We start from the raw sequence: 144,179 nt of genomic DNA, 5'->3' as shown, positions 1-144,179 counted from the left end.
CTGGACTATGGCAACGCCCTGTAAATTGGACTACCAGAGAGACTGTTAGGCAAGCTTCAAGTAACAATGAACGATGAAGCTAGGTGGATTTTCAGGCTCCAAAGACGCTCACATGCTGCACCTTTGCTGTAGCAGCTGCACTGGCTCCCCGTCAAGCAGCGAGCCAAGTTTAAAGGCCTTTGCATTGTTCACAAAGCCCTTCATGGAGGGCCTTGGGAGTTACATGTCAGGACGTACCCCCCGCTCGTCCGAGGCAGGCCTATTGTCCTGTCTACCAGGGGCGAGCAAGCTTTCTCTGTACTGATCCCCCACCTATGGAACAAGCTACCAGAAAGCCTATGCAAGGAAACTGATCTTCCATTTAGGAAGTAGCTTAAGACCTTATTATTCACAGAGGCCTGGGAGCAACGTAAGCTCTGACCAGGTGTACTGACAGATAGCCGATGGTAGGGTTTCAGCTACTCTCTCTTAAGCGCTAAGTGATTACGCACTATATAAATCCCAATTAACATAACATAACATATGGGTGTAAAGTGGAAAATGTATACAGATGTTGGTGATATCATTTTTGGGTTCGGCTTAGAGGCCACTTTAGCTGTCTGACCACGCATAGAGGTGCTTTGGGTCAGCCCTTTTCATGCATTGGTCTGTTCAACTGTAATTCCCATTGTTCTTCTGCATAGGGCAGTGGGTTGGCACACTTCAGCCATTGGCTCTCTTGAGTGCACATCTGCCTAAAAATAAGTGAACTTCAGTGCCTGTGCTGATGATTAGGCAATACTCTTTTCTTCACCAAACTGTGCAATCCTGGGTAATTATTTTATTTCACTTTCCCTCCTTTTTCTTCATTAGCACATAAGGACCTTGAAATACAGGACTTGTTAATATATGGTTACTCTAAACATATGTAGCATGCCTATGTATATAACATGCTACATATATTTAGAGTAACCATATATTAACATGTATGCAGTCATAGTAGTCAATATTTTGGCCACTATATTTTGATAGGTGGTGTTTCAATCTTGATATTTTGGAAGTAAATATAACATTTGGACTTCCTGATATTTGAATCCTAGACAGTGTGGACCTCCTGATTCTGCAGCTAAGTGTTTCTCTGGAAAGTGGCTACGAAGGTTGAAAAGTTAACTCTGAAGGGAGTTTGTAGCCAAGGAAGGGTTGACGTTCTCCGACAACTACTCTTGTATATTTTCAATCAGACAGCAATTCTACCAAGTGGGTAAGAACTGCCTGGTTCATCATGATTGAGTTACTCATTTTAAAAGGGTTTAACAAAGGGTTAACAAAGGGTTTCTTTGTTGGGCTGGCATGACCCCTTCCATGAGGGAGCAATTTACAATTGTGGTGCATGATGAGAGGTGGACAAAGTGGATGAAATGCTTTTTTTAGCCACGTTTATGTGGGACAAGTAGTTGTAAAGCAAATAAGTCTACCACACAACAACAGGATTCTTTGCTAAATACAGAATGTAAATTGGTTCAGCACTTCAGAAAACGCATCGTAAGATTGAGAGGATTAGGCAAGCACTAGAGGCAGTCCCCCCGCACTCCCAATGCAGAGGTACCCTAAAGGATGTAATGATACCCTCTTTTTGACTGTAAGCGGTGACTAGTCTTTCTTCCATTTCATTTGTCACTCAAATATGTTACAATTTTTTTTTTTTGCCTCAAGTATCTTTGAAGTGTAATTTACTTTTACCTATTCTATTTTTCAGCACAAGGACATTTTTCTGTTTTGAGGGTTCATTATTTGGAGGTCCCATCATTTTGCCAGGCTTTTCTACGTGACCCTATTCTTGATTTATAAGGCACTGTACGTGTGCAGCTGAGCTACCTCAAACGACAGTCAAAGTCGGCTCTGTGCTCCGCAAGGGTTTGGCGGATGGTTTCTCCACTGCCTTACCTGGATGAGAGATCTTACTTGCTTGTATACATAAGATTTGTTTAGGGGCTTCTTTTCATTTTTGTTGCTTTTCACCAATACCTCTAGACTGCTGTTTCACAAATCAATCAAGAGTTGCTTTCCTCATTCCAAAGACTGCGGGCTTGTACACCCCACGTCTGGTGCGGGATGGAACCCCAGCCTCACAGAGGGACACTCGCTCTAAGTGGAGCCGCGTCCCACCACTCTCTGTGGTGATACAACACCATTTCCACCCACAATATTATTTCCCTTTCCTGATCTACTCCTCATCTGGAAGTGCACTGTCTAGATTTTCCTCTGACTGCAAGCACTTCTCACCATATACATTTCTAGGCCATGCACTTTCTTTGTGCACTTTTTTTTAAACCTGTTTAGGTTTCATCACTTCTGCAAGACATTGTTTGTAGGTTTCCTTCAGCTTTCCTTCATGTGATAGCTTTTGCACTGAACTTGCCACAGTCCAGATAAAGACATGGACTCACAGATAAGGGTGCAAACTCTGACTGCACTCAGGTGCACTGACCTCAGTGCATTGTCTGAGGGCTCATATATTGAACATGTTTCTCATAAAGTTTTGTTCAGATATATTTCTCTTCAGCCTAAGAATCCGATCTTTTTTTGGAGAATTGCGAACATCACCTATGAAAACATTTATGCACTGTGGATTACATTACTCTTACTTTTAAGTCTTTTGTTTCCTAGTGATAAATACTGTTTGTCACCCCAATTTATGAAGAGCTAAATATGTAAGAAATAGGCCTTCCTCCCATGTGTTAGTCTACTTGTTTCTCTGGTTTTCTCCTGAGTCGTTTGGTTGATGATATGTTGCTGCTCTGTCCTATTTGAAAAAGACTTGAAGCAGATTTATGATGCCCTTGCGCCGCAATTGCATCACTTTATTTGACGCAACTGCGGCGCAAACAATGCACCCTATTTACAACGTGACGCATCTAGGAGATGCGTCACGTTGTAAAGCCCTGCGCCATAAGGAGGCGTTCCTGCGCAGGGAGGGGGGGCGTTCCTGCGCAGGAACGCCTCCTGAAAGTGGCTGAGTGAAATCTATGAGATTTCACTCAGTCACTTTCAGGCCAATGCTGCGTCAAAACCCTGCGCCTGCTTGAAGCAGGCGTAGGTCTTGATGCAGCATTGTGTAGATGCGGCGCACCATGGGTGGCGGAGCTGTGGCGCACTGTGGTGCACGTTAACTGGCGCATCCCTGGGGGTGCGCCAGTTAACATAAATCTGCCCCTTGGCCTCTGGGGTCAGGTTAAGACAATGCCTCATCTGGTCGTCTCGGTTCTTCATGCGCCTGAACAGATCCACAGATCGCTTCTTCCCTAAATGGCCGGTCACTGATGGTAACCCTAACATGGCCGGTCACTGATGGTAACCATGGTTTCCAACCCCTGATATCAACATTGGACACATAATTCTCACCCAGCTACATCGATTCCGGAAAATGTCAAAATGATAAATGCTCCTTTTGAAGCGTTTTTTTATTATTCCAAAGAAATGAAGATATTATTGAATGCATTCTCTTGTAAGACTTAAGAGGGACATGTAAGGGTATATTTGAAAGAGTAAAAAGTATGATAGGAACTAACATCATCTTAATGGTATCAAGACGACCCCACCAAGACAGGTGGAGAGGATGCCATTTGCTGGTTAGGGAGGAAATTTTCTGAATGCATGTGTTGATATTGATAGAAATGGAAGAGGTGAGGAATGAAGTGAATTGTAGTCTTAGTTATTTAAGTTGCTTGGATTACCATTTAGAATTAGAGGAGGAAAGTTAATGCAAAAAGGTGAATTTGTTAAGGGGCCAAATTTCTCATTTATCTTTGCTCAATTTATACCCAGATGCAGAGGAAAAGGAGGTAACTTCTGATGCTAAAGCATGGTGGTGGTGGACGTGTTGGTGGTGGACATGGTGGTGGTGGTGGATTTGATGGTGGTGGATGTGGTGGTGGACATGGTCGTGGTGGACATGGTGGTGGACGTGGTGGTGGTGGAAGTGGTGGAGGTTGACGTGATGGTGGTGGACATGGTGGTGGTGGACATGGTGTTGGTGGTAGACGTGGTGGTGGTGGATGTGGTGGATGTGGTGTGATGTGGTGTTGGACATGGTGGTGGTGGTGGAAGTGGTGGTGGTTGTGGTGGATGGGGTGGCGGTGATGGACATGATGGTGGTGGAAGTGGTCGTGGACGTGGTGGACGTGGTGGTGGACATGGTGGTAGATGTGGTAGTGGTGGTGGACATGGTGGTGATGGTGGATGTAGTGGTGGACGTCATGGTGGACTTGGTGGTGGTGGACATGGTGGTGGTGGTGGAAGTGGTGGTGGTTGTGGTAGTGGTGGTCGTGGTGGTGGTGATGGACATGGTGGTGGTGGACATGGTCGTGGTGTTGGTGGACATGGTGGACGTGGTGGTGGACATGGTGGTAGATGTGGTAGTGGTGGTGGACATGGTGGTGATGGTGGACGCAGTGGTGGACGTGGTGGTGGACCTGATGGTGGTGGACATGGTAGTGGTGGACGTGGTGGTGGTAGACGTGGTGGTGGTGGATGTGGTTGTGGTGGTGGACGCGGTGGTGGATGTTGTGGTGGTGGATGTGGTGGTGGTGGATGTGGTGTTGGACCTGGTGGTTGTGGTGGTGGACGTGGTGGTGGACGTGGCGGAGGACATGATGGTGGTGGATATGGTGGTGGTGGACGTGGTGGTGGTGGACACGGTGGTGGTGGACATGGTGGTTGTGGACATGGTGGTGGTGGACGTGTTGGTGGATGTGGTTATGTTGGTGGATGTGGTGGTGGACATGGTGGTGGTGGACATGGTGGTGGATGTGGTGGTGGATGTGATGGTGGTGGATGTGTTGGTGGTGGTGGACGTGGTGGTGGTAGACGTGGTGGTGGTTGATGTGGTGGTGGACGTGGTGGTGGTGGATGTGGTAGTAGTGGACGTGGTGGTGGTGGTGGATGTGGTGGTGGTGGACGTGGTGGTGGTGGTGATGGACGTGGTGGTGGTGGATGTGGTGGTGGACATGGTGGTAGACGTGGTAGTGGACATGGTGGTGATGGTGGATGTGGTGATGGAAGTAGTAGTGGTTGAGGATGTGGTGGTGGTGGAGGTGGTGGTGGTGGTGGAGATGGTGGTGGACGTGGTGGTGGTGGACATGGTGGTGGTGGACTCCATCGCTAGTCACCTTTACCTGTTTTACTTTTCCCCTAGTCCTACACCTTGACCTATTTCCTCTTATGGCAAGTAATACAGTAAACAAAGAACACAGATCATCATACTGTTTTTATTCTTGAAATGAAACCACATTCTGGTTCCTTTTTATGGTCTGGCTTGACAGCGCAGCTGTAGCCAGACACCTATGTGAGTATCATCAGGAGAGGGGCTTTGGCTCCACCCACATGTTGAAGAGCAGGAGTACATGTCTTGATAGGGAAGACGTTGTGTGCTTCCACAAAATGTGGACCAATGGTCAAGTGAATCCCTGCACAACGCCCTTCTTTCATTGTATGTATATATTTGTATCAATGCACACAAGGACCTTCTGTTATGCCTCTAAATGTATATAACTATGCTACTTGTGCTATTCCGTAGCACTCTTACTGTACAGGTTTTGTTTATGCAAAAACCGCATTGTGAGGTCGTATTTTTTAAGTTGTGAAATGCATTGTACTCTTTATGCCTGATGTGCTAACGCATAATAAAATATTGTTCTACAGTTGCCTGCTTAGATACAGGGGCGGCTCTAGGCTCATGGTGGCCCTGGGCAGGGAGCAGGGGTAGGAGGCCCCGGAACAGGGGGTCCAGGCGGGGCGGAGCGCAGAGGCCAGTGAAGAGGGGGGGGGGGGTCAGGGTGTTTGGAAGTGGAACAGAGCCGGAGGCCGCCAAATCCCTGCCAGGGGCCGCCACGCAAATATGTATCCATCCTCAGAGGATTATTATATTAAGGATATATATTGGCGTGGTGGCCCCTGGGGTTTGGTGGCCCTGTGCAGGTGCACAGCTTGCACATGCCTAAGGCCGCCCCTGTTAGATACATCGAGGCAAACCTGTAGGAGTTGTGTTACCCTTTTGTTCATCATATCTAAAGCTTGAGGCAGTGGAGAGACTACTGTGTTAAGGAATAAAATGACCATTGGCAGTAGGTGTCATTGATTGTGAGTGGCCGTCCCCTTTACCTATAAATACATCTCTCTGTGTAGAGCAGTTACTTTAGTGGCTCTGTCTGACTGCATGACATTCCTTGAAGGTACTGTGAGGTCACACACAGTCTGTCTTCTCTTTTCTGTCACTGCAGTGAAGATCGGATGCTCCAGCTGTACTTGCACTATCTGAAGGACGTGGATTACCCGGTAGATATCTTTCTTTTTACTCTTGGGATATATAATGACATGAGGGATTTTGCCAAGCAGCAATGCATTTCTTCCAATTATGTATGACAAGACTGCGATGTGGAAAGGAGATATACATGTACTTGAAAAAAGTAAAATATGTTGTTTCCTACTATTAATATTCTAACTTCTGCCAGGTTAACCAGTCAGAAACTTTTCCCATCTATCTCTTTAAAGGAGCTGAGTTTCCACGTTCTAGATCCGCTCTAGAGCCTCGAGTCGGTGGTGCTCTTTCTCAGCATGAAAGCATGGCCGAAGATATCATTAGAGGGTCAATCATTTCGATTCCAATTCACTATGACTCTTAAGAATCACAGACTACCAAATAAGATCAGTTGATTCACTGCAAAGACAAAAATAACTGGACATACAGGCACCTCAAGATGAGGGTGTAAAAATACATTGGAACTAATAAAAAGCAAACTCTGCAGCTGAAATTAAGGTGGTGCAGCATACACAAGATGATTAGTTCGAGAATAAGGATACAAAAAATTACGGAATAAACGTCCAGGATCCCCTTCATCGAATGTTCGTGGGCATAAAGCATTATTCTGTCCCTACATAGCATTTACCAGGGCAAGATCAGTTAAGGTGTCAGCGTGTGAAGCCTTCCTAAGAAGTCTCCCCACATTAGTTGGGTCAAGCAGCATAAATCGACTAAGACAGAGCTCGTTCTAAGATGCTTTCTCTCTCTCAAGGCAAGCCAGAAGTCCCGGACACGTTCCCTAGTTACTATACATCTAGGCTAGACAAAAACATCTTGTGTGTTTTGATGAACTTGATTCCCAGGCTCCCTCCAATGAGAAAGTACAACAGTTCTCCAATCTCAGTATCAACGCTCAATGTATCCCCTTCTCTCCATGCCTAACTCCTAAAACAAAGACATTATTCTAGCTAACAAGGATGATTCTTCCATGCACATGAAATTCAACTATTAAATCTAATGCAAGAACTTCCAGGGAAATGCATTTCAAGCCTGCAAAATTCAGCTAACATAAGAAAGATGGCACAAAGACATTACGAAATTGCATATAAAAACCTTTTACTGCTTATTTCTAAATTAACACATTACAAAAGCACATCAAATACATGAAAATTTGTCATCTGTATACACACATTCTGCACGTTAATGTTTTCAGCTAGTTACATCTAGTTTTGATGTTGATTTTTTCACGTTTACTTTGAAATGTCCCTAATACACTACAAATTCACATTTTTACAGTTCACGTTCTAATGTCTTAGGTTAATACAACGAAAGAATATGTGTGAGTGCCGACTACTCGTGATTATGAGGCACCCCTATAAATGAAAAATTAATTTTGTGCTACATCATCATGTTCAACTTAACCATGTAGACCCAGTAGGACATGATGATATGCAAGCACAATTTGGCTTTACACTGAGCAGAGGTACTTTCTGAAGTTTTGCTCAACTACAGACTCCCAAATCATGGTTACTGGTCCCTCTGGAGTTATTCATAAGAGGGGACTCTGCTGTACTATTGTGTCTCTCTTCTAGAGAGAGCGAGTGCCTTTGGTTCTAGGATTTCCAAAGCCAAGGAAAAATCACAATTTCCCATTTAACTGCTCTCTTTCCTTGAGTGTACAACCAAAATGCTTCATATGGGTTTCTGAGAACGGATAAGGAATTCCCTCAGGCAATGCTTTCAGATCACATTTTTACGAAATATGCTGAGATTAGTGGTAGAGCCTAACTTGATGCTTTATTATCTTCCATACAGCCTTTGTTGTCCTTCTGGGTAGCTTAGCCTGGTTACGGTCGGACTAGATTTGGCTCCTTCTACTCGTATTCATAGAGTTGTCAGAATGGCTGCAGAAGTAAAATGTTCCCTTAGCATTGGATGTCTTGCAAACTGTGTGACTTGACGTCACATGCTTTGGAAGACACCCCAATGCTAAGTGAAACCTTTACTTCTGGAGCCATTCTGACGACTCGTAGAGGGAACATTGATTACAGGTAGACTATTACTACGAAACCGCTGAAGGCCGTCTCTAGCTCGTATGTATTTAAATTGATACTGCCCAGTCTAAGAGAGAAAGCCAGGAGATTTTTATGAAAAACAAAGAGGACTAAAACTGTGCATAATTGTTGTAGATAAGGTATATGTAAACTACTGTATGAGGTTAAAATACATGTTTGTGGTCTAGAGTCGTAGGGAATGATCGCGAGTGTTACTGTACAATGGTGCAGTTGCCACTTTGACACATCTGGGGCTCTAATACACAGTGCCCCTGGGGAACAACAGGCTTTCTGCACCAGAGGCACTTTGGTAATACAGAATAGGCCACTGACGCTTGAGCGCCCCCTTCGGTAATAAATATTTTGCCTGTGCACATATTACGCCAATGCAATCCTAAAGTGGTGCTCCTCAAAGGGAATGAGAGTCAAGTCAAGTCAAGTCAAAGAATTTATATAGCGCGCTACATACCCAGAGGGTCTCAAGGCGCTTGAGGAGGGGTGGGGAATTAGTCACTGCATCCCCTCCAGTGGCGCCCTCTGTGAGAGGGGAAAGAAGAGCTCATGCACCCCGTACACCTGCCCCTGCAGGTGAGTCCAGTCACTCAGATCCCTCCCTCCCCTTCCAAAGCAGGCTGGGAGCTGTCTGAACTGTGAAAAAAAACAGCTGGTTCAAACAGGTTCTTCGCCTTTAACTAATACTCTGCCCCTAGGACAGAGGCAAGTTTGCATTTACCCCGGGGGGAGGGCATTACCTGTAATAGGGCATATTGTTTCTGTCTGTACCCAGCATACATAGTTAAGTGTGCCCCGCAGAGCAAACCTCTATGTCATGTGACCTCTGTTTTGGTGAAAATGTACATTCCTAAGTCTGAGACTTGTAAAATCAATTTTAATTAAATCGAGAAATAGGCTCTATGAACATTTGCTGCTTTAACGGGCCTAAGGACTAAACTTCCTACACAGATGTCACTTTCTGCTTTAGAGGTTGAACGCAGTTTGCAAAATGGAGGATAGTTCTCCACATGACAAAGAAACTAAGAGTAGAGAGTGTTTTGTCGTAGTTATCCTGCTGGTGATGAGTGCGTGCATGACTGTCTTTCTAGTGTTCTGAGGCAACCATTTGAAGATCTTTCGTAGCATGTGTAGGATGTGAAAGCAGGAGGCGCTCCCACTGCACTGTCTAGAGCTGTCATGTTGAGCTTGCCGTCTAGGATGAGCCCTAGATTTCTTGCCTGGTCTGTGGGTGTAGGTGTTGGTCCTAGCTTCGACGGCCACCAGGTGGAGTCCGATGGGGAGGTCTTTTTGCCAAAGACCAGTACTTCTGTATTGCTGGAGTTGAGCTGCAGGGAGTTGGTTCGCATCCAGTCTGCTACCAGGGTCATGCCGTTGGTCCTGGTTGTCTTGTCTGTCAGGGAGAGGATGAGTCAGGTGTTATCAGTGTAGACAACGGTGATGTACACACAATGTCACAGAGGGCCATGCCTGACTTTTCATTTTTAAAATTGTCAATATCATTGAAATATTCCCTTTTCTTACACACTTTCTCTGCTTTGGACACTGGAACTTTCATTTTGCTTTGGACAGCTTAAACAGTGAGGGCCTGATTCACAGAACTAACTTAAGACAAAATCCTAAACTTACTACTTTTGGTATTCACAGAAGTTAGGATTTTGTCTTAAGACAAACTTAAGACAGACTTAAGACAGACTTAAGTTAGGATTTTGTCTTAAGTCCGTCCTAAGTTTGTCTTAAGACAAATTTAAGACAAAATCCTAACTTCTGTGAATACCAAAAGTAGTAAGTTTAGGATTTTGTCTTAAGTTAGTTCTGTGAATCGGCCCCTAAGAATTTAAGGAATTACACATTGACCGTAAACCCATACCACTACCAATTGTCTCTAATGATTGTTCACTTGAAACTACTAATGTTCGCCAGTTATGGTTTGTGGCACAAACTATAACTCGCACCTCTATCTTGCATTGTGTATGAGTGCAGAAATGACATCATTAATAACACCACAGAGTGACCAGGAGCGGCCCCTGCAGGGAAGAGCGGTGGGGCGGGCGGGGCAGGGGGGAAGTTAACAGACAATGAGAGAAAATTAAATAAATATTACATTTTCCATCATTGTCTGTCAAGTCCCCCCCAACCAGCCTCACCGCACTTACCTGCCCGGGCGCTCCTGAAAGTGACATCACTGATGAAATAATTTATGACATTACAACTGACATCACTGTTTGCCACTTTGGTGGTTAAATATAGAGCCATTTATTTTTTGTTACATGAAGTCTTGGTTGAAGGCTTTAATTTTGTATTTTATCTCCTTTTCTTTTTTTGGTGGGATTTTGGCATTATTATTTTTCTTCCTGTTTATGGTTAGCAACATTAAACAATACAAGCCATAACCTGCACTGCCTGCTATGTTATACTGACTATAGGTATTTCTTTTCTTCACTCTTTGCAAACTGGTGTTTTAAGCATGGCAGCTAGAGTCATTTATAGCGTGCTGTGTGCATTGCTAATCAATACTGGTGCATTTCAGTGGTTTTGGGCGTTTTACCTAGAATCATGCCTCAGTTTTTCACTGTGTTTTCCCTGAATTTCATATTTTTTTGTATGCACTTTGAAGCCCCTCAGTGTTATGTATAGTGATTTCAAACAGCCCTGCTCGTGCTTACACTTCCTGTAGTATCTCTGTGTTGGACAGATGAGGAGTAGGCAGGTTTGAAGGATTTGGCATGAATCATACCGACCACTAGAAAACCATGTACTAAAATGCCACCTAAATGGTGAGATAAGAATGATTCTCTTCACCTTCAACTAACACCAGTGGGGCACCCGCATCTAGGTGAGGTGAACCAGGACAGAGCCTGAATTCCCCTCTCGATGGATTCTTGTGGGGTATCCTAACAGTGCTTCTGTCTTCAGGATGCTTCCTCGTGCCCACTCAGCCCTGTAATCTGTAAATGTATCCAAGGTGTGCTTTATGTGGTTTATCAAGGACCCATTACAATTGTAATACAGAGCGGCAAGGAACTGGCTAAATGGAGTTTACCTAGTAAAGAGTTAAGATACTAACAATAGCGTTAAAAAAATACTCTTTCCAGTTATACAAGATACATCAAGTAAAATTACGATTGAGTATAGTGAATACGTAACCATAGTAGGGGGTCTCTGTGCCCTCCTCGTGATAAGTCATGCTCCCATAATGGAACTATACACAGACTTTTAAAAAGTTGGTATATCTGATCTGGCGCAAAGTGCTTGTGCATATGTGCAAGATGAGACTGAGAATCGTTTGAATACTGGGATGAGCCACTTAGGGCCATATTCTCAAGGAGCTATCGCTGAATTAACTGCACTTTATCACAGCCAAAGTCGTGATAAATGTAGTACCCCATTCACAAGCCGGTGCTAACAGCCAACAGCACCAGTTTTCCCGCTATAGCAGCCTCAAAAACCATTGCCACAGAGGACCCTGGCAACTATCGCTAATGAGATGCAGAGTAGGCGTTCCCGTGCAAAAAGCTGCAACAACACCACACCTCAACATTCTCAATGACCAGCCAGATCAGCGATAAGAACAAAAACACACGATAAGGTGCGTTAGCGGCAGGAAATTTACACCTGCTCTGACCTGGTGTAAAGTCGGACCACAGCCTGCACCACAAAAGGGAGCACAGCCGAAAGCCACATTTAAAGACAAACAGATGCCATGGAGCAACTGAACATGCCCACGGACACCCAAGAGGGCCACAACACCCACAGACACCACACCCAAGACCTCCCCTCCCTGGCACCCCACTCGACCAAAGACATGCCACATACACCTAAACATGTCCAAAATAATCCGCCTGATGTCGCACAATCACAACTGGTGGCATGCATGTGTCATCACAGAAATGAGCATCACACATTCACTTTCAAAGCAACCAATGAAACTTTATTGAAATTAACACACAAATGATATGAAGACACATGGCAGCTCCCCTCGACACAATCCTTGGGTCACAGCCTGCAAGACAAAAAACATGATGAGAAGATGCGTTCTGCGCAAATCAAAGGACAGAGAGAGAGCGAAGGTGAGAGAGAGAGGAAGAGAGGGAGAGAGAGAGAGAGAGAGAGAGAGAGAGAGAGAGAGAGAGAGAGAGAGAAAGAAGAGAGGGGGAGAGAGAGAGAGAGAGTGCTGCCCCTGCGCAAACAGGCCACACTGTTCACCTGCTGCCACCAGTGTGTCTCCAACATAGCAGTTCACCAGGTCACACATCTGAGTCAGAGCTGCCATCTTAAACAGAGTCCTGATACATGACTAGCACAGTACACACACTTGCATAGGACAACATGGCCCGCCCAACCATGCACACCCAGGCAGAGGCCCCCCAGCCCCTACCGCCACCTATTGGGGAATTCCCGCACATGCACACCCATGCCTCTCTGCTCACCTTCCACCACCACGTGTAGACAGGATGTCCCACCACATGCCGCTGCAAGCCACAAGCCCATAGCCCGCAGACATGGCACCCTCCACACCATGCAGCCATGCTGGGCAGGCCACCAGGTCTCACGTCTGGTGCTGGGTCTTGATTACTCAATGGCATAGGACATACCAGGGCACTCTGCACCATCGCAGGTTGCTAATCCGCTCAACCCAATGGGTGCCACTAACTCTGTGATCCTGGAAGCAAGGCCACACGGCGGTAGGCCTGCACTGCCCACCGGCTCGGTCTACACTGCGGTTCCAGCAGGGCACAAAATCCTCAGCAGTCCGGACCACCAGGAAGGGGCATCATTGCAGGCTGCACACCCACTCAGCAGCTTAGGTGCCACTGACTCAGTGCACCCAAAGTCACCGTACCGTGGTGGGGTGCCTGTGCTGGTCACAATGCACCGTGTGCCACAAACCTTGTTCAACCCCAGTCACCATCCTGTGGTGGGGTGCCTGTGCCGACCTCAAGGCCTCGGGTGCCACAAACCCTGTTCAACCCCAGTCAGCGCAACTTGGTGGTAGGCCCGTGCCAGCCTCAAAGCCTCTGATCCGTCTTCTAGTCACCACCGGCAGAGGGGTGATGTCATCGGCCCCTTTATATGTGCGGGGTCACATGGCCTGTGACGCCTGTGCCGGATGGGCGTGGTGTGCGTGCAAACCTTTTCTCAGGAAGTGGCTGTGACATGCTGACAACTAGACCAGTGACCTGCACATCGCCAGCGAGTATGCCTGCGATGGGTAGCAATGAGGCTCCCCCCTCGGAGCGTTAGCGGAATGATCTGGCCTGCCGTCCGCCGGCACAGAGCAGGGCTTGCGAACATGACTTGTGGGGCACTGGGCTTGGTTCAGTCCATGTCCAGACAAGGAAGTGACTGATGCATGTGTCCCTGTTGTCATGTCCACGGGACCCGTTACACAAATTGCCATGTAGCGCCCTCTGACTGGCATCCCACAGGATGAGCATCATTGACGCAAGGGAAATCACTTTCCCTACATTCATCCACACATACATACATGAATTATGGAAGACATGACACAGCAGTGCGTCACTGGATGTTTATTGCACATGCAGTGCAGTTCTGCAGCTGGAGCGGTACAGGGAAATGCCGAACACACTACACAATATGGGCCTGTGGAGGGCCAGCCAGTGTCCATCCGGGGATGACAAGTACTGTGGAAGAGGAACGGGAAGAGGAAGGGTACAGTCCGCTGTCTGGGCGCTGTGTCATTGGTCATCAAACAGGATGTGGCAGTCCATGTCGTTGTCCACGGTGAGTGCATCGGAGGCCATGTGCGGGACCAAGTAGAAACAGTCCAGGTGGCAGAAATGAATGCTACTGAGTCCTTCTGATCACAGGCACATCCACGTCCTCGTCCTCGGATGTGTGCTCTGCCCCACCTGTGGGTGTTACTGTACCAGCTGAGGCACTGTGTGCCACTGTCACATCAGGGGCCGTAGGAAGATTGTCGTCCCCACTGTGTGGCAGTGACACATCAGGTGCCGGAGTGGATAGGCTTGCAGCACTGGGAGGCACTGACACTCCAGTGGGCGGAGATGTGGATGGTGTGGGGCAGCAGCATTCATCATCGCCACGCATTGTGGCAGCAATGCCATGATGACCTGCAGTGCATGGAAGATCCCAGCTACATTCCGCTGATGTGCAGTGGTGACTGCCATCCTCCCCACCTCCATCCGTACTCTGTCCTCCATGAGCCCCCGCATGTGTGCCAGCTCATGGCTGGTATCGCTGGAGTCCCTCTGAGCAGACAGGTGTTCTTCCCTCCGCGTCATGACTCCAGCTATGTCAGTCAGGGCTCATTGGATTCCATGGAGCGGGGTACAGACCCAAGGATGGTGTCAAGTTTGGTAGCCCTGAGCTCAAACCCCACCTGCACCTGCTCAGCCATCTCCCTCTGGCCCTCCAGTACACGGCATTGGAAGGCCATGTGTTGTTCCTGGGGGTCTTGGGAGAGTGCCGGGGCTGTGGGTGCCTCCTGCTGGGTGGTTTGGGTAGTGGGTGGGGTCTCCTCGATGCAGCTGGGCTGTTCTCATCCTGGAGGTGAGTGGCAGATGAGGTCAATGATGTCTTGAATGGTTTGGGTGTCGATGCTGGTGTTGTCCTCCTTGTCATCAGTGAAGAGTGGCTGGGACTGCTCTGCAAGAGGTGTTGACGGGACCCCTGTGATGTGAAGGGGAGATGGTGCATTACAATGTGTCCACATGTATGTAGCCGCATGGTACAAGTTGACACTCAGACAGCATGGCATTGTACATTGTGACAGTCAGTAGATCTGGGCCATGACCAGAGTCATTGTGGGTGTGCACTGTGCTCTGCTTGATTGTGCATGTGAGCCATTGTACCCATCTCCAACCGTCCCCCCAGTACCTGGTGGTCACTCACCCTGTTGCGGTTGTGTTGTGTCCTGTCGAGCAGTGTCCAATCCCCCGACTCCGGCCACAGTCTCCACACTGATGACTGTCGACACCAGCTCCTCCATGTCATCCAGCATGAGCTGCGGCGCTGGGCACCCACCTCCAGTCTGCATTGCTGCCTTCTGGTTGGCGGAGAGTTTCTCCTTGGTCCTCCACTTGATGTCATTCTATCGCCTCTTGAACTAGTCCATTGTCCCCTTGTGCTCTCCGACGGCATTCACCTTGTCCACGATGTCTCGCTGTACTTTATTTTTGGTGCCAAATGACACTTTGGAGGTGACGCACAGTTGTTGATGGTGTTCCATCACCTCCGTGACTATGATCCTATTCGCCTGCGGGCTGAACTTCCTCTTCCTCCTCTTCTTGACCTTGCCCTTCCCTGTCCCTGAGGTCCCGGGCTGGTCGTCCGGGGTGCTTGTAGGGTTGAGCTCGTCCTCTGAGCCTGCTCCCGCTGCCTCCATGGTGCTTGTGTGTTGGTCAGTTTGTGTTTGGGTGTTTTTTCTACTTTCATGGTGATTTTTCCCGCCTGCCGGGTGGGTGTTGCAGGCCTGGCGCTGCTTATCGCTGATTTCCTCATCGCGCTTTGGCCCATCACAGGATTTTTCGCATTCGGGTTTGTATTTTTATCTCCGTCGAGGTGGTTGTATTGCGAACATTGGCCGCGGTTTTGACAAACTATTGCATGCTACTGCCGTGTTGTGATTTCCACGTTGTCACGGAGTTGTTTTCCCGTGATAGGCTGCGATGTTGAAAGTTGCATTACACTACTCTTGCGGTAGTTTCACACATTCTAGTGAATATACCCCTTGGTGCGTAGGTGCTTAGTTTTGGTGCAAAATAGAATAATGTGCGTTTTTGACTCCTTGCTGCCCACTGTGCAGTCCCAAAGCTCATGTACCCATTAGAGAAGTTGGCAATATGCGTTTTGTTGGGCAGGATACCTAGGTAGAATTGTAAATATAAAGTGCATCGTGCATCAGGGCTAATGTCATTCAGGTATTGCGCCCAGGGTGTGCTTTGTGTGCAACTAATAGCAAGATAATACAGACATCATGCTGTGCCATTGCGGGCCTTGAGTTTGGTGTGCAGGAATGCTTCCTTGACCATCACAGCGGTAGTACTGTCAATGTGGGCTGGCTCTGACCATGGGTGCTCAAGACCAGCATTTTGAAGAAAGCTTCTTATGTGGCTTGTGCACAGGTTATGGTGAATCTTCCCTATAGGGGATACTCCAAGCACTGCAGTCTCAGAAAGGACTCTTCCTGCCAGATGTGATTCAAACATAGGCAGTACAGGGCTGGAAAAAGAGCTTAGAAATAGGAACCGTGCCCATTTCCAGATACAGAGGCAGAAGTGGTGTACCAGGGCTCAGATGTAACCGTGATCTCAGGAATGCGTTTTCCATCGTTTGGACTGTTTGCTGTTGCTGTACCCCCATCGTTCTGCACCATAGCTTGCTGCTGCCACTGCTTTTTGCTTGTATACTTGGAGCGCGATGCTCAATGAACGGCAGCCAATTTAGCTCTTGAGCCTCAGAATGTCGTTGGCAGACCACCGTAAGGTGGCCGCTGCTTTGTCAACATGAGCATGCCAAGACGACTTATTATTGAAAGAGATCCCCAGATAGTCGTAGACCGTGACAATTTCAAGTGCCTTACCTGCGATTCTTGGAGATTTTATCAGTGGGGGGCATCATCACGGCAGCATTACTTGTATGTGTTGATGACAAGGTTTTTTTGACTACAGGAGCTTTCAAAGCTGCCCAACTCACTGTGAAAACAGGAAACTAAGGGGCAGATTTACATGCCCCCTGCTCCCCTTTTGCGCCGCCGTAGCGTCACTTTTGTGACGCATCAGCGGCGCAAAAGATGTGGCATGGTGCGGGGTATTTACAACGTGACGCATCTCCCAGATATCGTTATAAAGCCCTGCGCCAGAAGTAGGCGTTCCATCGCAGGGGTCATGGGGTGGCGTTTCGGCGTAGGAACACCTCCCAAAAGTGGCGGAGTGAAATCTACAAGATTTCCCTCAGTCACTTTTGGGCCCATGCTGCGTCCAAACCCGGCGCCTGCTTGAAGAAGGCGTAAGGGTTGACGCAGCATTGTGGGGATAGGGAGCCCCAGAGCATTGCTGGAGCTGCGTCGCGCTTTTACGGCACAGATGCGTGACTCATCTGTGCCGTCTGTCCCCATGGTGCACCGCATTGTAAATGCAGCGCATCCAGGGTGGCGGAGCTGCGGCGCACAATAACTGGTGCATCCCTGCTGATATGCAGGGATGCGCCAGTTATTGTAAATCTGCCCCTAACTTTTTTTTTATTGGCTAGCTTCGGTGTGTCTGTAACAACCTCAGTAAAAATTCCTCAGAGTCGTTCAAAAAGAGGGAGAATAGTAGTGGGTCGAGAACACATCCCTGGCGTACCCCTCGAGCAGATGTCAAAATAAGGAGTGTATTCTCCCCCTTCTTCTATAGCAAACAAAAGCACATGTGTCTATATGCAAGGTTTTGGTGGCTTGCAGAAGATTTTGTTCAAATCCTTGTTTCTTTAGAGTTTCCCATAGTTTGGTTCTGTTTTCCAGGTCGAAGGCCGATTTAAGATCAATATACGATGAATAGAGTGGGTGCAGGATCATTGTCGTGTATTGGACAGATATCATGAATAGCTTTGCGACTTGATCGATGGTACTAATACCCTTCGAGAAACTCCACCTGGGTGCCTATGAGGACTGTGTTCTTATTTGACCAGGCCCGCAGTCTGTTCAGAATAACACACCTGTAATTTATTCCGGTACTGTCCACAAGCGATATTGGCCTGTAGCTACATGGTAGCAACCTACTTCCTTTTTTGTGGAAGGGGCTGTGATGGCAGGTTGAGAGGGCCGTGGGACTTTATTTGATCTCCTACAGTGTCGAATATTTTAGACTGGATACAGACCAGGCCTCGTATTCTCGGTGAAACGGATGTATGTCATTACTACGCATGCTTTTACAATGCATGCCTTTACCACGCAGGTTTTACAATGCAAGTCGTTACAACGACTTGCGTTGGGGGGCGCTGGATTGTGAATAGTTTAATTTACTATTCCAACTCCAGTCCTGGTGGATAGTAGGGAAGGTTTTGGATAGTAAATTAAACTATTCCCTATCCTACAGCGCCACCCAGCGCAAGTCGTTATAACGACTTGCGTTCTAAAAGTTGCGTGGTAAAGGTACTGCGTGGTAAAAGTTGCGTTGTAAACGCTGCCCCCGGCGAAAAATGTAGACTGGTACTCAGCCTGGGACACGTGCTTTGTTGGCCTTCTGGTTGGGGATTGCTCTTTCTACCTCTGGGCACAGAATTTTAAGTTGCTCCATTGGCTGGGGATAGTGCAGTTGAGCAGATTTTATGTACTGTCGCCACTGGAAAATATGGTCTTACAACAGTCTACCCAAATCTTCGTTGTGAAGTGATTTTCCTGAGATGCTAAAAGGATTTGCTATCATCTTCTGATACCTTGATCAGATCATGTCACATATATCAATGGTAGGTCAGTTTCTTGCACCTGAGTAGGGCTTTGTATTCTCTCTTTGTTGCCCTAAAAGACAGCTCTTCTCTTTGGGAGTCATGCCACTTGATCTATGCCAATTTCATTTTATTCTTAACTCCTCTATAATTGTTGTACCAACTTTCGTCTGGTTTCCTGCTTTTGGTACTTGATATCCATAGTGGGGACCAGTGGCATGTGAATTCCTTTGAGAGTTTGGTATAATGTGTTAGTATTGTTTCATGCTTCTCGCTATCTGTGGTGCAGGCCAAGATGTATTCCAGGCAAGCCTTCGATGAGATCTCGTTGTTCGAGTAGTTCTTTGTATTAAATTTTTTTACACAGACATAATATCAAACTTTAAATATCGATATACAATTATATCGAAGTTTAAATATCGATGTAACACAATATCGAAGGTAAGTAATATTGACACTATTTAATATCGATATCAGTAATATCGAAGTTAAATATATCGATGTGTAGTAATATCGATGTAAATAATTTCGATGTTACTAATATCGATTTTCTAATAATTTGTTTGTATATTATAATGTATATAATATGTTTTTAAGTATTTATTCATGTAATTTAATTAAATGTAGCATTTTAGTTCAGTAGCGGGTTGTGGGTTTATAGGGGAATATGGTGGGAAGTAATTTAATTATGTTAAAATAAGTATTAATTAGTAGGAATGAATAATTAATTTTAATTAATTGGTAATTAATTTTAAATAATTGGTATTAATTTTTAATTAATAGATTAATTGATAAATATGTTATGTAGCGGGTTGTGGGTTTAAAGGGGAATAGGGTGGGAAGTAATTTAATTATGTTAAAATAAGTATTAATTAGTAGGAATGAATAATTACATTTAATTAATTGGTAATTAATTTGAATTAATTGGTAATAATTTTTTATTAATAGATTAATTGATAAATATGTTATGTAGTGGGTTGTGGGTTTATAGGGGAATAGGGTGGGAAGTAATTTAATTATATTAAATTAAGTATTAATTAGTAGGAGTTATTAAATAATTTTAATTAATTGGTCATTAATTTTAATTAATTGATTAATCAATAAATATTGATTAATTGTTAAATATGTTCTGTAGTGGGTTGTGAGATTATAGGGGAATAGGGTGGGAAGTAATTTAATTATGTTAAATTAAGTATTAATTTTTAGGAATTAAATAGTTTTTATTAATTGGTAATTTTTTTTAATTAATTGGTAATTATTTTTGTAATAGTTTATGTTTTGATTAATAAATGTTATTTTTTATTTATAAGTATTTTATTTTAACTCCTACGCTATCCAACACTTTCCCTACTGTTGCACTCTCTGGAGTGGGAATAGTAAATTTTACCCCTACGATATCCAACACTTTCCCTACTGTTGCACTCTCTGGAGTGGGAATAGTAATTTTTACCCCTACGCTATCCAACACTTTCCCTACTGTTGCACTCTCTGGAGTGGGAATAGTAATTTTTACCCCTACGCTATCCAACACTTTCCCTACTGTTGCACTCTTTGGAATGGGAATAGTAATTTTTGCCCCTAGGCTATCCAGCACTTTCCCTACTGTTGCACTCTCTGGAGTTGGAATAGTAATTTTTACCCCTACGCTATCCAACACTTTCCATACTGTTGCACTGTCTGTAGTGGGAATAGTCATTTTTACCCCTACGCTATCCAACACTTTCACTACTGTTGCACTCTTTGGAGTGGGAATAGTAATTTTTACCCCTACGCTATCCACCACTTTCCCTACTGTTGCACTCTCAGGAGTGGGAATAGTAATTTGTACCCCTACGCTATCCAACACTTTCCCTAATGTTGCACTCTCTGGAGTGGGAATAGTAATTTTTACCCTTACGCTATCCAACACTTTCCCTACTGTTGCACTCTCTGGAGTGGGAATAGTAATTTTTACCCCTACGCTATCCAACACTTTCCCTACTGTTGCACTCTCTGGAGTGGGAATAGTAATTTTTACCCCTACGCTATCCAACACTTTCTCTACTGTTGCACTCTCTGGAGTGGGAATAGTATTTTTAACCCCTACGCTATCCAACACTTTCCCTACTGTTGCGCTCTCTGGAGTTGGAATAGTAATTTGTACTCATACGCTGTCTATGTTTATAATATTATTATTATTACTTTTATGTTGTTATTAATTGTTATTTATAAAATTAAATAATGTTTATAAAATTATTTATATATATTTAATGTATGTATTTTTTTGTAATTTTATGTTGTTATTAATTGTAATTTATATTACTATTGTATGTATATACATTTATATTTATATTATTATATTTTTATATATTTAAAAGTTATCAAAATAATTAATTTAGAGTTATTATTAATGATACTAAAAATAAAAATACTGTGTATTATATATTTATTAATAATTCTTTTTTACATTAATTTTTAATATTTCATAATATATTATATTTTTAAACATGTTTATTACATTCATAATTATTATTTTGTTAATATAATATTTTTATTTAATTAAAATATAACGATATTGTACAAAAAACGATATTTTTTACATTCGATATTTTTTTTCCGATATTTTCGTACTTACCTTTTTAAAGATAGACTCCCGATATTTTGTCCCTCGATATTTGTGTTGCAATATTTTTGTATATCGATATTCTGTCTGTCGATAATTAGTCAGACATTCTTAAATTTTACTGCTCGTTTGTTGTTGGTTGGGATGATACTGGCTGCAAACCAATTGACCATGTTCTGCTTGGTCAGGACTGCATACTTGAAACAAAGCGTCATGGTCACTTTTTGGTCTTTGAGTTTCTTCCACGTCAGGCACCAAATCCCAGATACATTTTAGGAAAGAGAATGTGGACAATCAAACTAGATCGTCTAGTGTGGGCGCTGCACGGCTATTTGATATCGTTCAATCATTTAGAATGGTTATCTGTGATTCAGTGAGAAAATCGCTGAATAATCTCCCTTTCTTGTATCTGCTGAGGGGAAGGAAGCTGCCCAGTTCTTTGGACGGGCTCCCCCAACTGATCTCCTTGGTGCTTCCAGTGTCTCCCATAGACCGTCGGTGGATAAGTGTTAAAATATCCACAGACAAAGAGATAATACTTGCCGTTACTAGGGGTTTTATTCTTTATGCAGCAGACAACAGTTTTTAGGGCTGCAAGTTGATCCTCATACTTACTGCATTTTCTAGGATTTAAATACACGTTGGGAATGTCCAGTGTAGTACAACATTTTCTCTGTTCTTTGACCAATCTGACATGCAGTGTGTACAATGGAAATGCAGTCAAAGAAAGTTCCGTTGCTGTGCAGTCTATTTTTGTGGAAATCCAGGTAGTTAAGCCCCCAAATACTCTCCCTCTACTTTTTTTTTTTTTTTGGTAGACCTTTATTCACATCATCAGAGAGTTACACAGCCAGGAGCCTACAACCCTGGGGCCGGCTGCAATCAAAATAAAGTGCTTGTTCAACATGTATTATACACAGCCATTCAGCCGACAACTTCCGTCCGGCGGCGTGAAGCACATAAATGAGGCCTATTTTATGGTAATTTTGTTGGTGTATTAAAACATACACAGTAAACAGTAACAAAGAACTCCCCAAACATGAGACCCAAACATACTAATCGTCCCGTTCAAGTAGCGTAGTGGAATAACTTCGATCCATGCACCCAGATCACCCCCCATCCCAACCCCTACCCATAACAGTCCCCCGCACACCCATCCACACTGTGTTACTTATCATTCCATGTCAGACTCCAACGTGACCAAATATTCAGTAAAGTAGGACCAGAAGTCTTTGGGCCTAGAGCTTGCAGGCAAACTTTCTTCATATGTCTGTAGTCTGTCCCTGCAGCTTGACATATCCACGAACCACTTTTTAGTAGTGGGCACCTGTGTAGAGTGCCAGCACTGGGACACTTGTCTCTTGGCCAACAGCAGGGCAATCGCACAGAATTTACGCCTGGATGATTTAAGTTGTGGCAGAATGCCCAGTAAGCAGCAACGAATCATGCAATGCACCTCAGCCCCCACCATTGTTGTAAGTGTAGTAGTTACCTCTGACCAGTATTTCTGTATTGCAGAACAACCCCAGGCTAAATGAATAAAATCAGCGCCTTCGGCACCGCACCTTTTGCACCCGGTGTCCTCCCTCATGCCAAACCTACCCATACGCGCCGGGTGTAGTAGGCCTGATGAAGATACTTGTAGTGTATGATTTTGAGGTTACCGTTAGGAGTCAGGATTTGTGTAAGCGCGCAAGCCTGTTCCCATTCCTTCTCCGTCAGTGGGTCATCGAGCACCAAGTCCCACCTATTTCTTTAGCCTGTAGTACGTGAAGGAGAACATTTGTGTCTTGTTGTGTATGTACTGTAAATCCTCCACCTCCACGAATCTGCCCTCCGGAAACAGATCACCCATCTGCGCAATACCCACCCTCTGTAGTAACGACATCCCCACCTTCTCACAAGTAACAGATAGCGCTGCGTGATCATGCAGTGGCATGTTACGAGTATAGAGTGGTAGTTTGTGTGCCAGCCTCCCAAGTTCATGCCATGCCTTGATGGTGGTGTCTACTGTGTTGATGTCCCGTGTGTGTAACGGCGGGCGTTTGTGTGACAGTACCGCATTCAGAGGGATCGGGGCCGCATCTCCCTCTTCAATGGCTGTGTGGGTCAAATACGGCACCATATGGAACCAATATGCTGCATATTGCGCCTGTGCGCACAAGTAATAGAGCCTGAAATCCGGCACCCCAAAACCCCCTTTGGTGTACGGGAGCGTCAAAGTCTGAAGGTCAACCCGTGCTTGTTTCCCTGCCCAAATGAGTTGCAGTGTCAACGACTTGAGTCTTCGGAACACCTCACTAGGTGGAGTGATAGGGATGTTGGAGAAGAGGTACAGTAGTTTGGGCAACACATTCATTTTGACTATGGCGATACGGTCAGCCAGAGATAGTGGCAGCTGTATCCAGCGTTTCACTTTGTCCTCCAGCGCGGAAATAGTAACGCCATAATTCGCACGCAGCACTACTTCCGGGGCTCTATGAAATTGCACCCCCAGGTATCGCACCGGGTCGGACTGCCACTCCAAGGGGTAGTCAATATCGATGGGAGTCGTAGAGTCCGTAAGGGGAATAATGGAGGACTTAGACCAATTTATCGTAAGCCCCGAGTGACCACCGAATTTGATGTACTCTCTCAGAAGTTGATTGAGGTGGACATGCGGATCCCTCACATAAAGAACCATGTCATCCGCGTACAACGAAATGTGTAGCGGACGGGCGAGGAAGTGTAGGGCAGATGTGTTATAGTTTTGTCTTATAATACAGGCCAGCGGTTCCAGTGCCAGAGCGAATATCAGAGGGGAGAGCGGACAGCCTTGCCTGGTGCCGCGCTCCACCGCGAACTCGCCGGACAGGTGCCCGTTAATCCGGACCCTGGCTCTGAGGTTAGTATATAAGAGGGACACCCACTGGACAAAACGTTTCGGGAAGCCCATGCGATGCAGTATAGTGATGAGGTACCTCCATTCGATCTAATCGAACGCCTTTGCTGCGTCTAATAAAACTGCAACCGCTTTCTTTTGAGGGTGTAGATAATGGGCCAGAGCGAACAGTGTTCTGGTATTGTGAGACGGGGATCGGGTCGGTACGAAACCCGCCTGATCAGGCAGAACCAAGTTGGTCATCAATGGCTTTAGTCTCATGGCCAAGAGTTTTGCCATCCGCCGGCTGTGTCAAGATGACATCATTCTCAGCTTTTATACCCAGCACTGCGGTGTGTTTCTTCCCATCACATATTTTGGCTTCCAGCAGCCCTCCCGGTCTGCCACCCTCCCCATACCGTCTAGCCGTGTGTCGTTTATCGATATATTTAATCTCATCATCTACCAACGATTGATGTTCCGTGTGTAATGTGCGCAGTCGTCCCAGAATCGTAGGGTCTCGAGTAGTTTCATATTCTCGTTCCAAATCCCTCAACTGTGTGTCACATTTCTTAATTTGATGCCTAAGGTCTCTAAGGATTCCAAAGGTGGTGCTCATGCAAACCCCCCTTATCGTCGCCTTAAAGGCTTCCCACAAGAGGCATGGGTCATCTGTCGTTGGTTCGTTAAGCAGGAAATAATCCTTGATAGCTTTATTGATAGTGTCTGCGTATACAATGTCAGTTAAGGCCCGTGAGTTAAATCTCCAATGACGAGGAGGTGGAACATGACCTGGGATCGTCAGTGTTAACAAAACCGGGTTATGGTCCGACAGCGTTCTGGGAAGCACCTTCATGCCGCTAGACCAATGTACAATGTCTTCTGCGCCCAGCCAGTAATCCAGCCGCGACCAACTGTTATGGCACGCAGAAATGTGTGTAGCCCCCGTGTCCCTTGGATAGTGATGCCTCCATATGTCCGTCTGTCCCACATCTGCTAGTATGTTGTGAAGCTGTGTTCTGGCCTGTTTGTGTGACTCGGTGGAGTGTGCCGAGCGATCCAACTCATCAGTAAGGCTCACGTTCCAGTCCCCCCGCACAAGATCTTAGTGTGTGTGAATTGTTGTAGATGTCCCCACAACTCGCGGAAAAAACCAGGCGAGTCCACATTAGGGCCGTACACACTAAGCAAAGTCAGTGCCACCCCCTGTAGCGTACCCGATAAGAGAACGTATCTGCCTCCCGGATCACGCAGTGTCCGTGAGACTTTGAAATTGAGACCCTTCCACAACAGTATCATTACTCCCCTGGAGTAGGATGAGTATGTTGCGACATAGACAGAGTCAGCCCACTTAAGACCAATAGACTGATGCGTGTTGGGAGCGATGTGTGTTTCCTGTAAAAAAGCAACATCAATGTGGTGTCTGGTCAGATATGCAAAATCTCTCCTAATTTTTCTGGGCTGTGTTAGTCCTCTCACATTCCATGTCAAGAGGTTGATATGCATGTCAGGTGAGTGAGCCTGTCTCCGAGTCATCGGTGCGGTGGTAGGGTATATAAGCGCGACACAGTATTCGACCCCCCGGGGGTATGTGAGGGGTGGCCAAGCGTTGTGAAATGTGGTGCAATATGTACCAGATCGTGCATAAACACATGATGGACAAGAGTTGCCTGCAAAGGTCTCAGAACCGCAACATACAACATATCCCCCCCACCCCCTCCCACTCCAGCAACCCAAACATGCCGAAGCCAGTCTTCCCTCCCCAATGCCCTCAAAACCATGTCAGGGCCAAACATCAGAACCAACCTGTAGAACTTTTGTGGGGAACTCCCTAGTGGAGGTCCGCCAGGGGCACAACTCTGCACTCAAACTAATGAGTGCGGACGGCGTTCTCGCTGTTTATAAAAAGACACGTTACCATACTCAACACCCCAGACCCTCGAAGCCCTCACGTGCGAGAGAAAAAAACTAAACTGCAAATGACCGCTAGGCGATGCATAGTCCGTTCCAGGAAGGAACCATTCCTAGGCCCTGATAACAAGCTGATAGTGCATGTACCCGGGTAACTAGTCAACAGTGCAGAACATAGCTGATGTCAGAAACATGATCAATAGGCGGGCAGCGTGCTCTGGTCCGTGACACACCCGCAAGTTCCCGCTCCCCCAAAGCGTCACCATCCCTCAGAACAATTAGTACTAAGCCCTATAAGCAATGCAGAAAAATAACAGGGTAGCCCACCACCGGGCAAATTATTCTCAAGTAGGGTCCACAGGCAGCCCCTCCTCTAGGAAGAGCAGGCAAGACCATGCGCCGGGGCTAATGATCGAGTGATGTGGGCGCCATTTTGATACGTCCCCAAGCAGGGAAGTCCGCCCGCCAGGAAGGCGCAACCCGCAGGACCCGGCACAACACTGTCCCACCCCGAATTTTATACAAGGCACAATTAATATCAAAAAGTCAATATACATGTGATGCATAGACAGTGATAATCCCAGAGTTTAACATCAGTTCCGCCATTAGTCCATCTCGGCCTGCACTGCCGACAGGGCCCCAGGGAGACCACGTGGGGGCCAGCCATTATATACTCACAGTCAGCAGAAGGTATACGACGAGCCCTCCAGCTCAGTCAGAGTCGGCTTGTTGTCCGTTACGTGCCTCAGCTTTTCTCTGTGCAAAGACTCGTTTCACAAAGTCCTGTGCCGTCTTCGGGTTCGCCAGTATCAACAGTTTACCCTCCCACTGTACCCGAAGACGAGCTGGGTAAAGCATAGAGTAAGGGACTTGAAGCTCACGAAGCTTGGCCTTTACCGCCGAGTATTCCTTGCGTGCTTGCTGTACCGCTACTGTGTGGTCCAGAAAGAATTCAGTCTATTGCCTTGATGAGTGATAGGTTCCTTCTCCCTCGCCAACCTCAAGATGGTGTCTCTGTCCCGGTAATTCAAAACTCTGGCCACAATCGGCCTTGGCGAGGCTCCCGGCGGTGGTCGGGGCGCAAGGGATCTATGTGCACGCTCAATAACAAAAATGTGTGAGAAAGAGTCTTCGCCAAACACGTCCCTACACAATTTCTCGATGTACTGCTCCATTTTCCCGGTGTTGGTGGATTCCGGTAGTCCCGCTATGCGCACGTTGTTGCGCCTCGAGCGCGCTTCCAAATCCTCCTCTCTCGCCTTTATCACCTCCAACACCTTCTCCATGCCCGCGCATTTGGCAGTGGTGGCATGGGATTCGTCTTCAACCCCCGATATTCTCGTTTCTGCAGTGTCCAGCCTCTCCCCGTGTTTCTCCAACTTGGCCGCCATTCCATCCATTCTATATGTTAGATTGTCTAGTTTCCCATTGATGTCCTGTAGATTCGATTGGATGGCCAAGAGGATCTTCTCCATGTTGCTGCCTGCCTCCTGGTCGCTCGGTGTGTCGTTCATTGCAGGAGACCCCACGTCCATAGCTTTCGACGATTTCTTTGCTTCGAAGGATAACTTTTGTTGTTGCTTCTCCGGCTTCCCCATTGCCGCTGAAGATGGCGTGAGCGGCGCCCTGAACCGTGGCGTAGAGCGCGCTATCCTGTTGCCTGTCGCCGTGGTGAGGCCGTGCACCTCTTGCACTTCCGCTGTGGATATCTGCTAGTACAGGGGGACACCGAGCACAAAGCCTTCGTATGCGCAGCTCATGTGAGGCTAGGGCAGAGATCTGGAATTGGCGCCCACGAGCGTCTCCTCGCGCCCGGCCAAAGCTGCACCCACTGCCGTATCCGATCGTTAGCTGAGCGTGACCAAGGTCCACTGCAGTCGCACCCGGCACCAAGCCGGGAGGTGGGCACCAGTCCCTGATGGCGATTGAGCGCGGTGGGCGCTCCGCGGATGCTCAGCAATCCACCACCACAACTGTACCTGTGAGAGCCGCCATGTTGTTTTCGCCAGGTCTTGGCCACACCGAGTTGCCGCCACGTAGGCCCCCCAGCCCGACAGGGCAGTTGTACCCGTGTCGCTGCGAGGTCATAACGTGCCACTCCGATCAATATGCTCAGGCGAGCGCTGGTGGTCAGAACGTCGCCAGTAGGTCGTGCGTTCAGGGGAGAGCGGCGGGCGCCATCTTGTTCACTCCCGAGCTCCGGAGCGGAAAACGCCGCCGTCTAGCTGCACTCGTTCATTTCTAGCACTAGGTCTGTGCACATCTCATGCACGCTGTCTTCATACGCCTGTCGGCCGCTTTGGGCGGTGGTAGCGGGCATTTTGACGGTCTTAGGGCACCTTGATCTCAGCCGTCCGGCTGAGCTGCGAACTCACCCAGCCATTCCGCTGTGCGCCCCCTAGCGCCTCTACTCTCTCCCTCTACTTAGTTTACTGCCCTAGATTGTGAAACCTCTGAAGTCCGGGGGTGTTTGTTGGGCACTAAAGGTGTTTGCTGCCCACATCTTCCAGAAGCAGCAGATCACCTTTGTACTCACAAAATCTATCCAGTCGATATTCTCCTGTTTTGGTTTTAATCCAGCTATGTTCCATGACAAGATATTGATTCCGCTTACCACACCTTTGGTACTATGGCTGTCCTTGACAGGACTAGATTTACCCTCTAGCTTGATTCATATCAATCAGTGGTGCTGTCTGATGTCTTTCACCATGTAACTTCAGGGACTTCAGGGGATTATGAACTGACTAAAATGTAAATATATTACAGAAATTAGGAATAAGGAATATGGTATAGTATTGAGCCCAGCAAGACTAGGTTGAGGGATTGAATCAGGCTTACCCATCGTACTAGTGAAAGATGCTGTAGCAAGCTCCAGTAAAACAATGATACCAGGTGAAAAATCCCAAGATGCCTGAAAACAGACGTTCACAAGCTGAGAAGCTAAATCATAAGCAGACACACAGGGAACCAAGAACACGCACTAACAGACCATGAAGAGAACTCCAGAGAAACCCAACCACAGAGAACCACTAATTCTCCCTGGGAAAAGATCTTGGTTGTGTGTCTTCTCTGTACCTGGCCTCCTCCACCAGTCTTTGCACTTAAGAGCAAGAGGATGGTTTTAGTCTGAGGCATAGAACCAGGAAGTGGGACTAGCAGTGATGCTGATGTAGGTTCTGGTGCTGGCCCTGCCAGCATCAGTAGAGGGCCTACTGGTTGATCCGTGGGTGCTAGCGTTGACCTGGCCAGCACCAGGGCCTAACCTGCAGCAGATGTCTGGTGTTGAATTCTGCTCAGAAAGTACCCGCTGGCTGTGTTCGAGTCTCCAGGAGGTCTGTAGGCACACCAGAAGAAACTGATGTGCTACTGAAGAGTGCCATTATTGCTTGCATGAAGGCAAGGAACTATGCCTGGTCAGAAGGGGGTACTCTTGATATTCCAGGAGGAAGTATTAGGGTAGGAAATGGTGCTGGAGCTGGAGCCAGAGCAGGGGCAGGCATTGTTCCTTCAGCCAAAGCAATGTCCTCCACTTCCACCTCAATTGACTCAACTGGTGGAGAAGAACATTGAGGAGACCCAACTCGGGAGTGAGAATAGAGTCTAGAAGTGGGTTGTCTCGTCTGCCCCTCTTCATATCCTTCTTATCCTTGTTAGAAGTTTCAGAAGAGGGTAACAAATGCAACTTCCAACTAGATCTGTAGTGACAACCTTTCCTCCTGCGCCTTGATGGCTATTGAGTGGATGAGGCTGCACTGCTCGCATGACTCGGAGTCATGCTTCAGCCCCTGGCATCACAAGCAGACCGTGTGGTGGTTTGAAAGGGACATCTGTCCATGACAGGTGCGCCAGGGCTTAAACCCTAAGGGCCTTATTTATGAAGGTCTTGCGCCGCCGGTGCGTCACTTTTAAAATGGGAAAAAGTGACGTACCAGTGGAGCAAGGCCTTCATAAATGAGGCCCTAATTTTTTAGAAGGTGGCATTTGCATAGCACTGTAAAGAAAAGATGGAATTCTGAGTGAAAAAAGTGTCGAAGGGTGAGTAAAAAAGACAACTGACGTTAGGCTGCAGGAGCTTTATAACTCTAGTGACATTGTGTCCGGGCACTACCCGACACTGCCCTATAGCCAAAACAGCAACTGGCACACGAGGGGGCATATTATCAAGGGCTGGTGATAACATTATCGCCGCTTTAGCGTACGTGTTCAGGCAAAAAGTGGCGATAATATTATTGCTTTATTAACAAGGACACGCACGTGTTTCCTTGCATTATCACCCGTTTTCAGCACGCCTCGCATCGCGACGTTAATGAGATGCAAAGGAGGAGTGCCAGGCAAAACTCCATCTGAAAATATCGCTAACCCAGCCTCACAATATTGTCAACGAGGGACACCGATATTTGAAATCGCGTTAACTATGTCTTAACGCAGGAATTTGACGTCTGTTAAATTCCTGAATAAGACATACCTAACATGGGAGGTGGATTGTGGGGTTAATGCCACAGGGCCTTATCATCAAGTTATCGCCGTTTTCCATGGAAAATTGCTGGAAATCCAGCGATGTTCTATGGAAAACCCCGCTATCGCTGGAATATTTATCGCCATAGCACTAAGCGTTGATAATACAGCGCTAGCTTGACGATATATTCCAGCGATAGCCGGAAATAATTTAAAGCGCGCTTTATCTCAATATTGGCGGAAACATCGTTTATTGCAGGACCCTAACAACAGATTCCGAAATCGGAACCAAAGCGGAACAAGTTGATACCAGGATGTCCATCTAAAACTCTTTTGTTGCTCGAGAAAATTAGCGAGGATACCAATCCATGTGAGTGGACGAGAAAATGGTGCGACCACTGAATGAGTTTGGAGAAAAATCGTAATTGCAGCACACAGCAGCGTCGGTGATTATATGTAAGGGTACTCACTGAACATTTTAGTGACAAGTGCTAGCCTTGCGGTGTGGCTGTAAGTAGCATCCGTGCAGCTGTGTATATTTAATTAGCGAATGAGCGGAACATACCCCCTGCGGCTGAAATGGCGGCATGAGGAGTTGGTACAAAATATAAACAGCGGACTGTGATCCATCGCAGCTGTGAAACAGCGTGCACTACTGACCCATGAGACATGCCAAAAAGCCTCACAACTAAACCGCTTTGCTGCCGTGAAATCAGCAGAAATCTCGACGGGCGGTCATGCCTCATAATGGCGCTGGAAGCGGCTCTTAGATTAACTGAGCGGAGATTGAGAAAACAGGAGCAGCCGCCCCGCGAGACAACATCGAGGGAGAGGTGAGACCTAGAGCTGCCTTCTCCATTCCTCCGGTGGGTGTAAGCAGACAAAAATCAGCGTGTGATTGGGCAGCAAGGCAGGGCAAAGACCCTCGGAGCCCACTTCAGTGCCCAACAGCTATGATGGACCCGCAATATCAGATGTGGACACAGCTCGCCCATAAAGACACAAATTTGCATAATGGAACGGAGGATGCAGCAGTCGCAATAAGTGTGTGTACACCTAGCCTTCTTTCACTATAATCTATCCAAACTTGCCATTGTGTGCCATCAATGCAGCGGCAGTCCTGGAGAAATGTGTCATGGGAGTGCTTCTGTGTTTTCATCTGTGAGTGTATGAGGGTGTGTGTGCGGACGCGAGTGTGTGTGTGCGCATGTGCGTTTATGAAAGACTATGCTCACATTTGTGTGTGCTTGTGCATGTCTTTGCCTGTGATGGTGTGGACATTTATTTGGGGGTTTTTGTATTAAAACATGTGATTTTATGTGTGCTTGTGCGCGCAGATGTTTCTGTATGTGTGCTTATGTCTGTGCGTGCGATAGTGTGTGCATGTATTTGAGTGTTTTTGTATTAGAACATGGGTTTGTATGTGTGCTTGTGGATGTTTCTGTATGCGTGTTTGTGTGCGCCCTCTGTTCACGTATGAGAGTGTGTGCGCACATTTGTGCATGTCTGTGCATGTGATGGTGTGTGTGTGTGTGTGCATGTATTTGTGTATACGTCCTTGGGTATTTTGCTTCTGGAGCATGTGATTGTATGTGTGCTTGTGTGTTTGATTTTTTCTGTATGTGTTATTGTGTGCGTGTCTGCGTGTATGAGATTGAGCGCATTTGTGTGTGCTTGTGCATGTCTGTGCATGTGATGGTGTTTGCGTGTGCATGTATTTGGGTGTTTTTGTATTAGAGCATGGGATTTCATGTGTGCTTGTGTTTTTTGGATGTTTCTGTATATGTGTTTGTGTGCATCTGTGCACATATGAGAGTGCGTGCTCACATTAGTGTGTGCTTGTGCATGTCTGTGTGTGTGATGGTGTGTGCATGCTGGATTTGTTATTCTTCGGCGGCCGCGGTCCTGATAGTGACTTTAACTGCCAGATGCCTGACCTTAGGATGGCCACCAGTGTACCAGTGTACAGTACAGTCCCCTGCTTGACCCCAATTTCTTCCATAGTGGTCCCCTACACGTTGTTTTACTTCCCTGGGACAAAAATTGGACATTCACCAGACCTTGAACTGATCCCCTAACCTGCCTACACATCAGGACTTGGAACCTGCGGAAAGTACCCCAGACTGTAGAGACCTAGCGATTTGGCTGATGCCCGGTGGAGCTACCATATAGCTAAAGAGGAGATTGGTTGTGGACCCCCCCCTCCCTGCCCTCACCTACCCAGCCGGACCGTGGGCAGATTTTTCCCTCGTCTCTACGTCCTATCTTCCTCCTACCCCTTTACCCTATCCCCTTACCCTTCATTGCTCCATTCACCCTGTCCCCTATGTTCTTTAAATACCTTTCTTGATACTTATGTAACTTTTAACTAATATAAATTGCAACATTATAGTTCCTCATCTAAAGCCCTCGGGTCTAGCCAGCGCTATATAATAACTCATTAATTATACTTGTTCCCATTTAGTACTCTTTCTCTCTTTGTCTACCTCCCTAGCTCCTAGCTCCAATCCCCTCTGCCCTGAATCTCTCACCTTGCCTGCTAGTCTGCCTAGCCCCCTGTCCTTTGTGCCCTTTGACTAAGCACTCCTTCTCCCCTTGTTGGGGAAAGATCCAATATTTATACTCTGGAGTCGCAGGTAGCCCGCTGAGAGAGTCCACTGCACCAAGGGAGCCACTCACAGCTGAGGTATGGTATGGCACCCCTTTCCAAAGCACTCCCTCTCCCCTTTTTGGGAAAGGATCCAGATGTAGGCCTTGGAGTCTTAGAGACCCCTCTGAGAGAGTCCACTGCGTAAAGGGAGCCTCCCGCAACAGAGATAGGGAAGTGATACCACTTCCCCTGGGTTCACAGCTTACTGGACTTTGGACGTTGCTTTGACTCGTCTACCGGTTTGTGTCCCCGTCGCCCTTCCCCTCCTTTTTCCATGCGGTGTCCTTCACCCTTCCCTCCTCTTTCCCGCCTTCATTACATCTCTACTTCCCCAGATCCTTCCCCCTCCCCTGAATCTTTCCCCTTGCCTGCTTTTCCCCTTAGGTATTTATGCTTATTGTTTATCTCAACCTTACAAGTAACTATGTTGCCATGCTCTAATAACTATGTAACCTGTAACTATGATCTTATGGTCATGTAAAGCGCTCTGATACCTCCGGGTCTAGCCAGCGCTATATAAAACCTTTAAAATAAAATAAAATAAACTCTTGCAAATTTTCTGGATCCATTTACACGGCTGTGGTTGGAGGCCTGATCATCTCTCGACTCGTGTTACATTTCTACCTCTCCCCCTAACCTGCTTCAGCTATGACAAATCATCCAAGAATTGGAAATCTCTGAAGAACTATAATTGTCTAGACCTGCAAGCTCTGTCCATGGCAATAATAAATGGCTGATGAATAACCCTCTTAATAACAGCTCAACCACGATTTAGATATTGATCTGTGTAGAATGGAAACACTGCCAATGTCCACCCATCTGCCGCAAGGAAACAGAGACACCACCATCGACATCAAACAACGTAAGACATCTTAGAGTGATTATGTACTTAAAGTCCCAGGGAACAAAGTCTCAAGCAGCTCCTTCTGCACAATGTGAACTCTCAGATACCTGTTCCTACATCTAGGCGATCTGCAAAAGTACTCCACTACCCCTTTACCTGTTGCTGGTAGACTATGCAATCGTCTCTACCTAGGGACCCCACTATTTCTAATTTGTAAATTGAAAGAGTCGAAAAACTTGGCAGAATGACATCTCCATCACCTTCACAGCTAAGAATGGATCAACCAAGCGCTTCAAGCGCTTCAGTGACTCTCAAGAGGCATACTATCTTCTAGGCACTCTGCATTTTTCACTTGGCCACCGAGGCAAAGGTCCTTTGTTCATCCAAGCTATGTTCCAAATATATTCATAGAATAAGACAATCACCTCTTCTGTCTGCACCCTGACCCCACAAAAAGGACAATAATGGTGCAACCCATAATACAACATACTCCCAGCTTAGGCAAGAAGCATAGAAGACCACCTAAATTCAGGTATGATGCAGGCACCTGTTACTTCGCTAATGATGTCCAGTCACACCGACAACTCTTCCCTCTGTAACAGTTGAATGATTCTAACATCCACAGGCAATAGCTGCAAGTACAGAATACTGCTGAGATGAGGGTTCACACCACAGCAATGACAACCACAGGCACCACAGCATCAACCATAGCAGGCATCATGTCAGGGAGTGGTTTATCAATAAGGACTAGCTTGATGTATGAGACTCAGTTAAGTACGTTGACTGGTAAACCATTGGGTTTATTCATAAAGCCCTCACCCACCAACCTAGTTGGTGGCATGCTTCATCATCGGGCCCACCACAGTGACACCTAGCGTGTCCCGGGTGTGCTACAACACCAGAATTACTGCGGAGCTGGTATGATTGCTGAGTGTGCAGTGTAGTGAGTGAGAAAGTGAGAGTTAAAAGCTATACAGTGGGTCCCAGTGCCCGAGGGTAAGATAGATAAACTTTATTTACTGGGCCCCTGTTAGCAGATAAAAAGGCAGTCTGACGTGTTGGAGAGTTTATGACCTCCGACGTCCAGTGTGGTCTACATGTTTCAGAACAGAGAAGCCCTCCTGGACACCATCACAAAACCACCTGAGGAACCTGTGCTCACATGTGTCACTTATATCAACAAAAGAGCGCCTAAAAATATTTTTGATAAATAAATAAATTGGCTATACGACAGTTCGTCACAAGTGGAAACCTACAACACAGTGGAATAATTAAATTACTTTAATTCAAGTGGTCATAAAACAAAGGAGGCAGTGATAATGAAAAAACTATTATTTTCTAAAAGAACCCTCACTCACCCTAGTGGTGACATGCTCCATCATGGGGTTCAGTCACAGGTGGGACCGACTATCCCCACCTGTGTGCTTCCACGCCTGCAAGTGCAGGGGAGCTGGTGTGTGTGAAAGAGTGATCAGTGAAGGGAGGTGTATTTTAAAAGATCACAACTGTGCCTCAACAAACTTTATTAAGGGCCAGTTGTTCACAATAAAAACAGTGAAGTCACTGGGATTTTGAATTAGAATTCCAGTGACTTGAAAGTGAATGGTCAACATGTTTCTGCTGGTAGTGCTATTTTCGGCTCAGCTTTCTTCAGGACCAAGAAAAAGAAAGAAAAAGAGTCCTACGGGGGTCCAAGCACGCTAAGGCCTGCCCACACCGTTAGGATCAAGAAAGAGAAGATATAAAAAATTTTACTCTCCTCAACAAACTCACGGTTTTACCCGTCCTTAGAATTCCTGCTAATCGTCAGGATGAGTTTCTGTAAAATGAACAGACTTACATATTCTTTAACATGCATCCCTTTTGAAATAAATGACCATTTCAGAACTTCTAATTCTGTTTACTTTTGGAATTGTCCTCTAAACTATTCACATGTCTATTGATATTAGTTTGACCAATACAATTATAGTGTGAGGCATTTAAACTCCAAGTTACCATGTATCTATTTGGATCATGATTATATGATTTTAGCAGTGTCAAAATTAATTTAAGAGAATATTCGCAATATCAGCATAGCTTTTTAAGAAACTGGTTCTCGGAGTCCTCTGATGGGAGCCATCGAGGCCAGATAACAGACAGAAGAACAGACTTAGTCAATGGAAAAAATGCACTTACGGTGCTTCAAAAATTCAACAAGCTTCATGGGCTCGTAGAGTTGGGCATGTTTTCACTTCCAGTCTAATCTATAAAAACCCAAACACAAGCTGGTCAGAGAAAGCGTTGTTTATTGCCAGAAATATAAGTTACTATTGAAGAGGAAAACCCCTTTAAAAAGCAAAATGCATTGCTGCGCAAATCGCGCTATGTAACTTACATATGTCACTATATACAACACTGTGTCAAACCAGGTGTCCAAAATCATACCAAAGAACTGGAAAATCATCAATTCAGGAACTAGGAACTGGGAAAAACCACAGTTTGCATACAAAAGGGCAAACAACTTAAAAGACCAGCTTGTATCAACCAGATCTAAACCACAGAACCGCCCTCCACAAAATACAATCATCAACGCCTGGGGCCTCCCAAAACTGACAGGCCACCAACCATGCAATAACTGCAGCGTGTGCCACCTGACCTGCCCTTCAAAAACTCTCTCTTTGGAAACAGGCAAAAAGTGGACACAACGGCAGTTCACCAACTGCAACTCCTCAAACCTGGTGTACCTTATAACCTGCAGATGCGGCCTCAGATACATTGGGATGACCACCCGCAAAGTCAAGACCAGAATGACTGAGCATAGGAGCACTATTAGGTGCGGTAAAAACATTAGCAAATTGACAGACCATTTTTTGACCCACAACCATACCCCAAACGATTTTACATGGACTGTCATAGAACAGTTTGAAATCAGGAAAACAAATGATGAATTCTTCCTTATGAAGGAACAGCGTTGGATATACTGACTTTCCACTCACTTAGAGGGTCTGAATGATTCAATCCCATGAAACTCACTGACCCCATGAGTAGCCTGACACCCAACACGTGTGCACGAATAAACAGATGTCACATGATGGCAGGCAGCACGACACCCTGTGTGACGTGACACCACCCCTCCATCATCTACTTAACTCCCGCTGAGCTAACCCAGCTTTCAGTACCCCCACCACATGATATGGTCCTTCCGCCCCCGTGTCTTCCCATCAGTCTGTGTTCCCAGCACATCACAAGACGTGAAAACAAGCAATCATAATCCCACCATGTTTTCACTATGTCCAAGTGTGTAAACTACCAGAGCGCTCTTAGTTGCAAAACACATAGATACTTGTAGCCTTCGAGATGCAATACAATAAACTACATCCGCCAAAATGCGCACATGCACCAGAATAGAGGACGCACTGGCGCGCCACAGTGCGCACGCGCACTAGAATAGACGCACTCCGCGTCCCCAATCAATACACGCATGCGCCTGAACCGCCACTCCCTTGAACATGCGCGCAGCATCGGGATGACCAAGCATCCAATGCGAAGCACCCTCCTCCATGTTTACCACCACACAGGTGCAGACAATTGCCCGGGCTATTTAAAACCCGAACGGCAGCCGGTTCGATTCATTCCGGGCACCGCAGAAGGACGACAGGTCCAAGGAGGAACCAGACCGGCAATTCCGTGAGTAACAAAACGATCGCCAAGATTGGGGTAAGCTATTGCATCTCTCTCCCTACAGGTTGTTTGCTAATCATGCGCTTCTCCAAACTTCTTCCAGGGTCTTTTTCTCTGCCAAGTGACCCAAGGAGGCATTTACAGATACTAGCCTGTGTGAGGATACTGTACTTTTACTTACCTGTTCCTCACCATGCAAACATTACGCTGTTTAGCCCACCACCACTGAAATCGGTTTCATGATAAAACCACCTTGTCATGTCATTTACATGACCACACCCTAGTCCGATATAGGTCGAGCACACACTTTACCAGTCGGCAATAACTGTGTAATCAGCAAATCATGCTAACTTGACTCTATTTCTTACGTCTGTCCATGTCTTATGTGTGTTATGTAGTAAAAACAAGAGGGAATCCCCCTCTAACATATAAACGCACTTTAGGGAGTGCAACACATTTTTTATAAAAATCAGCACAACCACTATAATTTAGTAGTATTTAAATGCACCTTATCACATACTCATTGGTCCTGAGGAAAGCCAGTTTTTAAGGCCTGGCTAAAACATGTAGGCCACACTGGACGTCGGAGGTCATAAACTCTCCAACACGTCCGACTGCCTTTTTATCTGCTAACAGGGGCCCAGTAAATAAAGTTTATCTATCTTACCCTCGGGCACTGGGACCCACTGTATAGCTTTTAACTCTCACTTTCTCACTCACTACACTGCACACTCAGCAATCATACCAGCTCCGCAGTAATTCTGGCGTTGTAGCACACCCGGGACACACTAGGTGTCACTGTGGTGGGCCCGATGATGAAGCATGCCACCAACTAGGTTGGTGGGTGAGGGCTTTATGAATAAACCCAGTGGTTTACCAGTCAACATACTTAACTGAGTCTCATACATCAAGCTAGTCCTTATTGATAAACCACATATAAAACAGGGGATCCGGACTAGCTTACCTAGTCCTCACTCTCTCCTTTGATCAGGCACCATGTCAGGGAGAACAGCATCGAGGAGACCTGAACTTCAAAACTTCGACATTTGAAATGACTTTGGCCCACATGCATCATTGTTACATTTTGCACTTCCTAATTTGCGAAAAATAAGGAATCGCAAATTAAGAAGTGCAAAATGCTATGCATCATTGTTTTCGGTATTCATTTGGGATTCGGTAAAAATCGCAATTTTTACCGAATCCCAAATGAATACCGAATTCTTAAGTGCATTTTCGCAATTCCTATTGCTTCCTAGAGTCAATGGGAAGGCATCAGCAAATTGCGAGTGGCACTTTGAAAATTTCATGGGTGCAGGGGGGTCCAAAGGACCCCCCCCATGCACCCCTGAAATGTATTTTTCGCATCATGTTTCACACACACATGTCCTAAGGACATGTGTGTGTGAAACATGAATGTAGAAAAAAAAACATTTGCAGCATTTCAAACACTTTTTCCAAATTTACCGAGTGGTTCAACCACTCGGTAAATTTGGCACCCTAATTGCGACTTTGCACTTGTGAAAGTAATGATGCATTGCTTTTAAGAAATCGCACATCTGCGACTTCCTAAAAGCACCTGCAATTTTAGAACTCGCAACAATGTTACGAATTCTAAAATTGCTTCATGCATCCCAAAAAGCACTTTTGCATTCGCAAACGGCCGATTTTAAGTAATCGCACCGTTTGCGACTACAAAAATGCTTGATGCATGTGGGCCTTTATCACTTCATTAAAAAAAATCTAAATAGTACAAAAAAAATGGACACAAAAATAATTGAATGGGTAGAAAGAGAAGGAAATAAAATCAAAGACTCTAACTCGGCAGACAAGAAGGAGAATTGATTAAACCTTCACACCCCCGTAAGGCCCGCTGCCCTGTTTAGATATATACATGTTTATGTAATGATATGCACTAGGACACAAGGAGGTCGCACTGCAACAGGATATAGTCTCAAAATGAAGGTGACCCCCTTTAGTGAATTAGATAGCTAAATAAAGTGGCCTGTGTTTTCAAATTGTTGCAGTTTTTGAACTAACTTGTAAAGACACGCTGTATAAGTATTTTGCATGGTATGGAAGACTGCATGGATTTGATCTTTTTGTAGACAATTTTGTTTTAATATCAGGGAAATCAATAGTAAACACTGCCCCATCAGACCATGAAATGTGCCCACTAACAGACATAAAAGGCCCACACACTGACTTGTCAGATCAGCCCTTCTGGCACAGCCTGATTAACCCGGACACAGAGTATTCCATGATTTTCAAAGTGCATGACTCGAAATAAGGAAAATGAATCGATCAATCAAGGTTTCTATAGCGCAAGCTACTCACCCGGAATGGGTCTCAAGGCTCTGGGGGAAGGAGGGCGGGGGAGGGTGATGCTGCAGAATCCGGAGGATCACTGAGTTCCATCGAAGAGCCAGGTCTTGAGGGCCTTTTGGAACTTAGGGAGCTTTGCAGTCTGATCGGAGGTGGAGAGGGAGGGCGTTCCATGCCTTGGCCTTGAGGAGGGAGAAGGAGCGCCCTCCTGTTCTGCTTTTACGAGGTACTGTAGCGAGGGAGAGCTGGGCCGAGCGGAGAGAGCTCTGGGGAGAGTGCAACATGAGGCAGTGGCTCAGGTTAGCGGATCCGGTGTTGTGGAGGGCCTTGTGTGCGTGGGTGAGAAGCTTGAAGGTGATTCTCTTTGGGGAACTTCATTTACACCGAAACTTTTACCACGCACTACCATTACAACGCAGGAATTACAACGAAAGTCATTGCAACGACTTTCGCTGGAGGGCGCTGTTGGACAGGGAATAGTTTAATTTTTTATCCAACACCTTCCCTACTATCCACAGGGACTGCAGTTGGAATAGAAAATTAAACTATTCCACTATCCAGCACCCCCCAATGCAAGTCGTTGTAACGACTTGCGTTGTAATACCTGTGTTGTAAAGGCATGCGTGGTAAAAGCATGCGTTGAAACGTCATACAACCTTCTCTTCTCGATGGGGAGCCAGTGTAGGGTTCGTAGGTGTTGGCTGATGTGACAGTGACACAGTAGGTTGAGAACTAGTATGGCGGTGGCATTCTGGACGTCCGGGAGTTTGCGGGTGAGGTTCTTGTTGATCCCAGCATAGATTGCGTTGCCGTAGTCCAGTCTGCTACTTATGAGGGCATGTGTGACAGTGTTCCTGTGTTAAGGGGATCCACTTGCAGTTCTTGTGGAGTAGGCGAAGGGTGTGGTAGCAGGAGGAGGTGATGGCGTTGACTTGGCGGTCCATTTGAGTTCGGAGTCCAGGATGATTCAGAGATTGCCTGCGTGGTCCATGTGGGCGGGGGGACACCAGGTGTCGTTCTAGGCATTGGGGTAAGGGCCCATGATGAGTATCTCGGTTTTGTCCATGTTGATTTGAAGGCAGCTAATCGTCATCCATCTGGCGACCACTTCCATTCCGTATTGAAAGTTGCATTTGGTGATGTTAGGTTCATTGGATAGGGAAAGGATGAGTTGGGTGTCATCTGCGTACAATGTGATGTTGAGTCCATGTGCTTCACGATGGATGCGAGCTGGCCATGTAGATTTTGAACAGGGTCGGGCTGATGGAGGATCCTTGTGGGACTCCGCAGATGGTTAGAGTCGTTCTGAGAGGAATGGAGCGAGTCTGACTTGTTGCGTTCTACCAGAGAGGAAAGAGAGGATCCTGGTGGAGGGCCTTGTTCAGGATTTCCCTCATCGTGGACTCTGCGGGCTAGGGTGCAGTGAGAGACCGTGTCGAAGCCACAGAGAGGTCAAGAAGGATGAGGGCCACGGTCTCTCCTCTGTCTATGAGGGTGCAGATGACATCTGTAACTGCAAGGAGTGTGGTTTAGGTGCCATGGTTTCTCCTGAAGCCTGACAGAAAGTTGTCGAGGATGTTTTTTTCTTCGATGAAGGAGGCGATTTGGCTAGTGACCTCTTTGCAATTTCTAGCCCTTGCCATGGCTGCACATTCCATATTTAAGGGTGCTATTTGCACTGAGGGTGCAGCGCGTGTCTAACATGGCCCTTAATTTGTGAACCCCTAATGTCACCTTCCAATCTAGCTCTTCTACTGTACACACCCGCACCTGACAGGTTGCCTATCTAGAATCTTCAGAGCTGCAAAATTCTCTTTTATCCATTTTCTAGCGCGAGTGCGGCATCCATCTTAGAGACCCTGTCCTCGAGCGCTGGCTGGTGGCGGCCCACCCTGCCACGCGCCACGCGCCGCACGAGTGATCGCATTGATCTCTCCACAGCACGCAGCAGTTGTAATTTGCCTTCACAAAGTTGGTGTAATTTGCTGCTGTCCATCTACACATGTCATTCCACAGGCTGCTCTCAGATCTATCTTAATAAGCAGCTTTTCTCATCTGACCTTTCGCTGACAGGGGCACGCGCGCGCTATGCTTCCCTGGCTTTTAAATCTCCGCGTGAAACCAGCTTGGAGACTTTGATTGTAATGTATATTTCAGATGGTAATTACACTCAAGAGATTAGACTAATACTGAGAACTAGCGGCCGTGTATCCCCTTCCTTCGAGAGGGAAGTCATTCTTACCTAAAAAAAAATATTTTATCAACCTAATTTAGCAAAAACGCAATTTAGGGATTCACAAAGCAGAACATATCAAACAATTAAATCTCTGTTCGGCCAAATATTTGCATATTATCTGCATCCATTACACAAGAGATAAAGAAAACCACCGACTATGCTGTAATAAAGATATTACAGGTCACTGGGGATTTCTGAGATAAAACAGAGGAACATTCAATGTTTGGTCTCACATACACCATCATGCTCCCTCCACCCCTCTAATAAGTTCTTGGTGGGATGGTTCTTGGTTAAGGTATGTGCGCATTGATGAAATATGTGTAGTGAAAAGAAGCCAGTGTGCAGTTATACATTTGTTGCAGACAGACATGTCAAGTGGCTTGATAGAAGTCCCTCCCAGAGCCTGCTGTGGGTTTGCCTTTGCACCCACCTGCACATAGATTCATGCTTTCTTAAAATGAAACCCAGCAGAGCAATGAAGAAACGTACAATAAATACCCGCCAGTGAAAAATAATTTCCAGGGGAACAAAGGTTATTAGGAAGAAGAGTAGAAAACCAAATTCTCCCTTCATTTGTTTAAACAGCAGAAGTAATTGAGAGCCGTCCACCCTCCATCGGTGGAACCTTCATATACTATTATTACCTTTGGGCCTCATTCTATACAGGGCATTAACACCCCCTGCGTTGTTATAAGTCCATATCTATGGCTCGGGCCTATAATTTGGGTAAAAGGTCTTTCACAGCATTGTAGCCTCCAGTAGCAGTTGCTACGGGGCAGCAGTGGTAGGGTGGGGAGAGAGGAGAGGGTGCGGGGGGTAGAAAAAAAAGAAAATAAGGGGAAAATATAATAAAATTAAACTTACCTTACCAGCAGCCCCCTCCTCTCCATCCTTCTTGCCACCAGGACCAGGAAGCAACCATGCTTCCAGACTCTTCTTGCCTTCTCTACACCTGGCCTCTCCCGAAGACATCTTGGCACCAGGTAGTAGCAAAAGTGAGATTGACTGGGTTGAAGGAATGCTTCCAAAACAGTTCGGATGCGGGTAAAGAGACTGCGTGTCTCGATTGTGTTTTAAGACCTTTGGGTGATCTTTCAGAGTGGCTGCTAAACACCCCTTTTTTACATCTACCTACTAATTAAAACTTCCTACATATCTCATCCCCCTACCTGCTTTCTGAGAACCCAGACTAAATGTGACTTTGGCCACATGCGGCCTGGTATCCAAGGGGCAGGGTTGGTTATCTTCTATCTGGGGAAATAGGGCAATCGGGGTGAACTAGAGGGTGGAGGGAGGCTGGGGCTATGGAGTCTGCAGGGTGTTATCCATTGACCTGCAGGGTACCAGTGGCACCGCATTAGGGTGCTGAGTGCGTATGTGTGCAAGTGCGTTCCGTACGAACTCGCTGATACCTGTCGCACCGTGTAGCTTTGCAGAGTATGTGTATGTGAGTGAGAGTGATGGTCTGTGGACCCGGACCACCTGTGATTCACGACACTGGCTGGTAATGCCGTTGTATATGTTAATTTCATGCCAAAAGCAGAGTACATTTGACATTCAGCTTACCCGCGTGGCTTTGGCCCACGCAGGTAAAAGGTGTTCTTGTTTCATGTATATACATATGTTTGATATCATTGTGACCCGGGGTGTCCACTAAAACTGTGTGTGAATGTATTATCAGGATGGCTAGGGTAGGCCTGGGGTGGATAGTATGTTGCATTGCATAAGAGTGCTCTCTCTCTATCAGCAGGGGGAGGGGGGAGTTGGATTAGGAATTGTCCACAGTGTGCATACTATTGATATCATAACAATACACTGGGGCCTACTACTGCTAGTAATATTTCCAAATGTGTTTTTGTGCCCAAAAGTATATGATGTTCATGTTATAATGATTGAATATGTGTGTTGAATATAAACGTTATTACATACATCCTGGGAGAAGTCTCTTTTGTGACACATGGTGTATTTATGTTGTGTGACTGCTGTGCCCTTGATTTACACATTGCCTCTGAGGAAAGACTAACAGCTCAGTGCCAATCTACCCAAGGGTGAGCACAGGTTAATCAGCGAGTGTAATCACCCGCCCTTGATGGGAGCGGTAGGTTCTGTCTTGCTGGGGGCATCACTTCAACCAGAAAGTGCTGGTTCCATCACTGGGCCTCATGGACGTCACAGCCCTGTACAGTAGACTAGGGAACACAGACTATCATAATGGGCAGGAAGGTAAAAAACAGGACATATAGTACTGCTTCACAGGATGGTGATTTATAAACAGCAGGGCAGTGAAAAAGAAATGACACATATAAAAGGAGCAAACTAGCCCTGTCATATGTTATAAGGGTATTGCATGTCACTGAGAAGTTCTGTGACCACAGAGAGGAACGGGGCCAAAGGTCAAGTCACCTTATATTATCATGAAACACTTAGGTGACTTGCAATATCCTTTCAATGCACAGCAGAGGGTATTTTATTCTTTATGATACATGGACACACCATCAACATTCCCACAAACGGGTTAAATCCTTGCTTCCTTGCTCCTTCATATGAAAGCAAAAGAACGGGTGTAGACACTTAAAAAAAAATCTGAATCTGCAATGCAAAATTAAACACACTAAAAGCAGCAAGTAATTTGTGGCAACAATTTATTTGAATCAGTGTAATGTAATTCAGATTTAAAAGGAGCTGTAGCTTGGAATGAGCAGTAATATGCAGAGCAATACTTTCTCTCCTTGAATGAACTATATGAAAAATGTAAAGATATTGCCAAAACTCTCTCCTTTCTGCTGATCACTGTACTTTTTTCCAATAACAGATCTTAAGATTGAAAAGCCAGTTAAGGTTGTTTAACCCCTTGGCCGTGGGGGTAATTCCCCTGCTGTGCAGGGGGGCGGGGGAGCGCACAACGCCCCGGTGCTCATGACGAGTTTGGCTCGTCATGCAGCACGGTGGTGCTGTGCTCATGACGAGCTGAGCTCGTCGTGACAACGTCCGTTTCTTTAGAACGCTCAGCACAGCAGGGGAATTACCCCTGCGTGTGAGCGCCACCTCGTCATGAGCACAGCGCAACTGTGGCACATGATGAGCTGAGCTCGTCATGGGCATGGGAGGGGTTAAACTGCAGTTCTAAGTATGCCCTGTAACATACCTTTCAGGTGCTGGCTCTGGTAACAGGCATTATGATGTCATAACTCAACTGTAAAAAATTCTTACAATTGAGCAGTTATGTCATTTTCTTATTACAGATGACTAGAGATGTCACAGCTCAACTGTGATAAAGAAAGTAGAGACACATTTTTAGAGGGGGATTACAGGTTTATATGTATTATCACAGCATTTTTGCAGGATGATGAGTTATAAACTGCATAAACGTCATGCACTTAGCAAGCTGACCATGCTTAATATTCTTTTCAGGCCTAGGGTTGAACAAGAGCCTCTAAAAGAGAAAAAAAAACAAAAAGACGTATTTATTGCCTTATCTTGCTGGATGAGAATAATGAAGGCGCCCCAGGATGTGGGTTCCTAAATATGATCAGACACAGATTAACAGAGGGAATCCAGTTTAGACAAGGATACCGTTTTGGGTGTCCACAAAATGGTAAATTAGGAAAGTCTAACCTTCTAGATAGTTTCTGAGCTCTGTTTGAAAGATGTAAAACAAAGGATCTTTCCCGGTGAAAAGTAATAAGGAGTTCCATAATTTGGTGGGAGCACCAGATAAGGTTTTTATAAGAGTCCCCTTTTTTAGTTTTGAGACCTTTAGCTTCTGAGAGCTTCGCTCCTGCAGAGATCTCGGCTTTGTGTGCCAGGGGCTGGGGCATGTTTAGATGAACTGCTTTGTTGTTTAGCATAAAAGGTTTATTTTGATATCTGGACTCCAATTCGAGCCAATTCAGTTCTTTGAGGACTGGTGGGTCTGTGGCCTACTCCAGATACCAACCTGTTGGCTGCATGAAGGATGCTCTGAGTGGTGCCAACCTTGATTTGGACAGACCTATTAAGAGAGCATTCCTATAAACTACCCTGTTTAGGAAAAGGGCTTGAAGGGCAAGTTTACATCAATCTTTGGAATGAAGGGTTCCAGATATCCACTCATTTTCAGTCAACTCTGGGTACCTTTCGCTACATCTGTGATATGATCTCAAGATGTAGATGACTGTCCGGTATAAACCCCAAGTATGTGTGCTTTTTTGACAATGTTGGTTTGACTACGGCAACGCACTCTACGCCGGATTAAACAAAAACCTCATCCGCAAGCTACAGAACATCCAGAACGCCGCCGCAAGACTGGTCCTCAACCTGCCAAAACACTGCCACATCTCCCAGCACCAGCACACACTCCACTGGCTCCCCGTCGAGGCGAGAATCACCTTTAAGATGCTCACCCACGCACACAAGGCCCTCCACGGCACCGGACCAGCATACCTGAACAGCCGACTCAAATTCCACGCACCCCAAAGGACCCTACGATCAGCCCTACGCCGTGGTCCCCCGCACCAGAAAGACCAGATTGGGAGGCCGCTCCTTCTCCTTCCTCGCGGCCAAAGCATGGAACGCCCTTCCGCTCCACCTCAGACAGACAACATCGCTCCCCATCTTCGCAAGAAACCTCAAAACCTGGCTCTTCGACAGACCCCCTCCTTGATGGAATGGAACCTGCACCCCCAGCCCCCCCCCCCTACCCCTAGCGCCTTGAGACCCTTACGGGTGAGTAGTCGCGCTTTAAAAAACTCCTGATTGATTCCTAGGGGTTCAGGACAGGTGAACCATTTTTCAGTCATAGGACCGCATCACATACAGTGAAAGTGCTGCCTGTATCCTCTCTAGTAAATATGTCATTTTTATTTTATAAGATTAATAAAAATTATTACGAACTTAAAACCCTGCCTGAGAGACTAGAAACAGGACATGGATGGTGAATGGTGGTCGAAAAGGTGGTCTACGAGAATACGGGTTGTCCTAAAGCATGGGAGAACATCTGGGGTAAATGGAATGACTATAGATGGTGTCTTTATGCTTCCTGTACTCCGGATAGAGCGACTGGGGTTAATTCTCAAAACTGAATTGCTGACACACTGGTTATGGGGTGTGTTTTTTTTTTTTTTTTGCTTTATTGAAAAGATCTTTAAATGTAAATGTTTTTGTATAGCGCACAGGTACCCGCAGTGGGTTTCCCGGCGCTTGCTTAGGGAACCCGTCCTGGTATTCCCCTGTGAGATAACCCCGGCAGGGTATCCACAAGGTGAAAGCCAGGCATCCCGCCGCGAGGGGCCGTTGTGGAGATTAAGCAAGCTATTGCCCAGAGTCGCAGAGTGTGAACCCGTGAGTCGAGAAGGCACCGGAGCGAGAATACAAAATTTTCTAGCTATCGCGACAAGAATTTTAGATTCTATTAAGGACACGGAGGCGAGGATTATGCTTTCTCATTTCTTTACTGCAACAACAGCAGCCAATGAAAATGAAAGTACACATGTAAAAAATAACATTTCTCATTAGGCTTTGAACCACGCCTCTCTTACAACAACCAATCACAAAGGTATCATGTCTATAAATCCTGGAGACACTAGTCCGGCCTCCTCTTTCTTTGCGCAAAAGTCAGTAGTAGTTCCAACACACAGAAAAGTTTAATAGTGCAACGGAAAAATAGATCCAGCAGAAGTCCCAACGGAGCAAACTTGAACAGAAAGGAAAACCATCATCTGGAAGGAGCGGCAGCAGAAGCACCGGCCAACTTCAACTCTTGTTGGAGTCATTTCCTAGAACATAAAAAGGAAGTTTGAGAAAACTTTCCACCACAACCTAGATCGTTGTAAGGGTGGGAAAAACAGTCAGGTAAAATCACGTAAACAACAACAGTTGCATAACAGTCCCAGGACCGGAGGCTTCTGATTATGCTGGTTCAAAGCTCATACTAAAGCTCGTCAATCACAGCATCAGAAACATGAGGAATCGGTTTGTAGTAAAACACCTTGAACATTGAGTCTGAGGACCAATCAGCTGCCTTCAGAATGTCCTCCAAGCGGGAACCCAATAAGTAAGCCTTAGAAGCCATCGCACCCCTCGGAGAGTGAGCCCCATAAGCAGAAATATCAATGCCGGCTTCCGCCATGATCCACCTGACCCATCTGGCTAAAGTAGCAGCAGCGACTGGCTTGAACGGTTTTTGAATAGATATCAACAACTGCTCCAGAGGATCCGCCCTGTGTACACTAGTACGCTGCTCATAACATTTAAGACATTGAAGAACACACAGCCTGCTGTTATGAGGAAAGGCAGGATAATCAACTGAACGGGACATGGTCTTAGTGCGTCTAGTAATGACAAAGGATACACCCTGGGGTGAAAACATCCTCCCAGCCAAATCCAGAGCCTTGACATCCGAAACCCTCCGACATGAAATAAGGCACAACAGCATAGTAAGCTTGGCAGAAAGCTGTTTCAAAGACAAATCACCATTATCGGGCCAGGATTCCAACAAATTCAGAACCTTATTAACATCCCACATGGTGGAATACCTGGGCCGAGGAGGGTTGGCCACACTCACACCTTTAAGCAATTTACATACCAAGGGATGCATCCCTACCGGCTTACCATCTATGTGATCGTGACCAGCTGAAATAGCAGACCTAAAGTTGTTCACCGACCTATAGGCCAGGCCAGAAGTCGCACATTCTGACAAAAAATTCAGTACCTCTGTTATATTTGATCCCACGGGATCCACCTGTTTTGGAAGGCACCAACCCACCCATTTCTTCCATGAAGCAGAGTATCGCTTTCGGGTGGAAGGAGCCCACGCTTGCTGCATAAAGCTGGAAGCCTCTCGTGAAAGGCCTGCAAGGCGTTCATGTCTCCGGAGAGCGTCCATACCATCAGAGACAGCTGGTTCTGCAGGACCAGGGGGTGGCACGTCCCCACTGGGTCCTGCAGAAGCATCGGGAAGACTGGGAGCAGAAAGGGAAGGTCTATTGACAATTCCAACAGTGTGGGAAACCACGACTGAGTCGACCAGTAAGGCGTTACTAGCACCACCGTCGCTACCTGTTGGCGCAGTAGCGCCGCCACTCTCGGGATCAGTGCAAATGGTGGAAACGCATAATTCCTCTGTGGACCCCAATGATGAAGGAACGCATCCGTCCCCAAGGCCATTGGGTCCGGCCTCCAACTGTAAAACAGGGGAAGATGGGCATTGAGGCGCGAGGCAAACAGGTCGATCCGACACGGGCCTCGTAGCGACATGATCCGGGAAAACAGCGACGGATGAAGTCTCCAATCGCTGGAATCCCGGAGAAAACGGGAATGCCAATCCGCTACTTGATTGAGTTTCCCGGGAAGGTATTCCGCCACCACAGAGATCGTGCGATCCAGGCAGAAGTGCCAGAATTCCTTTGCAATGTGCACCAGCATCCGGGACCTCGTCCCGCCCAACCGATTGATGTATCGTACCGCGGAGACATTGTCCATCCGAAGGAGGATACAACAATTGCTCTTCAGCGGTGAGATAGACCTGATGGCAAAGGATCCTGCTAAAAGCTCTAGACAATTGATGTGAAGTGACAGTTCGTCTACAGACCACCGTCCTCCTGTGGCAAAGTCGCCGCAGCGCGCGCCCCAGCCCCACTGGCTGGCATCGGACTCCACCACTACATCCGGAGCCGTGCCGAATATCACTCGGCCGTTCCAGGCCGACATGTGGTCCAACCACCACTGAAGCTCCTCCCTGGACTCGGAGGAGAGAGGGATCAAATGATCGTAGTGAAAGTCTCTCTGTAGGTAGAAGATCTTGAGCCTCTGCAGGGCTCTGTAATGCAAAGGACCGGGAAAAATGGCCTGAATCGACGAGGCCAGAAGACCCACAATCCGTGCCAGGACCCTCAAAGAAATCTTCTCTTTGGCCAGAGTAGCTGTGATTTCTCTCTTGATCGACCTGATCTTCGGCAGAGGAAGGAGAAGCTGCGCCGAGACCGAGTCTATCAGGAAACCCAGGAATTCCATCTGCCGATCCGGTGTCAGCACCGATTTCTTGGTGTTGATCACGAATCCCAGATTCTGCAATAAGGACGTCGTCCACTCCAAGTGCGTGAGAAGGAGGGACCGGTCCTGTGCCAGGATCAGCATGTCGTCTAGATAGACAATCAACCGAACCCCCATCTCCTGGAGGCGGGAAACCACTGGCTTGAGTAGTTTGGTGAACACCCAAGGGGCCGAGGACAGCCCGAAAGGAAGTACCTCGTAACGAAACCAACGCCCTTTCCAGGGAAACTGTAACAACTTTTGATGTGATGGGCAGACTGGGACCGTCAAGTAAGCGTCTTTCAAGTCCAGCCTGACCATCCAATCGTTCTCCAAGAGAAGGTCTCGCAAAAGATGGATGCCCTCCATCTTGAAGTGTCGATACGCGACAAAGGGGTTGAAATCCCTCAAGTTTAACACGAGGCGCTGTCCGCCTCCTTTCTTTTGAACAAGAAAGACGCTGCTGCAGAAGCCTCCCGGCCGGAAGGGTCCCGCAGCAACGGCCTGTTTTGCCAAAAGCTCGTCTAGTTCTGAGTCTATAAAACTCTGTTCGAGATGGGAAAAAAGGAGAGGACGGGGGGGAAGGGCTGAACGGGGCAAGACACCATCTCTATCTCGTAACCCTGGACGGTCCGAAGGATCCACACATCTGAGGTGAGAGTTGCCCAAGTCTGGACAAAATGGCGCAATCTTCCCCCTAAAGGAAGTAAAGGAAGGGTGAGACTTACCGGAAGACTGGTTGTCGAAGTTTTTGTAGCCTCGATTGACACCTTTGTTGTAGCGGCCTCTGAAGCCGCGTGATCGGGACGGGTAAAATCCGGCTTGATCCGGTTCTTGCGTATACCCTCCTCTACCCTGTCTAGGGGCGTAGCCTCTCTGAGGACTGGGATTTGAGTAGTGGCCGGTCGAGCGTCCTCTGCCACGCCCGGCCCTACCAGAGACCTGCAGAACACGTTTCAGCGAGGCCTGAGACTTGTCCAAAGAAGCAAAAGTGTTCACAAATTTCGCAATATCCTTGACGAAATTATCCCCAAACAACTGTCCTTCCACCAAAGGACCCGGCTCCGAGGAAGCCAATTCCACTAGTTGAGGGTCGATCCGGAGAAGGACGGACTTCCGCCGTTCCGAGGCAAGGGCGCAATTCGCGTTGCCCAACATACAAATGGCCCTCTGAGCCCAACCCGCCAAAAACTCAGGGTATATGGCGGCACCAGTCTCTTGCGCTTGCAGGGCCAACTCTAGGATCTTGGCCAGCGGGCCCGAAAGGTCGAGGACCTTATCCTGGCACGCTCTGAGCGCGCGATCAATCCCTTTCTTCGGATCTTTCTTGTACTTTTTAAGAAAAGTGGTCATGGAAGGGTCTATGTCCGGAGTGAGAGCCACTTTATGGGGCAAGTCAGGACGCTGGTATTCAGATTTCAGGCGGGCACGAACCTCCTTATCGAACCCCTTGCGGAGATGAGTCTCCAGATAGGCCGTCACCGCCGGTGGGGGAACCCAGTCGGAAGACCTGGGGTGAACAATGTCCGCCGGGTCAAAAGAAAAGGGAGTGGGAATGACCGGGGAAGTGTGCTTACGCTTCTTGGAGCGCTTACGCGGAGCGGCATCCGAGGAATCGGTATCGGTGCCGGTATCCGTTGTGGTGATAACCAGGGGGGATGTGGGAGGAGGGGTAACAGGCTTGTCTAGGGATCGAGACTCCTGGGATTTATAAAGTTTGTCGTAAGACTGGGCATGCGGCCAGGACAGGTCAAGAGCCGCCTTCTTCGGGGGAGGGGGGTGAAGGGGATCTTTGCCCGGAACGGGCATCGGCTTACCCAGGACCAGCAGATCCAATTTCTTGGCCAGAGGGGAGAGGGCCGAGGAAAGGGCTTTATCCAATTTGGCATCGAGTTTTTTGTCTATGATCTCCTCCATGGAGTCTCCCTCATAGAATTCCTGCTGTCCCTGAAAACCATACGCAGTATCCTCCTCTTCGCAGTATTCAGTGTCTGCCATCGCGATCAGGAATCCAAAATTCCAACTCTAGTCCCCAGTGGGAAGCAAGACCAGCCCGAGCAAGGGCGTCGAGGTTGGGGGGTGCCAGGCGCAGGAGCCGGAAATACCAGGGAAAACACAAAAGCAAGGCCAAGTCCCACTCTAGGACTAGTCGGAGGAAAGAGGTGTCGTCTGAACAAAAGAAGCTGCCAAAAGCACAGAAATCGCCCACGGCTCCTGGCCCAAGCTGCGTCGATCCCCACTTCAGCCGGGGGCAGAGCGTCGTTCTGGAACCATCGAGAACTGCGCGTGCCAACACGGCGTGCGCGGGCTCACCGAGACGTGCGTAAGGCCTCAACGGCGCCTACGCACGCTCGTCCCCGAGGGGGGGGCTAACCCCTCACTAATGCGGCTAGCCGAAGCCTGTGCCGCGGCAGCGAAGACTGGAAGTCGAGGGAATGGAGCGGACGGGCCTAGGTGCGCAACACGCGCCACCACGGGGAAGCGGGGAACGGAGCGAAGCTCCGGCCCCAAACTAAGAGTAAAGCAGACAATGCAAGGATAAAACAATGCCAAGAAAGCGTAAAGCGATCAATCGAAATATGTAATATACATACATAATCAAACACAATAGTCAAAGGCAACCAATGTATAGGCATTAATCATAAGCATGAAAGAAAAAGAACACTTATCTGGGCTGCGGAGCAGCAAAGAAAGAGGAGGCCGGACTAGTGTCTCCAGGATTTATAGACATGATACCTTTGTGATTGGTTGTTGTAAGAGAGGCGTGGTTCAAAGCCTCATGAGAAATGTTATTTTTTACATGTGTACTTTCATTTTCATTGGCTGCTGTTGTTGCAGTAAAGAAATGAGAAAGCATAATCAGAAGCCTCCGGTCCTGCCATAGAATTATCAAGTCCGTGGAATTTTTGAGGCACCGGAGCGAAAATTACCAAGTCCGTGATCCCCGCTTCCAGGTCTGCCGCCTCTAACCCCTGAGCCACACTTCTCCACCCCTGAGCCACACTTCTCTAAAGACATAGTAATAAAATCGATTAAACACATAGCTGTGTCAGTTAACACAGATGCGGCCAGATGCAACAGGCCCTGACTACATTAATTGAGAGATTTGACCAAGTATTACTGGATGTCCTTTGCGTGCAAAGTGCTACATACTGTTTCAGAACTCAAACAAGAAAAACAAGATATTATAAACAAAACAAACGAAAAACATAACTTTGCTTAAAACCATACTGAAATATTGAACTTTTATTAGCAACACTGAAGCTTTACAATAATTCAAATACGCTTGGGCACTTTAAGTGAATTAGGAGACATTACAAAAATGTAGGACTTTGGCACCGCCACGTGGCTCTGTTATATTTCCTGTATTTAAACAGCTCTTCAAATCATCACGGCGCCTAGTAATTCCATCCTCTAAAAATGTTTTAAGAACTTTCGTCTTTATATTGTCCATAATTTTCATGCAAATGGGTTTTCCATTTGAATTAATTCTACACTTAGATGGGCGATCTTTTGTGGTCTGTTGTATTCTGTAAATGCATTAATTCCTTCTTATCTCTCGCTATTCCTTTTCGGTTTCAATTTAATTTCCCCGTTTTTAAGTGCGTTCTCTCTTTATCACCCATCTCTACTTACGTCTTATCAGACTTCGCTGACTCTCTGTTCTGCTGCTTCGGTTTTTACTCCCTCGTCGCAGACTCGATTTCTGTCTCTTTATAACTCCCCATCGCTTTCTCTTATCTACCACATCTGCCCTCTCTTCGACTTTGAATAAAAGAAATTATGTAAATACAATAAAAACAAATGAAATAAATAATCCCATGTACCTTCCAAACACAGCTTTAGCTGTCTCGCTATCATTATGTTTAAAATCAATAGTTATGTATACCTACATAGACTGTCAATCAGCCTTCTTCACCAATGGGTCTAGGCAAATGCCATTCACAATTTACATTATCTCGCCACAGCCTCGAGCATGGGGTCATGGGTCAGCCCACTCCAGCCACTGGTTTACCTCAGTGTGAGTGACGCACATGTGCACGTCTGCTTAAACAGTAGTCCACTGCGGCGCTAGGGCTGGTAGGCTAATGTCTGCTTTTATGTTTTAGTTATTTTTTTAAATAGGTAATTTCTCAATTTTTTGAAAAACATACAATGCTCCCTTACACAGAAGCCGATTTTGGTTTTGTTTTACTTTAACACTTTTAGTGTCTGTTGCACATGATTGCACACAGAATTCCCTCACATCCCAGCTGCTTGGAAATTTTTGTATTGGATGCACAGAAGGGAGTGGAACCAAATACCTATGGTGGTCATTGGGCCTCATGGAGTCCGGAATTTTGACCCTGGGATCCTGCAACCTCATAACTTGCCTCTGGTTGGTGGCCCTACGCCAAGATGCCCAACTCGACAACACACGTGTAAGATGTCCGCTCTTTGCTTCTTGCTTTGATCTTTCTCATGGTTGATTTACTCCGTCACTGCTTCTGCCTCCTCGGCAATAACTGAGCCTTGGGGCGCTCAGTAGTTAGCGCTGGCACTGTGAGCGGGGCTCTGGCAGGGTCATTCCCGACTGACACTGGGTCTGCCCGAGTGTAGAGTTGTGAGGTATGTATGCTCCTTCATTGGAGGAGGAGCAGAAAACAGCTGGAGCCATGAGGTAAATGCGCCCCTTCACCTGAGGAAGCAAAAGACACACAATTGATGGACGGAATAAAGATCAAATCAAAACATTCATCCCCAGTCAAGAGATCCGGGTTAAATACATCATTCTTTTGCTCACATTGCCACCCCAGTTTAGACTTGGCCATATGCAAATCAGTCTTGACCCTGTGCCTCATGGGAACAGTCCAGCCCGATTTGCCAAGCCAGGTCCTCTCTGGATTGGAAACAAGCATCCTGGGACCGGTTTCCGGGTTTCACCCCTCTTCAGCCAGGATAGCTTGATTCTAGTGGCACTGTGAGCTCAGGACCCACGTTTGGGCATACCTGGCGCACTTAGGGTGAGAAAGCAAAAGACAAACAATTGATGGGCGGAATGCAGATCAAATCAAAACATTCACCCACAGTCAAGAGATCTGGGTTAAATCCATCATTCTTTGCTCACCATGCCACCCACCCCAGTTTAGACCTGTCCATATGCAAATCAGTCTTGAACGTGTGCCTCATGGGAACAGTCCAGCGCGAACAGCTGTTGATGGTTGGACCCATGAGGTAAGGGCACTCGTAAGGCTGAGGAGGAGCTGAAGCCAGTTAGAGCTTTGAAGTACCCTCCTTCATCTAAGGAGGAACTAAAAAACTGTTGTAGCGTTGAGGTAAGAGTACTAGTTCATGTGAGGAGGCACTGAAGATAGTTGGAGCCGAGAGGTGAGTGCACTTGTTCACTGTGTTGAGTCATATGCGGATGATACTCAGTTAATGCTCTCCTTCCCGCAGGTTAATGATGAAGTCTTTGGATTCTTTCACCGTTGCCTCAATGCAGTAAAAGTTTTATTCTTGGGCAACATACCAACTCCTGCATTACACAGTTCACAGCCTAAAGAATAAGGGATTACATTTGATAAGGAGGGTTCGTTCAGACCACAGAACCACTCCATCACGGCCGATCGTTTCTATATTAAGATCATTAAAAATAAAATCTTAAATTGATCCTTGACCACCCCACTTGAAGAACCATACAACATTCACTGTTTACTGCAAGACTTGATTATGTGAATGCACTTTATCTCAGGTTCGCGGAGGTCCTTATCTGTAAACTTCAAGTGGTCCAGAATGCGGCCACAAATCTGATCTTCATTTCGATAAGGCATCACATCTCTTCACACCCAAAAATAACTAGAGTGGCTCCCAGTGGAAAAACAAATCCAGGTCAAGACTATGGTGATCACGCCCCGAGCAATCCATAAAAGGGGTCCTTGTTACCTGAGAGATAGGTCCATGGCTTATGTGCCAACCCGATCTCTTTGCTCTGCAGACCAGGGTTTTTTATCAACCCCTCGTGTCCAGAGAACTAGAAGAGGTGGGTAGTCCTTCTCTTATTTGTCTACTAAACATTGGAACTAGCCACCTGCTGAACTAAGGAAATCCACCTCCGAAAGTAACTTTAAAAAAAGGTGAAAACATTCCTTTTCCAGTGGTGTCCTGCTACATTAAGATTCTTGCAGAAGTCCTTGGAGGCTTAGTTAGAAGGAACTTTGTGCTTTACAAATCACGTTTATTCATCTAAGGAACAACTGAAGATAGTCAGAGCTGTGAGGTAAATGCACTTCTTCATCTAAGGAGGAGTTATATATATGTGGAGCCATGAGGTAAGTGCGCGTTTTCATCTGAGGAACAGTTGAAAACAGGTGAAGCTTCAGAAGTATCTGCACTTCTTCATCTGGGGAACAGCTGCAGAAAGTTGGAGCCAAGAGGTAAGAGTACTTCTTCATCGGAGGAGGAGCTGGAGAAAATTGGGGCTGTGAGGTAAGAGCATTTCTTCATCCCCCTGAGGAACAGAGGAAGGTAGTTGGAACCATGAGGTAAGTACACTTCTTAATCTGAGGAGGAGGTAAAGATGGTTGGAGCCATGAGGTATGAGTACTTCTTCATCTGTGGAACGGTTGAATATAGTTTTAGCTATGAGGTAAGTGCACATTTTTAACTGGGGGGGATCTAAAGACATGTCGCGCCCTCAGACAAGTGCACTTCTTCACCTAAGAAGGTGGGGAAGTCAGCTGGAGTGCTGAGATAAGGGTATCTTTCATCTGATGAGGAGCGGAAGATAGGTGTCCGCCGCAAAGTTGCCTGACTTCCTGGATGTACTTTAGTATTAGAGGGGCACAGGAGCATCCACAGGGGCTTGGCTCTGCCTGGATACTCCAGAAGTCTATCTACATCTGCACCTCCTTCGACACCGCCACCTTCCCGGAGAGCTGGAAACACGCCGAACTCAGCGCTCTACTCAAGAAACCTACAGCGGACCCCACCGAACTCAAGAATTACCGCCCCATCTCGCTCCTCCCGTTTCCAGCCAAAGTCATCGAGAAGACTGCCAACAAACAGCTGGCCGCCTTCCTCGAGACGAATGGATCCCTCGACCCCTCACAGTCTGGCTTCCGAGCCAACCACAGCACCGAGACCGCCCTCATCGCTGCCACCGACGACATCCGAGCCCTGATGGACAACCAGCGGCCCTCATCCTCCTAGACCTCTCCGCGGCATTCGCCACTGTCTGCCACCGCACCCTAGTGCAGCGCCTCAGCAACGTCGGAATCCAGGAGAAGGCACTGGAATGGATCATCTCCTTCCTCGACGGAAGAACACAGAGAGTCCGCCTACCACCGTACAAGTCAGAGGCCACCGAAGTCATCTGCGGCGTCCCTCAAGGATCCTCGCTGAGCCCCACCCTCTTCAACGTCTACATGAGCCCCCTCGCGGCCATCGCACGCCAACACAACCTCAACATAATCTCCTACGCCGACGACACCCAGCTGATCCTCTCCCTGACCAACGACCCCGCCGCCGCCAGAGCCAACCTGCACAAAGGGATGAAAGATGTAGCCGAGTGGATGACGACCAGCCGCCTGAAACTGAACTCAGACAAGTGCACTTCTTCACCTAAGAAGGTGATGAAGTCAGCTGGAGTGCTGAGATAAGGGTATCTTTCATCTGATGAGGAGCGGAAGATAGGTGTCCGCCGCAAAGTTGCCTGACTTCCTGGATGTACTTTAGTATTAGAGGGGCACAGGAGCATCCACAGGGGCTTGGCTCTGCCTGGATACTCTAGAAGTCTATCTACATCTGCACCTCCTTCGACACCGCCACCTTCCCGGAGAGCTGGAAACACGCCGAACTCAGCGCTCTACTCAAGAAACCTACAGCGGACCCCACCGAACTCAAGAATTACCGCCCCATCTCGCTCCTCCCGTTTCCAGCCAAAGTCATCGAGAAGACTGCCAACAAACAGCTGGCCGCCTTCCTCGAGACGAATGGATCCCTCGACCCCTCACAGTCTGGCTTCCGAGCCAACCACAGCACCGAGACCGCCCTCATCACTGCCACCGACGACATCCGAGCCCTGATGGACAACCAGCGGCCCTCATCCTCCTAGACCTCTCCGCGGCATTCGACACTGTCTGCCACCGCACCCTAGTGCAGCGCCTCAGCAACGTCGGAATCCAGGAGATGGCACTGGAATGGATCATCTCCTTCCTCGACGGAAGAAGACAGAGAGTCCGCCTACCACCGTACAAGTCAGAGGCCACCGAAGTCATCTGCGGCGTCCCTCAAGGATCCTCGCTGAGCCCCACCCTCTTCAACGTCTACATGAGCCCCCTCGCGGCCATCGCACGCCAACACAACCTCAACATAATCTCCTACGCCGACGACACCCAGCTGATCCTCTCCCTGACCAACGACCCCGCCGCCGCCAGAGCCAACCTGCACGAAGGGATGAAAGATGTAGCCGAGTGGATGACGACCAGCCGCCTGAAACTGAACTCAGACAAGACAGAGCTCCTCATCCTGGGCTCCTCGCCCTCCGCCTGGGACGACTCCTGGTGGCCCCCCGCCCTGGGCACCGCACCCAAACCGACGGACCACGCACGCAACCTGGGCTTCATCCTGGACTCCTCCCTCTCCATGACCAGACAAGTCAACGCCGTCTCCTCGTCGTGCTTCAACATCCTGCGCATGCTACGGAAGATCTTCTGGTGGATCCCCACCGAGACCAGGAAGACTGTCACCCAGGCCCTCGTCACCAGCCGACTGGACTACGGCAACGCCCTCTACGCCGGAACCACCTCCAAGCTCCAGAAGAGACTCCAGCGGATCCTGAACGCCTCAGCCAGACTCATCCTCGACATCCCACGAAACAGCCACATCTCCGGACATCTGAGAGACCTACATTGGCTCCCTGTCAACAAAAGAATCACCTTCCGTCTCCTCACCCACGCACACAAAGCCCTACACGATCACGGCCCGAGCTACCTCAACAACCGAATCAACTTCTACGCTCCCAAACGCCACCTCCGTTCAGCCAGCCACGCCCTCGCCGCCGTCCCCCGCATCCGAAGAGCGACAACAGGAGGAAGGTCCTTCTCCTACCTGGCCGCCAAGACCTGGAACTCCCTCCCGACCGACCTGCGCCTGACCCAAGACCACCTCTCCTTCAGGAAGAAGCTCAAGACCTGGCTGTTCGAGCAGTAACGCCCCCCCCCCCCAAGCGCCTTGAGACTCTACGGGTACGTAGTGCGCTCTATAAATGTCTTGATTGATTGATTGATTGGAGTAGTATCTCAGCTATGCTCCACTTCTTTTATCCACACGTGCTGTCACTCCAACAGTTCCTGCCGGAAGACAGGTTATGCATAAAATGTACCTTGCTTCTTTTGACAGGAATTTGTGTTCAATTTGTGTACGGTAAGTCAGCACCTTCCACCAAAACCACTTACTCGTAAGTAATAAGTAACAAACTTTGACACGGATCTTCATCAATGTGCTCCTCTTCCCAGTTACCTTTCAGTTCCTGGAGTAATAGAGCAGAAACATTGTAAGGTGCCCCTATCAGGCTCATTAGCAGAGTTGAGGGGGGGCTTAAGATACTCCCATGTCCTCACCTCTGTCTTTGTTTGATCGCTCGATTACTTCACAGTCATGCCGGAGGCTGTGGATCACCTTGCGGCAGGCCAAGGTTGATGTCTCCTTCTTCCGTACTATCAGGTGGTTTCTGAAAAATAGACGAACTTCTTTGAAACACAGGAGCCTCCATCAGTCTTGGAGGTTTCAGAGTGTGCGCCTACCTGGGAACAAACCATGTATTACGTGATCAGCAGTATCAGGTCAACAAGCTAGATAGGTATCAGGGACCCAAATGTTGTGGTTAGGGTCCTCAGCAGGGCCTGGGCATATGTGTATCCCCAAACGTGGTGGTAGGTTGTTGATGCGTGGTGCATCCTCTTGGGCAGGACTTGAAGAAGTTGAGCACTTTAGCATTCAAAGAGGCTCTCAGAAGCAGACCTCCTCAGATTGTCATCTAGGTGAGTTCTTTGTGGTTGTTGGTCAAGCATCTGCAGATGATGTTCTTCCACACAGGGTCTGCTGTTGATGGGGGAAGGTGTTGATGTTCTCACTGATGTCTTTTGCGCAGGTCTGTCTGTGGATGATCTTTGGCTGTTGCTTCCAGTCTGAGCTCCTTTGCAAATGTCTCCAATACTTCATAGGACCATGGCATAGCCCAGTTGTAGGGAGCAGAGCTCACCCACTCTACTCTTTTGCGTTGCCTCCACATTGGTAGTAGAAGCATGCTATCAGGAAGCCAGTTTGACTCTCATCTTTGTTCCTCCACGATCCCACTCAGGATGGAGCGATGTCTGGCACTCCTTTGCATCCTTTCTCCTGGGTTTTGAACATCACCTCTCTCTTCAGTCCGTTCATCTTTGTGTTCCAGTTGAAGTAGAAGATCATCTGTGTGATGACCTTTGCTGTTCATGGGTGCACTGGCCAGACGAGCAGGGTCTTGCTCCACAAGTCCGCTTCCTGAGGGTCCGGAGTCCCAGTTTCTACTTCATCTTTGCCAGTCACTCATCCCATGTCGATTCTGCCGCGGCATCTCCTCTGAACCAGACTCTAAAAATCTTCATGAAATTGGGCTTGATGGGGAATGGAGGTGGGCCTCGGGGGGGGGTCCAGTGGCTGAGAGCAGGATATTGACCTTTGCTCCAGAGGGTTTCCCAAATTCCATCCTTATCTTCTCCGGTGCCTTCACTCAGTGCCTGTCTGCACAGAAGACTGAGAGATTGTTCATTTAGAGAGAGTACTTCACTTCACTTCCTCTGCTGCTGCCTGGGACCATCATTCCCTTGATGTTCTTGTTCTGTTGAGTTCTATGACTCAAACAAACAGAAGAGGCAAAAGTGGGCAGTCTTGACTGATGACTGTAAAGGGGTCTGTTTTCCAATTGTTTACCAGAGACGTCATAGAGAAATCTCTATACATAGTGGCCACTATGTAATAGAAGAAGTCCTCCAATCCCTGTGCTGCGGGTGTCTGGCCCATGAAGCCATGGGAAAAACTGTTGAATGCCTTTTCCTGATGAAGAATGACCAAGGCTAACCTGGACCTTTCGTTCTCTGATATACTCACTCGTGTTCCTGACCAGGGAAAGACTGTTTGTGATTTTTTATCCCAGTATCCCCCAGGTTTGGCAAGGTGAACAATCTTTGTTATTACCCGCTCTAGATGGTTGGCGATTACATTTGCAAAGATTTGGCAGTCCACACTAAGGAGCATGATTGGCCCTACATTTTTAAGGTCTTCTCTTTCTTTCTTTGGTGTGGCTTATCATGCCTTCTTGCAGGGATTGTGGCATACTGACTTCTTTACCATTTCTCCATAAAGCTCCAGCAGGTCCGGGCTGATCAGTTCCACTGGGGTCCGTCACTGGCTTGGGTCTTGCCTCTCTTGGAGAATGTGGCTGTCAAGTACAGTTAATCCAGTATAAAGGGTGTTCTTTAGGCCCCTCTCTCTCTTCTGAACTCAGTGTCTTTGAGATGCACTCCAGGAAACTGTTTACCTAGGCTCTCTCAGACAACTTTATGAATAAAGGTCCCCATAAAAGTCGTTAACAAGACTCATGACTTGCTCTTTCCGACCTAGAGCGCTACCAGCGGGGTTTGGGCTGAGTGAAGTTTCCTAAAGATGTACGAGGTGTATTACCCCCAGGTCCCTTCGTCCTCAACACCTTCATAAACAAAGTGGAGATAACCATCTCCCGACAGAAAAAAAGAACAAGAGGAATGCTGGGACGCTAATACTGCCCCTCCCCCCGGGAGTACATAAGCAGTACTTACCCAGCAGCCCTCCTGTTCTTTGTTTCTGTCTGTCGACAGTTTGTTCTGGATGCTGGTGCTGCTCTGGCTCCTGATGGGCTTGGGTGGCGTGCTCTTCTTCTCATCTCCCCCCCCCGCCTGGCTGCCTGGCTCTGCGGGCGGGGGGGGTTTCGTTGGTCTGCCACCTGGCCTGCCGGGCTTGCTGGGTGTCTGACCTGTTCCTGGCTGGAAATCCTGTTGGCCGGCCCTTTGCGGCTGGTGCGCCGCTTCCCGAGGGTTCTTTCCGGGTCGCTGTTCGAGTCCTCCTGTGGCCTGGCCGAGTGGAGGACGCGCTGCGCTTTCTTTCTTCTTGGATTTCTGGTGCCGGATGTTTGGTGTGGGGGCCTGGTTCCTGGGGGTGTTCCGGCCCCCGCCCTGGGTGAGTCCCGCATAGCGGTGGTTTTGTGCTCACCCTGCCTTTGTTTTTCCTGCTGCCTGCCTTGTTTTCGTTCCATTCCAGGTTTTGTTCCTGCATGTGGGACGTTTGTATTTCGACTTCCAGCCCTGGAGGGCTGAGATGGCAGGCTCGCCTTCTGGATGAAGCCGAGACACACATCGAAAGACTCCAGGTGATGCGCCCAGGGTCTCATGCCTGCGCCTCATGCGCTCTTCCTCTGCGTTACATCCTTTCTACGGCCACATGTTTGGGAATGGCGGCTGGACTCTTTTCCTTGTGGGCTTCTTGCAGAGGACGGGGCGTCGATGCGCTCCTGGGGCGTGCTGCACGGCCACGTTGTGCTTGACGATATGTCCTTCGTGGGTATTATATTTTGTTGTATGGCATGTGCTACTCTGCCTTTGGCGCTGCCCCTGTCGGGTGTCGGTGGTCCCAGTGGCTTCCCTCCGCTGGGTGGGTGAGGGGGCTTTCCCCCGTGGGTTCGCGGGCCTGTCCTTCTACTGCCCTGTGTTTGGATGTGCTGTTATGCTGATGCTGCCGTCTTTGGGTCCGGTCATCTGCATGCCTGTTGTTCCTTCCATGGGGACGTGGGTGTGGCGTGGTGGCTGGAGCGTCCGTTCCTGTAGTTGGTGCTCCGGTTCAGATCTTGCTGTGTGCTTTCATCCTCTCTTTTCTGGCCGGATCTCTTGGCTCCTTTGCTGGTTCCTTGCTTCTTGCAGGGTTTCTGGCGCCCTACTGTGGTCTTGGGCGCTGATATGCCTTGTTTCTTTCCTGTTCTGGGGCGCTGTGGTGTTTGTGCCTACTTAGTGCCATGTTTCCTTCGGTGCTCGCATGCTTTGCGTATGCACGTCTTCTTTACTTTCCACCGTGCTGCGGTGGGGGCCTTGTTGGGTTGTTGGCCCCCGCTCTGGAGGTTTTTGGTCCCTTTTTTTCCACTGGAGGTCTCTGTTGGCCTGCTGGTGTCTGTCCTGGAGTATTGACGGACGGTCCTTCTGTGCTGTGCGTGCCTTGTTCCTGCTTCGGGTGCCTCCTTGGGGTGCCGAGGTTTGTGCTGGGGCCTCTTGCTTGGGGTGCATGCGTTCGCGCTGTGCTTCGTCCCTTCTTCCTTTGGGGTGGCCTGCGGCTGCCTCTGGGTGCTCCGCTCTGCTTGCTTCCTGTATGGCCTTGGTGGCGGGTGCTTCTTTGGGCCTGGGGTCGCTCGGACGTCCTGGTGTTCGCTGGGGCTCTCTGTCCGCGCCTCCCCCCCTCCTCTCCTGTGGTGTGGGGGTGTCTGCAGGGTGCTGGGCGTTCGGGCACTGTGGTTCCTGTGCTCCTCTTTCTGGGCTGCGTGGTTCGGGTTTCAGTTCCTGCTCTGCTGCCTTGCCACTTGCTGGCCCCGGCTCTTGTCTGTTTTCCGGGTTGGGGCTTGCCGGGGGTATTCTCCCTCTGGTGCGCTTCTTCGGGGGGTGCCCCTGCTTTTGGCGTCTAGTGCCTGTGGGTTCTTTCGGGCTCTGTTGTGGGGTTTCCGCTCCAGTGAGTCGTTTGCTGCTGTTGGCTTTCGCTCTTCTGTTGTGGTCTGCCACTCGTTGGCGTGGGTTCCTGTCGCCTCTGTGGTGGCTGGTTCCTTTTTTTTTTTTCATTATCCCTGGCCCCGCCTAGGGTGGGTCTGTGTTCCTGTTTCTGGGACCGTTGGCCTGCTGGCTCCCCTGGTTCCGCTTGGCCTGCTGTTGTTTTTCTTCCATGGCTTTGCCTCCTCTGCGGGCTAGTCGTTGTGGCCTCTGCTCTGCTTCCTGGCCTCTGTGTGGTTGGTCGGCATTTGGGGCTTGGATTCCTGGCCCTCCCATCCCTTGGGCTGCGCCGGGTTCCTCTTGGGTGGCTTGTGCTGCCTTGGTCCTGGTTGGGGGTCCGCCTGGGTCTTCCTGGTGTTTTGGGCTTGCCTTTGGCTGGCTTCTGCTGTTTCTTGGCCTCCCCTTCGGAGTTTGCCGTGGGGTTGGCCTGCCTGGTTTGTTCCTGGCTTTGGCCTCCTGGGGGTGCCTCGAGGGGGTTTTGGACTGGTTTTGTATGGGCGCCTGCTCTTCTTTCTCCTAGCCCCCCCCCCCCCCCCCAGTTTGCTTCCGGTGGCGGTTGGGCTTTGGTCCCTGGTTGCTGCAGCTGCTGTTTTGTCGTGGCTACCTTCCTGCTGGCATGTCCTGTCTTGCCGCCGGTTCTGGGTTTTTTTGTGCTGTTCCCATGCTCCGTGGTCTGCTCCAAGGTTGTGCTTGGTCGGGCCGGTTTGATGCCTGACTGGGGCTGCTGGGTGCTGTTGGCTTCTGGGTCCTTCTGCGCTCCGGTGTGTTTGCTCCCTGGTTTGTTCTGGTCTCGTCTGGTTCCCTTGGGGGTGCCTTGATGGGTGTCTACTGGGGCTTCCGCTCCTGTGTGTTGGGCTCCTTTTGGGCTCTGGTCCCTTGCCTGGGCTCTCTTGGAGTCCTGGCGGGGTGCTCTGCTGTTGTGGCCGCTTCCGGTTGGTTCCTTCTGGGTTCTTCTTCTGGCGGTTCTCTTCCGGGGCTTCTTCCCCTGGGTTGTATGCCTGTGGGGAGTCCTTTGGATCCGGGTCTGCTGGCTTATTGCTCTCTCGGTTCCCGGTGGGGTCTGGTTGGGTGCCCCCCCCCTCCCTCTCCTTCTCTGGTTGGGGTGCGGTTCTGGAGTGTTCTTGCCCCCTCTTGGCTGCGGGTTGTCTGCGGTTCTGGGGTTGCTTGGCCTTCGGCCTGTTCTGCTTCCTCCTGCTTCCGCTTTGGCCTTCTGTGTGGTCTGGCGGTGTTGTGCTGGTGGTTCCCGGTCCCTCCTGCCCTTTTGGGTTGGTCTAGGTGCTGCGTGGGCTCCTTCTGGGGTTTGTTGGGCCTGCGGTTCCTCCTGCGGGGTCAGGTTGCTTGGCTCTGGTCCGGGCTGCCTGGTTCTATTGAAGTTTGTTGCCCCGCTTTGGCTGTTTGCCTTGGCTCTTCTCCGGTGGCTGGGTTTGGGCCTTTTGGTTCTGGTCTGAGTGCTGTGCTCCCTGGGTCTTTTCTTCTCCGGGGCTCCTGCCCTTGCTGCTTGCCTAGCCTGTGGTGTAGTTCTCAGGGGATCCTGTGCCGTGTGGGCGCCTTCTTTGTGCTGCCCTCTCTGCCTGGTTTGGTGGCTGCTGGGTTTCCCCAGTTGTTCTGGGCCCCCTTCCTGCCTTGTGTTCCCTCCCTTTTGGGTTGGGGTTCTGGGGGTTGGGGCCGGTGGCTCTGTTCCCTTCTTGGTGGGATTTCTTTGGGTGTTGGTTTCCAGTTTTGTCGGCCTCTCCTTGCTGGGTCGGCTTTGGACTGGTTTCTGGGGGGGTTCTCTGGACGGTGTTCTTTTGGGTTGGCCCCCTCTGCCTGTGCTGTCCTGGGTTTAGTGGCCTTTCTGGTTGGTTAGTGTCCTCCTTCCCTGTGCTGTTTTTTTTCCTTTTGGGGTTCTTCCCCTTCCCTGTCTTTGGTTTGGGTTTGGGTTCTCCCTCCTTTCGGTTCCGGGGTTCATGTGGCCTCCCTTCCTCGGCCGGGGTTTTCTCCTCTGATCTCTTTGGGGCTGTGTCTTCTCCTTTCTTGGGTCCTGGGGGATGTCTCGGTTTTCCTTGCGGGTTTGCCGGGTCCTGTGGTCTTCCTGCTTGTTCTGGCCTTGTCGGCCTTGTCCGGTGGGTTGCTTTAGCGGGTCCTTTGTGCCCTGGTTCTGGTTGCCTTTCTCGCTGGTTTCCCGGGTTGGCGGCCTCCTTTTGGTGCCCTGGACTTCTGTTTTTCTCCGGTCCTTGTCCTTGCTGTCCTGTTCTGGGTTGCGGGCCAGTTGTTTCCTGCAGGTCTTCCTTTCCCTCCGTCTCGGTGCTACCTTGGGTTGCTGCTTATTGTGGTTTCCTGGGTTTACTTGTGGGTGTGGAAGGCCGGGTTCTTTGGCTTTGGTATTCTCCACTTTGTTTATGAAGGTGTCGAGGACGAAGGGACCTGGGGGTAATGTCCTATTACTTACCGGTAATCTTCATTACTCCGGGTCCCATAGTCCTCGACACCTTCATACGAGCCTCCCTCCCGGACGGCCAGCCTTCCTGTCTGGGCTTTTTTAGTACAGGAGGGCTGCTGGGTAAGTACTGCTTATGTACTCCCGGGGGGAGGGGCAGTATTTGCGTCCCAGCATTCCTCTTGTTTTTTTTTTTCTGTCGGGAGATGGTTATCTCCACTTTGTTTATGAAGGTGTTGAGGTCTACGGGACCCGGAGTAATGAAGATTACCTGTAAGTAATAGGACATTTCTCATCATTCTCAAGGTTCTAGATTCTGGTTCAGAAGAAGATTTTCCCAGATTATTGAGTGAAATGTTCAGCAAACCCTTTCCAGGTTTTCTCCAGGTCATCACCCACATCCCTCCCCCTCAGCTCAAGTAGAAACTGCTGCTGCAGTCTGCTTTGCAGCCCCTTGAACTCACTCTTTTTTCCTGTGCAGCAGGCCTGCTTGCATTCTTGAAGTCCCACATGACTTGGGCGAACCACCAGTCTGCTGCACAAAGCTGACATTTCTCTATTTCTCCAAACTACGAGGGCATTATGAAAATGAGCCCCCCTTAATTTACATACAGTTATGGTAAATGGTTCCCATTGTATCCAACCAATATTAGATGGAACGGACCACAATCTTAGGCGCTCATCCGCACCTAAGAGCTGACCGTAGCATTTCAATAAAGTAACTGTACATGTTACACTCATTTACAAGAGAAAAGGGGCGTCAAAGAAGTCTACGCATATTTAGCAGTCGCCCTGCATGAAATAATGATAGTTGCGGTGACTCCCCTATTGTTTATCTGATCAGTGTTGTCTCTCTTCCTCTTGTTACAAGACCCACACCTAAATAATTCTTTGTGTGCCATATCAGCGATCTGAAGCTTTTAGTTCATCCCTCCTTCCCTTTTCATCAGTTCCAGAGAGTGATTTATTAGAGATGATGTAGTATTGATTTTTACTCTGTCGCTGTCCGCTGAGTTTTTCGTCTGCTCTTCCAATGGGTTATTCACTTCTTATGTGTGTAGTAAACACTGGCTCAAGCTTGTCTCTGAAAGCAAGAAATATCTTCTGCTGAAAGAGGAATTAGGGCCCAGTTATAGTCCAAGTGGATGGATCCTGGCGAAGGGATGCTTTCACGCTGAAGTAATATAATGCAACTCTTCTGAAATGTCTTTGTGAGCGGTAAACCGCAGAAGCCATCACGAACAGCCAACAGCCTGCACTATTGACAGCTTTTCCGCTTGTTTAAGGGCTCGTGAATCCTTACCGAGAACATTTTATCCAGTGGCCATAGACATCAACAGCGCGTCCCCAGGGGCGGAAGCGGAAGAGCAGATCCGCTGCAGCCGGTAAACAATTGTCAGTTTCACTAAGCAGCAGGGGAGTTGCAGCATTTTAATGCAGCAATGTGATCCACACGAGCTGGGACTGGGAATACAAACCAGCCCTGGCAATTCTGCAGGCCCAGCCTTGATGGGGGAGGAAGTGGGGGGAGGGCGGTGCTAGCGAGAAGCAGCACTGCTTCCGCTTTGGCACTGTTGCCGGGTTTGTTCCAGGGGCTCGATACTGCAGCGCTGCTGCAAAACCAGCCCCCAGTAACAAAATCGGCCCCCACTCTTCCGACCCAACGGGAAAATACCCGGTGCCCACTACGGCCAGTCCGGCCCTGCACATGAGCATAGTTTACACGGGCATGGTTCGCGCAAGCTTGCTCACGCAAAAATGCTTCACACGAGTGTGCGTCACACAAGCATGCACTTCCTGATTACTCTTTAGAGAAGGTTCTAGATTCATATCTAGCTGGTCCAAGGTGCCCCTTTCTCCTTTACCCTTTTACCTCTCCCACTCCTTTTGCTTCCTCCCTTCTTCCTTTGCTCTCTACTCTGCACCTACTACCGCTTCGCTCAATTTTAGTATATTTTAGGTATGGTAACGTCTGGTTATATAGTGTAATTTTAATAAGATTATTATCAGTAGACAACACTATTTCTTGGCACTGGTTATGGCAGTAAATCAGGTAGTGTGAAAATACAGTGCGGTCATTGGGGGGCATAGCTACCTCTATGCATGGACGGTGGGTTACAGAGAGGCTGTAGATTTTTACGCGACAGCACGGAAAATGAGCATGGTTGCCAAGTCTGACAGCAGGAACCAGTCCTGACTATTTGGTCAAAGTTGCTTTGCATGCTGGATGCACGAGTCTGTCTCATTGTAGTTATGGTCTTATAGGTTCAAGTCTGCTGAGTATTGTAGGTTGAGAAGCCAGGACTGCCTCAAGGTGTCACTCTGGAGAAGCGAGCCCATGAGAGCTATGATTGGCTGCCACCCTCTCCACGTCCACTGCCTGCCATCAAGTTCATCCCATAAGATCGCTGATCTCTGCTCAGTAGAGAGGATCACTCCTCCACCACACAAAAGCCGGGTCCCGATTCACAAAGGTAAAGTTAGACAAAAAGTCTAACTTGACTACTTTTTGGTATTCACAAGGGTAAGTTACGAGTAGTATCTTTACGACTGCGGAGTGCAAAGATTCCACCCCGAGTGCAGAAACTCTGCCGTTGTAAAGATATTACTCATAACTTACCTTTGTGTATACTGAAAAGTAGTAAAGTAAGACTTCTGATCTAACTTTACCTTTGTGAATGGGGCCTTCCGTGTCTGACTGAGGTCAAGGGCTCTTGCATCCTTTCCTAGTTCACATTCTTGAGCATGTGGTCTGCAGCAGAAACCTGTCTCTTTGATTGTGAGAGCCACGCCTGGCCTGCCCATCCATGCACAGGGGCTGGAGTGCTATAATCCTCGCACTTGGTCTCCATCAACCATCTTGCCGACTCATTTGGATCTGGCTGCAGACAGTTTCAGCGGTTGACAGACCTCAGGTCAGCACAACACACAACAAATGTCGCCTGTAGGAGGGGCTTTCAGTGCGCTCTGATCAGGCATTGGTTCGCTGGGCTACCGGTCACACTTTGGTAACAGCCCACAGTATTTCACAGATGTTTGCATCTATGCCTTTATATTCAGCATTGGTGACTATGAGAAAACAAATGAGTGCCTCTGAGGCATCCATTTTCTAAGATGGTACGTAGCATTATAGGTGTCTTAGAGTCATTGACTGAGTGCCTGTGGCTTCCCAGCTGTTGCCACCGGGTCATTCCTGTGAAAATCAAGAGTGTTGCCAGACCATTCCTGAAACATTCAGGACACCTGGTGTCTCCCTGCTGCCAAATTCAGCAACTCCAGGGGCACCTGTGATGTGGCCACCGAATGGCTACCAATGTTCTGCATGCCCAGCGGTTCCTGTGATGCGGCCGCTTGGCAACTTCTGCAATTAAGCCTGTCAGGTGGCACCTCTAATGCTGCTGCCAGGTAGGTACCAGCATTCAGCACCCGGCACCTCCTTTGACGCTGCCACCAGGCCCCTGATGACATTCAGTGTGCCCAGAAACTCCCAAGGGCCCCCACTGAAACAGAAGTTAATTGTACCCCGTGGCTCCTTTGATGCCCTCCCTGGACTGAAGATGAGATTGACATGGCTGGTGGCTACACCACAGCTTCTTTGGGTTGATTCCAGATAGACCTTCAGAGAGCCCAGCAGCTCCCATGAGCAGCTGCCCGGCTGCTGATGAGATTCAGCACCTCTGACAGCTCCACCGATGCTTTGGAGCTCAGGTTATGATAGGCTTTTAGACAAAATTATCTGATGTATATTGCCTATAGATATATATGACCATTGAAGGAACAACTTTCTAGAACAAATTTCTCTCTTCCCCTCTGTTCCTTGGTCGCAAATTATCCTTTTGAGGGGGTCCCATTCCTCATGCTGTATGATAGGCTTTTATTCCTGGTCTGAGCAGAAGCTTCAGAGGTGCCTTTTCTAAGAAATATGTAAGGTCCAAGCTCCAACAATTAATCCTTTATCCTTTATTGAACATCCATAGTCTTTGGTAAGTTCTTGACACTGCTCTAAGCAGGAATGTAACAGACTGCATCTGCAGCTCCTCCATTGGCTCTCTTTGGAGCATGTCCTGTTTAACTCGAGCAGGCGGTACATCAAATCAGCCTTGTTTGGCAAAAAAGGGACACCCTGCAGCTGGAAATGTCAAGGCTCAGACAGCAGCAAATCAATAAAAAAGCTTTCTGAGAAAATGCCCCAACTCCTTCCCCTCTGACCAGGGAGTTTGCCCTTCACATCACTCAACACACGTGTTCAAGATATATCAAACTGAGGAAAAAGGAACTTTGGAAATATGTGGCACCAAATGCGCCCGTCAATGCCAGTCTTAGGTGTGAACCTTCCTGCTTCAGTCCTATTTAGTTGAAATACCCAACTATGGGCTAGATGTAGGTAAATTGGATTTACAGATTCTAAAATACAGAATTTTACCGATTCGGTATTTCAGAATCGGTAAATTCCATGTAGATAAAAAATCGGTAAAAAATACAGAATCGGTAAGATTCGGTATTTACCGATTCAGTATTTGCCATTGATTCGTATGGGCCTGGAGGCCCATAGGAATGAATGTCAATTACCGAATCTTTAATTACCGATTCGGTAAAATTGTGAAAAAGTCAAGGGTGGCAGGGTGTCACTTTGACACCCTGTTGCACCCCTGATTAGTGTTGGTGTGCACATGTGGCATACATACATGCCCTAAGGGCATGTATGTCTGTCACATGGCACAGGTCTAAATGCACATTTATGCATTTACATAGGAATTCCTTATTTACCACCAACTAATAGTTGGTGGTAAATAACGAATTCTTAAAGCCCTGTAGCACTGTTTTCAGTGCTTTCTACATTTCATTTACCGATTCGGTAAATACCGAATTGGTAAATGATGATTCGGTAAATACCAAATCGGTAAATACCGATTCGTTATTTACCGAATCGGAAAAATATTCTCCTACATTGGAAAAGGCTTTTACCGGTCGGTAACGGCCGAATTCGGCCGTTACTGACCGGTAAATGCCGACCTACATCTAGCCCTATACTTATACAGCCTGTGCCTTGACTCAACAAACATGACAACAATTTGCAAAAACAACCGAGGGACTGCACTCAAACAAATCAACTTTCTTCTCTTATCTTTTCTCAAATGTGCTCCAGACAGTTGTAGATACTTTCCTAGTCATTCCTCACATGCCATCATGGCACATGTAGGTTCACAGTTTTCAATATTTCATCTTATGTTGTGTAGGTCCAGAGACATGTTTTGAGTTTCTGTATTTCATTAGAAATATAGCAAATGTATGTTCATCATTTTATTCAGAGTTCATTCATTTTCAATAACAAGCGCCTGAGCCCGCATGCCAAGGAGCGCCGCCCTAGAGGTGGCCACCACCAATCAGGAGGGTCGTGTACAGAGACAGCATCTCCGCTAAGGCGGAAGAGCGTCACCCCTCAAGAAAAATAAAATAATAACAATGTTATCATCATTTTATTTTTCACTGCGCTTTAAAGGTGCGGGCGGGGCGGGGCTGTGCCGGCCACCGAGCCTGGGGAGGAGTGAAGTGCAAACTCTAAAGTGTGCATGGCTGTTTGGCTGGCCGTTTTGCGCCAGCCAAACAGTCATGCGCACTTTGCATGTTCCTCATCGGGCTGCGTTACACAGCCTAGTGAGGAACATGCCCAGGCTCCCATTCCCCGTCTGAGCGCCGAACCACAGCGCTCAGATCAAGCACAATGCTTCAGTGCAGCGTTGTGATTGGCTTCGTGGAGGGAGCCTGGGTGCTTCCTGTTCCTACATGCATCGTGTCATTGACCTGGACGAAGAGGACACAGGAGAGTCAGCAGCAGGGAAGGCAAGTGTTTTTTTCCTTTATTCCCCCCCTTTTCTTTTTTTTAACACCCCCCCTCCCCCGCCCTCCTCACCCCGGCCGCTCCACCACTACTCCACGATAGCGGCTGCTGCTGGTCTAACACTGCCAAAAGCAGTTGTGTGGCCACACTTTGACAAATCAGCCTTCTTCTCTTCTTATACATCCAGGGTGAGCCCTTGGGATGGGTGAGGCTTCTTTCAAATGATTTCTATCTTGATCTTACAGTGCCTGTAGCTTCACAGGTTGCGCTCCTTCGTTTTGATGTGATATTCCTGACTCAAGTGAAACGTTTATTTAAACTCAACAGTGACATGCAGCAAAATAATAGTCGACATTTTGTTTCAGCTCAGTTAGTATAACTGGTATCAGTCTAGGCTCACTCCAGAGATAGAAAAGAGAAGTGTTTTTTTTGCGTGATGATGACATTGGCGTTTTGACATGGATTGCATAAAGGATATTTATTACACTGTAAAACTACAAATCTCAAAATACCATGATAATGAGCAACAGAAAATATGCCATATTTCCCTACTCCTACCATTTCAATATGAGAGAGAGAGAGAAACTCTGTTTATTTAGACCATAGTCTTTAAACAATGAGGTCGAAATAGAAATGCATCACATCAATATCAAAAACCGTACAAAATTTATAAAATCAGGCTGTTACTCTCCAAGCCCCTTCCTATATGTTATACAAATTCAAAAAAAGGCATTCTATGGGTAGCACAGACATAAAATCGTTAAAAATAATTTTAAAACACATGCTATACATAATAAAACTGGAAGTTATTCATTTGATAACTTTATTTCGGTCAGTGACCATAAAAGTGCACATAAAATACAAACCGGCACAAATTTTTAAAACAATAAATTATCATTAGACATTTAAAAAGAGAATTAAACTGTGAGTTATCAAAAAAAGAACAGTAAAATTTCCTAATTACTAACAATTAAGTTAAAAATGTTTGTCTCCTACGCCTCATGCTAAAAAGGTATCGAGATACAGCAAACACAATGGGGGGATGAGTATCATAAGTCAATATTCTACAAGCCTGGGGGAAATGCAGAAATTTGAGATTCTTACAAATTGGGATCAGCCAACAATTTCTAATTGCGGAATAAGCTGGACAAAAAAACAAAAATTGTGGTACATTTTCAATTTTGTAGTCACAGGCAGGGCAAACTACAATACTGGTTTTGGTCCATTTGGTTGTAAATGACCTAATGGGTGAAGTGCCATGCCTTAACTGGAGTTACAACTTTCTGGCAAGAGGGGGTTCAATTACATCCATGAATTCCTCAGTTTTAGAGTCCGATTTAACTATATTACATTTATAAGCAAGGCAATTTCTATGTTTCTCATTACAGTACTATCTAATATCTTATGGGCTTGCAATCCCGGGTATTTTAGCATTTCCTTATTTCTGGGAATGGGATACGAGTACGTTCATCAATTTAATTTCTTTTGCTGATTCTGTGCTAGGCGATTCACCCCTTTCAGATAGTTCCCAAGTGCAATTGCTATATCCAGATTTTCCATTCCTATCAGTAAGTTTGTCACTTGTACACGTTGTCTTATGCCATGTTTTATAAATAAAGGTCGTAAGAACCGTTTTCTCACTTCTAGGCATGTCAAGCAGTCAAGTAGTATATGCAACATTTCACACTTGACCCCCAGGCCACATTTACATGTACCATCTGGATATAACATTTCTGCCTTAACTCTCCCCTCCATTAGCCAAGGAACGGTGCCAATTCGGATTTTCAGTAGCTCCCACCTAAATCCGTAATTTGGCAGAGTTTCTAAGTACAGGTAACCCGTCTCGGTTTCCCAAGATTCTATCATATTTACCACTGATTTTTTTGTTTCTTAGATATCCTATATCCAGCCTTTTACAGTACTCCCTTCCTTGTGCTCTGAGTGTCCTCTTCGTGAACTCCACATCTAGGGAATAACTCCACATCTACATTTCAATATGAAAGTTGTAAAAAGAATAACAACTCAGCTTGCAAATAGATTATTATTTTCAGAAATATTCGTAATAAATAATCCTCCCAAAATTAGGATTTGTAGAACAGCCACTTTAAAAAGCATTGGTGCTGAAACATCTAGTAGGAGCAAAATTAATAGGTGATTAATACACAGTAATACAAAACATGACTGCTGTAATCCTTGAATTAGGCAGAAACTGATATTTACTTGGGGACGCATGCCAGTCTGCCGTTTTTATTCCCACAATGCAACCTCAGATTAAACCCAGCCATATGCAAATTAACCTTGGTCCTGCTCCAATGGGAACAGTCCAGCCTGAACTGCCAAGCCAGGTCCACTCTGAACCAGAACACAATCAATCCAAGGCCGGGTTCAGCCTCTTCAGCTGGGCACAGCTTGGTTATGGAGGCACAGTGAGCACAGACCTACGTCTAGGTGTACCCAGGGCCTTACATCAAACACACAAAAGGTGATGGGGTAAATGCGTACAAATACTCTACCCACTGCCTGTCTCTCAGGGTAGCATTCTAAACTATAGTTCTTTTTTTGTCCACGATCCCGCACACAGTAGACTGGCTTGCCGCAATTGATAAGTGGATGTTACTTAACATCGTCAAGATCTAAGGGGAAAAGGCCCAGATCTTGGTGATAGGCTGGGGCTCCTCCATTAGGGTCACAGAGGAAAAAATTCCTCAACTCATGTCTGACAGCAAGCTTCAACTGGAAGCTCAAATTTAGAAGGAATGGTCCTCATGCTTTGTTCAGCCAGCAGCGACCCGTGCAGGTAAGAGTTGTGGGGCAGTGGGGAGAGTGAGGGGGGGGATTTTGACAGCTGACTGCCCCACCGCTCTTACCTGCACGGATCGCGACTGTTTACAGCTCTGACTCTTAAAGACTTTCTGCAGTTCATTCTATTTCACATACATGCCATTGTCATTGGGAGGAGAGATTAAGGATGTGATCCTACAAGCAAAGACTCTCTTCTTTTTTGGCCCGGCCATGGTAAGTCATGCTCTATCACTAGAGCATTTCCATAGAATATGCATCATATTCTGTCCCCACTGCATCAGCAATTGCCAAAGTCCAGCAGATTCAAATAAGAGAGTAAATCGGTACAAATGTGACCATGTCCCTGCTTTGTGGAGGTCTCCCCGCTTACTTCCCGTGAAGCAGATCATTCACTTTAAAGCACTATGTATTGAACACGTTAAGATGGTTCCCTTCCGGTTTGACCTCTGCATCCTTATCACACCCATTCGGCTGTTGAGATTGGGCAGTCCGTGTCTCTTAAGCAGCCCTTGCTTGATTAGTCGTGAGATGGCAGAAGGTCTTTTCAGTTCCAGAAGACCAAATCTTTGGCATGCCCCTCGGCTCAGTCAAGGTTTCACTGAGGATCACCTTAAATTTTAGATGGTCCTAGATGTGATGTGTTGATGCTACCATCTCTCTAACTCTTGAGGAATCCCCTCTTCTGTGTTTGCTCAGGACCATCAGTCCGTAGAACCATAGTATCTGTCGCAAAAAAAATAGATCATTGACAAAATAAATAAACCTGCTTCCTTTGATCCACCAATGATACCCTCTTCTATGTAACTTTAGTCCACAATACAAAGAGAAGAAGCATCACTTTCCTGTTTTGTGAACATTATTAAAGACAGTTTCCACTGGGAAGAGCCCTGGAATCCATGGGGGTGGGTGGCAGGATGCATTCAAGGTCCTGACAAGTGCTCTTGCTTTCAAAGCAGCCCGCTAGGTGGGCTCCACAACACAACTCAGAAGAAACCATCTGATCTGCTCCTAAGAACGTTGTTAGAAAGAAAAGCCATATTCTAAAAGCCAGTTGTCCACCTTTTTACAACTGTAGGGTCTAGCATTTTGTTTCTACAGATCTATAACCTGTTGTATTTTAATCCGAAAATTCATAGAACATTAATTCCCCCAAAGCATGGTACTGCTCGTGTACATAATTTTTGCAAAAGAAAACAGAGAAAGTTTAAAGAAAGTCTGATCTGATTTGTTACTTATGTTGGATTTAGACAGTGTGTGGATGCAGGTGACAGCATTGCCTAAGGAACTGGCCAAAACTATAATTTAGAAAATGTTAGAAGTGCATTCAATTGAAAATTGGTTGCATCCCCAAGGGGATGCAACCAATTTTCAATTGGATGCACTTCTAACATTTTCTAAATCAATCGTCACGTGGATAGGAGACGATACTGTGGGAGCACCTACTTACAATACGGAACATTCATTTACCATTAGGATTATTCGCTGTGCACCTGTTCAATTTCTAAAAGTGTTTCAAAACTATAATGTACCACTGGTGTAGAGGGAATTTAACACTATTGCACGTGTGCTTGGAAGTCAGTTATTCCTGTTTGGGTCGTATCCCTCCAAGGGAAAGAGTGATTGAATAGGTAAGGATTACTCCTGGGTTTAGAATGCACAGAATGATACCACATGCCTATTCACAAAGGTAACTTTACATGTGAGTAAATCTATACCTGAAAAATGTCTCCAATCCTTTTAGACCTGTCAGCCTCAGAGTGGTCTTCCAACAAACTTTTTGCCTTCCTCCCCCATTTTTGAATATCTCATTTTTTTCTGGTCTTAGGACTCTGAGCACTTCACCATTGCTTATCAATAATAAAGTGCATGCGTTCTCTCTAAACATGCTAATATTGTCTCATACCCAAATATCATTTTTAATGTACTTATATGTCCCTAGTTAAGTTGTACTACATGTACCAAGGGCCTGTAAATTAAATGCTATAAGTGGGCTGCAGCACTTATTGTGCCGCCCACTTCAGTAGCCCTTTAAACATATCACAGGCCTGCCATTGCAGTCTGTGTGTGCAGTGTTAAACTGCTAATTCGACCTGTCAAAATAAACCTTTTGCCACGTCCAAACATTCCTTTTTAATACATATGTTACCTCGAGGATAAGGCCTTAGTAGCCCTCAGGGCAAGGTGCAGTGTATTGAAGAAGTTTGACAAGTCATTTTTAGTTTTACATATCTGGTAGTGAAAACTCTTAAATTCGTTTTTCACTACTGCAAGGCCGACCTCTGCCATAGACTAAAATTGGGGTTACCTTATTGCACCCAATAAGCTATCATTTCGAAATGGCAGCAGGTGGCCAGTTCATGTTTGGTGTATTTGGAATGGCAATGAATAATCCTAACTTATGGTGAGGTCAGATTTTGAATTTCAATTTTCAAACAGGCACTTTTAGAAAGTTGTCAATTTCCTGCCTTAGCCATTTAGTGCCTGTAGCCTGAAGGGAAAATAAATTATTATTTTCCATTCATTCCCCATTTAAAAGTTTGGGCTCCTTTCGAGCAGCCTTTCAGCGTGTGTCTTAGTCCTATCCGATCGATCAGATAGGACTAGTTCACACACACCAAAAGGAGCCCAGACATTTAAACGGGGAATGAATGGAAAAGAAGAATTTTGAGATGGAAGATAAAGCAAATTGTCCTGATGAAGTCCCTGTAAGGGATGAAACGCTTTGGCTGGGTCTGTTTGAAGTATGATGGAATTGGATACTTAATAAAAAGAAGTTCATGGAAAAAGACACCAACGTCTGGAAATTTATTGAAAAACGAGATATGGAAAATAATAGAAAGCATAAGAGTGATTATAGGTACATGCAATTCGAATTGGAAAGTGCAATGTGAACAAGTAAAATAGGTTTGCCTGCTAATATTGTGAAAACATTTACGAAAAGTGATAAGACTCAATTGAGGCTATTTGTAGAAACGCAATGGCTGCCTCATTGCACGTTTCCAGTAACTACATAAAGGATACAAAATTTAAATAGCTGGTAATGCATTTATTAAAAAAAATTAAATAGTTGGTAATGCATTTAATATACAAATCCCCACAACGGGTCTCTATTTACACAAGCAATCGCAAAACAACAAAAATTGGAATAGACACAAAAACCTACTGTGTCAGAGGCACAACGACAAGCAGTTTATAGCACCTACATTGTAAAGAGTTATAACTGAAATATGTACTCTGGAGTGTATGGTCTGTGTCATCCCAAGGGTCAGATATTGTGAGCTCTCTGCAATTTGCAGAAATCCTTGTCTTTTAGTTATTTTAGTTTAGCCTCAGTTTCTCAATGAAACTATGGATATAGCACGTAACAACGTAACAAAGTATCTCGGGACAGAGGTAATAGGGGATTTTGTGGTTGCGAACCTAGCAATTGGCAAAATCACATGGTTTGTGACTGCAAAAAACACTTTTTTGGTACTATTCCTATTTTCTGATTTGTAAAAGTTTTGTTTTTCTGAATTGCAAAATGTAGTGACTGACCCATGCTGAATCTCAATTTGGAACAGGCATTCCAAATTGTTAGCCAGTATGGTATGGTATGACTCAGTGGTTTGCATCCATAATTTCCCATTTGTGCCCCTTGTCCTTTGTGAATCGGGGTGGCAACCTCAATGGAAGGAGAGGGGGCAGGCTGTGCCTGCTTGCACTGATGGCTTCCAAATCTGAAATTGTGTTTTTTTTAAACAGTACCAGTTCCTTTAAGGAACTCTGGTTGCTTTAATAAAAATGATTCCATTTTGAAAGCTGTCCCGTGCCGGCCACCATAGCTGTAACTGTAGTCAGTCTCAGAGGGTCATACATTGCATTCTGGCACATGAATAAGGCAAGATGTTCTGCGAACCCCGCAGATTCCCTATTTTAACTACCAACCCATTAGTAAAGAGGCCAGTCCACAAAACAAAACTCTGGTCGAAAAAACTGGCATGAAATTTGCAAATGCTTTATGCAACACGAGGTTCTGGCCCCTCGTGTGCTATGATACTTCAGAACCTTGTCCTAGTTTGTAAGCTACCCTAAGTCCCATTACAGTATGCTCCGCTCACTTGATAGTATGCCTGGATCCACGATGGCATGCCTGGATCCAATGTGAGTACACCTGGATCCCATGGTATGCCTGGATCTCATGATAGCATGCCTGGATCCCATGATTGTACACCTGGATTCCATGATAACAAGCCTGGATCCCATGATTGTATGCCAGGATCCTATGCCAGCATGCCTGGTTCCCATGATCGTACACCTGGACCCCATGTTAGTACACCTGGATCCCATAATAGCATGCCTGGATCACATGATAGTACGCCTGGATCCCATTATAGTACACCTGGATCCCATGTTAGTACACCTGGATCCCATGATAACATGCCTGGATCCCATGCCAGCACTCCTGGTTCCCATGATAGTACACTGCGATCCCATGTTAGTACACCTAGATCCCATAGCAGCATGCCTGGATCTCATGATAGCATGCCTGGATCTCATGATAGCATGCCTAGATCCCATGATAGCATGTGTGGATCTCATGATAGCATGTTTGGATCCCATGATAGCACACCTGAATTCCACAATAGCATGCCTGGATCCCATGATAGTATGCCTGGATCCCGTGTTAGTATGCCTGGATCCCATGATAGAATGGCTGTATCCCATGTTAGTACACCTGTATCCCATGTTAGTATGCCTGGATCCCATGATAGCATGCCTGGATCCCATGATACCATGCCTGGCTCCCATAATACCATGCCTGGATATCATGCCAGCATGCCTGGTTCCCATGATAGTACACCGGGATCCCATGTTAGTACACCTGATTCCCATAACAGCATGCCTGGATCTCATAATAGCATGCCTGGATCCCTTGATAGCATGCCTGGATCTCATGATAGCATGCCTAGATCCCATGATAGCATGTGTTAGTATGCCTGGATCGCATGATAGAATGCCTGGATCCCATGTTAGTACACCTGGATCCCATGTTAGTATGCCTGGATCCCATGATAGCATGCCTGGGTCCCATAATACCATGCCTGGATCCAATGATCACATGCCTGGATCCCATGATAGCATGCTTGGATCCATGATAGCATGCTTGGATCCCATGATAGCATGCCTGGATCACATGATAGCATACCTGGATCCCATGATAATCCACTTGGGTCCAAAGATGCTAAGATGTTTCCCTCAACCCCAAACTCCACACCTCAGAGTAAACTGGTGTGACATCAGTCTGTGTGATTGTCACCGATAATCTGCCACTGACCTCATGCTTTTACTAGGGCTGATTTTCGAGGCGTGTCTTGTAATGAGGTCCAGTGGGAACACCTGACCCTGTACCCGAAGCAATCACCCTGCAACGTAGGAGACAGGAATCGTTTGTCACTTTTTATTCTTTCTATTCTTAATTTGTAATAATACATACAATGCCTCATATCCTTGTAACATTCTGGCTCAGATAATAATATTCATCATCAGCGTCTTTATTATTGTTGTATTCTGATGCAGCAATTCTGCGATTAAATAACGCCCATGTATTCTATGACAGCACTGCCACCCAGTGGCCAACAAAAGCTGTTTGGAGTTTGAGTTCACTAAAAGAATCAAAGAGCAATGAAACCTGTGAGATATGTTAGACCTATGCGCCCCACTTCATATTCTGCAGGGGGGTCCCATCACTGTGCGTTACGCCGCTGATATAGACGAGTCAAAATATATCTACTCACAACCGACGGCTGCACACTTTACAAAATGCAGTGCTTAATTTGTAAAAAATGTAGGGCCTGGGCCCTTCTCGGAAGGCCACTGCACCCTTTACCACCCATACCATGCCAGCGCTGCCAATGGCAGTACCAACATAACAAGTAACCATTGCACTTCTACAAGCGTGACACTTCAGACAATTTCAGGCCACAAAAAGCTATGATCATGTCATCAGAGTTTAGTATTAATCATTTTCAGTAAGTATTGATTTAATAAACATGTTTGTTGTGCTCATCTCGAAATTAAAAAGACAGCACCACCATGTTGTGAACTGTCAATAGAGCAGGTGCTGAGAATTTAGTGCCGGTGCTGAGCACTGAAAACCACCAGCACAAATTAAGCACTGACAAAATGGAAACGCTTTGGCGTGGTGGGGCAGAGGCCTGTGCGACCAAGAACGCAGGCAGGCCTGTTCACTCCAGCAGGTCTCTGTCCGGCCTCCGCGCAGTCACAGAAGCCCCGTAAGTCCTATATAGCAGCTACCAGGCTCGTACACACTACAACCTCTAGTGCCGGCCATGACAGTTCGTTCGACACAGTGTGCAAGTCACTACTGTACACGCGAGACTTGCGCATGTGTAAAGATGCATGCCCTGCTTAAGCATTAGTGAACGTGCTCCGTACACAGTTGGTCTGATTCACAAAGGTAAACGTACACTTTAGTGTAAATTCACTCTTTTTTGGTATCCACAAACGAGTTAGTAGTACGTTTACACTTGCTGCAACTTCGCCGCTCACACGAAAAGATAAGGCAGGCCTATCTTTATGTGCAGAGTTCTCCTCCCGACTGTGGACTCTCTGTAGTCGCAAGTTTACTATTATCTTGTTATTTGTGAATGCCAAAAAACGATCAAAGTTACTCTAAAGTGTAAGTTTACCTTTGTGAACCAGGCTCAGTATGTGTCACTCCACCGAATCCTACCTAAGATCGTGTTAGACATGAAACTCGACTGTGTGGCCCACTATTTAATGGTATTTCATTGTGTGCTGGCAGCACAAAAAAAGTACATGCTATGGCAGAGGTCTTCAAACTTTTTGATACCGAGACCCCCTTGTAAAACCTTTTTAGGCGTAAGGACCCCCTTCCGACAAACGTTTCTAGAAACTGGTACTCCCCATCACCAACTTTTGACAACCATAAATGCGCCTGTTAGACCTCATCACATCCATCCATCATTCATCCACCCACACTTTCACACATCCATCCATCCACCCTTTCATCCTTCCATCCATCCTTCATCCATCCACCCTTTCATCCTTCCATCCATACATCCATCCTTTACCCATCCACCCTTCCATCCACCCACCCATCATTCATCCACCCACCTTTTCACACATCCATCCATCATTCATCCATGCAACCTTTTATCCATTCATACATCCATCCACCCTTTCATCCTCCCATCCATACATCCATCCTTCATCCATCCACCTTTCATCCTCCCATCCATACATCCATTCTTCATCCATCCACCCTTTCATCCTCCCATCCATACATCCATCCTTCATCCATCCTTTCATCCATACATCCATCCACCCACCCACCCTTTCATCCATCCATCCACCCATCGTTCATCCCCCACCTTTTCACACATCCATCCATGCATCATTCATCATTCATCCATGCATCCTTTTATCCATCCATACATCCATCCACCCTTTCATCCATCCATCCTTCAACAACCTATCCTTTATCCATCCACCCTTTCATCCTTCCATCCATCCATCCATCATTCATCCGTCCACCCTTTCATCCATCCATTCACCCATCATTCATCCACCCATCTTTTTACACATCCATCCATCATTCATCCATCCATGCAACCTTTTATCCATCCATACATCCTTCATCCATCTACCCTTTCACCCTTCCATCCATCCATCATTCATCCGTCCACCCTTTCATCCATCCATTCACCCATCATTCATCCACCCTTCTTTTTACACATCCATCCATCATTCATCCATCCATGCAACCTTTTATCCATCCATACATCCTTCATCCATCTACCCTTTCATCCTTCCATCCATCCACCCTTTCATCCTTCCATCCATCCACCCTTTCATCCATCCATCCATCCATCCACCCTTTCATCCATCCATCCACCCTTTCATCATCCATCCATCCAGCCTTTCATCATCCATCCATCCACCCTTTCATCCATCCATCCTCCCTTTCATCCATCCATCCACCCTTTCATCCATCCATCCACCCTTTCATCCATCCATCCATCCACCCTTTCATCCATCCACCCTTTCATCCATCCTTTCATCATCCACCTTTTCACACATCCATCCATCCTTCAGCCTTACATCCATCCATCCACCCATCATTCATCCACCCACCTTTTCTGTGCCTCTCTCATTGGGGGGGGGGGGGGGGGGGGGGGTTGATCAGTATCTCTCTGCGTCTTCTTCCTTCTTCTTTCCAGCTCATGGGCGGGCATCTCTGTGCCTCCCTGCTGGGGGCAGGGGACGTGTGTCACGGGACCCACAGCTCCGGGCGCGCAACGTCCATTTTACTCAAAGGGCTACACTACAGCCTAGTCCCCCAGGCCCCCTCCCCCCGCTCGTGTATGTGAGCCCAGCTGAAACAGCTTCAGGGACACACACAGCCACACCCGAATACTTGACAAGTCTTTAAAAGACCTTTTACTTCTTAATGAGGCGTTGATGTTTTTCACACCTCGGTGTGAATTAGGCCTCCTCTGTGAGCACCCTCGATCAGCCCAATGCCAGGAACTGCACTCTGCAGAATCTCTGCAGAATCTGCGACCCCCTTCCCAGGACTCCACGACCCCCCTGGGGGTCGCGCCCCACAGATTGAAGACCGCTGTGCTATGGGTTTCATTGTGAGGAAATTCTTCTGGCTTATTTTCTCCTTCTACAAAGCACCCATTAAAGTGTTACCTACATGTTTATTTGGCCCTCTCATCAATCTACTTAGGGGACCATTTTTCTTTCAATCTATATTGTAAAGTTTTGCTTGTTGTATGCATGAGGTTTGGTAGGTATCCACACTTTCTCATGTAGACCGAAAATTACAAGGAAGTAAAGAATTTCCATCAGTTGGCTTTCTATAGACTGTGGTGGTCAAGGCCAATGGTCTTCCCTGATACATAGATCTAGATATGTCACATCAGTTAGACTATATCCAGGACCACTGGGATTATGCGGCAGGCGAGGTCCAAATTATGAGACAGGGTTGAGTAAATTATGCGGCATGAAAAGGCAGTCTGTGTGGTGTAATGCACCACATTTTCTGATAGTATTACTTCATTGTTTTTTCTTTTTCATACTTTACTCTGTTTGGGCATTTGTTGCACACCTCATTCATACGAGTTTAATTCCTAAGTATAGCAATAAGCAAAAGAAATGGACAGGTCAACCTTTCCAAAGGACCTTCAACGGCGCAGCAACAGGTCTCACTGCATTTGAAGTAACTTTTGAACCGTTTGAGCTAGAAACAAATGTTTTTGTTGATAAAATCTACAGATTATGCAGCAGAGGACAGGTTATGTGGCAAATACAGCAAGTCTAAAATCATGCAAAAAAAACGCAGCGGCCACACCATCACATAACTCAAGTGGCCCTGACTGTAACTCCAAGTACAGAGCAAATGTGGATAGTTGATCTCCAATAGGTCAAGAACCTTTCAGAGGTCTTAGAGCCACAGCCAATATATCATCTATAAATGACCATCAGAGTACTTATTGAGCTGTCCAATGTATGTTCTTGAAACTGATGCACAAACGTATTGGCTGGACTTGGCGTGATCTGCCATCAAGATCTCAGGCCGGGGAATACACGTATAGAGTGCCTCTGTGGCATGTGAAACTAGTTTGTCACTATGGGCCATATGTATCAAATGGTTTTACCCATTCTGTGTCTATGGGAAAAAGTGTTCATACATATGGCCCTATCTGAATTAATTGTGATCTTGTTCAGTGTTTCTGTGTTGTCTGATCATACACTCCGTAGGAGAAGCTCTGCATGTCTAGAAAGTTGTCCTAAAATGGAACCTACGCTGGACACGATGGGCAGTGCCCTGGGGGTAGCGGGTGCTGGAGGTATCTTCTTCTCAAGATATACCATCCTGAAGTTCAAGAATGTCTCTCCATTAAGGACTCAGCTTCTCTTTAGGTGCAGCTTTGGTTTCTTTACTTCTCCAGCTGACAAATCTCTAATAATCATTCGCAGCTCTTCTCTTGGATCTGTATTGAGAGGTGCATGATGTTGTCTAGCGCTCAGAAGGCGGAGAGCATCCTGTCGACATTGTCCAGTGTCCTGAAAGCCTATTGCTCCACCTTGTCAAGCATCTTTATAGTAATTGCACTATTCACTTGAAACAAAATTCAGGCCTGTTTGTCTTACTTCATGTTTACATTTTGAAATGCCTGACTTTGGATAGATCCTATCTGGAATGCCTGTTCAAATGCAGCGACTTCAGGACCAATGCAGAGGTAGAGTAAATGTAGACCTATTGTGCAATCCATTAGAGAACACAGAAAGATGTTCCTTCTTCTCCTTTTGAAAGATCTTTTTAGTTTAATATTTCGCAGAGCTGAGCTCTAAATAAAAAGACATTTTGGGACGGGATGGGCACACAGCTCAACCCATGATTTAGGACATTAAGCTCAATGTCACTGAGTTGATACTTTACAAATTTCTAACTAATGGTGCAGATGGTATTGACCCCCACCTCTGCCTCAGGTCACTCTTGGAGAGTTTTCGGGCCAGATGTAATGTTGCCCTCTTCCCCGCCTTTACGTCAAACTTTTCCTGTGCCTAGAATCTGAGTAACCAGCGAGACAAGACATACCCGTGGGGCGGAAGATCTTTGAAATTAAAAAAAACCATTGAGTTCTATAATTCTGCACCAGGACGCTAGCGGCGATCTAGAAACATAGTGAAACCACGGGGAAGGAGGTGTCTCCAACCTATTTAAGGAACCCACATGACAATTTAGAGTTCGAGGCAAACCGAAAGACTCAACTAGCGGTCTGTAGGAGCCAAAAAGACCAAAGATCTGCAAATTCCGTCTCTGTATACAAAAAAGAAGATTCTATATTTTTTACTCAATAAATGAGATTATTTGATGATGGAATGCAAGAAGCTTTAAATACAAAGAACTACACCACAGATCCTAGAGAAAGGAAATGGTCGGTTGAACCTGATGACCCCAAACAAAAATACTGTCCTGATGAAGGTGTGACCATATCCACAGGCTACAACACCGAAACGCGTCGATGCACTTTTTTGTACAGAATTAAAAAAAACCTAGGGGATCCTAGAGATATAGCATTGAAAAACACTGGAAATCCCCATGCATTTATGTGAAGGTTATTGAATCATTCAATCTGTAGCAATATCAAGTGCTCTATGGAAACTAGGGGGTTATGTTGTATGTTCTGTCTCATTGACTGATGATATATTGTATGATTATTCTTGTGGCTTGAAATTAATGTATTTTGCTTCCAATTTTTAAATGTGTTATATATATGTATTGTCTTTTTGAATATGTTATACATACCTAATTGTATTAGGCTTTGTTTTTGAACATTGTTTTTTTATATTATGAGATGTCTAATTAGATGTAGTCAGTAGTTTTCGACAGAATCCTCACTGATTTTTTAACAAGTATATATTTTAAATTAAAAAAACTGTAATACGTTACGTTCTAGTCTGTGACCAGTGATTTAGACGAGTTATTCAGTGTGTGCGGTGAGTGAGTGAGAATAGAGTACGACACTTGGGAAGTAGCTCCCTTGTCCACGAACCTTTCCAGGGATAGCCCTTTGACTTTAAACTTAGAATCTGAGTAGGCTGGCTCTGGTGAAACGTGCCAATCCATTGCCTTTGGTGCCGCTGACGCTTCTCACTCACTCGTCTGTTCACGATTCATGGGTAAACTGTTTCCAGCTGTAGGGTGGTCCGCACAACAAGTGAGCTTTTAAGGCAGGACCTTTGTTGGATGAATTGAGGTTAGTGAGGGTGAACCGTGGAAGGTATGTCTCTCTTTCTCTCCCTTTGGGCTGGAGTTGGACGGGCAACCTCAGATGAAGTCCTTCCTTGCAGCAGACCTTGCATTGGTTCTGAACCCCTTGTTTTGTTCCTTCTTTAGACAAGGACTCATGTGATTGGTCCTAGCTGCAGAGGCACCGCTGACTAATCAGAAGCATTGAAAGCGGAAACATCGTCTTGTTGTTGGGACGCTTGAATGCCTTCCCGTCCATGTTTGCCCCAAATATATGGTATACTATTCTCAAACTCCAGCAGCCAGTTCCATACGCTCCTCACAAGAGCCATCATGGGGTACACTCAACCAAGATGTCTTCCATTCATTCCTTAGAGCTTAGCAGAAAAAAGTTCAGTCATTTTGGCCAATGGCCGGTTTTACCGATTGTTAGAAATGGGATCCCTGGCTGGCCAGGGCTTGCGCCAAAGTCAGTCAGAGACCACCACTCCTAAGTCAGGGCAAGGGACTTACACGCCAAGATAACCCCTGCTCACCCTCTAGTAACGTGGCGCGAGCAGCAAGGTTAAACTTGGAGGCAATGTGAGTATTGGCGCACGCACCCCAGCAACAACACCCAAGGCCCACCACAAAGGTAACTCCACACAAGGTTACATATAAAAATAGCCTTTGTATTACACCAAAACACATTAGATAAAAACACACATTTTACAATGTGCCAACAGGCACGGGCAGAATTTACAGGGGATATGTACAAGACAGGGCCACATGGACCACTGTCAGGAATCAGCACTTTTAGAATTTAGCACTAGGTAGAATTAGCACTTAGAACATAGAATATAAATCACTGTAGCAAAAAATAGAACAAAGCACACAACTAGTAATCACTGGTAACCGGTAAGTACCACCTACGCAATCCTAACCACCTTAGGAACAGGTCACGCAGGGAACCGGGACCTCACTAGCACCACCTGTACTAGCAAGAACAACCACCTAAGTATCACAGTACCCATAGCGGTAAAAGCACATTACACATGATGCCTCACAACACATTCAGAGGTGCAGGGAAGGAAAACTCACGATGCCTAAAAACATTCAGAGGTGTAGCAAAAGAACAATTGCGCCAAACTCCCACCTCCTGTGGCAGTCCCTAGGCCAGCTGGCCTTGTTGGGGCTAGGACGCCCTGTGTCCCAATGTCAGGGGCCTACACGTGGCAGCTACCCACTAGGTGCTGGGCAACTGAAGTAACACTGGTGGGGACAACGTTGGAGCCTTCCAGGCTCTGTACAAATGGGGCGCCATGAGCCTCTCAGGCTCAAGGAACAATCACTTATGTCCCTGTGGGCCTCGTGGACTCGGGAATTGTGCCCTGTGTGGGGGTAGCGGCCCGCTGCCTGTCGGGGCCGCTCTACCTCCCAAAATGCACGAACTCAAACTTGCACAGATGCCCCCGAGCCCCTCTGGGCTCTACACAAGAATGCGGCCGTCGCTGGAGCCTCTCTGGGCTCTAAGAAATGCCACTGAGCCTCTGCGGCTCGAGATAACCAAAAATGCCCCCGGAGCCCTCTCAGGGCTCTTGAACCAATGCTGCCCGCTGTTGGAGTCCCCCTTCTGGGGACTCGAAATATCCAACTGCCCCCAAGAGCCTCAGGGCTCCAAAAACACTGCAATGCCCCCTAGAGCCTCTCTGGGCTCTCAGCTCACGCACTGCCCGGCACTGGAGGGGCGGGACGGGCAGCGGCAATGGGCCCCGACGCCCCCTCCTGTCACGCACTCACCGGGTCTCGTTCTGGCGGCGGCTCTGCTTCTTCTCCCTCTTCTGGGCGAGTGCACCGGGGCGCAGAGTAGGCTCCTCCCTGCTCCGGTGCTCGAAACAGCCGCGACTCTTCCGTGGGAGGCGGGGTAGGGTCCCGCCCTCCTACTTCCGGTTCCGGTTGTCTCTCCCGGCCTGCCTGACTTCCTGGCCGTGGGCCGGCGGCGATGTTCGGTTGTCCCGGGCTGCGGTGGTGATGCGGGGAGACACACGAGGGGTAGGCTCCCTCTAGAATTTAAATATAAAGCGAGGTGGCACTCGCTACCAATGGAAATCCGCGGCAGTTTGGTGCAAATGCCGGGTGGGCACCGGCTTGGAGCACCAAGCGCTCCCAAGCGCCAGTGGCCAAAAAAAGCTCTCCCAAGCGCTACAACGGCAAATACAGCGCTCCCAGCGCTAGAGGGGAAAACAAAGCGCTCCCAGCGCTAGGGCCCAGCCAAAGCGCTTCCAGGCGCTTGAGGACAGCAAGTCCAGCCAAAAGTTCTTCAGGTGGGCAGGGGGGCAAGGCTGGGCACAGAGCCAGCTCACTGGGTCTCCAGGCAGGGAGACAATCCAAGTGGCGGTCCTACTGCCCAGCAACAGCAGCAGCCCCCTCAGGATCCTGGAAGAGAACATTTTGTTAAGGGACACAGCCCCTTCTTATACTGTAAATTTCTTTGTCGGTGCAGGGTGGGGGAGAAACCAGTCGCAGCTGGTTTTGGAGCACCCTTGATGAGCTCAACCACCCCTTTCATTCACTAGGGAGGCTAGGGTCGTTAGACACACCACAGGGGGCAGAGCCAGCATTGTGTGGGGAAAGCCCAGCCCCATTCAGGACACAGGTGCACTCCTCCCCAGCCATCAGCATGCTAATCTCCACACTCACCACCGGGCAGACCCATCATGACTCATGGAGCCGGGCTTCCCAGCCAGCTCCAGCCAATCACACCCCAGCACCTTTACAGCACACACACAGCCATGTCTAGAAGTGGCACTTCCCCACTAGACACATACACGCCGCACATACCATTGCGAAGCATTCACTCTCGCGAGTTCGCACATACCAAACTCGAGCATGCACACCTCACGCATCAGGAACTACCAGGGACACAGACATTCCCCATGCCTTCCTATGGGAGGGCAGGCCAACCTTACTCCACGCTCTCAGAGTGCGCACGCACTTTCAACTGGGACACAGTGAAAGTGCGCAGAACCCAAAAAATCACCATCACCAGGTCACCATTAAAAGCAAAAAGTTCAGGGGTGAACCTGCCAGAAGGGCCAAGTCCAACACCGATTAACAGCTGGTTATATAAAATTAGAATGTCCTTCGCGCCCTCGCTTAGCTTCAAAAGTTCATTATCAACTGAGAAGTACTCGGTCAATCAAACACTTTCCTTATTTCAGGTTTGAAGGCCATATAACATATATAGTCTAGGAGTTCCACTGCCTTAGAAATAAAATGCAGTTGCAATATTATGAATGGATGTAACTGTGTTGGGTAAGCGTTAAATTGTTATTTTTCTGGGAAATGGTGGTCGCAGAATGTTGCATGGCATAATTCTTTAGTTTTTAAAAAAATATCTCTTTATTCAGTTTTTGCTGAGAAAAACAAACCCCTGCCAATTGTTGAGGACATGTGAACAGACTATACAGCAATCGCTGCATAAGTCTTCCAAGACCTGAGCCGGAGCACGACACCAGAGCAATAGCTAGAGGCTTTTACCTTACTTGTTCACAGCAGTATTGAAATCCAACAGATTAACTTCTGGCTCAAGCCAGATCCGCCCTCCATTAACAATGTATCTCTTGCGTTTCCTCACTCCCCCTCTTCCCTCACTTACCTCCCCCTGGAGGTAGGTGAGGGAAGATCTGGGGTCCTTGGGATCCCTACCCAAGGGACCCCAGATCTTCTCGAATTTGTGTGTGCAACCTCTCGCCTGGTACATCAGTTTCTGCGCCCCCAAGCACCAATCCATGCCTTCCTCCCACTCCTGTATGGTAGGTAGAATTGTCGCCCCCACCCCCCAGTACTTCAGTAGATCTCTACGCGGCACCATTAGAGCCAGTTTGCCGAAGAGTAGGGCCCAGTGATCCAGGGTTTGTTCCCCCAGGTACTTTGTGAGATCAATTTGGTTGTGAGCCTCACCTCGTAGCCCAGGACTTCTGTTATTCTACCACCCACTCGTTTCCAGTAGGCCCCAATTTTCGGACATTCCCGCAATGCATGCAACAGGGTGCCCTTCATCAGACAGCCCTGCCGGCTTTGTTCCTCTGTTAACAAAAATTATGAGGTTTTTATTGTGATTTAACACAAGAGGGACTATTATCATTTTTGCTTGAAGAAGGTGGTTGGTATCAAGGTAACACCACCGAAACGCGTCGACGCCTTTGTGTCTATCTATGTGGTTGTATCCAAGGAACATGTTCATGCCCAATAGATGATCTGGTTCATGGACATTTGAACAAACAAATGAATGAATTCCATGTGGAACAACCTAAATAGGATGTGATCAATAGTTTGCACTTTTTTGCTTTGTCTCTCATCACTATATTTGTATGAAGCTGTGATTGTAATGTATTGTTGTGAATTGGATCAATCCATGATTTCTATGGAATGATAATTTTGTTTTTAATAAAAATATAAATATTTTGTAGTAATGTATGTGTGTATCATAATTGCCAATTAGGGTCCATGGTTTTAAATTGTGTGTGCAAGGATTGTGTGTCTTTAGTTCATTGAATACTGGGAGGCATATGACATTAGTATTAGTTTTGAGCATCGTATTTGCTATTTCTTCATTTTGACTCTGTTCTGAGTGCCTTCAAGTCTCTTCAGAGCTTTGCAAATGTTTCTTCAAAGATGCATCGTAAGCCTCTTGGGTCGGTGATATTGTATCTCCTGAGTAAGAAGCAAACTATTGTTGGGTGCATGACGTTACTGACCGGTTGAAAAAACATTTAGCAATTAACTGTTGTGTTCAGCAACATTGTCTTTGATGTGTAATTGGTATTTCAGTTTTTTAAGTCCAAACTTTGCTGTGTCCCACCTAACTTTATTCACTACTGACATGTATATTTGAGTTTCCTGAAAAGTTGACATTTCAGGTCCCATCTAGACAACCTACAGCTGGGCTACCCTGACTCAATGTAGGCAGCAGACCTGGTCCAAAATGAAACATTGGTCCAATAATAATCAATATTAAAGAGACACATTATTCATGAGCTATGACCAGAAAATTGGAAAGCAGTCCAAGAGCCACTGGCTTGGGACATTAGGACCAAATGCTGAGAACAAGGCCAGGCCTGCATCTTTTTTTTAGGGAGGGGGAGAAGGTTTGTAGAAGGTTTGGGTGAATCTGAGACAGTAGGTGAAAACTCTGGAATCTGGAAAGGTCTCACACGCCTCCTGTGGGCTTTGCTTAGTTAAAAATGAGGAGGGTGGACAGTCCTAAAACACTAGTAGGGGCAGATTTACAAGCCCCTTGCGCTGCCAGTACATCAATTTTTTTGACACAACAGCAGTGCAATACACTGCCCCATATTTACAAGGACAAGAAAAGCCACCCTGCGTGGCTTTTCCTGTCCTTGTAAATATGGGCCCTTTACACGCAGCACTTTGTGTGAAAGGGGCATTCATGGGTGTTGCTGTGGGTGTTCCCATGCAACACTCATAGAACGAGACACATGTCCAGATTTACGAGGAATCGTAAACTTGGAAATGCGTGTGAATGCCACACCTCCCCAGGAGAGGCGAAGGGAGGAACAACGAGGAGAAATGCGTTTTTGTTTCCTGTTTCTCTGTGTGCTGCATTCTGCAGCACACATTAAAAGAGGAAATCACCTCTAATGATGGTTTTTAGGTCTCGTAGAGAGACCTATTGGAGTGAAACGAAAAAGCCAAACTAGCGGATTTCAAGAAGTGCACGACGAGCTTGCCCGAGCCTTCCAGCAGCATTTCTCCCCTTACCATTTGCTCCTGCCTCAAAGAGCTTCAAAGGGATCTGTTTCCCCGCCCACTGCTTCACACCCACATTTCTCCTTCCATCGTGCCCAGCCCCCCTCCCAGCGCTACCTGGCCGGCACATCAAAGGCTGCTGCTCCCCTAATTATTCACTGCCCACGGATGTCTGCCACTCTCTCTTCTCGCCCTCTCCTTGTTTTTTTCTATTTGCTTGCATTTCACTTTCTCCATTTTTTTTGTTGCTCTGAGCTTGTTTTTCTATTGCACTTCTCCGCCATCTGTCTTTTCTCACGGTGTGATGCTGGCTTTCACAGCATGCCAAGCTGCTGCGTGCCTCCCTATTACATTAACTGGCTCCTGTCTCTTCACCGACCACTTTGGCGCTGGGCGTCCTGAAGCAGCAGGAAGAACAGTGTAAAACACCGATTTTCACGGATAATTAGGCCCACACGCACTCTGAAACACATGCGAGTGAAGCCACCGCCCTTCCAAGAACACTCCTTGTGCCCTGTGGGGTTTACTTAAGGTTTTTTTCCCATTTTCTGCGCGGTTAGTGCTTTGCATTAACTGTAGGAGTGTGTAGTGTGCTGGCATCCCGCCTTACAGGCACCAATCATGCTCCAGGAGATAGAGTGCTTTAGTACATAAAAATGCATCCATTAAAGGGAGAGGCGGAAATGTTTTGTGGGAGGGGCTAGGAGCGCACTAAGGCTGCACGGCTTTCTTTTCTATGCATGCGCCCGAATGTAACATTTTGTTTCAGATTAATTTAAATCATGGTAGCTGTTTCCAGACCCTGCAACATCGTCACTTCTACATGCAAACCCAGTCCACCTTGAGGAAACAGACACCCACTGGCTCTAGTCTGGGTACATTAACTCACGTAACTTTTTTGCGGTGCTCCTCAGCTCAGGGAACTCCCTCTCTCGCATTTCTCGCCACACCACCTCACACCCTCTTTTCAGTCTAACTCTCTCTCGCCTTAGGACCCCCCCCCACACTTCAGTTCAGATTATCACGCAACCTCTGGTGTTTGCCACACCCTCATCCCCATCTATGCAGACACCCCCATGCTGACCTCCCACCGCAGACGTCTCCTCCCTCACAGTCCATACCACCTCCACTTCACACACTAACATTCAGAGCCTGTTTTTTTTTTAGTGGGTGGCAAAAATGCAGCTCATCCCCTGCTGCTTTGACCATTGTCACACAGCTCTTCTCTCTTAGCACGGCGGCTCCTTAACTCAGCTCCTTGGCTGCTCCACCTTTACAGACACCCAGAGACCCTGCCTGCCATGGTACCTCTCGGCAAATGACGAGAGCTGTCAAAGGCAGTAGGGTCTGGCTTGTTGTTCAGGAAGGGTATCCTTCCAGCACATAAACAATCATTGAAACAATGACGTTTTTCAACTTCGATGTGTGCTAATGCAGCACACATATAAGTTGAAAAACGGCATTTCACATTGTTTCTGTGCAGTAAGGGAACCCTTCCTGAACAGAAACCATCTCCCTACGATGCAGCAGTTTGTGCGCCAGCGCAGGGGGAAGCACAGAGATGCGACATATTGTTGTAAATATGTTGATCGCTGTGTTTTCCAAACTTACGCAGCACGGCACAGCAAAATGACTTGCTTCACCGTGCTGCGTTAGTTTATTGTAAATCTGCCCCTAGTGGAGTTTTATTTGAAACAAAGCTTCTACACAAAACACATGCAAACATTTCTTTCCATGGTTTCTTTTTAGTGTTTGCTAGCTTATGGAAGAAAGATAGATTTCATGGAACCCTCATCTAATAGAATAGAATGCAGCATAGCACTGAGGGTTATGAAGCGTCTACTGTAAGGCTTTAGTTTACATTGTCACTGTTTAGTAAAGTTTGTTTGTTTACGTGTCATAATACTGACTTTCTTTTATTACAAATACATATATTTAAATTGGTATAAACAGATTAGCAATAATACATATACAATTATTTTCATTTCTCTACTTTCTTAAGGTTACACTGGAATATTAGCTCCTAAAAGTACGAAATAGTCCTGTTTGAGTGGGTAAATCTAAGCTAAAATCTTATAACAGTTTATAACGGATTAAAGGTTTTATAGTTCTTTTGTTGCTGCTCTTAAAGTAAGCATGTTAACATGTATGCATTAGTTAGGGCCTTATGTTAAACGTAGGGGTATTCCACTTCTTGCTGCTTGTGCATTTCTGTTTGGAGACTGCTGGTACTTTTTCTGTAACAGTGCTGCTTGTGAATGTTGCATTTGGGAACTCAAATGATGTGCACACTTTAACTGAGTGAAACTGAAACCTTCCAATTGCTAGTGCACAGGGCTGTGAGGACAGTGTGGGGAATGCAGGCTTGGCAGCCCTCCGTGAGTGTTTATCCCTTGCCCAAAATACTGCTTAAACACTGAACAGAGGCAGAGGACCAGTAGCGGCTGGTGTCAGGGAAATGTGGTGGGGAGCACGGGGTGTGGGCCTGTAACAAAAGAAACAATAATAAAAACACTTACCTACCAGTGTTCTGCTCACTGCTCTTCTGCTCCTCTGGGCACCAACTAAAGCTCCCAGACTCCCCGACGGCCAATCCAGACGCTGCTATCGTACCCTTGAGAGCAGTGTTGGGATTGGGCAGAGCGGGCTTGTTTTGCACTCCATCGGGTGCTTGCAGCCTGTGCCTGCAGGTCTCTCCGCCCAGGAACACAGGTGGGTTCAACAGATGTTAGTGCGCGTAAGGGTTTGGCCATCCTAAGATGGCCGGTCAAACCGTCATGCGCACTGATAGCAGTGCCCACCACTCCCCCTGCTGCCGTGCTGTGGCCCCGCTCCCTATGTCTCGGCTACAGCTCAAAAAACAAAATGATCATCATTTTATTTTTTGTTTGCCTCTATGGGCAGGGGGGCAGCACCCCTCCGCCATATCGGAGGAGCCGCCACTGCAGAGAAAAAGCCTTTGGTGTCCTAGCAATTTAAGCCAACGCTGCCTCGGGCAGTAGAGGTGGAATGAGGGAATGTGGCTCCTATAAGTGATAATTCATCTGTATGAACCTCCCTCGCTCTACCTGAGCCCAACACAAGTCATCAAGAGAACCTCGTTTAGGAATAGAACAGGTTAATGGTGGAATTCATGTTGAATGTGGGTCTCACTAACTCCCTGTTGTTGTAGGTTCCCACTGACTCAGATTCAGAGGAGCCTGTGCCAGGGGTATCCCCACAAGACGGCGAAGCCCCACCAGGCGCTAGAGTCCGGCAGGAAGATACCGCAGACGGACAGGACTGCGAGAAGCAAGTATTTTGAATATAGAGGCTAGGAATCAATGGCCTTATCTCCCAAGGAGGACGGCTGTTTCCAAGCAGGAGCCGCCGAGATGGATTGAGCCACGGGCAACCTACAGCCACTACACTTGGGAACCCTCTTCTTGAACCCGGTACAAAGTGTCCTTCTTTATTAAAGCCACATGGTACAACACGCTTCAAAGGGTTATGCTGACAGCATTGCTGGGCTACAGGAGCTGTGTGTTTCTGGCATGTACTGGTGTTTGAGGAAAGCTATCTGTGGTTGGAGAACAGACTTTTGGCAGCTAAGTTGAAGTAACCACTAGCCACCCACCTCTAGCAACGCGCCAATTACAGACCTCTTCAGATCTTGGTATTCCAGCAGACCTGCTGCTGGATGCTCACACTCTGCAATATGCATTGTTCTATAAGGCAAACCTAATTCTGAAGGAACAGAGTACCTTCGTTTTAAAGATTGAAAGAATGTTGTCCTCTGAAATCACAAAGATCTTTATGTTGGTTGCATCTTGCATATAGGTATTGATTAGGTGCAACCCTAAAGGAAGAGACAGGGTTCAGGGAGATACTGACATACATAGTCCTTTCATCATGCAGATATACAAGGTCTAGGGACCTGTCTTCATCATGCATCACTTTCTAGTTCACATCTTGGTTCCACAAGTAAAATGTTGAGTAAAAAACATGCTTTTCTTTTCAGGCTCGCTACAAACAGCTTTAACTGTTTGTCACAGAGTTCAGTACTCAATACTTAAACATTTACTTACAGTGTGTTTTGTATTTGACCCTTAGATGGCATTCTTGTCCATCTCAATTCTCTTCCCTTGATTTGATTGAGGTCTGTCCTCCCTATTCTTGTGTTTGTCGAGCCTATTGCTTTCATCCTGTTGTTTTTGTTTAATTGGATGAGTGTATCAACCCACTGCAGTCACCAGGCAACTATTGATTTCCATTGTGCGTGTTTCTATCGCATTTTACTTTCAGGACTCTTGGATAGCATGGCCCTTCCTGTTCCCTTGAGTCTTCGCACTCTTGCTTTTGTCTCCTTGATCATTGTTCATTCTGCCTGTTCTCCCCAGGGGTGGGTTGGGAACAACATTAGGCCGGGGCATCAAAGGCAAAGTGTCCCACACAGGGGGTCTTCCTCTTTTGGTTGTCACTCAGCAGCCCCTCTGCAACCGATGTCTTTGGGGATTGCATACAACTCCGTACTTTTATTGCATTGTGGGTAGAGAACTTATTTGAATCTAAAACAGCTGCAGGAATTCACTCCAAATCTCTTTCTTTCTCTATGTCTCTACACCCCTTCCTTACTTGAAGTGTGCACCTCTCTCGTAATCCCCGTTACTTTCCCCCCCTCTCTAGTTCTTTCTTTTTCTCTCATACTCTCCTTCTTTTCCTCTCCTTGGTGTCTCTCATTCTACCTATGTGCTTCACTGAGTCTCTCACATTTCCCCTCTCTCTTTTCCTATATTTCTCTCTGTCTACAAAGCCCCCTCTCTCGCCCACTCCTGTCTCCCCTGGTGGGCTCTTTCTTAGGGTATTTGTATATCTCCCCTGCCCTTATTCCCTTGTCATTTTGCATGTCTCCTTTAAGTTTTATTCGATTTCTCTGGATTGCAAACATCCCTTTTTCTACTGTTTTGCTCTCTCCAGTCAGCCTCTTTCACATTCCTCTGCCCCTTGACTTTTTTGTACTACACCTAAAGTTATATTCCTATGTGTCCCCTTTATTTTCCTGCTGCAGACAGTAACAGACGTCCTCCTGTGCCTGGGGGCAGAGTTTAAACGAAAGGAGAATTCACAGGCGGAATTTCCTTTACCAGTCCATCCCTTTGATGAAGAAAATTTGACTGGTGGATTGTAATCCACATTTAGCATTACCTCCTGGACTGCCACCTCTAAACTAAGCCCTAGTCTGAGGAAGGGAGTTAGGATAGTGCATGGGAGGTAGTAACCATCCTTCCTTTTTTCTCATAGACCAGGAAATGTTTGACACCCTCTTCCGCCTTCCACTCCTCTGCATCATTTCCTTCGTCATCCACTTGTTTTTTTGTAGTTTCATAAAGCGCAGACTCCACCCAATGGCATTGGAGCGCGCTACATGGACACATTCATATTTTTTAGGCACAGGGAAATTAGGTAATGTCCCCTGAATCACAGGATGTTGAGCCATCACTGAGACTTAAACCTCGTTCCCACGTTGGCAGCTCTGGCCATTACGCCAAATCACTCATCACATTCCTGTCTCCCTCTTTTCCTCTTTCGCTTTCCAGCTTTCGCTTTATCTTTAACAACTTCTGCCCTTCCCTCCACTGTCATCCACCACTTCTTCTCCCTAATCTTTTCCCCCTCATTCCCTCCATCAGTCTGCATCTCTAGCACTCTTATACTCTGTCCTCTAACTTTCCTTTCTTCCTCACTTGGTTTCCTTTTCCTCTTCTCAAATCTTTGTCATTCTTCTCTACTTTGCTTTCTCACTTTTCCTTTTGTCTCTCTTCACATTGCTCTCCTCACTCAATCCATTTTGTTACCGTGCTGCCAAGCCTATTCTCCCGTTCCTTTGTCATTCTGGCCATGAATTAACGTTTTTCGCAGTAATGTTTTAAAAAATTATTTTGTGTTGTTGATAAAATTTTTCTTTTTTCCTCATTGTGATTGTATTGTTTTTTTATGTTCGTTCAGTGGTAAACAGGAGTCCCCTCCCACTTCTTAAGAAGACAAGGTGGCAGCGGGCACCTGTGGCTCGTGCTGCTGGAGACAAAAGTCGACTCTCTTAGGTGGCCACCACACGTAATCTGCCTCCCTGAGCAGCCTCTTTCACCGCACCCCCGGATAACATTGCTGCTAGCTGTGATGCTCAAAAGGAGCACATCCACTCCCAGTGGCCTCACTGTCATGAGACTAGGGATGGGAGGAGACCCACCACATGCTGTGCCTGCTCAGTTTGACCCACGGTCCTACTGTACAAGACAGTTCAACCAATAATTCCATACTTCTGCTTCCATCCTCAGGCTGGCGCCGGGAAACCCTTTTTGGGTAGCTGTGCACCTTACAAAAACAATTTAACATAACATAACATAACATGAGCCAGGCATTATCAGTACTTAGTTATACTCGGCTCCTATCTCCGCACTAAGGCTTCGGCAGCCTTTAGAATCAAGCGACAGAGGCCAAGCCGGCCCAGGCAAATATGATTTAATTTACATCTGAAAAAAACAGCCCACTAGCTGGCCTTTGCTTCAGGACCCCCAGGCAACGGCTGATTGCCCACTCTGCCAATTCAACGCTGGTTCTCCCAGTCTCTCTCCCCCACCAACCCAGTCATCGTTCACGCTGCCAGAAATTGTTTTCTACCATTTGATATTTTTCTCTTTCCTCCACTTCCACACATTACACAAATGATTGAGATACGCAAGCAGAGGTGATGGCTAGGTTAGTTTGGAACCCAAAAATTGTAAACTGTGATTGGCTTTGCAAATGCTTGTAGTTTTGACTGTCACCACACACTCTCACTGGAAGTATGAAATATTATGAAACCCAATCATGTGCTTCTGAGATTTCATCTGAAAATCATTAATGTGCTAGAAGGTTCCCGGCATTGAAATTGCATTGGCCTGGTATGCTGTTTTTTGGTAACCAAGTGGCTCCATGCACTGGGACACCATTTCTTCAGTCTTTGGCTTTTAGATGATTGTGAACGGGTACGTCATTTCATGCTGGGCAGTCGAAGCACACCTGGACCACAAAGACCAGAAGGCATTCCTTTGTAAAACAAAAGTTCAGAACTGCCACGATACGATCCTCAGTGCCATGGAGTAATCGCCTCAACTAAGATAATCTTGACTTTAACAAAACACTCATGATTGACAAGCTCACAGAAATCATGCTTTTTTGTTATGTTGAAATACCACCACTCTTTTTCTATTCTCTTGAAAACTCTCTACCTAGTTCAGTCCACCTGCCTTCTTCGTGACCAATACAACTACAGCAGAAATCTCTAAATAACAAGTACAATACAGTCAGACATGCATTGTATTACATGACTTGTAGCTTGTATATTCTCATGATTAATTGCACTTACCGTCATATCAGTTAACGTATGGTGTATATATGGATTAAAGAATGACTGATAATGCCCTGGTTACTTACCGGTAATATTTATTATTCCGAGTCTTAGTCTTCTTGCCACAGTAATAACACAATGAGCCCGAAACGTCCAAGAGAAAGTTAGCACACTAGCTCCCCAATCCTTCAGTATGGCCGACTTCTTCTACCTTCATACACTATAAAAAGGAAGCTCCACCTGTAAACAAAGCAAACCACTGCATGAAGCCCTACATAACAGGAAAGGGATGATGGAGAACTATACTGTGGCAAGGAAAACTAAGACTCAGAGTAATGAAGATAAGGTAAGTAAATGGAGCGTTACTTCCTCATCTATCTCTCCTACAACAGTAATAACACGTTGAGCTGATACTAAAGCAAGTATTGGCTTCATGACAACAAGCAAAGAAAATACAAAAAATTATGGAATGCAAAATCATGTTTAATACAAAAACAGTTGTACTCATCCATGTACACTGATCCACACTGGGACGTAGTACAGAAGTAGCAAAAGAAACCGAGGCACCACCCCCAACCTCCAGCCTGTAATGAGCCATAAAAGTATGAGTAGACGCCCACGTGGCAGCCCTGCAAATATCTTCCATGGACACAGTCTTAAAAGAACCCCAAGATACAGCCACTGACCTCGTAGAACGATCCTGAACAGGCTCCTCCAACTCCCTGTCCAGGGACTCATAAGCCAACAAAATCCAAATATGATAAAGAGACTGTCCACCTTACAGAAATGCTCAGTTCTGGCCAAGTATACCAACCACGCCCTCTTCACATCCAACAGATGCAACCGGGACTCTTCCCCAGACTGCAGAACAGGACATAAAACAGGTAGTACCACTTCAGCAACCTGTGGAAAAAGGAAGCAACTTTAGGGACAAAGGTAGGATGAGCTCTCAGAATCACCCTATCATCAAGGACCCTCAAAAAAGCAGCTGATCTCAAAAAAGATCCCCATTCACCAATACGCCTGGCCGAAGCAATGGAGAGCAAGAACACAATCTTGAACGTCAGGAACTTCAACTCCACAGACTCAAGAGGCTCAAACGGACTATGCTGGAAGACCTGCAAAACCAAGGGCAAGTCCCACGGAGGAGCACACAACATAGTTTTCGGCCACCGTATTACCAAGGAGTTCAGCAATCTACACACCAAAGGTTCCACTAGATCAAACTGAGGACTTCTTAAAGCCCTATGGGCAGCCCATTGAGCCCGTAGGTAGAAAGGGCCAAACCCAAAGCAAAGCCATTGGATGAAACATCCAGGACCCTAATGGGTTCAATGTCATCACTACAAAAACCCTTATGCAAACACCAAGCAGAAAAATTAGACCAATGCTTGGCATAAGAACCCAAAGTAGACAGGCGCCGGGATTGCAGAATCAATTCGGTCACCACCGGGGAACACCACATACTCATCAGACGCCTCTGTTCAATCACCAAACATGAACGTGCATTGATTGTAACATATTGAGGAAGCTGGGGACCCTTCAATGGGTAGGAATGACACGGAATTAGCCAGCATGGCTGAACTGCCAAATCCAACAAGAGCAGAAATTACAGGTGCTGCCGCCACCCGGCCGCCACCTGAATCCAGCCTTGCCCAACCTGATTTTCCTTAACAGCATAGGAACCAATGGAACTGGGGGAAAACAACAGTCCCCAAGACCATGGGAAGGACATCACATCCACCTGCCACACCTCTGGACCGTGCAGAAACATGGGATCTTTGGATACCCATACCTCCTCTATGAATGTCTGACATAATATCGACAGACAGAATATCGAAATGCAAAAATATCGGAGCAAAAATATCGACAGCAAAAATATCGGAATCCTATCTTCATTAAGGTAAGTACAAAAATATCGAAAAAATAATATCGTAGTACAAAAATATCGGAATCAAAAATATCGTTTTTTTAAATGTATTAATAATAATGTAAAAATAATTTTAAAATACATATAATTTTACAAATATTAAATAAAAATATTAAAACAAAATTAAAACTAATACATATACATTTAAAATAAATAAAACACTTAATAATTTAATGTAATTTTAATTTTTATCATGTAATTTATTTGATTTAATGTAATATTTTTTTGTTTTTACCCTGTACGCCTGTACCCCAAAAACCCCAAACTGACCCTGAACCCTAAAAATATCCCTGTACCCCAAAAACCCAAAACTGACCCTGAAACCTAAAAATACCCCTTTACCCAAAAACTGAAAACTGACCCTTATCCCTAAAAATACCCCTTTACCCAAAAACTGAAAACTGACCCTGAACCCTAAAAATACCCCATTACCCAAAAACTGAAAACTGACCCAGAACCCTAAAAATACCCCTTTACCCAAAAATTGAAAACTGACCCTGAACCCTAAAAATACCCCTTTACCCATGAACTGAAAACTGACCCAGAACCCTAAAAATACCCCTTTACCCAAAAACTGAAAACTGACCCAGAACCCTAAAAAAACCCCTTTACCCAAAAACTGAAAACTGACCCTGAACCCTAAAAATACCCCTTTACCCAAAAACTGAAAACTGACCCTGAACCCTAAAAATACCCCTTTACCCATGAACTGAAAACTGACCCAGAACCCTAAAAATACCCCTTTACCCAAAAACTGAAAACTGACCCTGAACCCTAAAAATACCCCTTTACCCAAAAACTGAAAACTGACCCTGAACCCTAAAAATACTCCTTTACCCAAAATTAATTAATATTATTTAATTACCAATTAAATATTAATTAACAATACCAATAAAGTAAATATATTAGCACATTTGCTGTAATTAATTTAATTTAATAATTAATATTATTTTTCCCAATTAATTAATTAATAATAACAATACATTATATAAAAAAGTTACTATAATTAATGTAATTAAATAATTAATATTAATTAATTACCAACTAATTAATAATTATAAATATGTACAAAATTATATTAATTATTTAACTAATTAATAGAAATTAATTACCAATTAATTATTAATTAAAATATGTACAAACATATATCAATTAATTAATTATTATTAAATTACTTCCCACCCTATTCCCCTATAAACCCATAACCCGCTACAGAACATATTTATCAATTAATCAAATAATTAAAAATAATTAAAAATTATTTCTCAATTAATTAATTAATAATTCCTACTAATTAAAAATTAATTTAACATAATTAAATTACTTCCCACCCTATTCCCCTATAAACCCACAACCTGCTACAGTAGTAAAAGACAATATTTAATTAAATTACATTAAAAATAAATAATAAAACATAATAAATACAATATAATATACACTAAATGTATTTAAAAATTGATATTAGTAACATCGAAGTTATTAATTTTGATATTATTGACATCGATATTTACAACTTCGATATTACTGATATCATACCAATATCGATATTAAGACTGTCGATATTACTTACCTTCGATATTTTGTCCCATCGATATTTAAACTTCGATATGTTTGTATATCGATATTTAAAAATCGATATTTTGTCTGTGTACCCTCCTCTATAAACTCAGAGAGTTCAAGCCCATGGATGGAAACACCCTGCTTAGCCTGTCTGCCACCACATTCTCCCTGCCAGGCAAGTAAATTGCCAACAGAGACCCCAGAGACTGCTCCGCCCAGATGCAAATCACCTGCTTCTGTCCGCACCTGCACATGCTGCATTGCAAACTGTGGAGCAAAAGACAAGAGACCCAGATGAACCGCCTTAAACTTCCTGTAATTGGATGAACAAGCAACCTGAACTTTTGACCACTTCTCCTCGACAGAACCTCCTCCCCAGAGTCGCTCCCTACCCCAACATGCTGACGTCCGTAGTCACGATCTTGGAAGGCACCAAATGAAACCTACATCCCTGGGACAGATTCACATTTTTCAACCACCAATTCAAAACCTCCTGGTCTCAAGGAGTCACTGAGACCCCCAGTTGGTAATTCTGGCATCTCGACACCCAGTGGGACAACACACGATTGATCACAGGATGCATATGTAACCGGGCCCAAGGCAACACCATCAGAGAAGACATAAGTCTCTGAATCCTTAACCAATGGTTCACCAGAGGGCATTCATGCAAAAGTAACCCCTGAATTTCCATTACCAAAGCCACCTTCCTGTCTACTGGAAGGAAGACTTTCCCCACCGGAGTCTTGAACTGGGCCCCAATGTATGTCAGATCCTGAGTTGGAGTCAGACACGATTTTCTGTGATTCTGCAAAAAAGCCATGATTGTGTAAGATGTTGCAGACTTTCGTGACATGCTGTACAGCCTTGGAAAAAGAAGAAGCAGATATCCATGATTCATCTAAATATGGGAAGATTCTAAGCCCCATGCCATCCTTAACACCAATCAAGGGAGCCAACACGTAGGTAAACACCCGAGGTGAAGAACACAGACCAAAAGGTAATACCTGGGACTGGTAATGGCACCCAGAAACACAAAACCAGAGAAACCTCTGTGACGTCAGAAGGACAGGCACATGCAGATACGCATCCAGTAAGTCTAGGGACACCAAGAAGTCCCCCCGATTGATGAATAGCTGAATCAGATGAAGAGACATCATCTTGAACTTGACAGTGGGATGAACTGGTTCAGCCTCTTTTGATCTAGTACAGGCCTGAGATCACCAGAGTGCTTTTCCACTAGAAAGAGAATAGAATAAACGCCTTGCCCTTCATGTAAATAAAAAAGGCTCCGGAATGATGGCTTCCTATGTCAGGAGGTTCTAAACCCCGTCTATCAGAACCTGATTTTTCATGGCCCCCTTCATACAAAGAGTGACTTGAAAAAACATCTGGCGGGTTCTCTATGAAAAGAATCCTGAACCCCTATGTAATCACCGAAACACCCAGCGGTCTGTCACTGTCTTCCCCCAGACTTTGGAAAACAAAGAAATGTGCCCCCCTGCCTGATCTAGCCATACATTGAGGGTTTAGGCATGGCTGGTGTGGAGGAAGTAGGTTGCTGTAACCAGGTTTTGACATGGGAAGGGACACCCCAGCCACGCACCCTGCCACGAAAGGGCAGATTTGATTTCCCCTGGTGTCCCGGTCAAAACACCCGTTTGCTCCCAAAGAATTTAGGATGAGCAGGCCTATCAGGATCCAGGAGTTTGTGATCCTCCACAGATTTTTTGACCATGTCTTTCAAAGGAGGACCCAACAATTTCAATCCAGGAAAATTAATTTTCATCAGCAGTCCTTTTTGGGCAGCGCCAGCATTTCAGGAACTCAACCATATCTGACACCTAGCTGCTATGGTAGATCCTGCCGCAGATGACGCTGCACCTAAAGAGTCAAAAGAAATGTCGAACAAACAATGGTGGCTAGGGGGCCCGTTTCTCGCACTATCACATGTAGCTAAAATTGTCAGAGACTCTATCAGATTCACAGTTGCCCACCTCAAGAAATGGTTCACCACCAGCTAGAACCACAAATAATTTAGCAAAAGACACAAAGATCTGAGAGGCAACAATAACAATGTATAATTAAATAAAGGCAAAGTTGCCAAGCATGAACAGAGGAAACAAGATGTTCTTAAAAAGGCAGGGGTTTCTTTAGCCAGCCTTGTATTTTCTTTGCATGGTAGCAGAGGTTACAGTTTGTCTTTCTGTGGGATTTTTTCTCAAAAATCGCATGTTAGCGTAATTCTGTGAATTTTTAATGTGCTACTTATTTATCTCTCCTTTTTAACTTATTGTAATTTGATTGCATATTTTATGTGATGCTTTTCTGTTCATTTATGGTTATTTTTAATAATCGAATAAAGAGAATATTGATTAATTGATGAGTATGTTATATGGAATTCAAGTCATTTTTTAAAGACTTTTTAAAATGTTTTAATCAAATTTAACCAAGATTTCTACTGCACAGGAAAGCATTTAAAAATGTGCACTGTTTTATGAATCATAAAATGTTTTTAATGAATGTTTTTAAAGTATATTTGTGTTTCATTTATAGTTATTTTTAACCGCATAAAGATATTATGAGATCTGGTTTGATAACTGGTTGTAACTTTGTTCCTGTCAAAGGTATCCAATTACCACTCTAAAAAATTCCTCATCGTGGTCATCTATGTAATTAGCATAATAATGCAAATGTGTACATTCAGGCGGAAGGAACACCATGCAACCTGGTTCTCCATTTTTTCTAAATTACACTAATAGTGAATAATAAACTATAATTCACAATTAGTGTAATAACACATTGACAAGAAACTAAGGTCGAGCACAACCCCCATAGGTGTGAGCTGCCTCTGTCTTCTTGGCACTGATTTTGCTATCTCTGAAACCAGGAGTCACAAACGCAGTGCCAGGGGTCACAAGAGGCAAGCCAGGGGTCACGGCTGATCCCATGTGACCGCTAAATGATGTCTATCTCAATAACCTAAAGCTCAAACTCATCTATCACCTGACAACTCTTATGTTTAACAACAGCACCCTTCAATACAACTTCAAAGCTTTTCTGATAACCCATGTGAACACCACACTCCAACTGAAACACACAAGTGCAAGCCTAAACCTCCAAAAACCTCATCGACAAACATTGCATCTGAAGGCAGGAAAGAAAATGGGAAGAAAACAGAAACCCAGATTACTTTACACTACTAAAGTCATGCCATGTGTCGACAAATCACATCAGCCTGAGACACGTACCATACCAAAACCATATATGAACCTGCCATCAGTAGCAGAACACTGAAGGCAACACTGCATCAGCTCCATGCCTGACTCTGCTATGCCCACTCCACAGACAATTGCAATTCCTTCAACCTCAGTGAAACAATTTACAAGATCCATAGGCACATTAACAATACCAAGCCTGCTTCTCTTCCTAGACGTACCCCTTCTCATACCATCCTAAAATTGGCATCTTTCCAAGTGTTGTCTCTCAACATACTCAACTCTCCCGAATACACCTCATGTGAAGATGATGTCTTACCCTTCTCCTTCATTAAAAGCCTCTCCGCAGAAGTGGTCTTACTCCTAGTTACCATTATCAATGCCTCCCTTACTCAAGGAATTTTTCCAGAAGCCTCGAGACTAGCCAGATCTCTCACTTCGAACAAAACCCACACTAAACCCTTATGTCCCTGACACTCCTCTACCTTCCATCAACTACTGTTTATCGGAAAGATCATCAAAAAGAGAGTCAACACTCAACTCCAAAATCAAATCAACAAGAGCCCTCTCTTTCCAATCTGGCTTCAAATTATGCTGGAGCACAGAGACAACTACCTTAGAAATTGGAGATGATGCCCTCCTGCCACAGCTAAAGATTACCTCTTCCTCTTGATATTGCTGTACCTCTCAGACAACACTGTCACACCCACATTTATGCTCTGTAGTCCGTAAAGAGGTACACTAGTAATGCACACTGTGTCACTGGAACCAAGCTATACCTGGCTGATGAGCCTTAACTAGGGCAAAACTGGTCCTTGATTCCTTGTGTTCCTGTTCAGAGAGGACCTGACCTGGCAGTTCAGACTGGTCTGTTTCCACTGCACCAGAGCCAAGAATGATTTGCAAATGGATGTGTCCAAACCGAGGTGGCATGATGGACAAATTAACCATGGACTCGGATGCGGCCCGAGTGATGCACTTTGATTTCCAATTTCGACTTTTGCCCACGTATTTTTGTACAGTAATAGAATACTCTCTTGTTCAAGTGACACAGTGAGCAGGGGACCCACTTCTGGGCGCACCTGTTGCACTTAGGGCATCAACTGCAACAACACAAGGTGATAGATGGAATGTTTGAATTAATTTCAGCCACAGGCAATTGCTCAGGGCTGTAGTCTACACCGTTCTCCAATGAGAACAGTCCAGGCCGGCCTAAGGGGGACAGGTATGGACATGGGTCCATGGCACCATGTGTCACTGAAACCAAGCTATACCTAGCTGGTAAGCCCTAATCAGGGCAAAACCGGTCCTAGTCTGCATGTGCTCTGGATCAGGGTGGACCAGGCATGGCAGTTCCGGCTGCAGTATTCCCTTCGGAGCAGGTTCCAGACTGATTTGCATATTGCTTGGTCTAAACTGAGATGGCATGTGGGGCAAAAACGATGGATTGAGATGGGTTCCGAGCAATTGCGAGTGGCTGAGATTAATTAAAACACTCCATCATTTTGATGTTTTTGCCGTGCTGAGAGCTCCAGTGCTGTCTGGCTTGGTTTGCACCATTGAAATACCACATTCATACGAGTGCTTCAATATTACTATCCACCGTGGCAAAGTGGCAAGAACTTGCAGTAGAAAAACTCAACAGATATTTATTCCCCTGTGGGTATTGAAGGCTATTCCATCACTTTACACAAATACATGGGTAAAAGTCCAGATTGGCAACCGCGGAGCAGTCTCGCAAAACATTCACACCATGACCAGTCTGAAGCAGGGGTGCGTCTTGGCCCCAGTTAATAGCAGATCTGAATGACACATTTGGCAACGTCACATTTGAACTCTCAAAACGAAGGTCAATTCACCCGCGTGCGCTACAAACAAGATGCAGATGATGCACTAGTATGAGCAAAAACCCCATGAGTTGAGCACATACTGTATGAGAAGCAAACTAGAAAGAAACCCGGAGAAGACAAAGATAAAGACAATAGGACGGAAAATCAAATAGGACGGTTCTTGGTAAGTCAATAAATGAAAGGTCGGCATATAGTACTATAAGCAAAAGGTAGAGAGCCCCCGCGCAAACCCTGTCTTCTGTAGTTCAATAACTTACAAGGGACGTACTGCTTTTATGTTGCTCCCGTGCAGCTATTATAGAAAAAGCTGTTCACCAAAATGGTCGGGGAGGGGGTCAAACTTTCGGTCCCTTTGGTGGGAATGCTCCTGTAAAGTGAATATGTCACTAGGATGTGGTGTGTATGGTAGAAGGACACTGCCCCATCAGGGTGGAGTGAGGCGAACACGCCCAGCAGTGACGTGAAACCTGCCGGGACGTCTGTGTCCTGACTCTTCTGAAAGAAAGGACCACACTCGGCAGGATGCGCCCTGGCCGGGCATCCAGTGACATCGGGGGCCTCTGCACTCCTGGACCATGTTTACAAACCTTGTACCGATCCCATACATTAGATGAAACTATCCATAGGACAAGGGCACACGTTTAGTTACAGAAAGAAGGAGTTTCACTTTTCGCTCTGGCGGAGCTGCAAGGCTTGTTTACAAAAGTACACAAACCCACCAACGGGTAGAAACAGGTGGCTAGCGGAAGGGTACCATGCTAGGGGCTGAGGACAGCTGGGGTAAAAGAAAGAGGGGGGATGAGAGGACTTTGGCTCCAGCACCCATCAACTCTTACAATTAATGTCCACAATTGGGTGTGCAGTTCTGTTAAGATTGTCCACTGGACCAAATGATGGCCACTGGACCAGTTCGGCTCAGTAACGGCATCCTTTATAGGAAGCACAGATCCTCACTCACCGAGGCGGCATGCTTCATCGACAGGTCCTGCTCCTCGTCCAGCTGGCACTGCAATGCACGATGGGCCCCTCAGTGGGGCTCTTTGCTGGAGATCTTTTCCTCTGCCAGTAGTCTGGATTATCAGACAAGTGCCCTCTGGTTTTGTGGTGGGTAAAGGGTAAAATCTGGGAAGGTAGACTGGGCAGAGACGCACCACTCAAAAACATGCTCAACAACTCCTGTAACTGAATGTCCAGCCAGATACTTCCTTTTAAGAAAAAAGTAGTATTTATATATACGAACACAAAGTGAAATACAGCACACAATAAATATTTCACAGTCTTCATAAGGCCAGAACTCTAGTGGCATCTGGGTCAATCAATCAAGGTTTTGTAGAGCGCACTACTCATCCATAAGCGTCTCAAGACACTGAAGGAGGGGGTCGAGGTGTGAGCAGCTCCATTGGGGTCTTCCGAATAGCCATGACTTGAGGACCTTTCTTAATAGGTGTAGTCGTGCTTCGTCAGAGGTGAAGGGGTGAGTTTGTTCCAGTTCTTGGCTGCGAGGTAGGAGAAGGATCTTCCACCATCTCTGGTCCTGTAGAAACGTGGAACGGTGGCCAAGGCGAGGTCAGCTGAGCGGAGGTTTCTCTTGGGGACATGGAAGGCGATTTGGTTGTTGAGGTATTGGGGTCTGGTGTTGTGGAGGGGTTTGTAGACTTATGTGAGTAATTTGAAGGTTATTCTTCTTTCGACGGGGAGCCACTGGAGGTCGTGGAGGTGTTGGGTGATGTGGTCATGACGTGGGATGTTGAGGATAAGACTGACTGCGGCGTTCTGGATGGTCTGGAGTTTGCAGTGGAGTTTTTTGTTTTTGAGAGCATTTCCGTAGTCCAGTTTGCTGGTGATGAGTGCATTGGATATGGTTTTCCTGAAGGTGGTGGGATCTCCTTGAACCTATTGCGAAGTATGCAGAGGGTGTTGAAGCATACGGAGGACACAGCGTTGATCTGGCGATTCATGGAGTGGAGTTGAGTATGATGCTGAGATTGTGTCAGTGGTCCGTTGGGGGGGTGGGTTTCTGAGGGCGGGGGCCACCAGGTGTTGTCCCATGTGGAGGGGGTGGAGCAGAGGAGCCTTGCGGTACTCCGCATCAGATCTCTGTCGGTTCTGAGAGGAAGGGCAGGAGTCATATTGTCTGTGTTATGCCTGAGAGGGAAGATCGTATCCAGTCTAGCGCTATTCCTCGGATGCCGGCGCGGTGGAGCCAGGTGGTTAGTGTGCTGTAGGAGACAGTGTTGAAAGCTGCTGATCCATCCAGGAGGATGAAGGCTACCGTGTGACCTTGTTCGAGGAGGCCACGGATGTCATCGGTGGCGGCAATGAGGGCGAGGGTAAGTCCCTGAGGCCCACTTCCCTCTAAGGATTGTGATTTTTTTTCATTCATGTGACATTCAGGTTAGCCTTGCTAGTAAGTACAATTCTTAGACGTTCCACAATGGCTTCTGAAAAGTCAAAGTGTCTCAGTACAGTAGAGCTTTTAGTTACAGCATTTCCCTCGGAGGCCTGGTTGCACAGCAATCAGCCTTACCTGCTTTTGCTAGAGCTGTGTTTGGCAGGGACAGGCACAGACCGGTGGTGAGCAGAAGTCTGGATGCTGCGGGCAAGGCGGCAGGTGCCCACAATACTCCTCCGATTGAGTGGCAAGTCTTTCCGAGTCCAGAAGCAGATCGTTGGTGCTTCTGGGTTTGGGTGATCGAATCGATGCTCTGCTTCCACGGGTCACAATCCGCTACATTTAACTGTTGCATGCTGCTCCACTGCATCGGCCCTCTCCCTTCACCACGAGCCCCACCTGGCTCGCAGGGGTTGCGAACAGCACAAGGCATGGCTATAGCCCCTTCGGGTCACAACACACCATGGATGAATGGCCCGATACTTGTTACAGCAATGCACCAGCACCACAGGCCTCAATTTTCACTGTGGCCCCACCTGTCATTCAGGCGTTGTGAACAGTAGCACTAGGGTGGATGGCCCAATCGGTACAACGGTCCTTAATCGTCATCACAGCCCCCAACTAACATACAGGGCTCATGAACAACAGCACTCAGACATCAGTCCCATCGGTGCTAATAGCCTCAATCTTCATCACAGCCCCCACCTAACATATGGGGCTCATGAACAACAGCACTCAGACATCTGTCCCATCGGTGCTAATAGCCTCAATCTTCATCACAGCCCCCACCTAACATATGGGGCTCATGAACAACAGCACTCTGACGGATGGTTCTATTGGTGCTAATGGCCTCAATCTTCACCACAGCCCCCACCTGAAATATAGGAACAGCAGGCTTGGACGGACGGCCAAATCTGTGGAATGGTCCTCAATGTGAACCCAAATCTCATACTCAACCCTGGTGGTAACGGGCAGTGAAAACTGCTAAATGCACCTTTCGCTATGGGAGATAACTCCCATGGTGATGGAAGCATTTTGGGGCATATTACCAACAATTAGCGATATTTATCGCTAACGGGGCTTAGCAACACATTTTTTAACGCTAAGCATCGCCGGAAATTATCGCTGAGATAACTTGCTATTAGCAAGGTTTATCTCAGAAGTGATAAAAATCTTCGCACTAACTGCCAAATGAGAGATTATCGCTGGAAAACCAACGATAATCTCTCGAAGTTTGGCGTTAGCTTGATGATAGGGGCTCACAAACTTAGCCATGATATCCACCTTCCATAGGATATCATGGCTAAGTCAGGAAAATACCAGGGGTCATATTATCAAGGGATTTATCTCGCGTTCCAGAGAAAAATAATAGGAGAAATGTTGTTAAGTGTCATTTCTCCTATTATCAAGGATTTCGCTAACCCTGTTAGAGACAAAAAAAGCAGCGCTAACCGCAGTTAGCGCTGCTTTTTTTACACCTGGTATTTTCCTGACTTAGCCATGATATCCTATGGAAGGTGGATATCATGGCTAAGTTTGTGAGCACCTATCATCAAGCTAATGCCAAACTTCAAGAGATTATCGTTGGTTTTCCAGCGATAATCTCTCATTTGGCAGTTAGCGCAAGGATTTTTATCACTTCTGAGATAAACCTTGCTAATAGCAAGTTATCTCTGCGATAATTTCCGGCGATGCTTAGCGTTAAAAAATTTGTTGCTAAGCCTCGTTAGCGATAAATATCGCTAATCGTTGGTAATATGCCCCAAAAAGCTTCCAGGTGTAAGAAAAGCAGCGCTAACCGCGGTTAGCGCTGCTTTTTTTGTCTCTAACAGGGTTAGCGAAATCCTTGATAATAGGAGAAATGCCACTTAACAACATTTCTCCTATTATTTTTCTCTGGAACGCCCCCTTTGCATCTCATTAGAGATGCAAGGGGAAGCGTAGAGAAAAAGGGTGCTAACATGCGAATTTGCGTGTTAGCACCCTGTTGCTGATAGGGAGATAATTTTATCTCCGCTTTCTTGGCTTTTAAAGCTAAAAAAGCGGAGATAAATCCCTTGATAATATGCCCCTTTGTTTTTTATCTTTAAAAAATCCCACTTCGGGATTTTCTTTTTGGAAAAAAATAAAGAAAAGAGTTTGGTTTAAGGCTCTGTCATATTGACAGAGCTGTGCACCAAACTGTAAAGAGCATTGACAGGAACTGCTGTGATTGCGGTTCCTGGCAATGCTTTAGAAATGACCCACAGCTTGGCGGTCATTTCTAAATTTTGCAGGTAGCACCTCCGTCAGGGAGAGAGTGTAATTTATTCCATGTCCTGACTGAGACACAGTCCACCCATCAAAACATAAATCATGCTGTGAGTCTGTAAAGTTGGTGTTGTGGTGGTTGCCACCTTTGAAGTGCCCACTCCTCTATCCTGCCCTTTGTCCAGGAAGCGGTCTGTCATAGCAGGAGCAACCCCAAACTTGATGGCCCCACGCACAGGCCATGAGAGTGACTAAAGGGTCACACCTGGATGTCAGGCTCACTGATATTTGCCTATCAAAAGGTTACAAAGTACCCCAGCTTTATTCATTATGATTATCTTATCAGCCCCATCACGAGTGACCTTTAAAGTATCAAAGAGCCCTTTTGAAGTGCACAAGAGGCTGGTTTTCCCTGCCTCCAGTGAGTGTGAGTGCCACCCAGCTCTCAGGAATACAGGTACTCCAAAAATCTTCCTGGGATGGCTCCTACACCTTTAGATGTCTTTTTATGCCCTTGGGTCTTCCGTTCCAATATGGAACCCACAGGCCTCCATGTACTGTACCACGCATAGGCACACATTGACACATACATTAGCGCATGCACGCACAGCCACATGTGCGATGCACAAGGCTACATATTAACATGATGTAGGCCATGAATGAGCTTGTTACACAGCAGCAGAGTGAAGCCATTTTGGTTTCACTCCAGTGAACTTGTAAAAAGTTATTTTTTTAAATTAATTGACTTGTAGTCCTGATTTATAGTGGAATAAACAAGACAACAGGTCCCAAAATTCAAAGGTAAAAAACAGTAATGGAGCAGCACATCACGCATGGACCTCAGTAACTTGCCCGGGCTGAATATTACAATGTGCACTGCTTACAGCCAGAGCACTGCAGCATAAGTTCCCCATGCTGAAAACAGAAGATGGTTAAAGAAAAAAGCAGCAAAAAAGATTGAAAAAGACACAAGATTATTGTGGCTAAACCAGTGTTAGGAATTAGCTGAACGCGAGGGTCCGAGAGAAGCATGTTTACATCCACAATGCTTGGGGAATAAGGGACAGAGGCAAGGGTGTGCATACATGTAGGCATGGGTCCATGACACATGCAAGGCATGGAAGGGTATAGAACACTCATAAAAGTTACAAAAGCCAGTTTCTGGGACAAATACCTTTATGTGAAGCGCACCATCTAATCCAGTCCACTTGTCATATGTGCGTGCAGTTATCTGCTGTATAACACACAAAAGGGAGAGACTACCTGACAACTTACAGCAGCCCTGGGTTTAAATCCGGGCAATGACAATATTAAGGGGACATTGGTATGACCTAAGACCTCTCAAACCTGCTCCAAGAATTCCCAATAATAGGATATTTACATGGTAGAGAGATGACTGACACTAGGCGCTCTGTCCATATGAAATATAATGTAATTAGTAGAAGGGGACGCCTGGTCAGAGCTAGTGGAGCAAGAGCCAAAGAGGCATGCCTCTATTAGAAACATTAACACAATAATTAATAAAGTGCCTGACTTTGGAAACATGGAATTATCATTGAATGTGATGGCATTACATGCATGGTGACCCTGCTCTCTGGAGCTAGGACTGGAACATCTCAGAGGCTGAAATATAAACATTTTTTGTGTTGGAACCTGAAAGCACATTATTTATACAATGATTTATTCAGAAGCCAGATCAATATAATATTAAAAGGCCAATTAGGTTTTAAACAGGCAGCCTGCCATACCCTTTATTTTATTTGGCTAGAACAAGCTTGGAGAGATGCCTAGCCTTAATAAAAATCTGCCCTTGAAGAGTCAAGCAGTGCGGTCACGCTTAGTGGCCAGCATCCATAGGCTTATGAGTCGCTAACGACTCACGTCTGTCTCCTGAAGTGAGATGCCCAGCTTAAGATGGCTCCTGAAAACACTGTGCCTGTACCAAGCACTGAAGAGTCTCTAGATAGGGCTGCTCCTCAGGAGGTCTACTCAGGAGGACCTGGGCAGACAGCAGGTAAAGTTCCCTCTTGACCATCTCTGCTCGGCACAGCTTTCTCTCCCCAAATCTAGGTGCTCACATCTCAGAATCCCTGAGACACAACCTGCATTTTGAGCAGTGGCTAACATCTCTAAATCTGGGAAATTTTACAATGACGTCTGCCATGGGTAACACACCTCTGCCTTTGGTCGCCCGCCATAAATCCTTTCAAAGGGGCCGCCGTATATGATCTGTCCAAAGCCCTAACCCCCTTATTATGTCTTGGGGTGTTACTTGCCCCATTGTCTCACAAAGCACTTTCTCCACGTCCAAGCAAACCGCACTTCATAAGCACTGATGAGAGTTATCTGAGACAAAGGTTCCTCTGAGATACCTCCTCTTCCCTTCCCAGGCAGATTGGGACCTTGGACGGGGCAGTACACTGACCTACAAATGCTTGTTAAATCATTTACTATTGCCAACTCTGTGGGGAGCCTGTGGTTCATAAGCTCCATTTGAGCCAATGCACGCATTTGCTAATGTCTTGCAAAGACAGTCTGGGAGGTACTGGGGGCATGGGGTCTCTGCAACAGAAGTACAACAGGGAGATTTCTGGCTGGAAAAGGAACATATGAGTCTCACAATTCTCAGATCAAAAAACGATCAGGGTCAAATACGTAGATGCATGTATCTGGAGTTATTATGTTCAGTAGACCAGTAATATGCTTGGTGATTGGGAAATGCCTGTGGACCAGTAATGGAAATAAGAGGGTTGGAGGGCGAGGGTTGTCTTTAAAAGTGTTCCTAAAAAGACAGAGGCCAAGACGGTATGAGGTATCCGATCTTAGACACAAGCTTATGCCACAGATGTAACTTGGAAAGAACATCAAGGAAGTGGTCTGCTGGATGTAAAGAGCCTCCACAGGTATCTACAGCTCTTTTTGTTCGGGGGGGGGGGGGATAAGGCGTTATTAGTTATGTCATTGCTGACTCTGTGTCAGGGTGGTGCTCTGAAAAAGTATACTTTGAACTGCAACTACCTGCTCGTCCACTTACAGTTCATCTGGGGTATAAAGAGGCGGTGCATTGCGCACCTCCTTGTATGCCACTGCTGATGCATAGCGACGCTTCACCTTCCGTGACCAGAATTCTCTTTAAGAGTATGGAACATAGGCTGAAGGAGAGGGTTGAATTGAGTGAGTTGAGGAATGAGCGTTGCACATGTTGGTGGTGTATTGGAGTTAATAAAGAAATCCAATGCATGCGTGTCGATATCTGGTGAATCTTGTTGAATATCAATGATGCTGTTGAGTATGAAGGATGCTAGATAGTTTTCAGTCATACAGAAGTAGCAAAAGAAACCGAGGCACCACTCCTAACCTCCAGCCTGTAAAAGTATGAGTAGACGCCCACGTGGCAGACCTGCAAATATCTTCCATGGACACACTCTTAAAAGAACCCCAAGATGCAGCCACTGACCTCGTAGAACGATCCTGAACAGGCGCCTCCAACTCCCTGTCCAGGGACTCATAAGCCAACAAAATCCAAATATGATACAGAGACTGTCCACCTTACAGAAATGCTCAGTTCTGGCCAAGTATACCAAGAACGCCCTCTTCACATCCAACAGATGCAACCGGGACTCTTCCCCAGACTGCAGACCAGGACATAAAACAGGTAGTACCACTTCAGCAACCTGTGGAAAAAGGAAGCAACTTTAGGCACAAAGGTAAGATGAGCTCTCAGAATCACCCTATCATCAAGGACCCTCAAAAAAGCAGCTGTTCTAAAAAAAGATCTCAATTCACCAATACACCTGGCCGAAGCAATGGAGAGTAGGAACACAATCTTGAACATCAGGAACTTCAACTCCACAGACTCAAGAGGCTCAAACGGACTATCCTGGAAGACCTTCAAAACCAAGGCCAAGTCCCAAGAAGTAGCACACAACATCGTTTTCGGCCACCGTAGTACCAAGGAGTTCAGCAATCTACACACCAAAGGTTCCACTAGATCAAACTGAGGACTTCTTAAAGCCCTTTGGGCAGCCCATTGAGCCCGTAGGTAGAATGGGCCAAACCCAAAGCAAAGCCATTGGATGAAACATCCAGGACCCTAATGGGTTCAATGCCATCACTACAAAAACCCTTACGCAAACACCACGCAGAAAAATTAGACCAATGCTTGGCAAAAGAACCCAAAGTAGACAGGCGCCGGGATTGCTGAATCAATTCGGTCACCACCGGGGAACACCACATACTCATCAGACGCCTCTGTTCAATAACCAAACATGAACGTGCATTGATTGTAACGTATTGAGGAAGCTGGGGACCCCTCAATGGGTAGGAATGACACAAAATTAGTCAGCATGGCTGAACTGCCAAATCCAACAAGAGCAGAAATTACTGGCGCCACTGCCACCCGGGCACCACCTGAATCCAGCCTTTCCCAACGTGATTTTCCTTAACACCATAGGAACCAATGGAACTGGGGAAAAACAACAGTCCCCAAGGCCATGGGAAGGACATCACATCCACCCGCCACACCTCTGGACCGTGCAGAAACATGGGATCTGGCATTCTCCAGGGAGGCAACAAATCGATCTTTGGATACCCACACCTTCTCTATAAACTCAGAAAGTTCAAGCCCATGGATGGAAACACCCTGCTTAGCCTGTCTGCCACCACATTCTCCCAGCCAGGCAAGTAAATTGCCGACAGAGACCCCAGAGACAGCTCCACCCAGCTGCAAATCACCTGCTTCTGTCCGCACCTGCACATGCTGCATTGCAAACTGTGGAGCAAAAGACAAGAGACCCAGATGAACTGCCTTCAACTTCCTGTAATTGGAAGAACAAGCAACCTGAACTTTTGACCACTTATCCTCGACAGAACCTCCTCCCCCAATTCGCTCCCTAGCCCAATACGCTGACATCCGTAGTCACGATCTTGGAAGGCACCAAATGAAATCTACATCCCTGGGACAGATTCACATTTTTCAACCACCAATTCAAAACCGCCTGGTCTCATGGAGTCACTGAGACCCCCAGTTGGTAATTCTGACATCTCAGCACCGAGTGGAACAACACACAACTGATCACAGGATGCATATGTAACCGGGCCCAAGGCAACACCATCAGAGAAGAAGACATAAGTCCCTGAATCCTCAACCAATGGTTCACCAGAGGGCATTCATGCAAAAGTAGCCCCTCAATTTCCATTACCAAAGCTACCTTCCTGTCTACTGGAAGGAAGACTTTCCCCACCAGGGTCTTGAACTGGGCCCCAATGTATGTCAGATCCTGAGTTGGAGTCAGACACGATTTTCTGTGATTCTCCAAAAAGCCATGATTGTGTGAGATGATGCAGACTTTCGTGACATACTGTACACCCTTGGAAAAAGAAGAAGCAGATATCAATAATTCAACTAAATATGGGAAGATTCTAAGCCCCATGCCACCTTAACACCAATCAGGGGAGCCAACACGTTGGGAAACACCCTAGGTGAAGAACACAGACTAAAAGGTAATACCGGGGAATGGTAATGGCAACCCAGAACACAAACCTAGAGAAACCTCTGTGACGTCAGATGGACAGGCACATGCATCCTGTAAGTCTAGGGACGCCAATAAGTCCCTCCAATTGATAAATAGCTGAATCAGATGAAGAGACATCATCTTGAACTTGACATTGGAGATGAACTTGTTCAGCCTCTTTAGATCTAGTACAGGCCTGAGATCACCAGAGTGCTTTTCCACTAGAAAGCGAATAGAATAAACGCCTTGCCCTTCCTGTACCAAAGGCTCCGGAATGATAGCTTCCTATGTCAGGAGGCTCTGAACCCCGCCTATCAGAGCCTGACTTTCCATGCCCCCCAGCAGACAAGGGGTCTTTTGAAAAAGATCTGGCGGGTTCTCCATGAAAAGAATCCTGAACCCCTCTGTAACCACCGAAACACCCAGCGGTCTGTCACTGTCTTCTCCCAGACTTTGGAAAACAAAGAAATGTGCCCCCCTGCCTGATCTAGCTATACATTCAGGGTTTAGGCATGGCTGGTGTGGAGGAAGTAGGTTGGTTTAACTAGGTTTTGACATGGAAAGGGACAACCCAGCCACGCACCCTGCCACAAAAGTGCTGATTTGATATCCCCTGGTGACTCGGTCCAAACACCCGTTTGTTCCCAAAGAATTTAGGATGAGCAGGCCTATCAGGAGCCAGGAGCTGATGATCCTCCACAGATTTTTTGGTCATGTCTTTCAAAGGAGGACCAAACAATTCCACCCCAGGAAAATTAATTTTCATCAGAAGTCCTTTTTGGGCGGCGCCATCATTCCAGGAACTCAACCATATCTGACGTCTAGCTGCTATGGAAGATCCTGCCGTAGATGAAGCTGCACCTGAAGAGTCAAAAGAAATGTCGAACAAACAATGGTGGCTAGGGGGCCCGTTTCTTGCACAATCACATGTAGCTAAAATTGTCAGAGACTCTATCAGATTCACAGTTGCCCACCTCAAGAAATGGCTCACCACCAGCTAGAACCACAAATAATTTAGCACAAGACACAAAGATCTGAGAGGCAACAAGAACAATTTATATTTAGATAAAGGCAAAGTTGCCAAGCATGAATAGATGAAACGAGAGGTTCTTCACAAGGCTGGGGTTTCTATAGCCAGCCTTGTATTTTCTTTGAATGGTAGCAGAGGTTACAGTTTGTCTTGCTGTGGGAGCTTTTCTCAAAAATGCAATATGTTGGCGTAATTTTGTGAATTTTTAATGTGCTACTTATTTATGCCTCCTTTTTAACTTATTTATTGTAATTTGATTGCATATTTTATGTGATGCTTGTCTGTTAATTTATAGTTATCTTTAATAATCGAATAAAGAGAATGTTGATTAATTGATGAGTATGTTATGTGGAATTCAGGTAATTTTTTAAAGAAATTTTTTAATGTTTCAATCAAGTTTAACCAAGATTTCTACTGCACAGGAAAACATATGAAAATGTGCACTGTTTTACTGAATCATAAAATGTTTTAATGAATGTTTTTAAAGTATATTTGTGTTTCCTTTATAGTTATTTTTAACCGCATAAAGATATTTCAGATCTGGTTTGATAACTGGTTGTAACATTGTTCCTGTCAAAGGTATCACCACACTAAAAAATTCCTCATCGTGGTCATTTATGTAATAAGCATAATAATGCAAATGTGTACATTCAGGCGGAAGGAGCACCATGCAACCTGGTTCTCCATTTTTTCTAAATGACACTAATAGTAAATAATAAATTATAATTCACAATTAGTGTAATAACAAATTGACAGGAAACCGAGGTGGAGCACAACCCCCATAGGTGTGAACTGCCTCTGTCTTCTAGGCACTGATTTTGCTATCTATGAAGCCAGGAGTCACAAACGCAGTGCCAGGGGTCACAAGAGGCAAGCCAGGGGTCACGTCTGATCCCATGTGACTGCTAAATGATGTCCATTTCAATAACCCAAAGTTCAAACTCATCTATCACCTGACAACTCTTATGTTTAACAACAGCACCCTTCAAGAAAACGTCAAAGCTTTTCTGATAACCCAAGTGAACACCACACTCCAACTGAAACACACAAGTGCAAGCCTAAACCTCCAAAAACCTCATCGACAAACATTGCATCTGAAGGCAGGAAAGAAAATGGGAAGAAAACAGAAACCCAGATTACTTTACACTACTGAAGTCATGCCATGTCATGTGTAGACAAATCACATCAGCCTGAGACACGTACCATACTAAAACCATCTATGAACCTACCACCAGTAGCAGAACACTGAAGGCAACACTGCATCAGCTCCATGCCTGACTCTGCTATGCCCGCTCCGCAGACAATTGCAATTCCTTCAACCTCTGTGAAACAATTTACAAGATCCATAGGCACATTAACAATACCAAGCCTGCCTCTCTTCCTAGACGTACCCCTTCTCATACCATCCTAAAATTGCCATCTTTCCAAGTGTTGTCTCTCAACATACTCAACTCTCGCGAATACACCTCATGTGAAGATGATGTCTTACCCTTCTCCTTCATTAAAAGCCTCTCCGCAGAAGTGGTCTTCCTAGTTACCATTGTCAATTCCTCCCTCACTCAAGGAATTTTTCAAGACCAGCCACTTCTAACAAAACCCACACTAAACCCTTATGTCCCTGACACTCCTCTACTTTCATCACCTACTGTTTATCGGAAAGATCATCCAAAAGTGAGTCTGCACTAAACTCCAAAATGAAATCAACAAGAGCCCTCTCTTTCCAATCTGGCTTCAAATTATGCTGGAGCACAGAGACAACTACCTTAGAAATTGGAGATGATGCCCTCCTGAAGATTACTTCTTCCTCTTGATATTGCTGTACTTCTCAGACAACACTGTCACACCCACATTTATGCTCTATAGTCCGTAAAGAGGTACACTGGCAATGCACACTGTGTCACTGGAACCAAGCTATACCTGGCTGATGAGCCTTAACTAGGGCAAAACTGGTCCTCAATTGATTGGGTTCCTGTTCAGGGAGGACCTGACCTGGCAGTTCAGACCGGACTGTTTCCACTGCACCAGAGCCAAGAATGATTCGCAAATGGATGTGTCCAAACCGAGGTGGCATGATGTGCAAATTAACAATGGACTCGGATGCGGCCCGAGTGATGCACTGTGATTTCCAATTTCGACTTTTGCCCACGTATTTTTGTACAGTATTTGAATACTCTTTTGTTCCAGTGGCACAGTGAGCAGGGGACCCACTTCTGGGCGCACCTGTTGCACTTAGGGCATCAACTGCAACAACACAAGGTGATAGATGGAATGTTTGAATTAATTTCAGCCACAGGCAATTGCTCAGGGCTGTAGTCTACACCGTTCTCCAATGAGAACAGTCCAGGCCGGCCTAAGGGGGACAGGTATGGACATGGGTCCATGGCACCATGTGTCACTGAAACCAGGCTATACCTAGCTGGTAAGCCCTAATCAGGGCACAACTGGTCCTAGTCTGCATGTGCTCTGGATCAGGGTGGACCAGGCATGGCAGTTCCGGCTGCAGTATTCCCTTCGGAGCAGGTTCCAGACTGATTTGCATATTGCTTGGTCTAAACTGAGATGGCATGTGGGGCAAAAACGATGGATTGAGATGGGTTCCGAGCAATTGCTAGTGGCTGAGATTAATTAAAACACTCCATCATTTTGATGTTTTTGCCGTGCTGAGAGCTCCAGTGCTGTCTGGCTTGGTTTGCACCATTGAAATACCACATACATACGAGTGCTTCAATATTACTGTCCATCGTGGCAAAGTGGCAAGAACTTTGCAGTAGCAAAACTCCACAGATATTTATTCCCCCATGGGTATTGAAGGCTATTCCATTACTTTTCACAAATACATGGGTAAAAGTCCAGATGGGCAATCACGGAGCAGTCTCACACCATGGACAGTCTGAAGCAGGGGTGCGTCTTGGCCCCAGTTAATAGCAGATCTGAATGACTCATTTGGCAAAGTCACATCTGAACTCTCAAAACGAGGGTCAATTCACCTGCTTGCGCTACAAACAAGATGCAGATGATGCACTAGTATGAGCAAAACCCCCAGGGCCGCCAAAGACTTCTCAGCGAGTTGAGCACATACTGTATAGGAAGCAAACTGGAAAGAAACCCGCACTAAACAAAGTTAAAGATATGACGGTACTTGGTAAGTCAATAAGTGAAAGGTCGGCAGAGTACTATAAGCAAAACGTACAGAACCACAGCGCAAACCCTGCCTTGTGTAGTTCAATAACTTACAAGAGATGCACTGCTTTTGCTAAAAAAAATGGAAAATATGACATGTGGTGCCCATATGATTCTGCAGCTCATATATAAAAAGCTGTCAACCAAAAGGGAGGGGGAGAGGGGAGGCTGCGGCGGGATCGGGGGAACGGGGCAAACTGCCGGTGCCATTAGTGTCAATGCTACTGTAAAAGTGAGTTGTGCGATGCACTATTTCACTAGGATGTGGTGTGCATGATGGAATAACACACATGAAGCACACTGCATTGTTTAAGATTTGGTGCATTCGCTGAGTTTTCTTTGTTGTGCTGTTTGTTTTCCCTTTAAAGTTGTCATTTCTGATAGGAGAGCCCATCAGGGTGGAGTGAGACGAACACGCCCAGCAGTGACGTGCAGCCTGCAGGGACGTCTGTGTCCTGACTCTTCTGAAAGAAAGGACCACACTCGGAAGGATGCACCCTGGCCGGGCAGCCAGTGGCATCGGGGGCCTCTGCACTCCTGGGCCATGTTTACAAACCTTGTACCGATCCCATACATATGATGAAACTATCCATAGGACAAGATCAAACGTTTGGTAACAGAAACAAGGAGTTTCACTCAGGGCTCTGGCGGAGCTGCAAGGCTTGTTTGAAAGAGTACACAAACCCACCAACAGGTAGAAACAGGTGGCTAGCGGAACGGTACCGTGCTAGGAACTGAGGACAGCTGAGTAAAAGAAAGAGGGGGGATGAGAGGACTGTGGGTCCAGCACCCATCAACCCTTACAATTAATGTCCACAATTGGGTGTGCAGTTCTGTTAAGATTGTCCACTGGACCAAATGATGGCCGCTGGACCAGTTCGGCTCAGTAACGGCATCCTTTATAGGAAGCACAGATCCTCACCCACCGAGGTGGCATGCTTCATCGACAGGTCCTGCTCCTCGTCGGGCTGGCACTGCAATGCACAATGGGCCCCTCAGTGGGGCTCTTTGCTGGAGATCTTTTCCTCTGCCAGTAGTCTGGATTATCAGACAAGTGCCCTCTGGTTTTGTGGTGGGTAAGGGGTAAAATCTGGGAAGGTAGACTGGACAGAGACGCACCACTCAAAAACATGCTCAACAACTCCTGTAACTGAATGTCCAGCCAGATACTTCCTTTTAAGAAAAAAGTAGTATTTATGTATACGAACACAAAGTGAAATACAGCACACAATAAATATTACACAGTCTTCATAAGGCCAGAACTCTAGGGGTATCTGGGTCGATCAATCAAGGTTTTGTAGAGCGCACTACTCATCAATAAGGGTCTGAAGGCACTGAAGGAGGGGGTCGAGGTGTGAGCAGCTCCATTGGGGTCTTCCAAACAGGCATGACTTGAGGACCTTTCTTAATAGGTGTAGTCGGGATTTGTCAGAGGTGAAGCGGTGAGTTTGTTCCAGTTCTTGGCTGCGAGGTAGGAGAAGGATCTTTCACATCTCTGGTCCTGTAGAAACGTGGGATGGTAGCCAAGGCGAGGTCGGCTGAGCGGAGGTTTCTCTTAGGGACATGGAAGGCGATTTGGTTGTTGAGGTATTGGGGTCTGGTGTTGTGGAGGGCTTTGTAGACATGTGTCAGTAGTTTGAAGGTTATTCTTCTTTCGACGGGGAGCCAGTGGAGGTCGTGGAGGTGTTGGGTGATGTGGTCATGTCATGGGATGTTGAGGATAAGTCTGGCTGCGGCGTTCTGGATGGTCTGGAGTTTGCAGTGGAGTTTTTTTGTTTTTGAGAGCATTTCCGTAGTCCAGTCTGCTGGCGATGAGTGCATTGGTTATGGTTTTCCTGAAGGTGGTGGGATCTCCTTGAACCTATTGCGAAGTATGCAGAGGGTGTTGAAGCATACGGAGGACACAGCGTTGATCTGGCGATTCATGGAGTGGAGTTGAGTATGATGCTGAGGTTGTGTCAGTGGTCCATTGGGGGGGGTGGGTTTCTGAGGGCGGGAGCAACCAGGTGTTGTCCCAGGTGGAGGGGGTGGAGCAGAGGATGAGGACTTTTGTTTTCTCCGTGTTGAACTTCAGGCAGCTGTTGCTCATCCAGGTCACAACGGCTTTCATCCCTTCTTGAAAATTCCCATGGTGATGTTGGGTTCCTAGGTGAGGAAGAGGATGAGCTAGGTGTCATTGGCGTAGGAGAGGATGTTGAGACCATGGTTTCTGATGATGGTTAAGAGGGGGGCCATGTAGATGTTGAAGAGTGTGGAGCTAAGGGAGGAGCCTTGCGGTACTCCACATCAGATCTCTGTCGGTTCTGAGAGGAAGGGCAGGAGTCATATTGTCTGTGTTCTGCCTGAGCGGGAAGATCGTATCCAGTCTAGCGCTATTGCTCGGATGCCGGCGCGGTGGAGCCAGGTGGTTAGTGTGCTGTAGGAGACAGTGTTGAAAGCTGCTGATCCATCCAGGAGGATGAAGGCTGCCGTGTGACCTTGTTCGAGGAGGCCACAGATGTCATCGGTGGCGGCAATGAGGGCAAGGGTAAGTCCCTGATGCCCACTTCCCTCTAAGGATTGTGATTTTTTTTCATTCATGTGACATTCAGGTTAGCCTTGCTAGTAAGTACAATTCTTAGACGTTCCACAATGGCTTCTGAAAAGTCAAAGTGTCTCATTACAGTAGAGCTTTTAGTCACAGCATTTCCCTCGGAGGCCTGGATGCACGGCAATCAGCCTTACCTGCTTTTGCTTGAGCTGTGTTTGGCAGGCACAGGCACAGACCGGTAGTGAGCAGAAGTCTGGATGCTGCGGGCAAGGCGGCAGGTGCCCACAATACTCCTCCGATTGAGTGGCAAGTCTTTCTGAGTCCAGAAGCAGATCGTGGGTGCTTCTGGGTTTGGGTGATTGAATCGATGCTCTGCTTCCACGGGTCACAATCCAATACATTTAACTGTTGCATGCTGCTCCACTGCATCGGCCCTCTCTCTTTTCCACGAGCCCCACCTGGCTCGCAGGGGTTGCGAACAGCACAAGGCATGGCTATAGCCCCTTCGGGTCACAACACACCATGGATGAATGGCCCGATACTTGTTACAGCAATGCACCAGCACCACAGGCCTCAATTTTCACTGTGGCCCCACCTGTCATTCAGGCGTTGTGAACAGTAGCACTAGGGTGGATGGCCCAATCGATACAACGGTCCTTAATCGTCATCACAGCCCCCAACTAACATACAGGGCTCATGAACAACAGCACTCAGACATCAGTCCGATCGGTGCTAATAGCCTCAATCTTCATCACAGCCCCCACCTAACATATGGGGCTCATGAACAACAGCACTCTGACGGATGGTTCTATTGGTGCTAATGGCCTCAATCTTCACCACAGCCCCCACCTGAAATATAGGAACAGCAGGCTTGGACGGACGGCCAAATCTGTGGAATGGTCCTCAATGTGAACCCAAATCTCATACTCAACCCTGGTGGTAACGGGCAGTGAAAACTGCTAAATGCACCTCTCGCTATGGGAGATAACTCCCATGGTGATGGAAGCATTTTGGGGCATATTACCAACAATTAGCGATATTTATCGCTAACGGAGCTTAGCAACACATTTTTTAACGCTAAGCATCGCCGGAAATTATCGCTGAGATAACTTGCTATTATTTATTTATTTTTTATTTTTTTTATTTATTGAAGTTTTGTATAGCGCTAGCTGGACCCGAGGGTATCAGAGCGCTTCACAGCAAATAGAGAGATGCAACCAGGGCAATAAGCATAGAAAACAAGAATCGGAAACGATAGGAGGGAAATATAGCCTGTACACCAACAGAACAACAACAATAATAACGCAGTAAGAGACGGAGTTCGGGGGCGAATCAGTTAGTTCTGAGTTCTGCAAAGGCTATCAGATTTCTGCTGTTGGGAGATGGGCTTCTCGCTAAGCACCGGAGCGTTCAAGGAAGAGGGCTTTGAGTAGCGTTTTGAATTGTGGGAAGGAGGCCGTCGTTCTGATATGTGGGGGGATGGAGTTCCAAATCCTGGGAGCGTTCCCCGCAAAGGATTTGTTTGAGGTCTTGCGTTTCTGTGATTTCAGCGGGATGAGCAGGAGTGTGTTGGAGCTTTTGAGGTTCCTGGATTGTCCAGCCCTTTTGAGTTTAGAGGCCAGGTATTCTGGTTTGCCTGTATGCAAGGCTTTATGTGTGAGGCAAGCTGTGCGGAAGTTGGCTCGTTGGTCAATCGGCAGCCATTTCAGTTCTTTGAGTGCCGGTGAGATGTGGTCAAATTTCTTTGTTCCTGTGATCATTCTTGCGGCAGCGTTGAGGGTGGAGTTGAGGGGTCCCGGGTGTGACTTGGCTGTTCCAGTCAGTACAGCAATGCCATAGTCAATTCTTGAGAGCACAAGTGCCTGGGTGGCATGTTTCAGATCTTTGGGGGGGAGTAAGGGTTTAATTTTGTAGAGAAGTTTCAAGTTCAAGAACGCGCTTTTGGCGGTATTGGAGATGTGCTTCTTCATGTCCAGTTTGGGGTCGAGAGTGATTCCTAGTGATTTTGCTGAGTCCGTTGGAGTAAGAGAGACATTGAGGGCATTTAAGGCTTTGAGCCATTCCACTATTTGTGGGTTTTCATCTTTGTTCGAAATTAGGAGGACTTCCGTTTTCTCTTCGTTCAGTTTGAGGTGGTTGGCTGAGAGCCACTGTTGAACCTCCATGAGTGTAGCATTCAGTCTGTGAATGTCAGCGATCGAAGTGGTTTCCAAGTAGAGTTGAGTGTCATCCGCGTACAGGTGGAAGGGGATGTTAGAGTTCCTTAGGAGAGAGGTGAGGGGTTCCATGTAGATGTTGAAAAGTTGCGGGGAGAGTACTGATCCTTGGGGAACACCTCTGTTGATGGGCAGGGGGTCTGACTCGAAACTGTTGATCTTTATTCTTTGAGAGCGGTTGTTAAGAAAGGAGGCGGAACCATTTTAGGACTGTGTTTTCGAAGCCCGCTCTTTCTCGGAGGACATTAAGTAGGAGGGAGTGATCAACTGTGTCAAACGCAGCCGAGAGGTCAAGGAGAATGAGGAGGCTACATTGGTTGGAGTCAAGTGACATGTGCAAGTTATCAAGGACATTTAGGATAGCGGTTTCCGTACTGCAGCCCTTTCTGAACCCGGATTGGAGAGGATCCAGTAGGTTAGAATTCTCTAAGTGTTGGTTTAATTGTGAAAGCACACATCTTTCCAGAATTTTGCCTAGGAACGGAAGATTCGAGACCGGTCTGAAGTTGTTCATGTCTGTGAGATCAAGGCCGGGTTTTTTGAGCAGAGGAGTGACTTGTCCTAGTTTAAGGCAGTCATGGATGAGGCCCTCGCTTAAGGAGCTATTGATGATCTTGCCCCAGATTGGGGCTAGGGTGAGCTTCAAGTCCTTGGTCAGTCTCGAGGGAAGTAGATCGAGAGAGTGAGAGGAGGGTTTCGCTGCGTCGATAAGATTGCTTATCATTTCAACCTCGACCGGCTGGAAAGAAGACCAGCGGAAAGATGAGGTTACTGGGGGGTTGTGGATGATTGCAGTGCTCTGGATGAAGGAGCGATCGATTTTGGCGATTTTTTCATTGAAGAAGCTTGCGAAGTTGTCGCATTGGGTTTTGGAGGCAGCTAAGTTGGCTGCCTTGGGAATGGAGGTTTAGTTTCTAATGATGTCGAAGAGTTCCTTGGGGCGGTTTCTCGCATTGTCTAATGCAGAACTGAAGAAGGAAGTCTTCTTACTTTTGATGTGAGTATGGTAGATTTTGCGGGCTGCCTTGAGTTGGTCCCTATGCATGGCGGAGGGGTTGTTTCTCCAAGTTCTTTCCAAGGATCTAAGGTGTCTTCTTTCCTCATTAATGTCAGTAGAGAACCATGCTCTGGAGGGGATGCTTCTGGGTTTTTTTAGTTTCAGAGGTGCCAGCTGATCTAGGACGAGCTCTAGATTGGAATGGTAGAGCGAGGTGAGTTCCGAGGTAGAGAGGGGCTCCGACGTGTTCGGGAGGAGAGTGCTGAGTCCTTCCTCAAGCTTGTCTCGGGGAACTCTGGAGGTGTTCCTGACCCATTTGGGGGGGGGTTGAGTGGGTGGGATTGACACAGCCGGCTGGATGATATGAAATAAAATTATGTGGTGGTCTGACCAGTCCACCGGGATGATGTGGTCAATCGAGACTGCAGTTTTGTTCGCAATGATGGCATCCAGGGTCGCTCCTCTGTAGTGTGTTTCTTCTGAACAATGTTGGACCAAGTTGTTGTCTTGTAGAAGGGTGTTGAGAGATTGAATCAGCAGGTTTTTGTGGTCGTTCCATCTAAGGTTAAGGTTGAGGTCGCCCATAATTAGATTGTCGTCGCCATTAAGTGCGGATTGGGTGATCAGATCCGATAACTGAGCTTTAAATTTGTTGGAATTGCCTGGGGGATGGTAGAGGAGGTGGCACTGACGAGAGCTATGACCGTGAGATTTGATGTTGACCGACAGGCATTCGAAGGAGCTGTGCAGGTAGGAGGGAGCTTCAGAGACTGCGAGGTTGCTTTTGTAGATGATCGCTATGCCGCCACCTTTGTGAATGGGCCTGTCTTTGCGGATAATTGAGAAGCCGGGAGGCACCAGCATATCCAGAATGGGGTGGGATAGGGAGTTTCAATTATGAAGGCTACATCCAGGTCATGGGAGAGGATGGATTCAGCTATTTCCGTTGCATGTTTGACTGCGGACCGGCTATTGATAAGCATGCAATTCAAGTGGGGGGGGTCTTCTTTTGCTTTCAAATTGTCAGGGTTGGCTCTGGGAATGGGGGACAGATAGAGTGGGGGTCTGACGGTTCTACGGGTGGGCAGGTCCCTACCTACTTCGGTGATGACTTGGATCGAGGAGGAGAGGGTCGAATTCACGGGTGGGGCCAGGGCAGGCTGGTTCGGGGGGAGTTCGTATGAAGCGACGAGTGCGCTCACTTCTAGAGGGGAGAGGGAGGTTAAGTTTCTGCCGGGAATGACTGCTCGCGGCTTCGTCTGGACTTTCTTGAGAGGAGGCAGGGCACAAGGGAGAGTATGAGCCTGGACGGTACGGGGATAGTCATTCCTAGGGGGAGGCGGGGGGATGTGGAGTGGGGCGGAGGGGGGTAGCTGGAGATTCCCGAGGGCAGAAAGGGTTTCCTTCAGTCCTAGTATCAGGGTCGAGATCTGTGCTTCAACAAGGTCGAGGCGGTGCGATATCTCGAGTGAGGGGGGAGAGGAGGATCAGTGGAACTGGGTCCTGGGTGTGAGGGGCTTATGGGCGAGTTTCCACTGGGAGGAATAAAAGGACGGGAGGTGGCAGGATCTGGATTTGGGTTAAGTTGTGAGAGGGCTGTTAAGGGTGTGGTTTTGCGGTCCCTTCGGGGGAGGGAGATATCTTCAGTGGAGGGGGAAGTGAGAGCAAGAGGAGAGAGGGATGGCGGGTTAGGTGGTTGAGTGATGGGGTTGTCAGGTCTCTATATCAATTGAGGGAGGGTTAAAGGGTGGGGTGGATTGCTGGCTTATCTCAGAAGTGATAAAAATCTTCGCACTAACTGCCAAATGAGAGATTATCGCTGGAAAACCAACGATAATCTCTCGAAGTTTGGCGTTAGCTTGATGATAGGGGCTCACAAACTTAGCCATGATATCCACCTTCCATAGGATATCATGGCTAAGTCAGGAAAATACCAGGGGTCATATTATCAAGGGATTTATCTCGCGTTCCAGAGAAAAATAATAGGAGAAATGTTGTTAAGTGTCATTTCTCCTATTATCAAGGATTTCGCTAACCCTGTTAGAGACAAAAAAAGCAGCGCTAACCGCAGTTAGCGCTGCTTTTTTTACACCTGGTATTTTCCTGACTTAGCCATGATATCCTATGGAAGGTGGATATCATGGCTAAGTTTGTGAGCACCTATCATCAAGCTAATGCCAAACTTCGAGAGATTATCGTTGGTTTTCCAGCGATAATCTCTCATTTGGCAGTTAGCGCGAGGATTTTTATCACTTCTGAGATAAACCTTGCTAATAGCAAGTTATCTCTGCGATAATTTCCGGCGATGCTTAGCGTTAAAAAATTTGTTGCTAAGCCTCGTTAGCGATAAATATCGCTAATCGTTGGTAATATGCCCCAAAAAGCTTCCAGGTGTAAGAAAAGCAGCGCTAACCGCGGTTAGCGCTGCTTTTTTTGTCTCTAACAGGGTTAGCGAAATCCTTGATAATAGGAGAAATGCCACTTAACAACATTTCTCCTATTATTTTTCTCTGGAACGCCCCCTTTGCATCTCATTAGAGATGCAAGGGGAAGCGTAGAGAAAAAGGGTGCTAACATGCGAATTTGCGTGTTAGCACCCTGTTGCTGATAGGGAGATAATTTTATCTCCGCATTCTTGGCTTTTAAAGCTAAAAAAGCGGAGATAAATCCCTTGATAATATGCCCCTTTATTTTTTATCTTTAAAAAATCCCACTTCGGGATTTTCTTTTTGGAAAAAAATAAAGAAAAGAGTTTGGTTTAAGGCTCTGTCATATTGACAGAGCTGTGCACCAAACTGTAAAGAGCATTGACAGGAACTGCTGTGATTGCGGTTCCTGGCAATGCTTTAGATATGACCCCCAGCTTGGCGGTCATTTCTAAATTTTGCAGGTAGCACCTCCGTCAGGGAGAGAGTGTCATTTATTCCATGTCCTGACTGAGACACAGTCCACCCATCAAAACATAAATCATGCTGTGAGTCTGTAAAGTTGGTGTTGTGGTGGTTGCCACCTTTGAAGTGCCCACTCCTCTATCCTGCCCTTTGTCCAGGAAGCGGTCTGTCATAGCAGGAGCAACCCCAAACTTGATGGCCCCTCGCACAGGCCATGAGAGTGACTAAAGGGTCACACCTGGATGTCAGGCTCACTGATATTTGCCTATCAAAAGGTTACAAAGTCCCCCAGCTTTATTCATTATGATTCTCTTATCAGCCCCATCATGAGTGACCTTTAAAGTATCAAAGAGCCCTTTTGAAGTGCACAAGAGGCTGGTTTTCCCTGCCTCCAGTGAGTGTGAGTCCCACCCAGCTCTCAGGAATACAGGTACTCCAAAAATCTTCCTGGGAAGGCTCCTACACCTTTAGATGTCTTTTTATGCCCTTGGGTTTTCCGTTCCAATATGGAACCCACAGGCCTCCATGTACTGTACCACGCATAGGCACACATTGACACATACATTAGCGCATGCACGCACAGCCACATGTGCGATGCACAAGGCTACATATTAACATGATGTAGGCCATGAATGAGCTTGTTACACAGCAGCAGAGTGAAGCCATTTGGTTTCACTCCTGTGAACTTGTAAAAAGTTATTTTTTTAAATTAATTGACTTGTAGTCCTGATTTATAGTGGAATTATCAAGACAACAGGTCCCAAAATTCAAAGGTAAAAAACAGGAATGGACCAGCACATCACGCATGGACCTCAGTAACTTGCCAGGGCTGAATATTACAATGTGCACTGCTTACAGCCAGAGCACTGCAGCATAAGTTCCCCATGCTGAAAACAGAAGATGGTTAAAGAAAAAAGCAGCAAAAAAGATTGAAAAAGACACAAGATTATTGTGGCTAAACCAGTGTTAGGAATTAGCTGGACGAGAGGGTGCGAGAGAAGCATGTTTACATCCACAATGCTTGGGGAATAAGGGACAGAGGATAAGGTGTGCATACATGTAGGCATGGGTCCATGACACATGCAAGGCATGGAAGGGTATAGAACACTCATAAAAGTTACAAAAGGCAGTTTCTGGGACAAATACCTTTATGTGAAGCACACCACTCAATCCAGTCCACTTGTCATATGTGCGTGCAGTTATCTGCTGTGTAACACACAAAAGGGAGAGACTACCTGACAACCCACAGCAGCCTTGGGTTTTAATCCGGGCAATGACAATATTAAGGGGTCATTAGTATGACCTAAGACCTCTCAAACCTGCTCCAAGAATTCCCAATAATAAATCACAATGATGGGATATTTACATGGTAGAGAGATGACTGACACTAGGCGATCTGTCCATATGAAATATAATGTAATTAGTAGAAGGGGGCGCCTAGTCAGAGCTAGTGGAGCAAGAGCCAAAGAGGCATGCCTCTATTGGAAACATTAACACAATAATAAAGGGCCTGACTTTGGAATCATGGAATTATCATTCAATGTGATGACATTACATGCATGGTGACCCTGCTCTCTGGAGCTAGGACTGGAACATCTCAGCGGCTGAAATATTAAAAGAAATTGTGTTGAAACCTGAAAGCACATTATTTATACAATGATTTATTCAGAAGCCAGATCAATACAATATTAAAAGGCCAATTAGGTTTTAAACAGGCAGCCTGCCATACCCTTTAGTTTACTTGGCTAGAACAAGCTTGGAGAGATGCCTAGCCTTAATAAAAATCTGCCCTTGAAGAATCAAGCAGTGCGGTCACGCTTAGTGGCCAGCATCCATAGGCTTATGTGTCGCTAACGACCCGCGTCTGTCTCCTGAAGTGAGATGACCAGTTTAAGATGGCTGCTGAAAACACTGTGCATGTACCAAGCACTGAAGAGTCTCTAGATAGGGCTGCTGCTCAGGAGGTCTGCTCAGGAGGACCTGGGCAGACAGCAGGTAAAGTTTACTCTTGTGCGAGAATCAAGAGGGAGAGAGAGGACCAGATAGCTAGTCCAGATCCCCGGATTATATGTAAGCAAATCAAAAGGAGACTAGCTAGAAAAGGGGTTAGTCTGACATTATTTTGTTATTGTCATAGCGACTCAGTATTGTTGGCGGTGGCACCTGTTGGGTGTCTTTAGAAAGCCCTCACCCACCAACCTAGTTGGTGGCATGCTTCATCATCGGGCCCACCCAGTGACACCTAGCGTGTCCCGGGTGTGCTTCGACGCCTGATTACAGCGGAGCAGGTATGTCACTGTGTGTGCGGTGTGGGGTGTACAGAAAAGTGAGGTTAAAACGGCTTGGCGGATGGTCCCTGGGGTGAGGAAACTTTATTAAAAGGGCCTCCGTCAGCGGTTAAAAATAAGGCTGAGGGACGTTAGAGGCGGGTTACGACCTCCTACGTCCTAAATGTGTCATATTTAGGACGTAGGAGGTCTTAACCCGCCTCTAACGTCCCTCAGCCTTATTTTTAACCGCTGACGGAGGCCCTTTTAATAAAGTTTACTCACCCCAGGGACCATCCGCCAAGCCGTTTTAACCTCACTTTTCTGTACACCCCACACCGCACACACAGTGACATACCTGCTCCGCTGTAATCAGGCGTCGAAGCACACCCGGGACACGCTAGGTGTCACTGGGTGGGCCCGATGATGAAGCATGCCACCAACTAGGTTGGTGGGTGAGGGCTTTCTAAAGACACCCAACAGGTGCCACCGCCAACAATACTGAGTCGCTATGACAATAACAAAATAATGTCAGACTAACCCCTTTTCTAGCTAGTCTCCTTTTGATTTGCTTAAAGTTTACTCTTGACCATCTCTGCTCGGCACAGCTTCCAATCCCCAAATCTAGGCGCTCACATCTCAGAATCCCTGAGACACAACCTGCATTTTGAGCAGTGGCTAACATCTCTAAATCTGGGAAATTTTACAATGACGTCTGCCATGGGTAACACACCTTTGCCTTTGGTAGCCCGCCATAAAACCTTTCACAGGGGCCGCTGTACTAGGGAATATATGATCTGTCCAAAGCCCTAACCCCCTTATTATGTCTTGGGGTGTTACTTGCCCCATTGTCTAACAAAGCACTTTCTCCACGTCCAAGCAAACGGCACTTCATAAGCACCGCTGGGAGTTATCCGAGACAAAGGTTCCTCTGAGATACCTCCTCTACCCTTCCCAGGCAGATTGGGACCTTGGACGGGGCAGTACACTGGCCTCCAAATACTTGTTAAATCAGTTACTATTGCCAACTCTGCGGGTAGCCTGTGGTTCATAAGGTACATTTGAGCCAATGCACGCATTTGCAAATGTCTTGCAAAGACAGTCTGGGAGGTACCGGGGGCATGGGGTCCCTGCAACAGAAGTACAACAGGGAGATTTCTGGCTGGAAAAGGAACATATGAGTCTCACAATTCTCAGATCAAAAAACGATCAGGGTCAAATACGTAGATGCATTTATCTGGAGTTATTATGTTCAGTTGACCAGTAATATGCTTGGTGTTATTTGGAAATGCCTGTGGACCAGTAATGGAAATAAGAGGGTTGGAGGGCGAGGGTTGTCTTTAAAAGTGTTCCTAAAGTCAGTGGCCAAGATGGTATGAGGTATCCGATCTTAGACACAAGCTTATGCCACAGATGTAACTTGGAAAGAACATCAAGGAAGTGGTCTGCTGGATGTAAAGAGCCTCCACAGGTATCTACAGATCTTTCTGGTCTTCCTAGCAGTGTTTGCTATAAATTAAATAACATAACTTGGCTACAGTGAGATTCTTTTGGTTTAAAGGACTGACCTTTGTGGGTCGCATGAAAAGGTCCCTTTCCCTGGAGCATGTAAACGGCTTTTGCGGAGGGGGGGGATAAGGCGTTATTAGTTATGTCATTGCTGAGTCTGTGTCAGGATGGTGCACTGAAAAAGTATACTTTGAACTGCAACTACCTGCTCGTCCACTTACAGTTCATCTGGTGTACAAAGAGGCGGTGCATTGCGCACCTCCTTCTATGCCACCGCTGATGCATAGCGACGCTTCACCTTCCGTGACCAGAATTCTCTTTAAGAGTATGGAACATAGGCTGAAGGAGAGGGTTGAATTGAGTGAGTTGAGGAATGAGCGTTGCACATGTTGGTGGTGTATTGGAGTTAATAAAGAAATCCAATGCATGCGTGTCGATATCTGGTGAATCTTGTTGAATATCAATGATGCTGTTGAGTGTGAAGGATGCTAGATAGTTTTCAGTCATAGATCTGTCCAATGCATATCACCAGGTTTTGTTGGATTCCATATCCAGACACTTCACATCTTTAATAACCCCAGAAGGTCCATACCAATTCATGTGGATGCCATTTGGACTTGCTACTGCATCAGCTGTTTTCCAGTGGTTAATGCATAGGTTACTGAGTACTTTATATAATGTGAACTCTTTCAAGGAGGAAGTGTTGGTGTGGGGTTTATCTCAAAGTGTTCATGATAAAAGGTTGGCAGCAGTACTGAATGCTTTAGAAAGTGCTGGTTTGACTGACAAATACCGGTTTGATCGTTGGAATTGACAAGTGTACATTTGCAGTGAAAGAAGTGGATTATCTTAAACTTAATCCCGACAAGACGGAGCTCGTTCTTGTCGGAGGCCCATCCAATCCCTGGAATTCCACCTTCTGGCCCCTTTCCCTCAGCCCCCCCCCCCCCTGCTGACAAAGTGAAAAGCCTGGGGGTTTACATCTCCCAGGACCTCTCAATGAAGCACCAGGTCAGTGCTACTGTGTCCTGCTTTTTCCAGCTTCGGAAGATTCGGAAAATAGCCCACTTTCTGACCACCAAAGCCCTCACCTTGGCACTGCTGGCTTTAGTCATCTCTCGGATCGACTACGCCAACGCTCTGTACGCTGGCATCCCACAATACCAAATTAACAGATTGCAGCTGATACAGAATCAGGCAGCTCGCCTGATCTACCACCAACCAAAACATCACCACGTCCGTCCTCTCCTCAAGGCCCTTCACTGGCTTCCCGTTTCGGAGCGCTGCAAGTTCAAACTGGGCTGCCTGACTCATAAATCTTTGGCCGGCACCGGTCCCTCCTTTATTTCCTCTCTTCTGCACCCTTATACTCCCTCCAGGCACCTCCGCTCCTCTCACCTTGCGCTCCTTCAGACACCCCGTTTCAGGCACAAAAAACACGGAGGTCTCAGATTCTCCTTCTTGGCACCCTCATTCTGGAACTCTCTGCCACTGGAACTGAGACTCTCTTCCTCCCATCTTCACTTTAGGTCTCTCCTAAAAACCCACCTCTTCCGTAGCATTTACACATAAGCTCTTCTCTCCTCGCCTTCTGTCTCTCACCGAATAAAGTGAACAGCGCCAGGAAACCGTCCGGTGATTGCCGCGCTTTATAAGTAATTTTTACATTTACATTACTTTTACATTACATTTGGGTCACACCTTGTCCTACGATGGTATTAAACCCAAACTCCTATTGATGGAAGCAATTGAGATGGCACCTTGTCCAGCGAATAAGGATCCATTGCTCTCCCTCCTTGGTTTAGCAGAATATTATGCCAAATTTGAAATGAACACTTTTGGGATTATCTCAACCCTTAAGAGCATTGTTAAAAAATGGAGAAATGGACAATCTGATAGGTGTCGAGAAAGAGTTGTGCCATTTGCCTCGAGTTCTTTGAAAGATGCGGAGCAAACATATTCGACAATTTAAAAAGACGCTTTGGCATTCTGGGGCAGAGTCCAACATTTCTGGACATTTGTATGGGGAGTACTTTTCCTTTTAATGATGGATCACAAGCCTTTGATCAATCTATTTTCCACAAAAGGAAGTGGGAAAGCTATGTCAAAGATTGCCAATTGGATGTACAGACTATTGCCCAGATGCATCAAGCATTTTTGGAGTCGCAAACGGTGCGATTCCTTAAAATCGGCGGTTTGCGATTCCAAAAATGCTTTTTGAGATGCATCATTTGTTTTTGTAGAAAATCGCTAATTTGGCGATTTTCTAAAATGCGATTGCATTTAAGGAATCGCAATTTTGCAATTCCTTAAATGCAATGCATCATTTTTAAAAAATTTGCGAATTTTCAAATTGCAAGTGCAAATTACCACGAGGTTGAACCTCGTGGTAATTTGCAAAATTGTTTAAAAATGCACAAAAATGCATTTTTTAAACTGTTAAGTTACAGACACACTTGTCCTTAGGACATGTGTGTATGTAACTTTTAGGTAAAAGTGCATTTCATGGGTGCAGGGGGGGTCATTTGGACCCCCCTCTCCACCCTTGAAATGCTTTGTTGAATTGCGATTTCAAATTGCGAATTCGCAATTCCCATTCATTCCTATGGGCATTTCAGCCCATAGGAATGAATGGGAATTGCAAATTCGCAATTTGAAAATCGCATTTTTTATGCGATTCGGTAAAAATTGCGATTTTTACCGAATCGCAAAGAAAATGCGAGAAAAATGATGCATACCATTTTGCAATTCCTAATTTGCGATTCTGTAAATTTCGCAAATTAGGAATCGCAAAAAGTAGTTTGATGCATCTGGGCATATATGATTACACTTTTTTGATTCAATATGTTCCAAGCAATACAAATGTAAATGCCGACTGTCTATCGTGGTTGCTGGAAGAAACATTGGATGATAAGGAATGATGATGATGGAAAGACTATGTTCTGAGAGTAATCAGAATACATTTAGCGAAGAGAAGGTCTATGAACGTGTCTGCTGTATGTGTTATGGAAGAATATAAAGCTGTGTGGTTGGAATTGTCTGATAATTGAGGAGTCGTACGCAGAGGTGATAGCGCGGTATTATCTGTTGGTTTGCGGAACAGATTGTTGACCTTGCTGCATGTCAAGTCAAGTCAAACAATTTATATAGCGCTCTACATACCCAGAGGGTCTCAAGGCGCTTGAGGAGGGGAGGGGAATTACTTGTCAAATATCCACGTTTTAAGTTGCTTTCTGAATGCTAGGTGATTCTGAGTAAGGCGTAGGTGAGTGGGAAGGGAGTTCCAGGTTTTAGCTGCCAGGTAGGAGAAGGATCTACCTCCCATGGTGGTTTTGTTGATGCGGGGTACAGTGGCAAGGGCTTGGTTGGATGATCGTAGCTGGCGGGAGGGGGAGTAGAAGGACAGTCGTGTGTTGAGGCATTCTGGTCCGATTTCGTAGAGTGCTTTGGTATGTCTGCTATGAAAAGACAACCAGGGTTGATTCCTCGAGGTCTGGAATGAAGCAGCAGGTGGAGAGATTCGTAAGAAATTGTGGCGCATGTGCGTTGAGTGACAATTCCCGTGTGAGAAAGGAAGCACCAATAATACCTTGAAAATTGCCTGAACATGCATGGAAGAAAGTAGCTATAGATGTGTGTTGTCTATTTTCCGTGACTAGCATTCGGGAAAGATATGCTATTATATTGACTGATTATTTTTCAAAATGGCCAGAGGTGTATTTTGTGTGTGAGGAGAAAACTAGTAATGTTGTCGTTTTTAGAGTGCTATCCCAAAGAAGTGGTCACAGGTAACAGACCACAGTTTGTTTCCATTGAGTTCAAGGATTATGTGAAACAGCATGGAAGGAAGCATTACTGTTCAGCTTTGTTTCATCCTCTGGAGAATGGCTTGGCTGAGTATTTTGATCGGATACTGGGTGAGTATGTGCAGGTGGCTGCTCTAGTGGGATTGGATTGGAGGATGGAAATCAAGAATATGCTTCGGAGTTACAGAATTACTCCACATTTAGTGACGGAGAAGACACCTTTTGTTTTGCTTAAGGGTAGAAAGCCGGGTGCTAAAATATCACCTGATTGGATGTTCAGAGATTCAGAGAGTGAATGTTTCCGTTTTTTGCAAAAGAGTGAAGGAGCAACAGGACCATTATGGAGAGTGAAGAATGAGAATAATATTAATTTCAAAATTGGAGATTTTGTTTGGGTTTATGAAGGAATCTATACTAATGTAATAAAGAGAGAGCAAAAACCTTTGAGGCGGGTAATCTCAGGAACCACAGCACCAATCACAACACCCCAATACAGCGTTGGAAAGGGCAGTTGCAGCAGAGGGACATAGGCTATGCAGGCGTGTCTGCGTTGTGCTGTGGGCGTGTGCTGGGGGAGTGACAAACGCTGGGGGTGTGTGGTACGTTCCGCCCTTCATGCCATGTCTCATATTGTGTGCCGTGGGCATGTGCGGGGCGCGGGATTACGGAAAAAAAAGCGAGCGTTGTGCCCAATATTTCATTGTTTTTTCTTCCCAGGTTCAGTACATTCCAGCTGCGGGTGTGCTTGCCCCGCGCTCCCAGTGACGTGCACCTGCTTTACTGTATGGAGGTCAGGCATGGCGCTATTCCCAAGGGCCGGAAGGAGCGCAAACAGGGGCCATTGTGCAGGAAATGTAATCTCGCCTTAACTTCCAGTGACGCCTGAAGCGCACACTGGAGATTTTCCACTTCTGTTGCGCAGAGGCCTCGCGCCACGCACATCCAGGCACAAGGCCCGCCTCCACGGAAATAGCAAGAAAGGGACTATCCCTCACTCGGGAATATGCGATGATATTCCGCAAACCAGCATCCCGCATACTATCACTCCGCAATTTTTATAACGCAGGACTATTATTCCGCAAAGACATAATTTCTAAAACTTTTACAACGCATATGACTTTATCACGCATGCCATTATAACGCAAATGCATGTGTGGTAAAGTCATATACATTGTAAAAGTACATTATTAAAACATCAAATATATGTTTGTATATATGTGTATTTATATATATATATATATATATATATATATATATACATACACATTTTTTTAATTTAAAACATTTATTCTTTTAAATTGCATTATTTATATTATTTTTATTTATTATTTTATTTTATTACCCTTTACACCCTAAAAACGAATCCCACTCTGCTCCCTTTAAATACCCCTGCACCCCATAATCATAACCCACCCTTACTCCTCAAAATACCCCAATACCCTTAAACACTAACTCATCTTAACCCTATAAATATACCCTGTACCCCAAAACCCAAACCTATCCCTAAACCCTAAAAATACCCCTGTACCCCAAAACCCAAACCTAGCCCTGAACCCTTAAAATACCCCTGTACCACCAAAACCCAAACCTACCCCTGAACCCTAAAAATACCCCTGTACCCCAAAACCCAAACCTAGCCCTGAACCCTAAAAACAACCCTGTACCCCAAAACCCAAACCTAGCCCTGAGCCCTTAAAATACCCCTGTACCCCAAAACCCAAACCTACCCCTGAACCCTAAAAATACCCCTATACCCCAAAACCCAAACCTAGCCCTGAACCCTAAAAATAAGCCTGTATCCCAAACCCCATACCTATCCCTAAACCCTAAAACTACCCCTGTACCCATAACCCAAAACTATATCTGAACCCTTAAAATACCCAAGCACCCCAAAACATATACCTCATACCCCAAAACATATACCCCTATACCCATAGTTACCTTATCCAAACATTAAAAAAAAACATGCTTTTACCATTCATGCATTTACAATGATTTTCGTTGTAAATGTATGCGTGGTAAAAGCATATAAAATGTAATGCCATGCGTTATAATGGCATTGCGGAGTCATGGTTCTTTCGTAATGAAAGTATGCGGAGTGATGGTATGCGGAAAGAAAGTTGCGGAATAATGGGTGTTTACCCTCCCCCGGTAAGTACATTGGTGGTACGGCGGCCATATCTCCAGCAACATACTCATGTTTTTTCACCACCCATTTGAAAAATGCACAGGTCTCTCTCATTGATGGCCAGCACCAACATACTCTTTTAGACACACCTTTCCGCCACAAGTTCTAGAATTGCGAACTTTAGAGCTGGGGAGCTACGTTCGAATCTCGGCATCAGCTCAGCATCCTGTGATTCCAGGCAAATTGCTTTGTCTCCCCGTGCCTACCACAAATGAATGTGTTCTTCTGTAATGTAAATTGTGCTCATGCCATGTTGTCGAGTTTGCGCTATATAATATTCCAAGGAAAAATAAAGAAGGGAAACTCGAGTTCACACACTACTGAACATGTACTCTTAAGTGCATCAGCAGTGCACTGTGAATCGGAGCGTTTCACAGGCCTGTCACAGATAAGAAATGCTATCAAATCGAAATCCTACAAAACAATATACTACTTGCCGGCAGCAATTCATACTTGGACAACGTCGGGACGGGCTGCTAGTGACTAATAAGAATGATGCGCCTAAGTAGTCTTCCCCAAAATGTATAAAACATGTGTTTGAACACACTGTAACATAAGAGGATGGCAAAAGATGGAACATGAGAAATATGACAAGGTGTAATGATGTTGAACCTAAAAGCAAAATTGTGAGTTCCGATCAGAAACTTGATTCAAGGCACAATGCTCCCAGTAGGAGCAAGGGTTACATTACATTCCCCAAAAAGGTGGAAGGCTTTATAGAAAAGTGACTTTCATTTTTATTCCTTGGGCAAGAGTGACAATGAAATGTGTGAAATCAAGTTTAGGTATGGAATTATTTGATGTTTTTATCATTGTATCAACTGTTCATTTTGTAATCTCTTATTGAGTGGTTAGTAGTTTACATATAGCTCCCTGTTATGAGCTGTATGTTTTTTTAATTTTAGTTTTTTGTTTGTTATTAAGGAAGGGGGGTGTTGAATTGTAATACGTATGACCAGAATTCTCTTTTAGAATATGAAAGATGAGCAGAAGGAGCGGTTCAAATTGAGTGAGTTGAGGAATGACCGTTGCCCAGGCTGGTGGTGTATTGGAGTTGATAAAGAAATCTCCTCTACTGTGTACATTGAAATGACTTCTCAGTTCCCAAGAGGCAGATCTGCATCCTCCTAAGGTATCTTCATCTGCTTGCAAATCCCTCCATCAGTGTAGGAGTCACAGTACAGATCCAAAGGTCACAACTGCAGTAGCTGCTGTGCTCCGTGACATGGAAATTTACAGCTGTTACCAGGTGACTTTAATGTTTAGTGTTTTTATGTGATTACTTAGGCAACACCTGTCTGGCTTGTCATGTCAAAAAGGTACTTTGCATTCCATACACAAGAAAATCAACAATTAACACGTCAAATCATCAAAATGACAAATGTTGTCTTTTGACTCTTTTAACTATGATATGTTCTTTTCATTATGGCAATATGAGAAGAAGCAGGTGAAGATCTGAAACGTAAAGGAAAGTTGACTGTTGTAACCGGCACTTTCTGGTTGGTTGAGTTCCTAGCCAGCAGAACCTGATGTTAAAGGCTATTCTGGTGGGTGGCAAAATCAGCGCTGTGGCCCATGAGTAGCCAGTGCAGTACCTGCCCTGGGTATGTGGTGTACCTTTTTACAGGGGCACTCACAGGTACCACACCTAAACCGATCAGATAGGCACCACTTCCAAGCATGTGTAGGAAGGGTGTGCACGCTTTCACACTGCTATACAGTGGGAAAGTGCCCAGAGTCCTAAGTCCACGAAAGGAGAATCGGCAAAAATCCCAGAGGAAAAACAAAACTTTTTAGGGAAATCCCTTAAGAAGGGCCATGTCCAAAATTGACATCCTTCATCCTAGTTGAACTAATTACTTGCCTTTGGTAGCGCTTTTTCTGGTGTATACTCTATCTAACTGCTGATTTCTCACCTTGTGAATACCCCCCTGGGATCAGACTGGATCCCAGAGAATTTTCTTCAGCAATTTCCTCACACATCAGTAGGCGGTGTTGCGCGTCAGATCTGTCCCTCCCTCAATGTGACGTTGGGACCCCTACATAGCTGCCACCGCCACTTGCTGACATCAGTTTCTTTCTGAGATGTTCGTGCTGTCAGACACAGCACTTTAGTAATTATATTGTGCAAGTTTGCTGATCTCTAAGATGGAATCTTATTAGCAAAGGCAGGGTAGTGTAGTAATGTAGGGAGCGGACTAGGGTGATGGTTGTGCAGGGGGTATAGTTTTAGGGTTTAGGGTACTGGTGTGGTGGTTGTGTAGTGTAGGGTAGTGTTTTAGGGTTTAGGGTAGTGTCGGGGGTCATGAAGTGTAGTGTAGAGTAGTGTATTTGGGTGTAGTGGTGTGCGCAGTAATGATCTATTCTGCAAAAGCAAATTATTATCTTATTAATGCATTTGCGATGTAATGGTATGCACAGTAAAAATATGAGTAGTAATGGCATTTGCGATATAAAAACATTGCACTAAAAGTATGTGTACTAATGGCATGCTAAGTATCGTCATATAATCTTCATGAATCAGTGAACTTACACCCAGATATCAGTCTGGCAGACTGACACACCATGCACCAGCACAGTAGTAGTAGGTTTTTCTCAGGTGAGATGAGTGCTTAGGCCTTCTGTAGGCTGTTTCTCCTAGTCAACCAGTAGCAGATTGTGATACACAGGACAATCCATATAGAGATGGTTCTCTTCTACGCCAAGAAGAGTTTATCATCCACCTGATGGTCATTGGTATGATCGATGTAAAAGCTCGGAGCTCTCTTTGGATCTAAGTGATGAAGTCTCTCTTCCT

This window comes from Lissotriton vulgaris, chromosome 6 (genome assembly GCF_964263255.1).
Source record: "Lissotriton vulgaris chromosome 6, aLisVul1.2, whole genome shotgun sequence".
Classification (NCBI taxonomy): domain Eukaryota; kingdom Metazoa; phylum Chordata; class Amphibia; order Caudata; family Salamandridae; genus Lissotriton; species Lissotriton vulgaris.
This window is presented reverse-complemented; position numbering follows the sequence as displayed.